Source organism: Heteronotia binoei, chromosome 8 (genome assembly GCF_032191835.1).
Source record: "Heteronotia binoei isolate CCM8104 ecotype False Entrance Well chromosome 8, APGP_CSIRO_Hbin_v1, whole genome shotgun sequence".
In the NCBI taxonomy this organism is placed as follows: domain Eukaryota; kingdom Metazoa; phylum Chordata; class Lepidosauria; order Squamata; family Gekkonidae; genus Heteronotia; species Heteronotia binoei.
This window is the reverse complement of record NC_083230.1, coordinates 67094453-67238631: the sequence shown is the minus strand read 5'-3', so window position 1 is coordinate 67238631 and position 144179 is coordinate 67094453. Positions and strand designations below refer to the sequence as shown.

Below are 144179 nucleotides of genomic sequence, written 5' to 3'. Positions count from 1 at the left end.
CACACACTAAATAATGCACTTTGCAACTGGATTTTTACTGTGTAGGAATAGCAACATCTGCTTGCAAACAGCCACTGTGTGAAAGTACCCACTGAGTCAACATCTTCAGTGAGTTATCTACTATGACTCCAAGATCTCTCTCCTGGTCAGCTACCACCAGTTCAGACACCATTCACATATATTTATATTTAGGATTTTTTGCTCCAATGTGCATTACCTTGCACTTGCAAAGGTTGAACTTCATCGACCACATTGATGCCTAGCCTTGCCTAGCCTTGACAGATCCCACTGGACCTCGTCATTGTTGTCCCTGATTCTCAGTGCCCTTCTGAGGTTTGAAGGCACATGGAAGCTGTTGGGGCGGGGCTTCCCCCTGCCAGCCAGCTGACTGGAGGCAGGAAAGAGCCTGCTAAACCCATTAAAACTCCTCTGGGACCAGGGAATTGGCCAGCCTAGTGCTGTATCTCACCCACTCGATTCAGCCACATAAATTAACATATTTCCTATGACTTACACTTCAGGATCATTGACCATGTGCTGGTGTGTAGAGTAGTTTAGTGTAGTGGCTTCTGAACTAGAACTGTTGTCTGACCACAGTAGCATGGATCCTTCCTCTGGGCACTCAGTGGGATCAGGTTATTCTACAGCCAGCATGAGAACCAACATAGTGTAGTAGTTAAGAGCAGCAGACTCTAATCTAGAGAACCAGGTTTGATTTCCTCCTCCACAACTTGCAGTCAGCTAGGTAATCTTGGGCCAGTTACAGTTCTCTTAGAGCTGTTCTCTCAAGAGCACTTCATTCAGAACTCTCTCAGCCACACCTTCCTCAGAAGGTGCCTGTTGTGATGAGAGGAAGGGAAGGCAATTGTAAGCCACTCTGATACTTCTTTAGGTAGTGAGAAGCAGGGTATAAACCCAACTCCTCATCCTTCTTCAAAATGATATACTCTCCCAGTGGGGAGAAAGGTGGGGTATAAAGGAAGAAGAAAAAGACGACAACATTGGATTTGTATCCCGCCCTCCATTCTGAATCTCAGAGTCTCAGAGTGGCTCACAATCTCCTCTACCTTCCTTCCCTGCAACAGACACCCTGTGAAGTGGGTGGGGCTGAGAGAGCCCTCACAGAAGCTGCCCCTTCAAGGACAACTCTTACAAGAGCTATGGCTGACCCAAGGCCATTCCAGCAGCTGCAAGTGGAGAAGTGGGAAATCAAAATCCAGTTTCCCCAGATAAGAGTCCACACACTTAACCACTATGCCAAACTGGAAAATTAAAGAAAGAATGAATTTGAACTGAGGAAACTGAACAGAGGAAATGCAAATTAATACATATATTTTGTTTATTTTTTTGCATTCTGTTGCGTTTTAAAGCTATACAGAAAACAAAGCGTTGCAGCAAAAGGCACTTTGATATATTTGGTGGTCTTAATTCATGTCAAGGTACTTTCTCAATTGACTGGGACATAAAATATAATGAATAAGACCAAGTGTAATCAACTGGAGAGTTTCCTGTTCTAATACAAAAGCTATGCAATACCTTTTGTTAGGGTCAAAACAACACAATACAAACCATTGTACAAATTTACAAGTCCTCTAAAACTCTTCATCAGACTGAACAAAGTTAGAGTCCAGTGGCTCCTTTAAAACCAACAAAGCTTTATTCAAGGCATAAGTTTTTGTGCTCAAGCACACTTCTTCAGATGCAGTGCTTGCACATGAAAGCTTATGCCTTGAATAAAACTTTGTTGGTCTTAAACATGCCACTGGACTCAAACTTTGTTCTGCTACTTCAGACCATCAGGGTTACCCACCTGAATCTATCTTCACCATACTGTATGTTTTTAAAAGTGGGGAAGGGAGATGCTTCAGGCCTATATAGAACACAAAGCAAATTTGCATAGATAAAATGGTGCCTTGTATAATCTTTGTCTATATTGAAATGCCTATATTTATCTGATAAAGCAAGGGATTGTTCAACTAGACGAAAGGGACCCTGGAAAAGATTTGGAACAATTTCTGATGAAGGCTAAAGCAGAAAAGTGCCAAAACAGGATTACAGCTGAATATCAGGAACCTATGACTACTGAGGAATCACAAAACGTTAAGGTCAAGGGTCACAAAATCGGAATTGTTCAAGATTTTCTATTCTTTGGTTTCATTGTCAACCAAAAGAAAGACTGCAGCCAAGAAATCAGAAGGCAACTGAGACTAGGAAGGGTAGCCATGAAGGAGCAAAATAAATAAATAAATAATCGTCATTGTAAGAATGTGTTGCTGATGACTAAGATCAAGATAATTTATATCACAGTATTTCCCACTGCCCTGACCTGGATAGTTCAGGATAGCTCAATTTTGAAAGATCTCGGAAGCTAAGCAGGGTCAGCCCTGACTAGTATTTGGATGGAAAACCTTGAAGGAATGCTGGGGGCATGATGGAAAGGCAGGCAATGGCAAACCACCTCTGAACTTATCTTTCCTCGAAAACTCCATGGGGTCACCATAAGTCAGCAGTGACTTGATGGCAACATCCCCATTACTATGTCTGGGCATGGAAGTTGGACAATGAAGAAAGCAGACAGGAAGAAAGTTGATTCCTTTGAAATGTGGTGTTGGAGGAGAGTTTTATGGATATTATGTCAAAAAGACAAGTAGGTACTAGATCAAATCAAGCCTGAACTCTCCCTACAAGCTAAAATTACTAAAGTGAGGCTATTGTACTTTGCTTATATTATGAGAAGGTGGGAGTCACTAGCAGAGCTTTTTTGAGCAGGAACACACAGGAATGCAGTCTTGGCTAGCTTGGCTACAGGGGTGTGACCTAATATGCAAATGAGTTCCTGCTGTGCTTTTTCTACCAAAAAAGTCCTGGCCACTAGAAAAGACAATAATGCTAGGAAAAGCTGAAGGCTGCAAGAAAAGAGGAAGAGCCAACATAAGATAGATTGACTTAATAAAGGAAGCCAAGGCTCTCAGTTTGCAAGATTCAGATAATATTACCCAATTTGGCTTCCACTGAACACTCATTTTGTCTATTCTAAATCTCTCCTGAGAAGCAAAGAAACCATTTCTGTGAGCATGCTATGAAGAATATTAATTGTGTAGGTGCTTTATTAGTGAGGTTATTAAGGTCCAATATGTTGATAAAAAATAGCCCTTTCAAGAAATATTACTACGACTACACAACCATAATTGTTTCCTGCATTTTTCCTTTGAGTATGTGTGACTATGATACTGAACATATGGAGATTAATTTGAATGTGGGAGTCAGAGTGTTTATCTCTAACGGATCTATAAAGTTACCAAATGAAATATCTGTCTTAGTCACGGAGACCATTTAGCTCAACAACTTTCTTGTACTGGCCATGCATGAAAGTATTTTGAAGAGGTATAAGGAAAGAATATATCATAAGGAAAGCTAGATTAGATTTAGATGAAGGTGGAGTGAAAATTAGTGGAAGGAACATTAATCATTCTAGATATGCAGAGGGCACCACATTATTGGCAGAAAGCAATGAAGACTGATTAAGTTTAAAGCAGAAAATGTCAAAGCAGGATTACAGCTGAACATCAAGAAGACAAAAGTAATGACTATTGAGGAATTACACAACTTTAAGACCAACAATGACGAAATTCTTCTGAAGAAGTGAGCAGTGGCCCATGAAAGCTCATACCTTGCCACAAATGTTAGTCTTTAAGATGCTACTGGACTCTTGCTCTTTTGTACTGCTACAGACAGACTAACATGGCTACTGATCTTAAACAGCCCTCTCCACTACCCTCAGACATTTCCAGTCCCATCTCCCTAATATCAGTAAAGCCCACCCTATATTGGGTGTGAAAATCATTTCTGGAAATGCTGAAGACATTGCTGTGAGTTGTTCAGACAACCTAGGAAGATGGGATTCTGGCTGAGTTGCCCACTGTGGGTTGGGAAACTCCTGAATATTTGGGGGTGGAGCCAAAGAAGTCAGGGAGATCACTGGGGTATAATCAGTGGAGTCCACCCTCCAGAGCAGCCAATTTAGGGTTGCCAGGTCCAATTCAATATTTTGGGACTTAGTGGTGGAGGCAGAAGACTTTGGGGGTGGAGTCAGGAGCAAGGTTGTGACAAACATAATTGAACTTTAAAGAGAGTTCTGGCCAACACATTTAAAGGGACCGCACACTTTATAAATGCCTTCCCTCCAATGGAAATAATGAAGGATAGGGGCACCTTCTTTTGGGTCTCATAGAATTGGATCCCCTGGTCCAATCTTTTTGAAACTTGGAAAGTCTTTTGGATAGAGGCATCGGATGCTATGCTGCAAATGTGGGGCCTCTACCTCAAAAAACACCCTACCCAGAGTCCCAGATACCCATAGATCAATTCTCCATTATACCCTATGAGAATCAGTCTCCATAGGGAATAATGGAGAGGCCAGCATACATTCCCCCCTCCTGCTTTTTGATTACTCTGAAGCAAAGGGAGGGTCTCCAAACTGGGGGATCCCCTGCCCCCACCTGGGGATTGGCAACCCTAGTAGCCATTATCTCCAGGGGAACCCATCTCTGTAATCTGGAGATGAGCTATAATTCTGGAGGATCCCCACTCAAGTCCCACCTGAAGGCTGGCATCCCTACTTTTATGCAGGCTTACATGAGAACAAAATCTCTTGGAGTGTATGTGCTTCCTACTAAACAAGCATAAGACTGACATGGGAAGTCTAAAAGAATAATGAAATAAATACTTTCTGACAATGCAATGCAATGTAGAATTGACTCAAGTCTAAGCAAATTCACTTCAGTGAAACTATTCAGTACATATCTTACAACTTCTGGGAATGTCTGAACCAAAGAAAGTAGCTTTCTAAACAAACATTGCAGTATACATTCCTTGTCATGATCCTGGGCCTAAGGCTGAATAGCAGGCCTCGAGGAAGCCTCTTTTCCACAAAGGTCTTACAGTAGACCTAGGCACCTTCCAGTTTTTATGATCTTACTGGTGAAAAATGGAGGGAAAACAGACACCTATTGCTGTTAAGGAGGCAGAGCTCTAACAAAGAGATACAAGGCCCTGAACTGAGAGGTAGGTTGTTTTTGCCATGAAAGCTGAGCAGTAGTGAAGCTACTTTTGGAGGAAATTAATCCCTCGCCCCTTGGTGGGGTGAGTCTGGCCTAATTGGATGACGTATTGAAAGAGTAAGAGCTAAGTAAGGTAGTCACATCAGGGCCTTTGTTGATTTCTGGCTGGTGTCTTTCTTTGTAGGGTTCCCAGGTGACTGATGTGGCTCTGACCCCCACTGCTAGGGTTGCCAATCCCCAGGTGGGGGCAGGGGATCCCCCGGTTTGGAGGCCCTCCCCCCGCTTCAGGGTCATCAGAAAGCGGGGGGAGGGGAGGGAAATGTCTGCTGGGAACTAGGGTGGCCAGATCGTCCCGCCCACCCGGGAAAGTCCCGCCCCTGCCCCCAAATGCCCGCCTCACGGGTTGGCTAACCCGGGACCAATCAAATCCCGGGTTCGCCAAAATCCTGAGGAGGAGTTGGAGGAAGATCTGGAGGCGGAGGAGTTGGAGGAGGCAGAAGCCCTGGCGGAGGCGTGGCGAGCTCGCTGGCGGCGCAGAGACGCGCGCTGTGGGAGGAGCAGTGCCGAAGGCTGCGGGCGCTGGGCGGGCGTGTGCCGGAGGCTTGGCCAGGCTGCGGCTCGCCCTCGCTGCGGGAGCTGGCAGCGGGCCTGAAGGAGGGCTACCGGCAGGCGCGGCCGGAGGTGGCGGCGGTGGCGGGGCGTGCGGGGCTCTTCAGCTGCAGCGCGTGCCGGGGCTTCCCGCTGGAGCCGGTGGTGGCGTCGTGCGGCCACGCATTCTGCCGGCGCTGCCTGGTGCGCGGGGGGCACTACTGCAGCATGTGCCGCGCGCAGCTGGTGCGAAGGCCTCCTCCCGCCATGGCCGTGCAGCTGAGCTGCCTGGCCGAGCGCTGCTTCCCGCGCCACTCCCGCAGGGCGCCCAGCTGGCAGCGCCTCCGACACCTCCTCGACCAGCGCCACTTCCCCGAAGCCGCCGAGGCCACCACCCGCACCCTGAGAGACGGTAAGCCCCCCCGAGGCAGGCAGGCAGGCAGGGAGGGAGGGGGCCGAAAGCGGGGGGGGCGGCTGGCAGGAGGGGGCGGCCTTCCTTCCTTCCTTCCCTCCCTCCCTCCTTCCTTCCTTCTTTCCTTCCCTCTCTCCCTTCCTCCCTCCTTCCTTCCCTGATGTCACTTCCTGTTTCCGGCGGTGGCATGACGTCACACTTCCTGCTTCGCGCGCGCGCACACACATTCATTCCCCCCTCAAGGTGTCCCTGGCTGGCCTGCAGATATTATGGCCACCCTACTGGGAACTCTGTTATTCCCTATGGAGATTTATTCCCATAGAAAACCATGGAGAATTGATCCATGGGTATCTGGGGCTCTGGGGGGGCTGTTTTTTTGGGGTAGAGGCACCAAATTTTCAGTATAGCATCTAGTGCCTCTCCCCAAAATACCCCCCAAGTTTCAAAATGATTGGACCAGGAGGTCCAATTCTATGAGCCCCAAAAGAAGGTGCCCCTATCCTTCATTATTTCCTATGGAAGGAAGGCATTGAAAAGGTGTGCCGTCCCTTTAAATGTGATGGCCAGAACTCCCTTTGGAGTTCAATTATGCTTGTCACAGCCTTGATCTTTGCTCCACCCCTAATGTCTCCTGGCTCCACCCCAAAAGTCTCCTGGCTCCACCCCCAAAGTCCCCAGATATTACTTGAATTGGACTTGGCAACCCTACCCACTGCCAATCAGCTGACTGACAGGAGAATTTACTGGCAACATTAGGAGATCAAGGTTGGTGTCATGGGAATGTCATAACCTCACTGGCAACACAGAATGTTCTGATATTTGGGCAAAATCCTATAGCAAAAATGACTTCTACCACAGAGTTTTTGCCCAAATCCCAGTTCCCACAGTGGCATGATATCGATTCTGGTACACATCGGAACTGCCACCTCTAAATGGCCAGCGGCATCAGCCTAGGCATCTCTTTATTGCCAGGAAGTACCCATCACCACCACACACACACACCAGTTGCCTGGGGAAACCTGGCAACCCAGTTTTGTGAGGTTTTGCCTGTATTAATTTTGCCCCATTTTTGTAACTTTTCTCGTGTTCACTTACTTGATATAACATTTGCTTAATAAACAATTTCTTCATTGTAACTGGATTCTTCATGCCTCAGATTCAGCTATACGTCAGAACACTCTGACTAAAGAGTAGGGTTGCCAATCCCCAGGTGGGAGCAGGGGATACCTCGGTTTGGAGGCCCTCCCCCTGCTTCAGGGACAACTGAAAGCGGGGGTGGGAAAAGTCTGCTGGGCACTCATTATTCCCTATGGAGACTGATTCCCATATGGTATAATGGAGAATTGATCCATGGGTATCTGGGACTCTGTGGGGGGGGGGTGCTGTTTTTTTGAGGTAGAGGTTGGGAAAATCCTGGAGATTTGAGGGGTGGAACCTGGAGAGGATGGAGTTTGAGGAGGGGTAGGACCTCAGACTGGTACAATGCCATACACTCCACCCTCCAAACCAGCTACTTCCTTCTGGGGAACCATTTTGCCAATCTCCAGGTGAGATTGGAGATCACTCAGAATTAAAACTGCTTTCCAGGTGGCAGAGATCAGCTCCCCTAGAGAAAATGGCTACTTTGAAGGGTGGACTCTGTGTCATTATATCTTGCTGAGGTTGATTCCCTCCTGCTTTGGTCTACACTGTGATTTTCGACCATTCATAGACTTTCAGCCTAACCTACCTCATAGGGTTGTTGTGCAGATCAAAAGGGAGACAGGAGAATGATGTAAGCTACTTTGGTCCACACTGTGAAGAAAGACTGTATTTTTCCTAGGTAGAGGTTGCAGGGAGTGGGGAGGAGAAGGAAAGCTGAAGTTAGATCAATTCTCCTACAGAAAATAGCCACCTTGGGCGGGTGGGAAGACAGCAAGGGGAGGGGGAACTCACCCAGAGCCTCTTTCTAGAGCCCATTATATTTTTCTCCACAACAGTCCTTATTCTTAGTAAATAAAATAAATGTGTAGCTTGACTCTGGAAATCCAGATACCCCAAAACTCCAATAACATGCTACTTCTTTAAGTGTAACTTCTTCATAAGTAACTTCCATAATCACTTCAGCTTTATCATCTGAGTATATATGTAATACATGTACTTCTTGCTAAACCCACTCAATTCTAAATATCTGTTTTGCCTTGCCAGCCTGCCCTCCTACCTTCATTCTTCATTTACCAACAAGCTGTTTATCTGGCTCTGATTTTCAAATCTGATTACATCACATCTGCTCCACAGCCAAAGACCCCCAGTGATGGCTAACAAAGGCTGAATACACTTGTCCTTTTACCAAGTGGTAACTTGCCACCATGTATACATAATTACTTGGTAAACCAGTTATCTCTATTGTTCTGCCAGGCTGCAAAAAATAAAGAAATAAAAAAACCCCCTCACACTTCAGCATTTGATCAGAAATCCATGGAAACAAGCTAGTAGTAAGATTCTCCTCACTACTTGTCAGGCAATATTTACTAAATGGTTATATGCATACTATATAAAACTACAACTAGCATCATCTGTATTCACAGTTTTCTATCAGTCTTTCTTTCAAGATACTATCTTCACCTTGATTGTTCTTTCTCTACTACCTAATGCGTCCCTGCCCTATCTTCATTATTGATCCTCAAAATCTTCCTCTGATTTCTGCACTGTAAGTACTCTGGATGGGGACTGTGTCCCCTACATGTTATTTACAGCATTTAACAGTGCAATCCTAAGTAAAGTTACACTGTACTATGTCTACTGAAGTCCTTACAACTTAACAAAGCTACCATACTAGTTTCTGAGGGAGAAACTAGTCCTTGTCCATATATACACTAATTTATTTTATCTCATACAAGTTTAAGATTATCAATAGACTATGGGGCAAAGATAATGGCCACCCAGACACTTAAAGGGTATCTATGCACATGTTAAGAAACACACCAATAAGTAAACTGAAATGCCACAAAAATTCAATAGGGCACATTGAAAAGAGTATAGCTAAGGGGTTGCCAAACTTGTTTAACATAAGAGCCACATAGAACAAACATCAGATGTTTGAGAGCTACAAGACAGGAAGGAAGAAAAACATAGATGGGAAGGGAGAGATGGAAAGAAAGAACTTCAAATGTATTCTTCAAGCCGCCGGCTGGCTTGGCTTGGAGAAGTGATTTAAAGAGACAAATGCCTTCTCCAAGCTGGCAGACAAGGCTGTTGGGGCTTCAAGAACCACACAATATGTGTGAAAGAGCCACATGTAGTTCTCAAGCCACAGTATGACCACCCCTGGTATAGCTAAATTAACACTAGATCTGGAAGCAGCCAGTCTCCTATGCATACAAATAGAAAATAAATAAACATTTAAAAAACCTGCCTCTCCCTATATAAGCCCCAGAGAGCTTTATGCTCTGTTGATAATCTCCTGGTGGTCCCTGGCCTGATGGATGTCCACTTAGCCTCAACTAGGGCAAGGGCTTTTTCAGCCCTTGCCCCATCCTGGTGGAAATACTCCCACTTGAGATCAGGGCCCTATGGGACTTACTACAGTCCACAGGGCATGTAAAATGGAGCTGTTCTGCCAGACTTTTAGTTGAGGTGGCAGACATTGAGTTCTTCTGGCCTCGCTTGTTCAAGGCCCCTTCTCCAGTGCCTGGTTGGATATGAACTGGACTCTGGAGCTTTGTGGGGTATCCATCTTTGCTTGAAATGAGGCATAGTTTGTGTGTGTGTGTTTTATTGTGCCATCTATTGTTTTATTGGTTTTACTGCTTTTATTCTTTGTTGGGTTTTTTCCTGAGCACACTTGTGGGATATAGCAGGGTATAAATTGAATCAATCAAACCAAATTTTTGAAAAGTGTATAGAATTTTAACAATTTATCAACACCTTTCCTTGCACTCCTATATTTCCTAATCCCTACTCAACTACACAGAGAAAAATACAAGAAAAAAATATTACTTATCTACTTGAATAAGGGGTGGGTGGGAATGAACTATTACTGGAGTCCAGGAAGTTCTTCAAAGAACTGGAAGAACTCAGGGTTGTTTATATAGTTAACTGATGCATGTTTATTCTTCCCCACCCCCATGGTCAGTGCTGAGGTTTATAACTATAGTCGATGTCCAGATGACCATCGAATTGACAAAAGTCCAGCTCTCAAAACCAGCTGCACTGCCTTGATCTCATTCCTCATAATCTGAGGACATATTCCAATATTACATGTGTGATTTTGAAGTTATGCAGGGTATTCAAAAAGAAAATCATTTTTAGGGTTATTTCCTTCCAAAAGGAAAACATTACTGGGCAGTGTCAATAGGCTTGCCAATCCCCAGGTCCTAGTGAGGTTTCCCCCACTTTGGCAGCTTTTTCCCGCCCCCAGTTTAAGAAGACCCTGGGAACAACTTTTTCCTAGAAAGGTCCTCTGTGCCTTTAAATCTTAGATCAGGCTCCAGGTGGGGCAAGCCTGCAGAACAACGTGCCTGGCGGAAGGGAAGGAGTCCAGAAACTACATTGGTTTTATAATTGTCTCAGAAGCCGTTTGTACAGGAAAGGGTAAACTAGAACTTTTAGTTTCCTTGTGTTATTCTTTAGAACTTGGAACTTCAGCAACTCGTGTGTAAATTGCCCTACTGAGACCACACAAGTGTGGGATTGCAAACTGTTTATTTTGGTTGCTCACTCCGTGTGTGTGCGAGAGAGAGAAAGAGAGAGAGAACAGAGGAGATGCAGCTGGTTGGGTGGGAAAATGAACAATGTATTCAGGGAAACTGTACTGCTGGGTTTTTTTTACTTATTTATTTTAGGGAATGTGAAAGTCTCCTGGCTCCACCACCAAAGTCTCCTGGCTTTACCCCCAAAGTCCCCAGATATTTCTTGAATTGGATTTAGCAATCCTAAGTGTCAAAGAAGGTGAAAAGTCGTATGCTCATATGTAGTTGACTGGCTCTTCAGGAGATACTTTATAAATTTAATTCTGAAAGATAGGGCTTATTATCTCACAAGATAGTTATTTGGGAGAAATATGAACTCTCAGAAGTTTACACTGATACTTAAGGAGAGTTTCTTTTTAATTTTGATTCTTAAAATCCACAGCCACAATCCTCTAGGAAGTTTTTGTGCACATGCCACACTAAAATGAAATCTGAAGAAGTGTGCCTGCACATGAAAACTTATACCATATTAAAATTTTGTTGGTCTTTATTAAATACTGGGTTCAATGCATGAGGAGGCTCTTGTGTAGTGATTAAAGCTCTTTATTAGTGATTCAGCACCCCTACTAAGTGACTACAAAACTACAGCTAAGCACCAGAATATGAGGCAATATATACAGTTGGGGCAGGAGAAACCCAGCCCCCAAGAAGCAGCCCTTTTTGGATCCTTCATTAGAATATGCATCCTCATTGGTAGATCCTAGGATTTTCTCGGTGTATTGTGATGCACCTCAAGCTCAGTCCTATAGCTCTAATAAGCCAGGCAGGAGCTTATACCCAACATGTCCAGGCATGCCTTCACATACACAACAGGCTTAAAGGTGCCACTGGACTCAAACTTTGTTCATGAACAGATCAGTGTAACAGCATAGCTCTCATTCATTTTGTAGGGTTTAAGCTGAAAAACTTCCTGATAGATTGGACCAATGCCATTATACCTTCCCAGAAGACTATGCAAGAAAAAAATTGACTGAGATACTCATTTAACTTAGAAAAGGGAGATAATTACTTAATATAGTAATTAATTATGGCAAACTCTTCACATTGACAAGAAAATAGCATGAAGACAGTAATCTCTACTCCCACTTATTTAAGAGGAAACTATTATGCAATAAATCTTTGTTTCTACCCACCATATGAAGAATAATAAAGGCTGATGCAATCTTTTTAAATTTATATCACTGAATTTCCAGATTTGGTAATATGATTACAAATTCTTCATAAGAAATCCTATATGAAAATCTAGGCTAGGCAAGCACTATCATCATACTAAGTTATGAGAAGGATTTGTACTGATTTACATTGTAATTTGTAATATTTCCCCTGACTTTTTCAAATGGTAAAACATCTACAGTGCTGAAATAACTACTAGTCAAATGTGTTAGAGGAAGGGTCAGTCATTTGGGGCTACTGTGTTTTCGTTATCTGCTATCTCAATATGAATAACAGGCCAATCTGACCATAAAATTTCCCACTACTCTATCATTATCATGTGATACGAGTGTGTACTTTTCCTATTGTGCTCCCCATCCCATCCAGACACACATCCAAAGCAGGGATACTCAATTCCTTGTTAGTTTGGTTTGCAGTGTGCAAACCATGATCAATACAATTGTACATTGAACAGGGTTTTTTTTTTAATTGTAACAGTCTGTATATTTAATTGCACAAGCAAAACTGATTGCACAATGAGCATTCTCATACAGCTTTCCCCATCACCCACCTCCCATCTCCCTGCAACTGCTATTCACCACATTCTTTACATATACATAAACAGTTACTTTTTACAGCTAATGACTTATTGTTTTTTAATGTTAGTGGTAAAAAGTACAAATCTGGACCAACATACACATGCATGTTTTTGTACTGTTTCATGGAAATTGTAGCTGTTTTCACTCCCTACCCTGGTTATTTAAATAATACATTCTGTGACAGCACAAAGAGTGACCAAAAAGTAGGTCATTTAAATAATGTGACATTAATCCTTGGGAATACGTGCTCTCATCAGTGATCAAGCAGGTCCTGTATGCCAACTGCACAGGTGCAAAAGCTATCATAAGCTGTGATGTAAGTTATACGTTTATTTACTAAGGCGTGACTTGCCATGAAGCACACAAAAAGCAATTTATTCAGGAAACGTAAAGCAGCTACTGCACAGGTGTAAAACTCATCAACATAACTCCTAATCTGAACATTCAGTAAAACATAAGAACATAACAAAAGCCCTGCTGAGTCAGTCCAGTGGTCCATCTAGCCCAGCATCCTACTTCACACAGTATCCAACTAGTTATCCTGAAAGGCCCACAAACAAGGCACAGAGGCCAAGCCTCACGTAGTACATCCTATTCTCTGGAATTCAGTGCTTTATTGCCTATGACTATATTTTCACTTTAGTTACCCTAGGTAGTGAGCACTGATATACTTATCCTCCATGAATCTATCTAATCCCCTTTTACAGCCATCTGTGCTTATGGCTGCCACTATGTGCACTATCAGTGAATTTCACAATTATTCAAGAAATAAAAAGTACTTCCTTTTATCCATTATAAACATATCACCCATCAATTTAATTGAATGCTCCTGAGTTTTAGTACCATGAGAGAAAGAGTGAAGGTTTTCTCTATCCACTTTCTCCATTCCATGTATGTTACGATCCCCCCCCCCCTTGGTTGTATTTCCTTCCAAGCTGAAATACATCAGACTCCTCAGCCTTTACTCCAAAGCCTTAATCATCTTGATTGGTTTCTTCCACACTTTTTCCAGCTCTGTAATGTTAATTTTTTTTTTTTAAAAAGTAGCACAATAGGCAATACTCCAAATAAAGCCAAATCATAGGACAGTACAATATTTGCTGTTATATTTTCAACCCCTTTCTTAATAATTCCCAGAATTGTTTGCCTCTTTTGTCATTAAAAAGGCAAAGGTAGTCCCCTGTGCAAGAACCAGTCATTTCCGACTCTGGGGTAACATCACATCACAACGTTTTCACAGCAGATTTTTTATAGGGTGGTTTTGCCACTGCCTTCCCTAGTCATCTACACCTTCCCCCAAGCAGGCTGGGTATTCATTTTACTGACCTCGGAAGGATGGAAGGCTGAGTCAACCTTGAGCTGGATACCTGAACCCAGCTTCTGCCAGGATCAAACTCAGGTCGTGAGCAGAGCTTGGACTGCAGTACTGCAACTTACCACTCTGTCACCGGGCTCCTCTTTTGCCATTACACATGCTTAATCAACATTTTCACTGAGCTGTGCACCGTAATCTGCCCTGATCTAGATAGCCGAGGGCTAGCCTGATCTTATCAGATCTCAGAAGTTAAGCAGGGCTGGCCTGGCTAGTATTTGTATGGGAAACCTCCAAGGGATATCAGGGTCATTATGCAGAGGCTGGCAATCGTAAACCATCTCCTGCCTTGATCAGCTGTGACTTGACAGGAGGCTCAAGATCTCTTTCCACCTCAGTTTCTGTGAGATCAGATATATATAGTGAGGATTTTTTAATTCCACTGTACATCACCTTACACTTAAATTTAACTTCAATTTTCACCAGTCCATTCACTAAATTAAGAGAGAATTTCCTGGAGTTCACCATTGAGCTTAGCTTTCACCATCCTGAACAATTTATTATCATCTGCAAAACTGACTACTACATCATCATCCCCAGTTCCAAATCATTTATGAACAAATTAAATCCCAGTTATTATGTATATTTACTCTTGCTCTCTGCTTCCTGTCTTTAAAACATTGTTAATCCATAAGAGAACCTGTCACTTTATTCAATGACAGCTAAATTGTCTGACATGAGGTACCTTCTTCTCAAAAAACTAACTGAAGTCCAAGTATATTATGTTTACTGGACCACCCTAATCTACTTGGACTGATTTCCCAAGAGGCTTGTTCTGGCATTGGAGCTCTTTCCCCCACAATGCTTCCATCTAGTTTGGCACAAGCTGTCCTGTAGCTGCGACTCACCCTGCCTCTTTGCTGCAGTAAGCAGAAACCAGTTTTCAGAGGATCTTGCTTGCCACGGGAAAGAGGCAAGGCAAGTCACAGCCCCAGGGTACCTTGTGTGAAATCAGACAGAAGTTGTGGGGGGGGGGGGGGAAGAGCTTTGACACCAGAACAAGCCTAGTGGTGAATCGGTCTTGCTTGTTACTCAAAAAGCTCCAAGTCAGGTGACACAGGACTATGCTTTGCAGAAACCATGCTGAAAGTCACTTTTACTTTTCTACCAGACAATGGATTAGATTTGTCCACTGAGATGGTGACAAACAATATGGACTGTCTGCCAAAGTCTCAAGGCAGCAGAAGGAAGTTTGCGGGCCTAACTTGACTGGGAAATTATAGATGTTTGTATACAAATGTTAGAAGTGTCCAAGGTAAAATAGGAGAGTTGGAATACTTAGTGTTGGGGGAAAACATAGACATTGTGGGTATTTCAGAAACTTGGTGGAATGAGGAGAATCAGTGGGACACAGTGATTCCTGGATATAAATTATATCGGAATAGAATCTTCAGTGCATGTCCTGTATGACTGCAAGGTGTACAGCATTCACCGTGAAATCCTTCCTTTTCCTGCAATCTTGCCTACCGCTCTTAATCAAAAAATGCAACAACTGAAGGTTCTTTTGTATGATAGGAACCCTAGGGTTATATTCAAATTAGCTAAATTTGGCTGACTTGCCACTAGAACTAGAAAGTCACTCATAGCTCTGAAGGGAAATAGCTAGGCATTTTCTTTCTCTTTCTCTTAGTTGGTAGTTTTAAAAATGTTTAATCCCATTATTAACTGTATTTATGTATGTATGTTTTATAATTAATTGTAGTAATTTTACCTTTGTTCTCTCAGCACAATTTATATGAGTTACTGTAACTGGCATTAGTTTTATCTGTATTGTTTTTAGGGTTTGTAGAATCTTTCGGGCTTAAGTGCCGTGTTCTACTGGAGAAAGTTTTCCTTCCAGACATTTCGTTCTCAGCTGTGGAGAACATCCTCAGTGGCGTTGCAGCTGGAGCAGGTGCTCTGACCTTCTTGGCTGCTGTGCATTGAGTGTGTTTTGTTTTGAGTGTGTATTGTTTTTGCTGCCTTTTGCTGTGAATAAACTAAAAATTAATTTTAATTAATATCGGAAGGATAGGGAGCGAAGGGTTGGAGGTGGGGTGTCTCTGTATGTCAGAGAGGGTATACAGTCTAGTAAGATTGAGAAGGTCAGATAATTAGATTCCCTTCTAGAAATATTTTGGGTCTAAATAATGGGCCCAAAAGGAAATTTAACTATAGGAGTTTGTTACCGGCCACCGGATCAAAAGATAGAGGATGATTATAATATGATGAAAGAATTAAAGACAGTGGATGATCATAAACACTGTGTCATAATAGATGATTTTAACTACCCGCAGATTGATTGGGTCAATATGTGTTCTGGTTCAGAGAAAGAGATTGAGTTTCTTTCTGTAAAAGAAACAAGTTATGAACAAGTTAAAGAGCATGGGACCCAGTACCGAGCCCTGCGGCACCCCACTGCTTACCGTCCTCCACTCTGAGTCCCCCTGAGCATCTTGGGAGTCTCTCAAGAGGTGTGGACTGCAGGGGCTTTCTACCTTCCTTTACACCCCTTTGCACCCCTATGGGTCATAGGACAGAATAGACTCAATTCTTTCCTATGGACTCATAGGATAGAATGGAGGGGTTGGGCCTCCGCTACTGTGTGACTCTAGAGAAGGGGATTTAAACTTTAAACACCTTCTCTTGTGTGGTGTTGCAGAGGGGCAGGCAAACTTAGTTTTGTCTAGGGTGCAAAATGCTCTAGGGCTGGCCCTGGGTATTACAATATCAGCTGTTCCATTCTCACTCCCTTTTCTAATCATCCCTAACTCAAGAGTTTGCCTTTTTTCACTGCTGCAACACACTGTTTTAGAATATAAGAGAAACTAAGTTGGATCAGGTCAATGGCCCATGCATTCCAACACTCTGTGTCACCAGTGCCAGTGCTAGGGTGCTGGTGCTAAGCTGGTGCCACAGTCAAGGTGCCCCCTGCCCCGACTTCTGGCCCACCATGCACCCTTCCTCCCCGCCCCCATAGTGCAGCAGCGGTGGGTCCCAGTTGCTGCCCTCCAAGCCCCAAAAATAGAGATCATCATTGTTGTCATCATCATCGATAATTATTTATTAAACTTGTTAGTTGCCCAATCCCAGCTCACAATGGGCTCTGGGCAAAGTACAACAAACATCGTAAAACAATATACAGTTAAAACCAACACGTAAATTATATTAAAATTTGTCGAAAATCCAGGTGGCACCCTATGAGGTTTTGTTTACATTCTGGACTACCGGAGCATCATATGGGGTGGGGGGGGGGGGGTGGAGAGAACTTACAAAGCATCTGGGGTGGATGGGAAGGGAGGTACCAGCCAATGACAAAACATTGCTGTCCTCAATCAAAGACCTTGCAGAACATCTCTGCCTTACAGGCCCTGTGGAATTACATAAGATCCTGCAGTGCCCTGATGTCTTTTGGCAGATTTCCACCAGGTTGGGGTCAGGACCAAAAAGGTCCTGCCCCTGGTAAAGGACAGCCAGACTCCCCTAAGGCCAAGGATCACTAAGAATTGTTACCAGTAGAACACAATGCTCTTTCAGGGACATACCAGAGGAGACAGTCCCACAGATACATTGGTTCCAGACTGTTCAAGGCCTTAAGGGTCAGAACCAAAACTTTGAACCTGACTCAGTACTCCACCAGAAGCCAGTGTAGCTGGCACAACACAGGTTGAATATGTGCTGTCCGTAGTGTTTCTGTCAGGACTTGTACCACTGCATTTTGGAGTCTAGACCTACTGGAGTTTCCAGGTCAGTCTCAAGGGTAAGCCAGTGCAGAGCAAATTACAGTAGTCTTGTCTGGAGGTGACTATTGCATGGATTACTGTGGCAAGGTCAGGATGTGACAGGAAGGGAGCCAGTTATCATTAATATCATTAATCATTAATGATTTAGAGTTGGTGTAAGCAGCAAAGTGACTAAGTTTGTGGATGACACTAAATTGCTCAGGGTAGATTGTGAGGCACTCCAAAAGGATCTGTCAAAGCTGGGCGAGTGGGCATCAACATAGCAAATGAGGTTCAGCATGGCCAAGTACAAAGTAATGCACATTGAGGCAAAAAATCCTAACTATAAATACACCTTGATGGGGTGTGAACTGGCAGAGACTGATCAAGAGAGAGATCTTGGAGTCATAGTAGATAACTCACTGAAAATGTGAAGGCAGTGTGCGACTGCAATAAAAAAAGGCCAACGCTATGCTGTGCATAATTAGGAAGGGAACTGAAAACAAATCAGCCAGTATCATAATGCCCCTGTATAAATCGATGGTGCAGCCTCATTTGGAATACTGTGCACAATTCTGGTCACCACACCTCAAAAAAGATTGGAAAAAGGGCAAGTAGAAAAGGGCAACTAGAATGATTAAGGGGTTGGAACACTTTCCCTATGAAGAAAGGTTAAAACACTTGGGGCTCTTTCGCTTGGAGAAATGGCAACTGAGGGGTGACATGATAGATTATGCATGGAATAGAAAAGGTAGAGAAAGAAGTACTTTTCTCCCTTTCTCACAATACAAGACCTTATGGGCATTCAATGAAATTGCTGATCAGTCAGGTTAGAACAGATAAAAGGAAGTACTCCTTCACCCAAAGAGTGATTTATACATGGAATTCACTGCCACAGGAGGTGGTGGCAGTTACATGCATAGACAGCTCCAAGAGGGAATTGGATAAACATATGGTCCATCAGCGGCTACTAGCCACAGGGTATAGATAGAATTCTCTGCAGTGGTGTTTGGGGAAGGGCAACAGTGGGAGGGCTTTTAGTGCCCTGGCCCCACTAGTGGACCTTCTGAAAGCGCCTAGTTTTGGCCACTGTGTGACACAGAGTGTTGGACTGGATGGGGCATTGGCCTGATCTAACATGGCTTCTGTTATGTTCTTTTGGTCAGTTGCCCAGCTTGGTGAAGATGGAAAAATGCCAGTTTGGCAATATGCACAACCATCAAGAGGGAGGTATCCAGCATCATACCCAGGCTCTTGAGAGATAGCACTGATAATAATGGCACTTCAAGAAAGTGCCTGCACTCCAATACTCCACCCCACCACAGCCATAGAACCTCTGTCTTTGACTGATTCAGTTTCAACCTGCTCTTTCTTAGCCATCCCACCACAGCCTCCAATCCCTTGGCCAGATTTTGCAGGACAGTGGCTTACTGGTTGCCCAATAATAGATACAGCTGGTTGTCATCAGCATATTGATGTTGGCTGCATGCTGCAGGGGCCAGACAGGGTCCCTCACAGGCCCAGCAGTACTATGGAGCATAAGGGAAGCAGGCCTGGTAGGCCTGAAGGGCAAGACAGGAGTGGCCGCCAGGTCTGAGAATCCAAGTCCAGGCAGCCAATGTCATCCCACACTCCCAGCTGAAGCAAGTATGAGAGGACTGGCCCCATGCCATGGCAAGGCCTACACAGAGGAAGGGCTTTGCAGCTGATCCTGGGGTAGTCAGTCCAGGATAGGTGGGGCTAGCTTGACAGGGAGGACCAGGAGACTGAGGAGAGACAGAGGAGGTGGGATTTGAGGCAGGAGAGGGAATTAAAAGGAGGCCGGAGAATGGAGGTCAGGGAGAACTGGATACCTGCGCTATTGGGAGAGGTTCACCAGCTGAGAGGGGGTAGGATGGATTAGAGCCCTGGACAGGCTGGATCTGGCTTGTGGACTATATGTTTGACACTTCAGATGCAGTGGTTTGATTTGTAGGCTAAGATCTGGGAGTCCCAAATTTGAATCTCCACTCTGCCATGGAAACTTGGTGGATGATCTTGGACCACTCACACACTTATTAGCCTAACATACCTGTCAAGATTGTGAGAATAAAATGGAGAGGATGTTGTAAACCCCATAAGGGCTCCGTTTAAGACAACATGAAGTATACATGAAGTAATGTATTTTTCAAAAAGCTTTTTGGTGCTCATCTGAGCTCATGTTATCAATGTTATTGCATTCATGCACATTCACAAAGCCTTGAGAGGAGTCATTCCCCCTATGTAATTTAATGAAATATTCCATGACCCTGAGTAGAATCATAACATTTACTGTGCAGATGCAAAAGTCCCCTCAAGGAAAAGGAATAAAACTCCATGTCAGCTATTATGTAACTGCAGAGATGTTCAATGTCCATTCAACACTCATTGGACAAGTGAATAAATCTAAGGTTTAGCTCACAGACAGAGCCAGTGCGTGGAAGTAAGCAGGGTAGGTGGCTGCCTAGAGTGCCACGCCCCCTTTCCCCTGATGAGCCAGGTCTGGGGCTTACGTACCATGTTCTTTGCAGGAGCGCAATATGCCAGCCTCGGCTCTCCCCGCCCCCGATCAGGCTTCCTCCAAGCAAGAAACATGAGCTGGAGAGGGGGGCTTGCAAGGAGCGTGATACGCAAGCCTTGGCTCTCCCAGTCCCTGGCCTGCTTGATTACATAACTTTTGACATCATCGTGCAGTGCCCGCGTGCTTTGTGCATGCACAAATTTTCATTTTCCTGAGGGAGCCGGGGGGGGGGGGAGGGGTGCTGCACAGGAGGCTGCCTTGAGCAGCAGAACCCCTAGTGCTGGCCCTGCTCACAGGTGACCATTGCTGCTAAACAAAGTACAATTATCTATCAAATCCAGAAGGCAGGACCAGAACCAGTGGGTTGAAATTAAATCAAGAGTTTCCGGCTCAACATTAGGAAGAACTTCCTGACCGCTAGAGTGATTCCTCAGTGGAACAGGCTTCCCCGGGAGATGGTGGGCTCTCCTTCCTTGGAGATTTTTAAATGGAGGGTAGATGGCCATCTGACAGCAATGAAGATCCTGTGAATTTAGAGGAAGGTGTTTGTGTTTCCTGCATTGGGCAGGGGGTTGGACTAGATGACCCTGGAGGTCCCAACTCTATGATTCTATGACATTCACAGTGAAGTTCACAGCAACCATAAAAATTTTCAGTCCTGAGATTTTTTTTTTTAAATGGTATTTTCCAAAGAGATCTATATCTCCTGGTTTAGTGCCTGAACTTAAAGAACATAATTCATTAGTGTTTGCATGTTACCATTTCTATGTTTGAGTTAAAGAAACATCTCTGGGCTTGCAGATCCATGGGCATTCATAAGAATATTCTTGGGCTGCATATGTGAGTCCTTTCTAAAAACTTTCAGTTCTGCTAGCTTCTGTTTTATAACCTGATCTTGTCAGATCTCAAAAGCTAAGTATGGTTGGTGCTTGACTAGACCACCAAGTAAGCCTTTGCAGAGGAAGACAATGGCAAACCACCTCAATTTAATTACGTGCCTTGAAAAGCCTATGGGATCACCATAAATCAGCTGTGACTTGATGGCACTTCACATACACAGCCTTGTCTAAAAGTTGTTAACCAATATGTAAGTTTATTGCCACTTCTGCTGTACAATCCCTCTACTATGCAGTCTCATTCAGCCAAGGGATGAAAATGATTTTAACTTGGATTAGGACCTTTTGAGTTGTGGCCCTATTGGACAGGCTATCATCTAACACCTGACTTTGCTGGCCATATATAGATAATAGTTTTTTTTTACTTATTATACTTACTTTTATAAAAAGTGCAGCAGATATGGTTCTCACTGCTCACTTTATTAATTTGAGTACATGAAGGATGGAAACGTTCACAGGACATGTACACCTTGCTATGAACACAATGAAAAGGGGCTGAATAGTGCATGGCAGACACCAGGAAGGAAGTAGGGCTTGGAAGAAGTATGTTTAAAAAACAGAATTAGGGTTCTTAGTTGACTGAAGTTTGAGATCTACTAAGCTATAGCATAGAAAAATTGAGTATAACTTAAATATCGAAAAGCTGTGTTTTGAAATGCAATTTTCAAGTGTCTTGCTGAGATGCAATGATCAGTGGCAGATGAGAACTCTAAGGTGCAGATGGAGGGGGGGCAGAATTTTATGAGTTCTGTGATGCATCTTTATTCTCCTACTGTGAAGACATATATTAGACTGCAACATGTGGCTATTTCATTGTTTTGATTGTTCTGCTACCTAAATGTCCTTAACATAACAGTACTGAGTGTGGTATTTATTTTATTGCATTCTCAGTTACTGAACCTGTTGATTATGAAGTGAGCTCTTTAGCTATGTGTTATTTTTGCTGCAGTCTGTTCAATATATAGGGATTTATATTATGTGTGGATTTAAATTTTCTCAATAACTGTTAATAATAATACGCTATTGAAGAAGTCACTGTTTTTCAGTGTCAAACTTAATTCAGTATCCAAATCTGTTGATAGTTCTGAATATTATGGCTATATGAACTGTATTTTGGGTTTTTTAAACAAAATATAATGGCTTTTATTTTCAGCTTTTATTCTTGCCTGCTTCTCAAATGAGAAACCTAATACATGTACCTAGATAGCACAGGTGCAGCAGTTTCTAGCTCTAGTGTGGGATATATTTGTAATTTGTTTAAGCGAACTAAGGCATGTATATTTTTAAATTACATAAATATGCCATAAAATTCAATTTTATGTGCTAAAGTTATAATTTGTGTTCATAAACAACTGTGAAACTATATTTAATACAACCAGGGCTCATTTTGTAGCATGAGCTCCTTTGCATATTAGGCCATCCCATTCCCCCCCTCCCCCCATGTAGCCAATCCTCCAAGATCTTACAGTAGGCCCTGTAAGTATTTGGAGGATTAGCTACATCAGGGGTGTGTGGGCTAATATGCAAAGGAGCTCCTGCTACAAAATGAGGCCTGAATACAACAATATCCCCCCAGAAAAGCCTTGAGGTATTTTCCCCCTTTCTTTTCCCCAAGTCTTTGTGATTTCTGGAAAATTTACTGCTCTAGGATTACTTAGATGAGCTGTGTCAAGCACAAGTTCCAGCAACTTATCTGCTGTGTCCTCAATGCCATTGGAACTACATATAGAATGATCTGGAGGCCTTTTCCATGGCAGAGAAGCTAAAAATGGAGCAGAATACCAATCAGTAATAATTTTACAGTCTAATACTATGCATGTATACTCAGAGGTAAATCCCACTTTAATCCATCTATAACTATTTATATTTTGGGAGACTATACCAATTTATATTTATGGATAATTATAATTATTTTCATTTGTCATGCAGGGGATCATGGTGATGGGTTACAAGCCTGAATAAGACTTCAGAATGGCATTTCCTCCTCTGCTTGTTCATGTATTTTTCTTCAGTTTCTTGGCATGCTCCATGTTTCTTGGAAGACAATTTTTGGTGCACCAAGCAATAGTATTTGGATCAACCAAAGTAAATGGCAAAATCAAAGGATCCACAAGAATAAACAAATTCTGTGAACAGCAGGGAATGAATAATATAACCAGATATAAGGTAGTCACTATTGTGCCAGTAAAGGACAGGACCATGAGCAAAACACTCAAAAGTATACACTGGACCTCTTAAATTAGGACCCGTGTCTCTTGTCACTGCAAATGCATATTTGATTTATTTCATGCAAGCCAAGGCAGCAGGAAATGCCATGAACTGCACTCTATTATGGCATGAACACTTTAGCTTGGCTATGCATTATTATCTATACCCCATAAGTATTTTCTACAGTTCTGGTTCAGACAATTATGAACTTTCAAACTTGACAGTTTGACCAGCATTTGTATCTTCTCTTTCTTTCCCCAACAGCTTTGACAGCCCTAAAAATTCTAACTTGAATTGTCAAAGGAAACCTGTCTGTGATGTCTATTCTTATTTGTTTCAGTGCAATGGATGTAAGTTGATCATCAAGCAGAGAGTTCCGACCTCAATATATGCATCTATGTGAAGGGTTTGGGAGCAATCCTTGTTTTGGGCACGAGCTCACAGGAGTGGAGCTCCAGAAGCTCTAAATTTTATTGTACTCTTACTTTCCTACCTCCCCTGCCCCCCCCCCCCAAAAAAACTTGCTTCTGGGCTTTATTGTTCAAACCCCGTGAGAATTTTGCTGAACTCTTAAGATTTGACAAACTTTCTAATATTTCCACCCACAAAAGATGGGAAAATAACCAAAACATATAAAGCAGACAGAAATCTTCATCATGCCATAGCGGCCACAAAGGAGAAGGTAATTTAAAAAGTGTGATGGGAGTAAGACTTTATTATGACAATAATAATTCAAGAAGCATTTTAAGGTAGATGCTGAGCTGATATAATTTAGTACTTCTTCTTGTGATGTCAGGGATATATGGCATATGCTAACGAGTTATGCTAATGAGCTCCAGCACCTCTTTTTCTACAAAATGATTCGTTTAGGAGTGTTCTCCCTGGAATTAAACCTGGGTTGTGTGGAAAGAACAGACAAAATTTAAAAGCACGCCAGTTTGTGAAAACATCCACCTTTGGCGGTACTTTTATGTACCTCATTGGCTATGGCAGAGTTACTCGGAAGCCACTGTGTCCATTAAGCTTAGTCTATTTCTCTGGCAAGACAAGAAAGTGAATACATCTAAGAGGAGCAAGTCGTCATCGAGAGCGCATTACAGGCAGTTGAGCAGTCAACCCACTCTCCCTCCTTCCATTATCAAGTAAGTGTCTGTGAGGGAAATTGGCCAACTATCCCTGGATAGGCCAGGCTAACCCCATCTGGTCAGATCTCAGCAGCTCAGCAGGGTCGGCCCTAGCAAGTACTTGGGTGGGAGACCACCAAGGAATACCAGAGCTGGGAGGCAGAGGCAGACAATAAGAAACCACCTCTGAACTTGCCTGGAAAACCCTATAACCGTAAATCAGCTGCGACTTGACGACAAAAGGGGGGGGGGCTCTCTTCCTTTCCCCAGCAAGCAGCTTGTAAACACCCGATTTTCTGGGTGGCCCGAGGAAGCATTTGTGGTGAGTCGGCCTCTGCGCCTCTTTCTCTCTGTCCAGAACGAAACAGACAGAGCACCAATCGTCCAGGCACGCTGCAGTCTCCTACAGCCGGTTGGGGACGTGAATTGCCGCCTCAGCTCGGCTCTCGTATTTCTGGCTGTTGCCAATGTGACGGCAACTGTTTTATACTCTCATACTGACTCACCCCCTACCTCAAACTGCCGACCAGCCGGCCACCCCCGTCGACCCTTTTGTAGGAGGAGGGTCGAGGCACAGGGAAGGCAGGCTGGTCTGAAGTGGGGGAGGGTCAGGGCGCGCTCCCCCACCACCCCCTCTCCCTCCTCAGGGAGCCGCTAGCGGCAAAGTCAACGACCCGCAGCCCGCCGGGCCTCATCAAACCCCTCAGCCCGACCCACATACGTCATGGAAACAAACTACGTCAGGCAGTAACTGCCAATAAGCGGCTAGCGAAGAGGCGGGGAAGCCGAGAGGAACCGCCCCCTCGGGCACTGGTCCCAATAGTAAGCTCCGCCCCATCTCTTCCCTCCAACGCCCCCTCCCACCCATGAAGACGCGGAGCCTTCGGACCCCCTCCTCTTCCTGCAACCCCAGCGAGACCCTATCACGTGACTGGGACAGTGGTGGGTCGGGACGCGGTGGTGGTTGCTGCTGCACCCGTCGTCGCGTTGGGAAGGGCGAGTAAGCAAGCCAGTGAGTGACCCACCGACCCCTGTGGGGGAAGGGGGTGTGCAGCAACCGAGGACGGGTCGTGCTGCTATGCCCTGTGCCTCTCTGGTAGCGAAGGAGCCGGCTCCTTCCAGGGCGCAACGCCCTGGTGAGGGAGCTGAACTTGCCCACACGTCTGCACACTCGCTCGCCCGCCCGCCCGCCGCTGACTAACCAGTGCGAGGTGCTGGCCAGCTACTGCTGAGGGCGGGGCAGGCAGCCCGGCTCCCCCCTCCTTTCCGCCGCTGCCTCCTCCTCTCTCCCCTCCCCGTTCGCAGGCGGGCTTGGCGGCGGCTTGGGCTCGCGCGCCGTGGGGCGGGGTGGGGGGACCCTGTGTGGCGGGCGGGTGCTGGCGGCGGCGGCGGCCGCGTGCGGAGGGGCTTGGCGGCGGCGGTTACGGTAAGAAGCAGCCGGGGCGGGTGAGGGGGTGGAAGGAAGCGTGACGGGGAAGGGAGCGGAGGCGTCGTATGGCACTGGATGCCTCGTTACCGGCGGCGCAGGTGGTGGGACCGAACTGAGCAGCGCAGGCCAGGCGGGCTGGGGATTAGCCAGCCGGAAGGCTCTGGAGGAGGCGGAGGCGGCGGCTGGGGAGGGGGCAGAGAAGAGCTAGCGGCGCTGTGAGGCCGTTGCGCCCTCTCCTTTCTCCCGGGAAGCCCACGCCGCTGCCTTGAAGAGCGGCACAGTGTGACCTTGAGGGCAACCGGAGAGCGACGCTCTCGCCTAAGCTTCGGCCGCCCACCTCGCTCCAGTGTCTCGGCTGGTGGTTCAGGAGCCGTCGCGGTTGAGCGCGGGATACTGCTCGGCTTCCTTATGCCCGTCCGCCTTTCATTTTATCTGTTAGCCGACGCGCGGCTTCCTCCCAGAATGGGCCGCCGAATACCCGTTAGGTTAAGGTGCTTCTCCGTCTCCGGTTCGCGCTGCCGGGTTAAGTAGCCAGGATTAGATTGCCGCAGCTGCACGGCATTATCATTCCCAGCCACCTCGGTCTCTCCCCGCCCGGCAGAGAGCCAGAGAGCGAAAACGCCAGCGGGTCAACTCTTTCTTGCTGTGAGGTGTCTGTGGCGGACGTGGTAGCTCGGAATTTGGAGCTGGCTTCCGAGGAGCTTCTCCTCCCACCTGCACGCCAGTTTTTGCTTCCAGTCGGAGGGTAGCAACCGAGTATAAAACTGATTTGGCTGCATCTTCTTTCTGCTCCCCGGCCTTATCATGGTGTGAACGGAACAAAGCGGGTAGTTAATTTATGAACACGAATTTCAGAAGCCTCTCTGAAATGCAGCATGGCCTGTTAAGGTTATTCAAAGCAGCATGGTTGGTATGGTGTTGGGCTTGTCCCGATTCGTTGCAGGAAGTACTTCCTAAAGTGATTTGCATGACACTCAACTCTGCCAAAGGGGGTATGTATAACTTGGTTATTGTATGCCTTGTGAGTTCATGGAGAACTAGGGGTGGGGGATGGGGTGGGTGACTTCTGCCAGCCCTAGAAAGAGCTGTATATCTGTCCTGTATGAACAGGTGTTTAGAAGACTGGTAACAGGGTATATGGGTGTTCCAGACAGCTTGTACTTTTACTGCATGGATGTAAAGAGCTGGGCATTGCTGGAATTGAAAAGTATATACAACATACTTGGAAATTAAATGGTACTTGATGTTGCTAATCAATATGTCATTGCTCTTAATGTAGAGGACTATTTTGGAAAAGATCCTGTTTCATTTAGACAAGGTAGGAAGTTGAAGTAGTTACTTTTCCTAGGCCTGTTGTAAGAGCATCTGAACTATAGTCATTTCTCCTGTTCTTTCTTCACTCCCATTTCCAGTATGTTAAGGTATTTGACATGATTTTCAAAGCTTTTCTACTGATCCTGGTGAATACTTAACATGTTCAGTGTTGGGTTGCTTGTCATTTTAAAACTGGCATAGTTTAGTGGCTATGAGCTGGGAAGTCCCATGTTGAAATCTCATTTCTGCAGTGAATTAGGTGGCCTTAAGCAAACTCTAATTGTTGTAGCCTCACCACCTTTCCCAGGCCATATGACTTACCGTACATTAAGATATAATTGTTATTACTTTTTTTCCCTTGGAACATGAAGTTTGTTTGGTGAGGTTGTATTCAGTGGTATATGAACACAACTGTAAAGGAAGGTTTTGGCAATGAGATGTAGATCATATGTTGTGAAGCATAAATGATGTAGATGTTTAGCATAGGGATGCACAAACCACTAGAAATACACACCTTGTGCTTAATACTCTTGGCCAGTATTGTAATTTGACCTGTGAAGGCCTTGCTCTATAAAAGCATTGGCAGTTGATCTTAAAATAGTTCGGTAGAAAATTGACTTATGATAGTCACGAAGTATATACTTCTTAGTAACTTGGGGTGTGAAATATGTGGAATAACTGCAGGCATATTGTAGGAATAAACTTATATGACTTTTATTACATTGATAAATTTATTTATACAAACTATTTCTGTTATTCTGAAGGCTCAGTGTATAGTGAGTAGAAACTTTAGTTTGAAGATAAAAAAAGGTTTCAGCAAAAAAATTGTGAAATAGTCTCTTAAGTAAGAATTGATAACATTTGGAATGGATATTGTGGGATCTGATTTGTTACTTGGGTTAATGCAGTGGTTTCAGAAATCTGCTACCCATAGTTCATGTGTATGAAGTAGAAATGATGGAAGATATCTAGTACTGATGGACTGAAGTATGTGCAATGGTTTTTCCCCTTTATGCTATTGATTAGTAATTTCTCAAAAAAAAACCCCACAACAACCACACAGAATTTGCGTTCTAGCTACTCTTTAGAACAGAGTAAAATGAATGTTCTTATGAAGGGGGTGAGTGAATGAATGTAAGACTGGGAAGTTTGCTACATGAAATCTGATGACTGCTAGTTAGCACAGAGCCACTGTCTTCAAACATCAAAGCATAAAACTCAGAACAAGTGGCATGTTTTTGAGTTTCACGGGTAACACAATTCTGACTGTTTTTAGGGCTTGATAATGCTTATTTCTAGGCAAAACTCTCTTCTGGTTTTGAGAATGGATATAAAGATTATGGTAAACTAAACTTTGCAAATTGCATTTGTATTACAGGCATAAGATGGCAGTACTAAAGGAATGTGGAATCATCGCATTTTCGTCGCTACTGTATTCTGCTAGAGGCCACAGTCCACAAACAGCTGTTCCTCAATACATTCAAATTATGTCGAAGTCCCATGTTTGTAGTTTCCAGAGTAGCATTGCTGAATTAAGTAGAACAAATTGGAAGCTGTGCAAAGTAGATGGAGGGTTGGGATTTGCCAATATGACCTCTGAAAATAGTACAAAAAAATGTACGTTGCGATTGAGCTTTCCTGGAAGAAGAAGCACTAATGCCAGTTGAAATGAATGCAGTCTTTAAGAAATTCAAAGAACTTTTACTTACATAGAGATTAAGGATATTAGGTGTGTCTTTCTTCAAGGCTCTGTAGTAGATTCTAGCACAGGACTGTAGTGGAATATAGTCTAGGAGGATATTGGCCAACTTACTAATACCTATTTTTGTTGGAGCCAGGTATTGTTCAGTGATAGAAATTAAAATAGTTGATGTCTAGTTTCAGAAAGCTAGTCTCTGTGATTAGCCCAACCTATATAGACATACTTGGTGAATAGTTCAAGTTATATGTCAAAGTTGCATCTTTCCCTTATTTCCAATTCAGAACATTGACTTCTGATAAGTCAGTTAATCTTTTAATTCGATATAAAACAATGCTGCTCTTTTTAGGTTGTGATGAAGTAGATCTTCTTTTATCATCTTGAAGCCTGTGTCTTACTGTATTTCTAAGCTCACTCAGTTCTGGCAGTTGTTGATCCAGCATTATAGAAACTAGGAGAAAACATGATATAAAACTGATAATTGCCACTGAAAGTCTTGGTATATCTGGAACTGTGTCAGTATCATTTGCAAATATAGCAGTGGGTGAGAGCATAAATTAGTTATTGGGGTAAGTGGCTCACCTAGCACTAAGAATCATAAACTACACCCTATGAGTGGAATAGTTGTGCCTGTTCAGTTTCTCAGAACTGTTGGGTACACTATCATCAGCACTTGAATTGATGCTTCATAAATACCAGTAATCACTTCACAGTGGTTTGTAGTTGGGTGTTGTCCTACTTGAAACTGAATCTAGGCACTACCAAAGTAATAGCATAGACAGGTCCTGTGGATTAGAGAATGATTTCTAAAAAAATGTTTATTTAAACTCTCTTTAAAAATTGTGGTAGTGTTTGTAAAACCTAGCCATCAATGTTTCCTCTAAGCTGCAGAGTTTTGTGAGCAAAAACTACTTTGTGAGCTACAGGCATTAAAGTTGTGAGCTACTGCATAAATTAGTGGGCTCTGGGGTCATCCTGAGCTAAAACAAAAATGTGTGATCTGGAGGCTAAAACTCTGTGAGCTAGCTCACACTCTACTCAGGTTCTTGTCAGAAAACCAAAATTTGTGCCTTTGTAACCTCAAGACTTCATTTCTATTTAACCCTAAACATGGGATTACCAGAACTGCTCAGCAGTTTCTGCTGTTGCAGAATAAAGTATCTTTCGTGCTGCAAGGTGATAAACTGCAGAGATTTTGCACTTCTTTTTTTTTTTTTAGTCATGGCTCATAATTTTAAGGTGTTGGTCATGACCTATAAAGCATTGAAGGTCTTTAGGTCCTGCACAGGTGAGCTAGCTTCTTTCTCCTTATGCTTGCATTGTCCTGAACTGTAACATGTGCTCTCCTGCTGTAGAGAAGATAGTGTAAATGACAGGTACAAAGAGGCTGTCTGGATTGTAATTGCATACTTAGGGATATCTTTTCCTCTGGATGTATTTGGGTAACCCTATCCTGAATTACTCTCTTGAAGTAGTACAGAATTTATTGCATGTATTTGATAGGTGGTTATATTTAATGTACCTGGCCTGATCCTCCAGGATATTATGAAGTATACTTTCAGAAATGACAAGAACTCTAGGTGCAGTTATAAGTTGGCAGCATTTGTGAAAAAAGTGGCAAAAACTTCCAGAGTTGCTAGGTCTGCATTGAATACATTTTGGAAAGGGCGCTTCTTAAGGCTCTTTTTTCCTTCTAATTTTTTATATTGCCCTATGCTGCTTGCCTTTTCTTTCCATCTCTTACTGCTACTGCTGCTGAAAGCTGTATTCTAACTTTCGCTTGTGATACAAACAAATGCAGTTTACCATGTTTGCTTGCTGCCTTCCCTCATCTCCTCATAAATGATTTTAGAAGCCTTGAATCAAACTCCAGGGATGCCCAAATGCAGGGGTACTTGGACACATTGGAGTCCCCCTCCCTTTAACACAAAGTAAATTTCTAAACCAGGATGTTACAGCAGTTGGAAATTGTAAGATTTTCAGGTTTGGGAAGCCTTTTTGTCCCTGAGGTGAGGAGGGAGGGGAGTATGCGAGTATGACACACTGAGTTCATGCTCATCATGAACAGCATCTTGTATGAATACACCTAGAATAGTGTTTGTAGCTAGAGATAACTGATTGTTTTAATGACTGCTCATGTGTTCTCCTTTGCACTTTTGGCCATAAAAAGACCCATAGTTCTTCACAGTGAGATGAATTATGTGCAGCTTGTCATTAACTGTGTGTCCTGTTGCATTTGTCACTTATCAAGTGAGTAAGTGAATGACAAATTCAGCTTTCATCTGATCTCTTGTTAGAGAGAAATGTCTTTTGGATTCTAAGTATGGTCAGATGGTCAGGTAGATGCTCAAATATTAGTTAGATCTTGGTAGTAAAGCAGAATATCAGTTTCTAGAAAACCATTCTCTTACATCAGCCCACCAACATCTATTTGTACTTGTGATAGAAACTGCTGCATGAAACTGGGGGTGTAAAGCTCAAATAAAAAGGCAGGGGTTAGAAATGAAGTAAATAATTTTAGATCTGTATTTGCACAGAAAAGCACTTGGGTCACTTTTTAATCAATTTTGTGCACGCTGTAGCAGTAGTACTTATTCTAAGGCTTTCCGACAGTCACATTTTCAGTTACTATCAACCATTTTTAGTTACTATCAGCCTATGCTTCATGAAGGCTTGCAGCTTAAAGATGAAAACCACCTGCCAACCACAAGCCCCACCAGATATGGGCCTCACCACCAATGACTTATCTGTTTTGAGAGGCTGTCCAAGAAAATTTTAATTATAAATATATCTTCCATTTTTGTCTGTTTTCAGCCAGTTTATAGTGATGGATCCCCATCTCTACAGAAACCTTAACTTGCCCTGTTGTATTGAATTGATGCCTCTTCTCTCCTTCTGCGTTTTCTCTCATCATCATTTGCATATTTGCCCATCTGATGTCCTTTACCTGTTTCTTCATCCATGGATCTTTCTGCAATACTACTTTTCGTTTCCTTTCTCATTACTTGGGAATAGTACGTAATTTCTGTGAGTGTATATGCTGAGGTACATTTCAAGTTGGCTTGTTGCAACATAATGGAAAACACTGGTACCAAGTCTACCCATGAATTGAGAGAAGAGGGAGTGACCTGTAACATAATGTAACCCTGTTATGACACTACATATACTGGAATACAGATAAAGTGATCATTAAGTTTTGGAACTCCCTGAACGGCTGCATTTCATGAAAGTAGTTTGAGTGTGGCTTAATGACTTTTCCTGACACCATAAATCCAAGCGAATATATCTGAGTGGAATATTGACATTGCTTCACTTGTCTAAACCTCTGCACTTTCCTGAAACATGGGGCAGGTGATGCTTTAGAGAACAGTGCTCAAAAGAGCTACAGGTGGCATGTCAAAGAACCACATGTGGCTTCCAAGACACTTGAGTATCATTGCAACACAACATTTGTTTATGAAGAATTTTTCAATTATACAGATATCTTCCATCCTTCATCTATTTCCAGCCGATTTATAGCAATGGATTCTTCTGTTCACACTAACCCTAATTTGTCCTGTTGTGTTGACCTGATGCCTCTTCTCTTCCCCTCCTACATTTGTGTATTGTCTGCTTCTCTCTGAGACTGTTCACACCAATGGACCTGGTACTACAGTTACAGTATAACACAAGGATGGTCAGACTTGGTAAATGTAAGGGCCAGGGCCGGCTCGCCCACTAGGCAAACTAAGCATTTGCCTAGGGCGCCGGCAGGACAGGGGCATGAAAATTGGCTCCCGTCCCCTAGGCAAATTCCTATTTGCTTCTTCCTCCTTTCCTCCCCATTCTAATGCCCGGGTGAGGCGTAGTGAAGTACCGTGCTCCTGGGGCTCTTTCAAGGCTGCCCTCCCACCGATCAGCGGGTAAAGTAGTGTGGATGATGGCAGTTCCTATGCCGGCCTTCCACACGCTTACCAGGATCAGCGCTGGGGTGGTGGCGGGAAGGATGAGCCACTGAAAAAGCTGCTGCTGCCTCCTTCCCACTTCCTTCCTGGATCGCGTGGGAAGGAAGTGGGGGAGGAGGCAGCAGCACCTTTTTCAGTGGCGCCTCGTCCTTCCCACCACCGCTGCCCCAGTGTTGATACTGGTGAGCGCGCGGGAGGCCGGCATAGGAGTTGCCGCTCTCCGTGCTGCTTTACCCACCAATCAGCTGATTGGCGGGGGGGCAGCCTTGAAAAAGCCCCAAGAGTGCAGCACTTCACCGCACTTTCCTTGGGCATTAAAATTGGGAGGGAGGGAAGGTGCCTCAAAGGGAGAGGAGAGGCACAGTAGGGGGACGGCAGGCAGCAAGGCTGCCTGGGCGCCATGTGCCCTAGGGCTGGCCCTGGTAAGGGCAACATAGAATAAACATCAGATGTTTGAGAGTCGCAAGACATGAATGTCAGATGTCTGAGAGCTACAAGGAAGAAAGGAAATATTGAAAAAAAGGTGGGAAGAAAGCAAATGGGGGGTAGGTGGAAAGAAAGTAAATTTAACTTTAAATGTATTCTCCAAGCCAGCTGACAGGTCAGTGAAGGACTTCAGGAGCCACACAATGTGTGTGAAAGAGCCACACTTTGGCCACCCCTGGTATAACAAATAGTACCTGTGGTGATTTTGTGAGTCAGGTTTTGTTCCCCTCTGCCGGTTCCACTGTTGTACAGACAGATGAATGAAGTGGTGCATGTCTTTAGAAGTATTTATAAGCAGTGGATTGTATTAAATGCACACCTGACCTGTCAAGTACATCTGTTGCTTAAGCTGAAGAGGCCATAAACCTTTCTCTTAAGATGGTTGCTTCATTCTTGTGTGTGTTCTAGCTGATGGTGTTTGCATGTATTCTAATATAAATTTAATATTCCTTAAATGTGAATGACCAAGACAATACAGTGAAGCCCTGGCACAGAAACAAATAACTGTCTTGTCTCTTCTGTAAAAGTCCTGTCCAATTACACATTTCAGAATTCTTTATTTGCCCTATTTACCTTCTAAACAGCTACATTTGGGGATTTATACTTTTCATTTATTCTAGCCTTTGAGATTCTTTCAGTTCATTCGGCACATGTTCCTGATTCTTAAGTACATGAACAGTCTAGTGTAGTGGGGAGTAAAGTTTGTGTATAGAATGACCAGGTTCAAATAGCTACTCATTTATTTATTACTTTCAACTTTTATCCCACCCTCTCCACAAGTGGACTCAGGGTGGCCTAACAAGCAAATTCAAACAATACAATTGAAGTTTAAAATACAGTAAAATACAGTTTAAAACATTTGTGGTGCTGTTTACTTAAAAAATAGGCAGGATCTTACTTTTCTCTGACAGTGATCTTATAATGATTGTAGTTCCTCAGCAGTGTAGGATGGCAGTTCTTCCCCAGTTAGGTGTTAAAGATCTGTCGAAATAATTCGGTTTTACAGGCCCTGCGGAATTGAGAAAGGTCCCAGAGGCCATAAGGGCCCTCCACATTTCTGCTGCTGCCGCTGAGAAGGCCCTCACCTGTGTAGAACACAGTCTGGCCTCCCTTGGTCCGGGGATGGACAGTAGATTTTGTGTCCCTGAACGCAGTGCTCTCTGGGGAGCATACGGAGAAAGGCGGTCCCATAAATAAGCAGGCCCCTGACCATATAGGGCTTTAAAGGTCAATACCAACACCTTGAAGCAGACTTGGAACACAATAGGTAACCAGTGCAACTCTTTCAACACTGGCTGAATGTGCTCCCATCAAGGGAGCCCCGTTAACAGCTGTGCTGCAGTGTTCTGCACTAGCTGTAGTTTCTGAGTCGGAGTCAAGGATAGCCCCATGTAGAGGGCATTACAGTGATCTGTTCTCAAGGTGACCGTAGCATGGATCACCATTGCTAAGTTATTGTGCTCCAGAAAAGGGGCCAGCTGCCGAAGGTGAAAAAAGGCAGATTTGGTAGTTGCTACTTGGGCCTCCATTGTCAGAGAAGACTCCAGGAGCACTCCCAAGCTCTTGACCTTAGGGGCTGGTAGCAGTGGCACCCCGTCAAGAGTTATTACTAACAGGTAGCCTTGGGCATGATATAAGAAAGCAAGTGTAGTGGTTACAGTGTTGGAACAGTATCTGGTGCAGGTTTGAATCCTCACTATACCATTAACCTTGTTCGTGACCTGGAGCATGTCGCTCAGCCTCTGTCTACCTCATAGGGTTGTTTGAAGATACATAGAGTAGCACAAGACACTGCCCTGAGCTGCTTTGAGGAAGGTCAGGATAAAATTGCACTAAATAAAATGAGAAATCCTACAGCCTCTTGAGTACTGGAAAACTCTATAGAACGAAATGCACTTCACTAGTGTATTGGTGTCTTCCTTCCAATACTCACTGTTAAATACCTAGATACCAGTTCTTGGATATTTACTAATGGTGAGGGCAGATTGAACAAGCTTCCCTTCTCTTAGTTCTCTGCAGTTCACAAGAGAACTTAAATGGAGGGGTGTTGGACTAGGATCTGAGAGACCCAGATTCAGATACCTATTTTGCCATGGACACAACTTTGTGGGTGACTTTGAGCCAGTGACGCATTCTTGGTATAACTTCATAGTGTTGTTGTGAGTTTACAATGGAAGAGAGAACAGTGTAAGCCACTTTGGGTTCCTCTTGCGGGGACATATAAAATTATTGCTGGAATATAGGATAGGAGGGGGCATTGATCCCCAAGTGAGTGGACCTATAGAACCATTTTATTGTACAGTTTTCATTAACTGGTTCTTCATTAAGATGTCAGTAACTGTCTTTGAACATTTAGGGATTTAAAAATATATATAACCTTTTTTTTTCAAAATTCAAATTAGTTACATCAACAGCAGTTATTAAAAACCTTATAGGGTGTCTCTGGCATAATCATTCTTGTGCTCGTGTGTGATGCTCTTCCATATTTAATTAAGAGGAAAGAGTCAATATGTGTTCCATGTAACTTTCTGGTATAAGGGGCAGTATTAGCAATGTTAACTTAGATTGATTGTGGCCCTGAATAAAAATGTTGATGAGTGAGTTAGAACACTGTAGCAGTGTTTACAATGTTAACAGTTTGGAGACAAAAATTAGCCTTTAATATGTATATCCTTCCAGATTGACACTTGTTTTCTAGGTACTAGATATTTGCAGGCTTCATAGAAAGGTGTTTCAAATGTAAGTTAGGCTATCATCTATTAATCACCTTGTCTGTGGGGTTGGATGTCTGTTCAACCTACCTGTCAGATTTGTCTACTAACATCACTTATGAATTGAGCATATCTGTCCTTATATGTAATCACTGGGATAATGGAATAGAGCAGATGTGTTGAACTCATTTATTAGGAGGGATAAATCTGACACAAACATGATTTCGTTGGGTCAGGCCATGTGTGTCATAAAATATAATGTGAGATAGCAGAGATACACAAAGATACTGTTTTAACTTAAAGTACAAACATGCTTAAAACTCCTGCAATATTTTGTTTAAAATGGAAAGGGGGGCAATAGTAGGATTTGGCAATGCAATTTTTAAAATAAAACATCAAAAAAAAAGCACAAGGATCACAGCAGAAACTGAAAATATAAAATGTTCTGAGCCTGGGAAAACAATGAAATGGAATTGCAAGCTTCTCTCCTCTTCACCAGAGGGGTTTATTCAGATTGGCAGTGGCTCTCGAGTGTAATATCGCCTTTTGGCTGTGAGTTCCCAGGTTAGAGTACTCACTAGGTCAGGTCCATTGAGTAGAGACAAGCTGGTTCAAAGCATCAACCCTTTATTTGCAAGGACACAACTCCAGGGAGCATGAGCTTCATCTGGTTTTAGGAATGCTGAAAAGTGAAACTGATCTCCTCCACTCTATTTAAACACATTGCAGCACAGATAAAGTTGCAAGGAAAACGTGGAATGGATTTTCCATTAAGGTCTCTGGGCCCTAACTGTCCGGGCATTGAGACCTTAATGGAAAATCCATTCCAGTTTTCCTTTGAAACTTTACTTCCTGATGTAGCTGGCAAAGACAAGGCAGAAAGAGCAGGGAATTTTGTCAGCCTTGGAGTTTCAAAGAGTGAGGAAAGGGGAAAGAGCGGAGAGAAAAGAGGCCAGTGGGCCTGATTAAAGTCCTTGGAGGGCCAGTTCTGGCCTATGGGCTGAACTTTTGACACCCCTGGTATAGATCAACCCTTTCTCCAGTCAAAAAAAGCTACCTTCATACTTAATTGGTTCTTCCATTGGAAGAAGTTTCACTGAAGTTGGAAGAAGGCTTCAGCTTTTGCTCAGAGTAGTGTGGTGGACTAGGATTCATCTCAGTGTATGTAATACTCCTAACAAATCCAGAGAATAGCTAACCTGTATAATAATTTAGATATCTTGAGACTGAGTTTGCTGAACACAGGTGCATGGTAGACTCGAACAAAATGTTCTGAAATATGGCATTCCTGTCCCATGGAAACTACTCCCTGTGATACAAAATGTCATCTTTGTCTCTTCCTCCTCCTCCCCTAGTGCTGATATTTCATTGTAGGTGCACGTATAATTATGTGCAATAAACTGGTGAAAAATAGCATCTGAATGGTGTTGGCTTCAAATTGAAGTAAATATGCCAAATGTTTGGATGAAGAGAGATAGCACATAAGAAATAACTGATCACTGCTATTTGCATTTTCAGTTATGTGACATGTAGTAATTATATCCTCGCATATTCTGAAATGCTTAAAGATGGGATATACAAATGCCAGTTTGTAAGCAAAAACTGAGCTGAGAAATTTTTGAACTAATCTGTACGTTTGGCTAAATACATAAATTATCGGTGTTGTAGGATGAGGCTTTATTTTTCTTAACAGACATGTTTTGGGAGACTGCGTTGACTATAGAGCAGAAGTGAAAATAGATGGCAGGCTTCATATGGTCAGTCTATATTTAAATTTTTTGTATTCTTCCAACACATTATTTTGGTGAAATCTCAAAATATGTTGTTAGAATGATAGTGCTTATCCATTTTTACAGGTATAATTGATGTTTTATAGGCTAACTTGTGATATATAACATAAGTACTAAAAGCAGCCGCTGGAGGCCCCTGGACATGGTCATGGGTGTGAAAGGATGTTTGTATGTTGTTTAAGTACACTCTCCTCACAGCTGCTAATTGTTCTCTGCAGGATGCAGAGCAAATGGGTATCAATATATCATGTGTGTTTCTCTCTGTGAGTATGAAGGCATCTTAGCATCTGCTGTGTAGTCAAGAGGCATGACAGCTTCAGAATTCCCGTCTCCATTAGTTGAGCTGATTGAGCGCCTCCTTTCATTTCCTGAATAGAAAAAGTGCACAGAAAGGTTTAACTCCCTCTCCTTCCCTAGACATGCATCTGAACTTTAGTGTCTGCTTTTAGCAAAGGGACATCTTATTGTGTGTACCTCAGTTCCATCTGATTTGATGTTTCATATTTTCACTTTGATAGATGAGCTGTGTTAGATGTTGCATAGTTGACAGTGAATGAGAATATAAGTATCTGCCAAGTCTTTTAAGTTTTGTTAGATTGGAACTGTTTGTTGCAAAAAGTGTTGGTGTTAAAGCTGATGTGCATAATATTGCAGCTACTATGCGAAGGCCATGTAGCGAGCAGAAAGCATTAACCAGTTCTTAAATCAGTAATACGTACATAGCTAGTGTTGTCATTCACTTTTCATATCTGTTTGCTGGCTGAGAGAATGTGTATAGTGTCATCAAGTCACAGCTGATTTATGCAACCCCTTAGAGTTTTCAAGGCAAGAGGCATTCAGAGATCATTTGCCATTGCCTGCTTCTGTGTAGCAATCATAGACTTCCTTAGTGGTCTTTTATTAATCTTTGGGCAAAGTAATGCCCAGAGAAGGGTAATGCCAAGGAATGTTCAAACTGTCGCACCATTGCACTCATTTCACATGCCAGAAAGGTCTTGTTAAAGATCCTACAAGCTAGACTTCAGCAGTATGTAGATCGGGAACTACCAGAAGTTCAGGCTGGGTTTTGGAGAGGTAGAGGAACTAGAGATCAAATTCCCAACGTTCGATGGATTATGGAGAAAGCACGGGAGTATCAGAAAAACGTCTATTTCTGTTTCATTGACTACGCTAAAGCCTTTGATTGTGTGGATCACAACAAACTGTGGCAAGTCCTTAAAGAGATGGGAGTACCAGACCACCTCACATGTCTCCTGAGAAACCTGTATAAGGGTCAAGAAGCAACTGTCAGAATGGGATATGGAACAATTGATTGGTTTAGAATAGGAAAAAGGAGTTCGACAAGGATGTATATTGTCACCCTGCTTATTTCATTTATATGCAGAGTACATCATGTGGAATGCTGGCCTGGATGAAGCACAAGCCGGAATTAAGATTGCCGGGAAAAACATCAACAACCTCAGATATGCAGATGACACTATAATGGCAGAAAGTGAGGAGGACCTAAAGAACCTCTTGTTGAGGGTGAAAGAGGAGAGCACAAAAGTAGGCTTGAAACTCAACATCAAAAAAAACTAAGATCATGGCATCTGCCCCCATCACACCTTGGCATATAGAAAGGGAAGACATGGAAGTAGTGACAGACTTCACATTTCTGGGATCCAAGATCACTGCAGATGGTGACTGTAGCCATGAAATTATGGCGAACCTGGGCAATATAATAAAAGTAGAGACATCACCCTGCCAACAGAAGTCCGTATAGAAAAAGCAATGGTATTCCCAGTAGTAATGTATGGCTGTGAGAGCTGGACCATAAGGAAGACCGAGTGCAGAAGGATAGATGCTTTTGAGATGTGGTGCTGGAGAAGAATCTTGAGAGACCCTTGGACTGCAAGAAGATCAAATCAGTCAGTCCTAAGGGAAATCAACCCAGACTGTTCCCTGAAGCTGAAGCTGAAATACTTTGGCCACCAAATGAGAAGGGAGCACTCCCTGGAGAAGATCCTGATGTTAGGAAAGACAGAAGGCAAAAGAAGAAGGGGATGGCAAAAGATGAGATGGCTGGACAGTGTTACTGTTGTAACAAACACGAATTTGAGCAGACTTTGGAGGATGGTGGAAGACAGGAGGGCCTGGCGTGACTTTGTTCATGGGGTTGCAAAGAGTCGGACTCGACTGTGTGACTGAACAACAACATCCAAATACTAACCAGGGCCTGCCCTGCTTACCTTCCAAGATCTGACAATTTTGGGCTAGCTTGGGCCATCCAGGTTAGGGCAAATATTACTGAAATGTATTTGACTTGAATTCATGTCCTGTTGCCTGTTTGATACTAACAAAAATAATATACCAGACTCGTTTGGCATTATATTGTAGCTAGTTGCTGGCTGGTGGGAAAACACTTAAACTAACCCTAATGAGATTATGATTGGTTGTGAGGGGAAAAATCCAAGGAAATAGGCATTTGCTTCCTCTTCCTGGAATTTATCTGGGTGTCTGTTGGATTAGAGACAATCAAGACATTTGAAAACTTGCAAAGTTGTTCATCATTAATGCCTGGTCTTTTAGATTTGTCCACTTGACTGATGGTGGAGCTTTTCACCAGCAGAAGGTAGTCACTAGTTACAACCCAAAATACTTAGCCATCCTCTGGCCTGATTTGTACCTGCGTGTTCATTCATAGCTATTTGCCATTCAGTGACTTACAGCTGAATATGTGAACTGCTTTCACTAAAAATTGCCTGGAATGTTAATGGACCTCCTTGTAGCACAGTGTCTCAGTATGGCAATCATGGTGAGGCATAGACATGTGTGTACTTAATCTCTGGCAGACTGCTGTTTAAAATCAGAAATGGTACAGACAGTAATGATTCTATAGCTCAGATTAAGGGAAGGCTTTGATATGCCTGGCTTGGGATCTTGCCTAAACAAATACTTCTCTATGAGCAAGAAAAGGGATGGTTTGAGGGGCAGAGAAACACAAGATGAAGCAAGAAATTATTTGTTCCTGCTTCATCTTGTGTTTCTCTGCCCCAAAGGTGTCCCTTCTTTATAAATCGTATGGAAGGCTTCATAGGATAGATCGCTACCTTGTGTGTTAGTCTTTATCTATGGATTCTGACTGTTGAACTGGAGGCAGTATTGCTCGTGTGCGTATTCTGAATTTTCAGTTGGTAACCAGAGCTTAAAGCCCATCACTAGTAATAAATAACTTGAAATGGGTTTCTGCAGTTAGGGGAATCACCTTACTAAATTGAAAAAAAGCCACATGATAATATGGTAAGTGCTTTAGTTTCTCTTCCCCTCCCCATTCATGTAAAAGTGTAATAGTTCTGGCTTTTATAAGCTTGGAAAGCACCATCTAGAGCTGCTTTTGTGACAGCAATGTAAATATGAATTTTCCCTTTTGGAAAGCTGTTATCTTCCACTAGTATATGAAGGCTTTTTGTTTGGTTTAGTGTACCCCCAGTAATTGTTATTGGTCCTTCTCCCCAGTTGTAGCGTTATGTATGCTTGTGTTTATATAGATTCAGGTGGGTAGCCATGTTGGTCTGAAGCAATAGAAAATCTGAGTCCATTGCCACCTTTAAGATCAACAAAGTTTAACACTGGGTGTAAGCTTTCATGTATGGTCTTAAAGATTCCACTGGATTCAAACTTTGTGTGTTGATATGCTTTTATTCTCACTATGAGACTTACTCTGTCTTCCTGTTGGTCAATATTATTTTATTGACAGCTTTCCCTTGAGTTTAAGAACACCCTTGAATGTTTACACAGCATCTAACAGGAATACAGGGGAAATATTCAAGTGCTTGGCTTTTAATACTCAATTTGGCTTTTAAAGCCTGCATCTGCATTATAAATAATACTTTAAATCAGTGCAGAAGTGAAGAAAATGATGTTACTTGGTTTGAGACCTCATGACTTTTATGTGAAAGGCAGTTATTGAATTGTTATCACAATTGTAATTTGTGCAGCATTAACTCATAGCCTCCTTTAAAATTAATTGTCTCTTGAACATAAGTTTGCTGACAAACTGCATATTCTAACATGTCTGTAAAAATTCTAAGGAGTATACTTTTCCTTCGGATTATTTAGTAGATATTTATGCTCTTAAGAAGTTGTTTTTTGCAAGTAGATAAAAGCAGCAATTTTCATAACTTGTGTCTCCCACTGCAGACCACTACTTTACTGCTGTGCTGTTCTGAGGGTCCTTTGTACTTCATGAACGTGATTTCCAAGAATGGGTTTTAAACAAGAGGGGGAGAATCAGTGAAATTGTTTTCCCCTTAGCTGTTGAAAATGACTTAGAAAACCACCTTTAGAGCTATATAGGAGCCCTGAAGGCCATTACGATTGGCCAGCCAACATCTTCTGACCATCCGGCTTGCCTTAACCAGGGCCAGGGCTTTTTTGGCCCTGGCCCCAACCTGGTGGAATCAACTCCCTATAGAGATTCGGGCCCTTCCGGATTTGTTACCATTCCTGGGGGCCTGCAAAACGGAGCTGTTCTCTCAGGTCTATGGTTGAGGCAAGTGGACATCCTCATCCTATTATACCATCTAACTGGCCTCCCAGCAATGACTGACGCTTCAACTGGGGCCAGTACTGTTGACGTCTTAGGGCAACTTAAGGCTGCTCATGATAATTACACCCCATGTGCTCAAACCATCCATGCTGTCTCAAATAATTTTAATTTATTGGCTTAATTGTTTTAACTATTCTGATGTTTTATTGCTGATTTCACTGTTTTAGCTTGTTGGAATCTGCCCTGAGCCCTCATGGGAAAGGGCGGACTATAAATGTACTAAATAAATAAATAGATGTAGCATTTGGAGATGCACTGGCAGCTTTTTACCATCTCCCCCCACTGAAAAAAAAAAAAACCTCCCCTGAATCTTATTTTTCTTCCATTTTGACAAAAGTACTGGGGAATCTGATTTGAACATTGTTAATATTCACAATTGCCACAAGCTTTGCTTGTGTGCTTCCTCTCCTTGTAAGCAGAGCATGGTTGAAGACTTTGAATGCAGAAAACTTTCATTCTAACTCTGTGAATCTGGGTAGCTGGACGAATTAGGGGTTTTTCTTGCTCACGAACTGGGATTCTAAATGAGTATTAATCTGTGGAAACCCTGTATGCATATAGAGCATGCCTGCATATGTCTCCTTTTAAAGAGGAACAGGAAGCTGAATTACTTGCTGGTTTTGGTTTTTACATATAACTGAAGTGTAATTAAAAGTTTTGATGGCACAGCTTTCTAATAAGTCATCTACGCTGGAAAATGAATTCTACTGAAATTACTCCTTTAAGCTTTGCATTTTATGGTAGATTAAGCATGCATACTTGGAAACAGGGTGGATAAAATCAATGTTTTTTTAAAAAAAATGAATTTTTCAAATTTGAATTGGATTTTATTTGATAAAATGCCTTTTGAATAAAATCTAAAGATTGCTTTCTGTTTAAGATACAGGTTTTTCATCATGAAATAAGCATTAGTTTTTAATTATGCAGTATGTGACTGGATATTCATGCAAAGTTAATTTTTTTAAAAAATGAAGTCCATTAATTCATTTATTAGGACCCCCATGTCATACTCTCCCAGAGGACTGTGGGGGATTATTCTGGGTCATTTTTCTGTTAGACACCACAGATGTTTGGTTCTACAGTGCTCAAAACTGTGAATTTGTGTCTGCAGAGATAACATGAATGCAAATCTGTGAACACAGGATCAGCTCCTTACCTCTGAAGTGCTAAGTTTCAAGAAGATAAATGATTAGATTATTTGGTGTGGAATAAAACTGAATAGGAGGAAGAAGAGGCAGGCAGTACAAATGAAAGTGAAACGTTTTGAACAGAATACTCCAGAAGTCTTGAGTATGAGTGGCATGAACCAACTCATCAACCTAAATTCATGACAAACCAGGCCTGGTTTGTGCTTTGAGAACTGACTTTGTGTCATTTTGCTTCCCTGCCAAAAACCCCCATGAACCTAACGGAGGTTTGTATCAAGAGACATGATGCTGGCAGTAGGACTTGGAGAAAGCATTTAAAGAGACCAGTCTTTAGCGGTCCCCAACCTTTTTGGCACCAGGGACCAGTTTTGTGGAAGACCATTTTTCCCCAGACCGGGAGGGTGGTGTGGCGTGATGGTTTTGGAATGATACAGTTGTGCACTTTTTCTATTAGTTTGGTGTAGTGGTTAAGTGTGTGGACTCTTATCTGGGAAAACTGGATTTGATTCCCCACTTCTCCAGTTGCAGGTGCTGGAATGACCTTGGATTAGCCATAGCTCTCACAGAACTGTCTTTGAAAGGGCAGCTTCTGTGAGAGGTCTCTCAGCCTCACCTATCTCACAGGGTGGCTGTTGGGGGGGAGGAAGATAAAGGAGGTTGTGAGCCGCTCTGAGATTCGGCGTGGAGGGCAGGATATAAATCCAATGTTGTTGTCTTCTTACATTGTAATATATAATTAAATAATTATACAACTCACGGCCTGGTTGCTAACAGGCTGCGGACCAGTACTGGTCCATGGACTGGGGGTTGGGGACCCCTGTTCTAAATGCTTCTCTAAATTACACTGCTGTGGCAGTGCAACTCAGCTAGTGAACTCAGATGGCATTTAAATGCCATCTGAGTTCACTTGCAAGTTGCACAGCAGTGGCACATCTTGCAAAAGTCATTTAAAGGGGGTCCTTTTGCACATTGGACCCAGGATCCTCCATTCCCAATCCAATCTGCACACAACTTGTGGAGGTTTGGTACAGGGGCATCCTGGGGAGGTCTGCTGTGAGTTTGGTGTTTCTAGCTTTTAGGGGAGGCATTCTACAAACCTCACAAATCATGAACTGTTTTTTTAAATGGAAAGATTCACAAAGGTTCGTGGTTCATTGTTCATGAGACCTCACAAACCATGAACCTTCACAAACCTCCATTTTCTCATTTCTTGCCCATCCCCACTCGAGATTTTTGTGAGTGTAGTTTCATGGATGTTTAAGCAAATGCAAGAATTCATTTGCTGTACAATGTTGTTACTTTAGTTAAATAAATCAATTTAAATGGTTATTTTTGTTAGTGATTATTTTTTCTCCTTCTAGTACAGTTCAGCAGAAAAGTTCTCCAAACATGAATAATCACCTATTAACTGGAAAGAATATACCTTGTAATTACTTCATAATTATTTGTTTTCCGTGCAAATAACTGTTCATTAATTTTGTGATATAACTGTACAATTAACTTGAAAAATTAAAATGAAACCTTCATCTGGTTTGTAAATATTAAGGCTTTAGCAAGTAGTGAGAACGAACCTTTTTGCAGAAAACTGTGATTTCAATTGAATTGTACTAGTGATTTAAATTGTGATTTAATTTAAATCAAATTCACCCTGGTTGGAAAGCTCTCTTAAAAACTCAATGACATTTCTGCATAGTGACATTTAGGTCTAGGATCCTTAAACAGTACAAAAAGAATCAGGAAGGTTTTTGGGAAGCTCTTCTAACACAGACACTTGTAAATAGGAATTTGGAGTTATCTTGTTGTATAGGTCTGTTTACAGATTGTGTGCATTGCATTTAAAAAAACCCTTCAGTAGGGTGGCTTGCTACACAGCACAATCCCCTGCAGCATTGCTTCTGTTTAAATCTACTGGTCTTAAACCAGGATAACTCTGCATAGCATTGCACTGTTAGACAACAGTCACGTCTTCTTAATTTTATGTGAATAGTGGAATGAAATGAGGATGCAACATGTCTTAAACATTTGTTAGGCTGAACTGGGCTTGAGACTTCTTTGTGGCTGTAGCTCTTTTTATGGTCAGGCTACCTTAGTGTGCATCAACTCCTGTTTGTTGTGATCAAGCACATATTTTACTATATTGTAATAATATGGTGCTAGTGAGGTATAGTGAACCCGGCAGAAGCTGGGTTCAGGTAGCCGGCTCAAGGTTGACTCAGCCTTCCATCCTTCCGAGGTCAGTAAAATGAGTACCCAGCTTACTGGTAGTACAATGTAGATGACTGGGGAAGGCAATGGCAAACCACCTCATAAAAAGTCTGCTGTGAAAACGTTGTGATGCATGTCACCCCAGAGTCGGAAATGACTGGTGCTTGCACAGGGGACCTTTTTTTAAGTGAGGTATTGCAGCACATTTTTGAGAATAAGCTGCTGTTGGGTTGAGTCTAAAGGTATAGCTGAATGAAGAAGATAGGAAGTTGGGTGAAAACCTATATCTTAGAGATATATCTGAGGTCAGATACACAGAGTGCTTCCATGTATTCTGCATGGTAAATTAGCAAGAACATGGAGTAATGTTCTGTAGGAAATGATTTCTGAAACAGATGCACTGAGAGTACTTTGAAAATTTGGAGGTCTAATATTAATATTTAAACAAGAATGAATTAGTTTGCTGGTTCTAACCAAAAGTCTGTCTAGTTTCAGTCTCCCAAGAATAGTTGAATGCTATAGGGCAGGGTCCCCAACCTTTTTGGCACCAGGGATCGGTTTTGTGGAAGACAATTTTTCCAAGGACTGGTGGGGGTTGGGGGGGGAGGTTTTGGGATGATACAATTGTGCACTTTATTTTGGTATGGTGGTTAAGTGTGCAGACTCTTATCTGGGAGAACTGGGTTTGATTCCCCACTCCTCCACTTGCACCTGCTGGAATGGCCATGGTCAGCCATAGCTCTTGCAGAGCTATCCTTGAAAGGGCTGCTTCTGGGAGAGGGAAAGGGCTGCTTCTGAACCCCACCCACCTCAGAGGGTGTCTGTTGTGGAGGAGGAGGATAGAGGAGATTGTGAGTCACTCTGAGATTCAGAGTGGAGGGCAGGATATAAATCCAACATATTATTATTATTATTATTTATTACACTGCAATATATAATGAAATAATTCTACAACACATGGCCCGGTTGCTAACAGACCACGGACCGGTACCGGTCCATGGCCCAGGGGTTGGGAACCCCTGCTATAGGGAGAGCCTCTACAGGCCATGAGAAAGATTAGTGGTTCCATTTGTCCCTGCTACCTTGGTCTGCTTATGAAAAGTTACTGTGGTAGATAGAACTGTGCTCCTGCATTGCCTAAAAATCCTCATTTTTATGGTCCATAGCCTATTATCAGTGAAATTTGTTGTATGACCTTGAGCTCTAGCATGTGGGAAGCAAACATTATTTCTGTGTATATTGGGCATAGCTGTATAAATTGCCTCTGCTTTAACGCTGTTTTAAAACAAATATAAACATAAAGTCTTTCATCAGAGCATCTTCCAGTGTTAGATCCAAGAGGACAGCCATGTTGGTCTGAAGCAGTTGAACAAAGCAGGAGTCAAGTGGCACCTTTAAGACCAACCAAGTTTTATTGAGAATGTAAGCTTTTTTTAGAGAGCACACGAAAGCTTATGTTCTCAATAAAACTTGGTCTTAAAGGTGCACCTTGACTCCTGCTTTGTTCATCCTCCAGTGTTAGTTTGCCTCCCTTTCTCCTATGTCCTATTGAGATAGTAGATAGTAGCTTTTCAAAATGCTACTAAGATTCTAGAATTGTTCAGTAGAATTTCTAAATGTGGCTGTGCCATATACAGTACATACATAAAGGTGTTGCATCTGATTTGTTTCCAGCCACTTTTTCCTAATTCCAAATACCTTTCATAGTTCCTACACACTGAGCTGAAACCTCACATTACTTTTTGCTATCAAGTTTATTTCTCATCACTGTATGTTAGCTTGTAATATTTTGTCCCAATTCACACCGTTTAGGGTATAATTTTGCTACCATACTGTGTTACAGTTGGTCATTTCGGGAGTCTTTCAGTACGTTACAGTCTGATGCTATCTGCAAACTTGACCACTATTTATATCCCTGACAGTCACTTATTCATAATTTGGATATTGCTGGTCCCATTGCAGATCCTTTCGGGACACTGTGTTATTCCATTTATTGAAGAAACTGTTCTTTGCTCCTGCCGTTAAAAAAACAAACTGTTTTTCATCCATGAGAGGGTATTCTGTGGCTGCATATTTTTCCTAAGAAATTCAAATATTCCACACCTCCTGGATATCCTTTTGTAGTTGTTCTGACACCCTCTTGCATTTCTAAAGGCTAGCAAGGCAAGATTTCCCTTTTACAGAAGTGGTGTTGGTAGTTGTGTAATTTATAAGAATATAAGAGGAGCTCTACTAGATCAGACCAAGCCTCTGGTTTCTTTCCTTGGCTTCTTTGAAGGCAAAAAGTAGTACACAAAGGCAATAAACTTCTGTAGTTTGGCCTCCAATAACTGGCATTTGAAATTATACTACCTCTGAGCATGGTGGTTCCATTTAGCAGGTTGATGGAGCTGCCCTCCATGAATCTATCTAATCTCCCTGTAAATTCATCTAAAGTAGTGACCATCCCTGTACTCTGTGACCAAAGTTTTAAAAATCGTTCATTATATGAAATGTTCTTTCATCTTGAATCTACTGCCAGTTAGTGCTTTTGGTACTTTAAAAGGGCAATGCTAGATGGCTTTTTTGCTGTTTCATGTTACTTTTTCCATGATTTTAAAGCCAAAAGCAGTTTTGACAAGTTGCCTAACTGCATTGGGGTGTGTACACAAAGCAACCTTTTTTCACTTTGCCTGTCATCTGCACAGACTGGCAATGGGTCAAAACTGCTTTCAGGTTAAAAACAGACTCCTGTCAATTTTCTGTGCAGGTAACATGGTATAAAGAGCAGTGTAATGTAATAATCATTGTGAACTAGGATTTGGGAGACCTGGGTTTAAGTTTGTACATTCTGCCAAGATCACTGGGTGATCTTGGGTAAGTCATGCTCTCTCTGCCAAACCTACTCTCAAGAGGATAAAATGGAGGTGAGACCCCTGTTGAGGAGAAAGGTAGCATACAAATAATAAAACTCAGTGTAAAATCTAGTTTGATCCTATATCCAGAATTAAAGTGAGTTGCCTTTAAGGAATGTCCATTGCTGGGTAAAATTATAATGTATCTTCTACGTTTTTCAAGAAGCCTTCCTCCCATGGAAGAACCACTAAGTTCCTCCTTAGGTTAGAGGAAAGTTTCAAACTTTGCTCAGTAGAGTTGTAGGATTCACTCCACTACTAACTTGTAAAATATCTTATATTGTGCCCCCCCCTTCAAAGTGCAGTATTGGAGCTTTTAGCCTGTAAATCTGAGCTCCGATATTTTATACATTAAATGGAGCACAAAAATGTCTGGTGTCATATTTTGCCAATAGCTGCACTTAAGGGTAAAATGAACTTGCTGCAGTTCTAGTACAGATATATCCATAGTCTGGAGTGGACCTTAAGTGGGCTCTGCTAATGTTTTTTTTAACCATTTTATTGTATGCTATAGTGTGGTAGTCTCCTTACTCTCTCTTTTTACAAATGAAATTTTTCAGTAACAGAAGTGGCTGCTTCTATGAATCAGTATGACTTTTACCATTTAGCAGCAAACTAGGACACTGAATATGAAGTTGCACAGATTTTAAATGTAAAAGTTCCTATTCTTAGGGTCCAGAGGAGGGTGACGAAGATTGTGAGGGGTCTGAAGACCAAGTCCTATGAGGAAAGGTTGAAGGAGCTGGGGATGTTTAGCCTGGAGAGGAGGTGGCTGAGAGGTGATATGATCACCATCTTCAAGTACTTGAAGGGCTGGCATTATAGAGGATGGTGTGGAATTGTTTTCTGCGGCCCCGGAAAGGACCAGAAGCACTGGGCTGAAATTAAATCAAAAGAGTTTCCTGCTCAACATTAGGAAGAACTTCCTGACTGTTAGAGCAATTCCTCAGTGGAACAGGCTTCCCCGTGAGGTGGTGGGCTCTCCTTCCTTGGAGGTTTTTAAACAGAGGCTAGATGGCCATCTAACAGCAATGAAGATCCTGTGAATTTAGGGGGAAGTGTTTGTGAGTTTCCTGCATTGTGCAGGGGGTTGGACTAGATGACCCTGAGGTCCCTTCCAACTCTATGATTCTGTGATTAAATTAGACCTAATTGGCTATAGGTAAATAATGCATTTGGGAATATAGCATGGAAATAGCTATGGAAAAGATCAGGTAGTCTGATTTGAAATTTACTTCCTTGAAAGTCAAACCATTAATTCTTGTGTAGTATGACCCTTATGAAACTGTCATGAGAAATTGGAAATAAAAGAAGTCTCTTTAGTTACAGCTTTGTTGAGTTGGTCAGTATATTGTCACCATAATTTCAAAGAATATTTATTCCAAATTTCCACAGTTATCTTGGATGTTTAAATGCTGAATTTTCTAAGCATACCCTTTCTATAAATTTGGTATCACTCTCCCAAAATAACTTCTCACTGTTAAAGAAAATGTCTTAGAAAATTAATATACCGTATTTTTCGGTCCATAAGACACTCCGAACCATAGGACGCACCTTCCTCCTGGGGGGCGCTCCCTCCGATCCCGGCGCTTGCTTTAAGCATTAGAGCTGGAGCCAGGCAGACAGGCACGGAGGAAGCACGCCGCCCCCTCCGCAGCCGGCGCTCGCAAAGCGCTGGGTTTGCGGTGGGGGCAGCGTGGAGCAGTCCCAGCGCTTCCTGGAAGCAGAGCTGGAGTCAGGCAGGCAGGCGTGGGGGAAGCGCCGGGATCGGAGGCGGAGGCAGCGGATCGCCCCCTGGAGGAAGGTACGTCCTATCATCCCTTCGCTCCATAAGACGCACACACTTTCCCCCCCCCACTTTTTTTTGGGGGGGGGGAGTGCGTCTTATGGTCCGAAAAATACGTGTGCTCCCTCTACTGGTTTTCAAAAGCTTATAATAAATGATCAGTTCATGGTTTAGAGCATGTTTACCGAGGTCTGTAGTATTGAATTAGTGAGCTTCAATTTTGATTACGTTTCGGAAATAGGGAATGAACAGCCAAAGGCTTCTTAGCTAAGAATATGGGCTAACAATAGCATTTTAGAGGAGCTATTTTTAATAATGAGATGTGGCATGTTGTTCCATTTTCCAATTATAGTATTAGTTTCAACAGAGCTTGAAAACAAATGCTGTACACCAGTGTTTTGTCTGTATTCACGTTCTAAAAGATGCAAATTCCTTAGGAAGCCATCTGCTAAAAGTCTGTTTATCTCTACTTATCAATAAAAATCTAATCATTCAGGGCCAGAGGAACTGGTTGGCTACTGTGTGAGGCAGGATGCTGGACCAGATGGACTACCATCCAATCTAGCAGGGTTCTTTTATGTTCTTAAGATGGATTTGTGAGTTCATTGGGTGGATTTTTAAAATAATTTGCTTCTGCTCCAGGAGGAACCATCTTCTAATACTCTGAGAAATAACATTTTTAGGATTTTTAAGTAGTGATTTTTAGGCATGCTATTGCATGGGTCTTCGGGGATTTTTGATAAATTGTATTCATAAATGATTTGTCATTTGTCCACCTTTTCTTAGTGAATTTTCTCTTCTTCTTCCTCCTAAGCACCTGCGCTTGAAATATAGATGTACACAATAGTTTATGTTCAGAAATGTGTATAAAGGCAATGAGCAAAAAAAAATTAATAATGTATTAAATTGTGCATAGTACTGTTAACTATCAGGTATATTGAAAATGAAACAGTAAGCTTAGTTTGCAGATGATGCTAAATTGTTCAGGGTAGTGAGAACCAGAGAGGATTGTGAGGCACTCCAAAGGGATCTGTAAGGGCTGGGCGAATGGGCGTCAACATGGCAAATGAGGTTCAGTGTGCCAAGTGCAAAGCAATGCACATTGGGGTCAAAAATCCTAACTTTAAATACAAGTTGATAGGGTGTGAACTGGCAGAGACCAACCAAGAGAGAGATCTTGGGGTTGCGGTAGATAACTCACTGAAAATGTTGAGACAGTGTGCAACTTCAATTTAAAAAAGGCCAACACTGTGTTAGGAATTATTAAGAAGGGAATTGAAAACAAATCAACCAGTACCATAATGCCCCTGTATAAATTGATCATGCAGCCTCATTTGGGGTACTGTGTACAATTCTGGTCACCGCACCTCAAAAAAGATACTATAGCACTGGGAAAAGGGCAACTAGAATGATTAAAGGGTTGGAACATTTTCCCTAGCCAGTTTGATGTAGTGGTTAAGTGCGTGGACTCTTATCTGGGAGAACTGGGTTTGATTCCCCACTCCTCCACTTGCACCTGCTGGAATGGCCTTGGGTTAGCCATAGCTCTGGCAGAGGTTGTCCTTGAAAGGGCAGCTGCTGTGAGAGCCCTCTCAGCCCCACCCACCTCACAGGGTGTCTGTTGTGGGGGGGAGAAGATATAGGAGATTGTAAGCTGCTCTTAGTCTCTGATTCAGAGAGAAGGGTGCGGTATAAAACTGCAATTCTTCTTCTATGAAGAAAGGTTAAAACGCTTGGGGCTCTTTAGCTTGGAGAAACATCGACTGAGGGGTGACATGTTAGAGGTTTACAAGATTATGCATGAGATAGAGAAGGTGGAGAAAGAGGTACTTTTCTCCCTTTCTCACATTACAACCTCATGGACACTCAATGAAATTGCTGTGCAGTTGGGTTAGAACGGATAAAAGGAAGTACTTCTTCATCCAAAGGATGATTAACACATGGACTTCACTGCCACAGGAGGTGGCAGCGGCTACAAACATAGACAGCTTCAAGAGGGGATTGGATAAGCATATGGAGCAGAGGTCCATCAATGGCTACTAGCCACAGCGTATTGTTGGAATTCTCTGGGGTGGTGATGCTCTGTATTCTTGGTGCTTGGGGGGGGCAACAGTGGGAGGGCTTCTGGTGTCCTGACCCCACTGATGGACCTCCTAATGGCACCTGGGGTTTTTTTTTGGGGGGGGGGGGTTACCACTGTGTGTCAGATAGTGTTGGACTGGATGGGTCATTGGCCTGCTCCAACATGGCTTCTCTTATGTTCTTATGTTCGTAGTACAAAATAGGAATGTTACATCTATTATAATATTTAAGGGTTTTCAAGGCAAGAGAGTAACACAGATAGTTTGCCATTGCCTTCCTCTGAGAGACGTTGAAATTCCTTGGTGGTCTCCCATCTAAAAACTGGTGCTGACCCTGGTTAGCTTTCAGTAGCCCTTTCTGCATGCATACTTTACTCCTGATTTTCAGTGAAGTTGAGTCGAGTTTGGTGGAGGTGATTCGCAAAGGTTTCGCAGCATGAGGTCCCCCCCCAAGCATTGTTTGGAAATAAGATAACAGGCAAAAGAGGAAAACCAGATGTTGAGATGGGTTAGACTTAAAACAAACAAACAAACACAGGCTGCTGCTGACTCAGAACAGGTTCCACAGCATTATCCTCACATTTGAAATGTTTGTGGTCAGAGTCAATTTAAAAGAAAACCACTTTCCCCCTCCACCCCCCCCCCCAAAAAAAATTGCCCACCTGGAGAACCTTGGAGTTAATGGCACTGCATCTTAACTGAACTAACTGGCCATTCCTGCAAAAAAGTCAGAGAAAGGCAATTGCTTTCCTAATCTTCTGTTTCAGAAGACACACGCAGTGCAAAACTGACCAAAGAGACCTATTGGCCTCTGATTGGACGGAGAAGGAAAAGTCTGTGTATGCTTTTAAATTACCTTTGGCTTGGAAGCAAACTGAGCAGATAAATAGTCACAAAAGGAGTATGAGAAGTTCTGGGGGCAAAGCAGACTGAAAGCGGGCTCAGGGCTGAAGGGGATCAATGCAGAAAGAAAAACAATGTGATTGGAATGTATGGGGAATGCAGAAGGGGACCCCCCCATTATGCTGCACGGTGAAAGCAAGGGAAATGGAGGTGCAGAAAGGTCTGACAAGATTTGGCTAGCCTGGGGCCATCCTGGTTGGGGCATGGGATGGGTCCCTGTGCAAGCATCAGTCATTTCCAACTCTGGGGTGACGTTGCTTTCACAACGTTTTCACAGCAGACTTTTTACGGGGTGGTTTGCCATTGCTTCCCCAGTCATCTACACTTTCCCCCCAGCAAGCTGGGTACTCATTTTACTGACCTCGGAAGGATGGAAGGCTGAGTCAACCTCGAGCTGGCTACCTGAAAACCCAGCTTCCGCCGGGGATCAAACTCAGGTCACGAGCAGAGCTTAGGACTGCAGTACTGCAGCTTTAACACTCTGCGCCATGGGGCTCTTCTGTGCCACGGGGCTTAAGAATGCCCTCTATTGACTAGTACATTTCTTTTGTCATTGTCTCAACCGCTGGGGAAGAAGAACTTCAATTAACACCTTTTTGGTTGCCATTGGCAACAGACAACTTGGTTAACTTATATTTGAGATGTCTACTTGTTTGGCATACCAAGAAATACCTGTGCAACTCCTTTTTGGGTTTTATTTGCATTTTGTTGCAAAGAGCGTGTGTATTAAATTGGATTATTGATGAATGCCTTGAAATGGTATTCACATCTTGATGTAGGAATTAATGGTTCATTATATTTGTGTTTTCATTTTTTGTGACATAGTTTTATAACACTAATAGTTAAATGTCTGGTGCTTCCTTTTTTTTAAAATACCAATGGTTAAATTTGTAGTGCAGGTCAATTGAAGAATATAAAAAAACCCCATAAAACAACCTTATTCTGATTTTTAACATTTTTTTTACATTTTCAATCCAGACTAAATTTACTGTTAACAAAAGGCACTTTCATCAGTAGAACAGAAATTTCCTGCCTCTCCTCCTTACCACTGTAGCCCATTGATCTCCCCAAAATGGTGCTCCTGGAAACCAAGGGACCTTCAGGAATGGCATGAAAGACAAGTTGGGAGTCTGAAGCAGGAAGAGGGAATTGGTAGACATTAAATAACACTTCTCCTTCCTGTGGTGGAAATCTTAATCCAGATTAAATTTATTAATTTTAATCAGGGCTTTTTTTGAGCAGCAATGCAGTTTTGGCTGACTTGGCATTGGGGATGTGGCCTAATATGCAAATGAGTTCCTACTGGGCTTTTTCTACAAAAAAAAGCCCTGGTTGTAATGATAAAAAAAACTGGAACACTTCCGAGTTCTCTCTGATGGTTTAACAAATACCATGTGAGGTCACATAACAGGTCTTTATTTCCATAGCAAATACTTTTTTCATGGGCAACTGTGGCTTTTGCTACAGTGGTTGTTTATGCATGTTTTCTTCCCCGTTTTTTATGAACCACGTTAGAAGCAGAACCTGTTTAGAGATGCCTGCAGTTTGTGGCTAGTAAGTGAAACTAGGCCATGTGGAGCAACTGGGAGTGCAGAGGGCAGAAGCTTTTTAGGGGCAGGGTGTGGTTGGGGAGCACCTTCTAAATAAGAATTATATATTTGACCCTTTTCAAAAGACTTTTCAACATTTGCATTTGCTGTCTGATGATCTTATGTTGCAGTATAAAAGATAGTTACCACTTAAAGGCTTTCTTGGCTTCATAAAAATATGAATACTACTCAGTGTGCTACTTGATAGTATTTGACCTTAGTCAACCCGTATTTCTGTTTGTCAGGAAGAATTTTCTGCTTTAGATGAGCTGTATGACAGGTTTAACTGGAGAAGTCCTGGTTGTGGAGGGATTAAACTGGATATGTTGTAGCTGATAAAAAGTTGCTTGCATCGAGAGGGGTTTCCAGGCTATTAGCTGTCAGGTTGGTTCAAGTGTGATTCCAAACCTTGGCCTGGTCTTCACAAATGAGCTCTAGTTCCCTTCTTTCCCTTATATGTTACAGATCTTTCCCATTCATCCTTCTCCTTGGAAAGTCAGATTGCTACTTATATGCAAACTGGGCAAGATAAAGAAGCAGAAATGTAAAGCTTAATCAAAATGGTTTCTAAGCAAAGAAACTTGCGTAAACTATGGTTTGCTAGGTTATATACAGTGGCTAACATGGTTTGCCAGGAAATGGGAAGGGAATTTTATTATGGCAGGAAAAGGGTGCCAGTCTGCATGCTGCAAACATTGTTAGAATGGTGCCAAACAATGGCAGTATTACATCTGAACTGAGCCATCAGCGTAGGAGATCATAGAATTACAGATTTGGAAGTGACCTCCAGGGTCATCTAGTCCCAACTCCCTGTACAATGCAGGAAACTCACAAATACCTCCCCCTAAATTCACAGAATCTTCATTGCTGTCAAATGGCCATCTAGCCTCTGTTTAAAAACCTCCAAGGAAGGAGAGCCCACCACCTCCCGAGGAAGACCGTTCCACTGAGGAACCGCTCTATCTGTGGCAGTGAGAGTTGGACCATAAGGAAGGCTGAGTGCAGAAGAATAGATGCTTTCGAGCTGTGGTACTGGAGAAGAATCTTGAGAGTCTCTTGGACTGCAAGAAGATCAAATCAGTCACTCCTAAGGGATATCAACCCTGACCCTGGAAGGTCAGATGCTGAAGCTCAAATACTTTGGCCACCAAATGAGAAGGGAGCACTCACTGGAGAAGTTCCTGATGCTGGGAAAGACAAGGCAAAAGAAGGAGGGGACGGCGAAAGATGAGATGGCTGGATAGAGTTACTGATGTAACACGAATTTGAGCAGACTTCGGAGGATGGTAGAAGACAGGAGGGCCTGGCATGACTTCATCCATGGGGTTGCAAAGAGTCGGACTCAACTGTGCGACTCAACAACAACAACAAAATTCACAGGAACTTCATTGCTGTCAGATGGCCATCTAGCCTCTGTTTAAAAACCTCCAAGGAAGGAGAGCCCACCACCTCCCGAGGAAGTCTGTTCCACTGAGGAACCGCTCTAACTTTCAGGAAGTTCTTCCTAATGTTGAGCCGGAAACTCTTGATTTAATTTCAACCCACTGGTTCTTGTCCTACCTTCTGGGGCCACAGAAAACAATTCCACACCGTCCTCTATAGCTGACAGCCCTTCAAATACTTGAAGATGGTGATCATATCACCTCTCAGCTGCCTCCTCTCCAGGCTAAACATGCTCAGCTCCTTCAACCTTTCTTTACAGGACTTGGTCTCCGGACCCCTCACCATCTTTGTCACCCTCCTCTGGACCCGTTCCAGCTTGTCTATATCTTTCTTAAAATGTGGTGCCCAAAACTGAACACAGTACTCCAGGTGAGGTCTTACCAGAGCAAAGTAAAGCGATACCATCACTTCACGTGATCTGGACACTGTACTTCTGTTGATACAGCCCAAAATTACATTTGCCTTTTTAGCCACCGCATCACACTGTTGACTCATGTTCAGCGTATGGTCCACTGAGACCATGAAATCCTTTTCACACATACTACTGCTAAGACAGGTCTCCCATATCCTACAATTATGCATTGGATTTTTCCTACCTAAATGCAGAATTTTACATTTCTCCCTGTTAAAATTCATTTTATTGGTTTTAGCCCAGTTTTCCAGCCTGTCAAGATCATCCTGTATCCTGTTTCCATCTTCTTCTGTATTTGCAACCCCTCCCAATTTAGTATTTAGAAGCATTCCATCTATTCCTTCATCCAAATCATTGATAAAGATGTTGAACAAAACAGGTCCCAGGACAGATCCTTGAGGCACTCCACTTATCACTCCTCTCCAAGAGGATGTGGAACCATTCACAAGCACTCTTTGGGTGCGATCTGTCAACCAGTTACAGATCCATCTAACGGTAACAGGATCCAAACCACATTTTACCAACTTGCCAACAAGGATAGTTTCTGGAATCTTATCAAAAGCCTTACTGAAATCAAGATAAATGATGTCTACAGCATTCTCCCGATCCAGCAAGGTAGTCACTTTCTCAAAAAAAGAGATCAGATTAGTCTGACATGACTTGTTCTTGAGAAACCCATTCTGGCTCTTAGTAATCACAGCCATCCTTTCTAAATGTTCCAGGACTGACTGTTTGATTTGCTCTAAAACTTTTCCAGAGATAGACATCAAGCTGATGGGTTGGTAGTTACCTGGATCCTCCTTTTTCCCCTTCTTGATGATGGGGACAACATTTGCCTGCCTCCAATCTTCCATCACCTTTCTTGTCCTCCAAGAATTCTCAAAAATAATAGCCATAGGCTCAGAAATTACATCCGCAAGCTCTTTTAGAACCCTTGGATGCAGTTCATCTGGCCCCGAGGACTTAGTTTCATTTAAAGAAACTAGGTGTTTATGCACTACCCCTGTGCTGATCCTGGGTTGGAAGTTCATACTCTCATTATATGTTATGTTTTTGCCATGTTGAGCACTGTTTCCCTCAGAAGAGAAGACTGAGGAAAAGTAGGAATTGATCAGTTCCACCCTCTCTTCATTACCTGTTACAATTTCACTTTCCTGCCCTTGCAACGCGCCTACCATGTTGTTGGTCTTTTTCTTACTCTGAACATAAGAAAAGAACCTTTTTTGTTGTTTTTAGCATCTCTGGCCAGCCTAAGCTCATACTGAGCTTTAGCTTCCCTAGCTTTTTCTCTACAAGCACTGGTGGTTTGTTTATATGAAGTGGGGGAGTAGATTCCAGATTCCAGAAACCTTTATTGGCATAACATTTGTTTATATTCATCCTTGGTTATAAGGACCTCCGTCTTTTTTATTTCTCAAGTCTTTAGAGAGCTTTTTGTGGAGCCACCTCGGCTTCTTTAGGCTTTTTCCATTTTTTCTTCTCATAGGAATCGTCTGTGATTGCGCTTTCAGTATTTCACTTTTAAAAAATGCCCACCCTTCTTGAATCCCCTTCCTAAGTATTTCTGACCATGGGATTTTACCCAGATCTTTAATGACTTTATTTCCTGATGTTAACAGAAGTAATGAAGTACCATCAATTCCAGATCTGAGAAATAGGGCCAAGCCTAGAGAACATGGTCACATTTCCCCAACACTGATTCTTATCTTCAGTGCACTTTTTCTCCATTTCCAAAAAGGATCAATGGTTACCTGTTCCAGGCATATTCAACACCATTCTGGATGTTGTATATACCAGTGGACTATAGAAACTCACTTTTGTTCAAGCAGATTTATATAAAATATTTGGTGAATAAAGACTGCATTGAAGAAGTTGGGATGACTGTGTCATAGTATTAAAAGCCAGTGAAGTTCATAGAACTGCAATTGTGGTGACTTAATGCTATTAATTTCTGTTTTGTGCTTTATAATTCACTTCATGAACATATGAACATATGAAGCTGCCTTATACTGAATCAGACCTCTGGTCCATCAAAGTCAGTATTGTCTTCTCAGACTGGCAGCAGCTCATGATATGTTTGTCTATTGGAGGAATAGGAACTGAATAAATAGTTTGATGCTAGCATGTCGTAATCTAAGAAGGTGTATGGAATCATGCTAAAATACGATAGAAGTTTCCTTTAGGCATTCAATTTTTTTAAAAAATATATTTTTATTTATTTATAATTAAAATGTATAACCAGCTTATAAAGTTTTTTTGCCTTCATATTTTTGAACCAGTCTTGGGTGTGAAGTAGGTTTTTCAGTTGTGGTTATGAACATGTATGCTTTTGCAATAAATAAGTTTCTAAATATTTACTGAATTCAGATATTGGGATTTCAGTTGATTTTAATTGGAAAGCTGAAATTTGGTACTCACTGGTGTGGACCCAAACTTCCTCCAAGGATCCTTCCTCCAACTTTTGTGGCTTTTCAGTTGGAAGAAGGCTTCAAACTTTGCTCAGTGGAATGAGTTAAGATACAGCATGTTTAGTTCATAAGTTTTAGGGAAAAAACTAAAAACTGAACTTCTTTCAAACATGGACATGTTATCCCATGGGAGCTGCCAGAACTCCAGCTTATAGGTCATGCCAAGCATGTCATATAATGAACCAAGAGGAAAGGGGGAAGAGAACTGTTCAGATTTCCTCTGATAAGTGGTATTAAATGGGGATGGGCACAAATCTGGAAAATGGAGGTTCATCCCAGTTCATGAAGTTTGGGGCAAAGCCTTCTTTCCTTGGTGGTGGCAGCTCACTGAGGCCAGCACAATTGGTGTGTGTGTGTGGGTGAAAGATCTTGCAAAAGCCATTTAAAGGAAACATTCCCTATAAACAGCTTTTGCAAGCAGTTGCTGTGCACGAGTGTAATCCAAGCGGCAAGTTCTCCACTTCAGTGTGAATTTACTGCTTGGACTTCACTCATGCGTGGCTTGCAAAAGCCATTGAAATGGAGGCTTGGGAGCCATGGAAGGGGGGGGGGAATCACTCAAATGGCTTGCATCTATTTTGGCCTAACAGCTGACAGGCTCACTGTTAGGCTAAAATGGATGCAAACCATTTCAGTGATCCCTCTGGTTTCCTTTCGCTTCCTACCATGAACCTGCAAAACCACATGGGGGTCATGGCTAGTGATGGGCAAGAACCTCTGGTTTGCAAACCATGAACCAACAATGTTCGTCAGGAAATTAGGTTTGTGATGAGCTTTTCGCCCACCCCTATAATTAAATAACCAAAGTTCATGGTACATTGAGATATAATAGAAAGTGTGTAAATTGTATCTCTATGTACACTCCAATAACACTTTTCATTAAAGAAAGTTATTATTATCCCATCCTGGCCAGTGCCAAGCTCTGAGCGATGTATGACATAAAAATAAAATACATATATTAATATCAATAAAATCAGTTACATTAAAAAGAAATTATAAACCCCAATGGTGTCTCATTTAAAGTGCTGTTATTCAATTTCCAGATATTACATCGGAGAGGGGGTGGGGAGAAGGTGCCAGCATGGCATGGCAACCATCGCTGTCCTTATGCAAAGGCTTGGTGGAACATCTCTTCCTTACAGGCCCTGCAAAATTGTAGACAATCCCGCAGGGCCCTGATGTCTTCCACCAAGTCTTTGCTGAGGACAGCCGGACCTCTTTTGGGCCAGGGATCACCAGCAGGTTTCGACTAGTGGAATGTAACGCCCTTCCAGGGACATATTTAACAAAATATGGTTAATCCTGTGGAATTTTGGCCTTTACTTGAGAGCACTATGCTGGTCCCTTGTTGTTTTTAATATCTTTGGCTGTCAAGTCACAGCTGACTTTAACGGCAACCCCTGTAGGCATTTCAAGGCAAGAGATGTTCAGTGGTGGTTTGCCATGCCAGTTTCTGCATAGTGACCCTGGATTTTCTTGGTCGTCTCCCATTTAAATATTAACCAGATCTAACCCATGTTTTAATGTTGACAATGTTGTGCATCTAGTCTAGTGTGAATGCTATATTCGTGTGGGACTCTGCAGAGTGGTGTCTCTTGGTACTATGCCACCACCAATACTTCCCCGATTCTTGTTGAGTGGGGAGGGCATTGTCATTTGCTGACCTTGTTCAAATGAAAGGTATTTCCATGGATGCACTAGAAGCAGCCACTGGAAAGTCGGTAAGCACCCAGTCTTATGGTTCCATTCTCCCTTCAGACTTTCCTTCATTCCTACCTTTATTTTTTTTCTTCTGCCACCAGGCTTTCCTTCATTTCTTTTGTTCATTTCAGTTTTGGCAACAAGGGAAGGTATTGTGTTTGGCAACACCTCCCACAGCAGCCATTTGGAATTAGGCTCTGCCTCCTATGGCAGCTGTTTGGGGTGGCACTCACCACTCCCTTTGAAAATTGCAGTTGTGTCTGTGGGCTCAGAAAGGTTGGAGACCCCTGTGCTAGTGTAAACTTTCCATCCGAGCAAGATGATTTCTCCACTAGAAGTCTGTTCCAATAAATTGTCATAAATGATGGCATGTGTAGAGATTGCATAGTAAATGAACTTTGTCAGCAGACTTCATTAGCAGTGTTTAGAAGACTATTAAATTAACTGACTTTATGCTTGATTTGGCTTTCTCTTTTGGAGAAGAGTGGGGCTGATGGTGCTGAAAATCAGTTGTCATGGAAAAAATCAGTAAACGTATTGTTCAGCTCCTTGGGTTGTGTACCCCCCCCCCCACTCTTGCAGTGGCAGTGAAACAGCAGAGAACAGGTAGAGCAATGTATAAAGGAAAACTCATACTAAAATGAGTTTTATATGTTTAAATACTGTAATTTTGTTGGATCTATCACTGGAAGCCGCCCTGAGCCACTTGTGGGAAGGGCGGGATATAAATCCCAAATAAATAAATAAATAAATAAATTTACATGTGCTCAATCTCATTTTACAGCCTACTCTGTGATACTGATAGCAAAGAACTTTTGTGTTAACATGCCTGCGGAATGCTGTCCAGCACTACTATTCTGACTAGTAAAATGTGCTGTATTCTGATCTCTTGAAAGAACAAATACATTGCTTGTTAAATCACATTAGTGATGGTAGTCCGGCTCTGGGTATTTCCAGATGATACAGACCCTTTTCAATGTGGCTTTTAACCTAGTTTTGGGACAGAATGTTCTAGGTGCTTTTCCAGATAGGAAGTTGATTTATTTCTTTAAATATTTGTGGGCAATGAGCTTTTGATGCTTGGACTGCCTGGCTGGAGTGGGACTAGCAGGGGCACAGTTTTATGATACTCTTGAGTTTCATGATTGAGAGAGGTGATTCTGGAGGACATTGATTTTCCCCCTTGACCTCTAGCTGATGGAGTCTTGTAGGTTTCCATGTTGTTTCCTATGCTGCTTAACACCTAAAGGTGAAATCGTCTGCAGATTTGAAGTCAAGCCAGTGCAATCACTTTCTCCTTTCCATTGGGTTTTGATAAATTATAGGAACCATGAGCTAATTATCTGAGGTTAGTGATGGTTTGCTTATGGGTAAACAAACTGACTTTCAGTCACAAACTGTTCCTGGTGCAAATGAGCTCTGAAATTCTCAGATTCTCCCTAGGAGGCGGAGGACATCTTGGGTGCTTTCCCACCGTCCAATCAGGGAGGCAGGAATCAAAACTTCCTCTTCCTGTGGCTGTGGGGAACCACCCATCTTCAGTTCCTTTCCTGCCTCGACAGGGAGAGCATGTGCCTAGGATAGGTCTATCCCTTTAAGGCTTCTCTTTAAAAAAAAAAAAAAAAAGCTCTCTTCCTCTTCTTCCTCTTGCTTCTTGTTCCCCCTCTAAAAGCCTTCTTTCAGTCCCTTCTACTGCTCAAAGCTCGTTTCCCCGCTCCACGTGGATCCTCGCTTCCTCTTTCCTTCCCCCCCCCCGAAGAGGAGCGGCGCGCCAGTGGCTCGGGCTTCAAACTCAAGCCGCGGCGCGAAGAAGAACGACGAGATGGCGCGCAGGGCGAAGGACGCCTGCCCGAATGAGGACTCGGCTGCCTGCGCATCGCGTGGGGCCGAGAGGCCGCTTCCCGGAGCCGGCATGACCTCGGGGCTTGCCTCGGCTGCCGGCAACGTGCCCTGTAGGGGCAGAACAGCCAGGAGAGTGGAGGAAGGACGCTCCGAACGGAAGCGGCGCTGGTCATCTTCGGCAGCAGAGGAGGCCTCCTCCTCAGAGCGCCGGCCTGACGACGTGGGCCATTTTGATAAGCGCAAACGGGCGCGAAAAGACGGAGACCAGCAGCACGGCAGCCTCCAGGGTCGGGGACCCTCGCATGCCAACCTCCAGGCGGGAGATTTCAACTTCCTCGAGATCCAGCCGCAGCAGGAGGCAGCGCAGACCCTTCAGCCCCAGACGGGCTTGGGTAATGTACCCATGATGGGACCCTCTTTATTTTCTGAATTTTTAGAGTCTATTAGACAGACGGTAGGGGCTGCAGTTGAAGCAGCCTCTCTCAGGAGGCCAAGGCCCTCTAGTCCATCCCTTCACTCCAGATCACCCTCGCCCAAGAGACCTAGGGAACGGGGTCCCCGCTCTAGGACCACCAGAGGCTACCTAGTCAGTGACTCCCTGGAGGGCGAGAGATCCTAGTATGGGGATCAGTCAGAGGAATCAGAAGAGGGAGAAAGGGAGGAGGGCGAATTCCTTTCGGATGAGGAGATAGAGAGTACGTCTGTACCTGAACCCTCCTCACGCTTTTTCAGGGCAGAGGAGTTCCAATCCTTCTTGCCCAAGGTACTGGCTGCACTGGACCTCCAAACATCCCCAGAGGACCAGGAGGATTCCAACCCTCTGACTAGCTCCAAGAGCAAACCCAAGGGGAACTCAGAGTTCTTCCCTAGATACCGGACCTCCGACAAGGCCTTCCCCCTCCCAGAGTTCTTTGAACGCCAGCTAAGAGCTGAATGGGCAAAACCAAGCACCAGCAGACAGGTCCCCAACTCTATTAAAAAGTTATATGAGCTGACTGCACCCGCTAACGACATGCTGCAGGTCCCCCTAGTGGACGCACCGGTGGCAGCCCTACAATCCCATGGTCTGCTAGCAGAAGATGGTCAAGGGTCGATTAGGGACAACTGGGACAGAAAAATTGATCTGGCCCTAAAAAGGAGCCACGAGGCCACGGCCCTAGCCATCAAGGCTGCTACTGCCAACTCTATAGTCTCTAGGGCGGCGATAGTGTGGATCAGACGTCTGTCACAGCTCCTTCCAGATGCGGACAGAAGGACCCTGGAGGGCACCAGCAGACTCATGCGGGCGGTTGAGTTCACAGCGGACTCATCCCTGGATGCCCTTACCTTCTCTGCCAGGGCAATGGCAGCTAACACGGTAGCTAGAAGGGGTCTTTGGCTTAGAGCCTGGCCAGCTGATGCCCACTCCAAGTCGATCGTCTCAGGCTACCCCTTTCAGGGTGAGAAGTTATTCGGCGACACACTGGAGAAGATCCTCGTGGAGACGCGAGATAAGAAGAAGGCCATGCCCAAGTTTCTGAGACGTACCGACAGGCGAGGCTTTAGTTCTAATTCCTTTCGGACCTCCCCCAACTTCTCCAAGCCCAAGCAAGAGTACAAGAAACAGTCCTGGAACCAGGCCAAGCAGAGTTCCCATAAGAACTTCTCCAACTCCCGATTTCAGAGGAACCAGCCCGATAGGCCGGGCAAGTTCCAGAAGGCCCCCAATCCTAACAAGGCATGACTGGGATCACATCCCAGTAGGGGGCCGCCTGCTTCACTTTCATCAAGCTTGGGTCAATTCACAGGCGGACTCCTGGTCTCTAGAGATTGTCTCCCGGGGCTACCCAATAGAGTTCAGGCGTATACCCCCAGATCGCTTCATTATCTCCCCCCTCCGCTCGAGCCCAGAGCGGAGGAACATTACCCTCAAGGCAATACACCACCTGCTGAATATAGCGGCAATAGAACAAGTCCCTCCGAAGCAGAAATATCAAGGTGTCTATTCCATCTTCTTCACAGTTCCCAAGAGGAACGGGGACTGGAGGGCAATTTTGGACCTAAAATTCCTGAACAGGAACATCAAACTACGACACTTCAGAATGGAGTCCATCAAGTCTATAACAGAGGCCCTGAACCACAGGGATTACATATCATCACTGGATCTGACAGAGGCCTACCTGCATATCCCGATTCTACCCTCACACCGCAAGTTCCTGCGTTTCTGCGTAAATGGCTCTCACTACCAGTTCAGAGCTCTACCCTTCGGGCTTGCAACAGCTCCACGGGTGTTCACCAAGGTGCTGGCGAACCTGATTGCACACCTCAGACAGAGGGGCATACACGTGCATCCGTACCTCGACGACCTGTTGCTGAGATCATCGTCAAGGGAGAAAGCAGAACAGGACTTACGGAGCACAGTCAGCTGCCTCCAAAGACACGGCTTCCTGATCAATACAGCCAAGAGTCACCTTCGACCGACTCAGAGACTAGAGCACCTGGGCATGATAGTGGACACAAACCTCAAAGCCATCTTTCTCCCAGAGGACAAGATCTTAAAGACAGTGACGTTGGCACAACAGGTGATCCAGGCGTCATCATCGTCACTGCTGACCCTAGCAAGACTCATGGGCCTCCTCATCTCAAACCTCGAGGCTCTACAGTGGGGTCGGCACCACACCAGACAACTCCAGATGTTCCTTTGCCCCCACCAACTACACATCATGGAGAGACGCTCCATATCCCTTTCACTGCCCCCGGCGGTGAAGGAGAGCCTCAGGTGGTGGACCAAGGCCAGCAACTTACGCCAGGGGAGAGTCTTCCTCATAGAAGGGGAGCTGCAACTGTTCTCGGACGCCAGCCTCTCCGGTTGGGGGGCAACCCTCAACGAGATCCCAACACAGGGCCAGTGGTCGACCAGGGAATCGAACCTCCCAATCAACCTACTAGAGCTTCGGGCAGTTCGCCTAGCCCTCCTACACTTCCAGGACCAAGTCTCAGGCCAACACGTCCTAGTGCGAACGGACAACATAGCAGCAAAGGCCTACTTAAACAATCAAGGGGGGTCCAGGTCCAGCTCCCTCTACAGGGAGGCCGGAAAACTGTTCGGCTGGGCAGAACTTCATCTGAAGTCAATAAGAGCAGAACACATCAAGGGGGCGCACAATGTGCAGGCGGACTGGCTCAGCCGAGAGAGCATCCAGGCAGGGGAGTGGTCCCTCAACAGGAATATATTCCTACAGATAGTGGATCACTTCGGCCCGCCAACCCTGGACCTCTTCGCATCTCCACAGAATCACCAGCTGCCCCGGTTCTTCACAAGGTACTTTCACAGTCAGGCGGAGGCCACAGACGCCCTAACATCCCCGTGGCCTCAAGGTCTCCTGTACGCCTTCCCGCCAATCCCGGTCATCCCAAAAGTTCTCAGAAGGATCAGGTCGCTGGGGGCAGAGGTCATCTTAGTTGCGCCCTGGTGGCCTCGGCGTCCCTGGTTCTCTTCAATCCAGCAGATGTCAGCGGAGAAACCCCTCCACCTTCCAACCGGGCCGGACATGCTGCTGCAGGGACCAGTGTGGCACCCCCGCCCAGAATGGCTGAGATTGACCGCGTGGAGGTTGAGAGGAGATCGCTACTAGACCTAGGGTACACCAGCGAAGTGACGAATACCATCTTAGCATCCAGAAAGGAATCCACGACGCGGATCTACAACATGTCTTGGAAAGCCTTCCACAGGTGGTGCCGGAGAAAGAGTGTGGATCCATTGCACCCTACTGTTCCCAGGGTGCTACAATTCCTTCAGGATGGACTACAGTCCGGCCTGAAACCAGCCACCCTCAAACGCCAGATCGCGGCACTGTCGTCAGTACTTCAGCAGGTGGATGGTGTATCCCTGTCGTCTCACCCTCACATCCGACGGTTCCTTAGAGGGGCTTCCTTAAGCTCCACACCGCAGACCCATCGGTTCCCGACCTGGAGGCTGAACCCAGTGCTGACCGCCCTAACAGGTCCACCCTTCGAACCACTCATGCAAGTGCCCTTAAAGATGCTTCGCATGAAGACGATTTTCCTGGTGGCAATAACATCGGCCAGAAGGGTCTCCGAGTTAGGAGCTCTGTCTGCTAGGAAAGAGCTATGCGTGTTCCACAAGGACAAAGTCGTACTCTACCCGGATCCTACCTTCCAACCAAAGGTGTCATCCAGATTCCACCGAAATCAAGAGATCAACCTACCATCCTTTTGTCCGGATCCCAGACACCCCAAGGAACGAACCTGGCACACCCTGGACGTGCGCAGGGCGATCAAAGTCTACCTGTTTAGAACAGAGTCGCTACGGAAGTCAGACTCTATGTTCATCAACATCTCTGCACCCAGAATGGGGCAGAAGATGTCCAAGTCGGCCATTAGTTATGCCATTAAGCAGTGCATAGCGGAGGCCTACAAGGCCTTGCACCTCGAGGTTCCGCCTGGGATCACAGCACACTCGACCAGAAGCGCAGCCGCTAACGCAGCCTTCAGCAGGAACGCCTCAGTCGAGGAAGTGTGTAAGGCAGCTACGTGGTCGTCAATCTCCACCTTCGTTCGACACTACAAGCTGAACTCTTACGCGTCGGCGGATGCGGCCTTCGGTAGACGAATCTTACAGCATGTACTGCCTGAGTAGGGCGATCCCTCCCTAAGTAACCTACTGCTCTAGGAGCACCCAAGATGTCCTCCGCCTCCTAGGGAGAACGACCCTTGGCACTTACCGTGAGGGGTCCTTCTCCTAGGAGGAAAGGAGGACATCTTGCCCTCCCATCTATCGCCCTACCTTGGGCAGCTGAATTCTCCACTGTGTCTAACTACATCTCTACCAACATTTGATGGCCTTCGGGCCCGTTTCCTACTTTTCCTATCTATAAAGTTTATACTTTCGTCGATCGCCCGTCTCATTTATGGGCACCGACAGACTAATAGTTGTTGTTGTTTCACTTGTTAGAAGTTTTTTATTTTTATAGATACAGTTAACGTTATACTGCTGCTCGGAGTCACCCGAACTGAAGATGGGTGGTTCCCCACAGCCACAGGAAGAGGAAGTTTTGATTCCTGCCTCCCTGATTGGACGGTGGGAAAGCACCCAAGATGTCCTCCTTTCCTCCTAGGAGAAGGACCCCTCACGGTAAGTGCCAAGGGTCGTTCATGTACTGCTTTTTTCCCTTGCATAGGGGGGGTCATAATCATTAAAAAATCTCATTTAGAATCCTGTCTTGCAGCCACAAAACAAAATTACATTTTTGCATAATTTGCCTTTTTCTGGTGGAATATAAGTGTTCTCCCCTAAATAAAATTGGTTGATGCCTAGTATCAGAGCTCTTAATAAAAGAAAAACAATAGTGCTCTTCGTTGAATTTTGCCCCAAACTCTAGCTGTCTTGGCATACTTGAGGTGCACTAAAACATTGATTAAATATTTTCAGTGTATTTAAAGATGGGTATATTGAAGTCTGTTTAAGCAGCAGTTGAGTTTAGGAGATGACAGCGATGTGATGCTTCAGATTTGTGAGGTCTTTTGAGCTAATTAGATTTGGGTAAAGGCTTTCCTGAGATAATCACCCTGGAAGCCTTCTCTGAAGCTGGGCTGCTGATAATGTGTAGCTGAAGGTCATACCTTCAATACAGCATATAGGCTAAAGCTTAAACTGTAAGTTAATGGAGTGAATTATTTGAGTGGCTTCATTTTTAATGACTTCAGAAACATTCAGCTGCAATTTTAAGCACCTGTATAACAAGGCGCATAATCTGGAAGTATCTGACTTGCTGATCTACCTGTGATGGTAATTAAAGTTCAACAGAGTATATATCACCAGTGACACTTCCTGTGCCACAAACTTGTCATGTATTTAATTGCCTGTTCATATACATAGTATTACTTAGTGAATTTTCTAAAACATGAATGATGGAGATAAGAGATTAGTGATTATTAGTGGGCTAGGAAATTGTTGTAGGCTGGAATGTGCCCCTGACACATACTTGCCTGTGCTGTTATTAGCACAGTGTAAGGTGCAACATAATGCTGAGTAAGTCTACTCAGAGTTCAGTATGACTTACTCCCAAGTAATTGTGCTGGATTGCAGCCTTAGTAAGTAAAATGCTGTTGCCATGACCTTCTGTCTGAAGCAAAGTAAATTATGTTTATCATTCACACAACCTAGGTGTATTCCAAGAGGTTACTTTGAGTTGGGTAGTATCTGGGTCAAACTTTCTATGTCAAGATTTGGGCTTGTTAAGAAGTTTTTATAGGGAATTATAATCTAGATAGTTTAGTTGTGGATAGCCATCCCTGATGCCATACTCATTGTGCCACTGGGCTGAAGTGAATAGATTCTGGTGGGAGGGGAAATTTAGTAAAAAAGTCTGTAAGTATTTCTGGTCCCCTGCTTTGTTCTGTGTAGATCATTTGTCATTAATGCATGACAGAAGAGAACTTTGTTTTATTGGGCTGTTAATTCCAGAGGGCTAGCTCAAAATCCAAGTTCAGTGGCACCTTAAAGACCAACATTTATTCCAGCATTAGTTTTGGAGAGTCAGCAATCTTCATAGTTCCTAATGTGTTACTGGATTTCTGTTTCATTGGCTTGCTCACATTTTTATTTTATTTTTTATCAGATTTATATCCCACCCTTCTCCAACAGGCTCAGGGTGGCTAACAACAATTTAAAATATTAGCAATTTACAAACATCATATTAAAATAAAATATATAAAAAACATTTCCATACATATTAAAAATCCAAGATGGCCAGCTTCTGATTTTCATTATGTTAGTTCAGTGAGATTGTTGGTGCTGTAAGGTAATAGCCACTAGCCATTGAAGGCAAGTTTGAGTAATTCGGTCTTACAGGCCCTGCAGAAATCTGGCAGGTCCCTCAAGGCTCTGATGTTTTGGGGGAGGGCATTCCACAAAGTGGGGGCTATTACTGAGAACACTCTGGCTCTAGTGCTGGTCAATTGAGCTTCTTTCAGTCCATGGATCTTGAGGAGATTTTGAGACCCTGAACGTAGTGCTCTCTGGGGTACGTATGGGGAAAGGTGGTCCCGAAGGTAGACAGGTCCCAGGCCATATAGGGCTTTAAAGGTTATAACTAGCACCTTGAAGTGAATCCAGAATGCCACAGGCAACCAGTGTAATACTTTCCTCACAGGTTGAATGTGCTGCCATACAGGTAGCTCCATTAACAACCTGGCTGCTGCGTTTTGTACCAGTTGCAGCCTCCAAAGTTGAGTCAAGGGCAGCCCCATGTAGAGGGCATTACAGTAGTCTGTTCTTGACATGACTGTTGCATGGGTCACTGTTGCCAAGTCGTTGCACTCCAGGTATGAAGCCAGCTGCCTTATCCGCCTAAGATGGTAGAATGTGGATTTGGCAGTGGCTGCTACCTGGGCCTCCATTGTCAGCAAAGGCTCCAGGAGCACCCCCAAGCTCTTGACCCTCGACGCTGGCACTAATAGTGTCACCATAAAAGGCTGGCAAGGGGATTTCCCTACCTAGGTCGCTGCAACTCAGGCACAGGACCACTGGATTCAATTTCAATTGACTCTGCCTAAGCCATTTCACTACGGCTTGCAGTGCCAGGTCCAGATCTCCAGGGCGCAGCTGGACTGGCTGCCCAACAATAGATAGAGCTGGGTGTCATCCGCATACTGGTGACAACCCAGCCCATATCTCCAGACAATCTGGGCAAGGGGGCGCATGTAGATGTTAACATCAAGGAGAGGACCGTCCCCTGAGGGACCCCCACATACAAGAGGATGCCTCTGGGATGACTGCTCCCCTATAGCCACCTTTTGTCCCCGGCCTTGGAGAAAGGAGGTAAGCCATTGAAGGGCAGACCCCTGAATCCCCACGTTGGCAAGGCAGTGGGGCAAAAGCTAGTGGTCAGCTGTGTCAAACGTGGCCGACAAATCTAACAACAGCACTGCCAAGCTGCCCTGATCCAGATGTCTCAAGAGATCATCCATGAGGGTAATCAGTACCGTCTCCGCTCTATGGCCTGGCCGGAAGTTAGACTGAAATGGGTCTAAGGCAGAAGCGTCATCCAAGAATCCCTGTAACTGTACTGCCACTGCCCTCTCAATAACTTTACCCAGAAAGGGCAAGTTCAACACAGACTGGTGGTTTGCCAATACAACTGGATCTGAAGATGGCTTTTTGAGGAGAGGGCATACCACCGCCTCCTTAAGGGGTGTGGGAAAGTTCCTTCAGTCAGGGACCTTTCCAATTGACTCTGCCAATGTAATACTTGCATGCATATTAGTTTGTGTGTGTTTGGGGTTTTTTGGTATGATGTATCAGGGGTGTCAAACTCATTTGTTATGAGGGCCAGATCTGATATAAATGAGACCTTGTTGAGGCAGGCCGGGACATGTGTGTACCTATTTAAGATTAGGTAGCAGGGATATAAACTTTTTAAAGAACACAAACATTACTAAAAATTAAAAAAAAACTTAAAATATGTTTAAAACATTAGCACTTGTTGGTCTTAAAGGTGCTTTCTTTGTATTTCTCCCATGGGATCCAGGGAATTGGGCAAAGGAAACGCTGGCTCTTTTCCTCCCTCCCCAGGTGACCAGGAGAAGGAGGAGCCTAAACCAATGGAGAAAATAGAGGTTTTGCTCTGTAGCTCCTGTGTGATTGAGTAAGCCTGGCAAAGTAAATTGAGATGCAGAAGGAAGCAAGAGAAAGGGAGAAGGAAGCAGATGACATCCAGTTGCTTGGGGGGGCTGATTTGTCCCCCTGGGCCAAATGTTTGACATCCCTGCTGTATATACTTGCAAACATATACTAGGTTCATACTGCTGCAGAAGAGGAACAAAAACATGAAGCAGACAAGAAGATTTGAGAGTTGCATCTGTGGTATATAGGAGAATAACTACCTTATGTTTTAATTGATGCAGAGCTGTCACACTTTCTAGTGAGTTAAGAACAGCTAAAACAGTATTCTAAAATCTCACCTGAAAAAGTGTTTCACTTATAATGAGAGAGCACATTTCATAACATAGCTTATCAATCCTCCTCTAAATTCCTGAAGTCCTGTGCGTGGTGCAGGTAGTAGGGAGTGAAGGGGGGAAAAACGATGTGTGGACATTCCCTATTCTGCCCCCCAGGTTTTCACATCATCTTGTCACAACAAATTTTTAAATTGGTACATATACAAAGCTAAAGCTTTTTTTTTTTTTGTCTCAGTCTGTTACTTAGAATTTATGTTTGCTCGTTCACTTAGTCTAATCTCAAAATTGGTCTACGGACAGGCATGAGCTATCTGAAATTTACAGATGAAAAATCCCCCAAACAGTGAAAATGATCGTCCTTGAAGCATGCATGAGACTAGAACCCTGCAGACTTTAGTCATTGTAGTACATCTCCAAAAATTCTGTTTTGGCTTTTAATTTATACCTGTGTTCCATAGTTGCACGTTTGCTAGTACTTTTAAATTGCTTGTGTTCTTTTGATAGTAGGGCATATCTGCCAAAACTATAACACACTTTGATCTTCCCATAGATTCAATACCTCAAGAACACTGGATCATGTTTCCTGTCACTGTTCTTCTAAGTTATGCATACGAAATCTATTAAATATATTCCCTTATTACTGTATGCCACAATACTTTTCGGCTCCTAGCTTCAGAATAACTCATATTTTGTCCTTCTGTGTTTGTGTGTGTTTGATGCTTCATTGTTTCATTAGTTTCTGAGTTTGAGGGTATGTTGGCACAAACAGGATGCCTCTCAGCATGTGTTGGCTTCTTCCAGAAGCTAATTTCTTCTATAAATGTCTTTATACTTGGTTAGACCATTACCAGGTTTGTTTTTTGATCTTTCTCCTCTTCCCTCTTTCCATCTGAGAGAGAGAGGAGGGGAGAGTGAGGGAGAGTAGGAGTACCAGAAGCAAGTGCTTAGTATGGCATCCTTTTATCTAAAACATGCTTTCATCTTCACAGAGCATCAGTCTCATCAGTGCTAATTTTTTTTGTGGTTGATCCATCCTCAACAGACTATAACAGATTCTTAACATGTAATATATTGTACTGGATCCAGCCCTGGTTTTTCACACAAACTCAGTCCCTCTCCAATGCCCATTGTGTATGCCTTTCTTCCATGCAGCTGCCATGATTCTCAGCTCAGCATTTTTAGTGGTCAAAGGGGACACTCTCCTTTTTTCACCAGCAAAAAATCGGACTGGGATCCAACCCATTGTTCATATTTGAAAATCATATTTGTTTGGTTAGAATTAATGTTTTTTCCAAATATTATCTGTTGTCTGTTAGTAACAGCCATATCTGGTAGAGTAATGTATGGGTCATTCTACTGTAGTTAACAAGCCTTGAGTCAGTTATTCATTTACATGCCATTGGCTTGTGCTAACTAGGGTATTTCTTCATGGAAAATGTTGTGCTTCTGTTCTGTGCTTCCAATCAGAAACTTGTATGCTGAATAAATGTGCTCAGTGTACAAACGTACAAAGACTCACTTACTCATGGTATCCCCACTGATGACGTGAATTTAGACCCTAACTATGTTTTGCAAGAATGGAAGATGTTTCTACCACCTGAAGAGATGGGAAGCTATTTTTGCTGATCCTCCATTCCAACTGTGGAATCCTTCTTTCCTCCATGCAGTTCCCAGATATCCAATCCCTGAGCGCAGGGTATTTGGTGGACTCAGCCGGCTGCAGTGGGAACAGAAAGATCAAAATTTAGAAAGCATGACATCAGTGCTTAGCCTTGAGCAAACATAATGCAGTATCATATGAACATATGAAGCTGCCTTATACTGAATCAGACCCTTGGTCCATCAAAGTCAGTATTGTCTTCTCAGACTGGCAGCGGCTCTCCAGGGTCTCAAGCTGAGGTTTTTCACACCTATTTGCCTGGACCCTTTTTTGGAGATGCCAGGGATTGAACCTGGAATCTTCTGCTTCCCAAGCAGATGCTCTACCACTGAGCCACCGTCCTGTATAAATTGGATGGAATCAAAGTGAAAATATTGTTAAATAATAGGTGTGAGGGGGCTCTCTTAAACTTTAGTATTTTAGTTTACTTCTTTTTGTAATGTTAATTCTAGGAGTTGTGGTATAGAAGTTTTATGCCAAGTATTGAGACTTGTCACTATAAACTTTTTTCTTTTTTGCAGACTGCATTCCCCTTCCATCTGGAATGAAGGAACCAATTATGGGATTGTATTCAAGATAACGTTCCTGGAAAGCGTATCCAATGGATCTCTCTTTTTTTGAGTGATTTATATCTGCACTTTTGATGGTTTTCATATCTAAAGGATTTATTTTCCTTGTGGAAATATTTAAAATAAAAAATTGTTCCTCATTGGAAACTATTTCCTCCTTTTGAACACTGTACATCATGGGAGACATGGCCAACAACTCGGTAGCGTACAGTGGCGTGAAATACTCTGTGAAAGATACTCATCATGGAGACTTTGGGATCACACTTGAAGAGCTTCGTAATCTTATGGAATTGCGTGCTGCAGATGCTTTGCATAAAATACAAGAATGCTATGGGGATGTATATGGAATCTGTGCAAGATTGAAAACTTCTCCAAATGAAGGTAAGGATGAGCTCTGTTGGAGCACATGTTTATTAAGATAGATACTTTAAGCGTCTCAGTTTGTAGACAGAGTGGCTGTTATGACTCTAGGAGTATAATAGAAAGTTGCAAACAATATTTGATCACTATATTGATTAATAATCTAACGCTAAATAAATTCACAAATGATAAAAATGATGCTTGAAACATTGCCATTTTCTCTTGAGGGCTTTTGGTGAGGGTTAGCTCTGGCAAAATAATTGGTCATTGCATTTGAAGCTTAACATTCTCATTTTTTCCTAATTTATTGGTCATAGTAGGATTAAAAGCAAAAGACTTGGTTTAAAGCTTGTGTTCTTTGCTTCTTTACAGAAGGTATGGAGTTACGTGTCTCACAAGTACCAAGCAATTTTAAGGGTGCTGTCCATTAAAGTTACTATAGTAAATATTTTATAAAGTTGTGGCTGTTCAACCTAAAAAAATGTTACATATAATACATTTTTAGAATGAAATCTACAAACTGTTGAATTCCAAATTTTGTTCTGAACCTTTTATGCTAGTTTTTGTGAATTTGCAGAAGTCAATCAAATCCTCCTATAATCTTTGTTCAAGTGTATTCATTAGATATTTCTTTTAGAAAAGAGCAGTGGTGTTTACCTGTGTTCAGTAGAGAGCTCTAATGATACCCAACCAGTTATGTAACACTGGCAATGAACATTGAAATGTCAAGGTGCTTTTCAGCTAAGCTTTTGTTTGAAAATATACTTTTAAAAATTAGACTGCTACCTAACTCTTAAGATTTTCTAAAATTAATTTGCTATTGCTAGACTCCTTTCCATATAATTGGTAGGGATTTGGACAGAACGAGGTCTTCAATGAAGCCCCTCAGAGTTTTTCATTTACTTAGTGAAAAATACAATAAAGATTAGTATGACATCCAATCACATTATTACGTTGAGATGCTTAAGCTTGTATTTTATAAACTACTGGCCAGACACACAATTTATAGCCCAAAGCATCTTATCCAGAAGATGATGCCAAGAACTCTGATAATTGTTTTTATAAATTCTATGTACTTCCTTATGTCAAAGTTGCTAGCACTGATAATATTATGAGAAATAAATTTGATAATATCTGAATTATTTTCCCTGATTTGTGAAATCTGGAATATGTTTGTGAGGTGGAAAGACCATATATAATCCTGAATGTTGAATCTTAATTTGGAAGCTCATGTGGGCAAGTCAAAACATTCTGCATATATATATCAGTCCCAAAAAGCCAGACATATGCAAAATGTTAAATAGTTTGTTCGATATTAGAATTATGTAAGTTAAAGATGTTTCAGATGAGTTTTTTCCTGGACTAGAGTAACTGTCTTCAATGAGATCATCACTGTGATATTTGCCAGGAGAGGGCAAAAAACATTCCTGCCCTGAAAGGTACACCCAGAACTTTGCATGCTGGCATCTGTGAGGAACCACTAGGCTACAATACTTGGGCAACTGCTGAATCTTTCCCTTTGGTAGGTTATAGAATAATTGCCTAATAGCTGTGAAGCATGTATGTACTTTTCATCATGCTTGTAGCAAGAAATGCAAATGTTGGTTATTCTTAAAGGAGGGTTGGTGGGATTTTTTTTTGTGGTGTTAAAAGTTGTTAAGCACTCCTTTGGATAAGCCAGGCATGATGCAGTGTTTGGAATATCAGACTAGGACCTGTGACAACTGGGTTCACATCCCTGCTCTGCCATGGAAGTTTGCTTGGTAACCTTGGGCACATCACAATTTCTCAAACTAACTTGCCTCACAGAGTGGTGATTGTGAAGATAAAGATGGGAGAATGATGTGATAAGCTGAGAAAAATAAGATACAAATAATTAAAAGTATGGTGGCCCTTTTTCCATGCAGTTTGCAAGGTTTTCTTATTAAGACAAGATCTTTCTTGTTAGCTTGGGGGGAGGGGAAAGGGGCCAAAGTTTTGAGGTCTTCCCTTTTCATAAAAGTTCTTTGTCGCACCTGGTCTGAGTTGTCTGGATTTGCATTTGGTAATTATAACAGAGGTCAAGATAAATCTCAAGAACTGCAAAACTTTGGTTGGTCAAGATTTCTTAAAGGGAAGCACCTAACATTCTCATATATATAAATGTAGATGAAATGGTCATCTCATCATAGCGATGTGCCTGGAAGATCAAATGATACCATACTTAAGAATGGGAGGTGATGATATGTGCAAAGGAAGGATCCAGGCTTGTTCCAACTGATACTTGGTAGAAACAAAATCTGACTGGTCTCACATTTAGAAATAATTTTAAGTCACCATTTTACAACAGGCTCCTTAGAGGAATGATTCAGCAGTTGTCCAGGGATTGCTAGATGGTGGTACATGAAAACAGACACCGAGTATGCAGAACTCTTTGACCCATTTCCCACTTACCTTACGCCGCTCTCACGTTCATCTTCTCAGCTGGGCGTCCTTCCAATTTCACACTATCTGCCTCAGGGCTGCAGCAAGCGTTGGCGTTTTCACACAGCAAACAAACCACTAAAAACCAGTTTCTGTTTGCTGCACGAAAATGTTGACGCTTGCTGCAGCCTCAGGACAGAAAGTGTGAAATCGGAAGGAAGCCCTGCTGAGAAGACGAACATGAGAGCAGCGTAAGGAGAGTGGGAAATCAGTCTTTGTCTATCTACTTTCAGTCACCTTGGTTTGAACTTGCACTTCGTGTTTCTGAGTTGACATGATGATACAGTTTTCTTCTTTCCTTATAATAAGAATATGCTCAAAGCTAGTATGTAGGTCTCATGTTCAACTTACTTTTAGTTTTTGTGTTGTGTGTAAAATGAAGACCTCTTAAAATTAGTGAATTTTTTTGTTGCATTTTACTCCAGGATTTGTGTTATCATAAACATGTAAAGGTAAAGGTAGTCCCCTGTGCAAGCACAGAGTCATTACCGACCCATGGGGTGACATCACATGATGTTTTCATAGCTGACTTTTTACAGGGTGCTTTGCCCTTGCCTTCCCCAGTCATCTACACTTTAGCCCCAGCAAGCTGGGTACTTACCAACCTTTGAAGGATGGAAGGCTGAATCAACCTTGAGCCGGCTACCTGAACCCAGCTTCTGCTGGAATCGAACTCAGGTCGTGAGCAGAGCTTGGACTGTAGTACTGCAGGTTACCACTCTGCACCATGGGGCTCTTTATCGTAAGCATGATGACATGCTAAAATTCAGTTGTTTATTGAGGAAACCCAAACTCTCTTGCCAGAATTATACAAACATGCAGACTTTTGTCTAATCTTCATACTTGTGGTTGCAATTTCAGAGTTTTCTAAAGAGCTGGAATGAAAAAGGGATCAGGTAGATGTTTATATAAAAATGCTGACTTTTTTTGGAAGTCATATTCTAGACTTTGATATATTGCTGAGAAATTCAGGAAAACCAGGCACTCAGTATATGAGTAGCACTGTGGTTAACAGAAATCTGCATGTGGTTGGAGCCATCCTCTGGTGTGCTGGAAAACAGTTCCTCCTGATGTTGCATGAGTCCCTAAACGTATGCAGCACAATTAAATATAAGTAGAGAAATTCATGTATCATGCATACATAAGATTTTCCCTAGAACATCATGTGTTTGTGTTTTTATGATGATGTAGACAATCAGCAAACTACTCTAAAATAGATTTCTCTTCCTAATGTTTAGGCTTAAGTGGAAACCCAGCAGATATAGAAAGGAGAGCAGCTGTGTTTGGGAAGAACTTTATACCTCCTAAAAAGCCAAAAACATTTCTTCAGTTAGTATGGGAAGCATTACAAGATGTTACGTTAATTATATTAGAAATTGCAGCCATAATATCATTGGGCCTTTCTTTTTACCAACCTCCTGGAGGAAATGAAGCATGTAAGTAAATCATCAATAAATCATTTTACTTTAATTGTTATGTACGCTGAAACATATTTCAAAATTTTGTGTTGGGTTGTATTAGGAAACCATAATATTGTTTGGGCCTCTAGGACTATTGAGAGAACATGATGCTAGCACAAACCATCAAATGCATTTAAACCTTAATCTGAAGTCCTCAGTTGTTTGAATTTCTTGTAATTGAAGTCTAGAAAGCAAACTAGTCACTTGATCTTTTCTGTTGGGAATGTTTTGTGCAATGCTGATAGAATTATTTTCTGTAACTAAGTTGCTATAATTGCTGGTTCTAAGTATTTTCCACTAGTTTTTTTACAGTTGTATGTAAATCCCATTTCTGTAGAATGTTCTGTTATCTGCATTTATGTTAACTTGTGGGATTCTTTTTTCTAATTTGAGCAACTGCAACAATCTATTGCTGTTTTGTTTCTGCCTTGCCAGAGCATGGGTTACAGAGGTGGGCTTCTTCACACTTTTTGTAGTCATCCTCAGCACTGTTGAGAGCAAGCAGCCTTTCCTGTACTTTCCTCCCCTTGCCTGCTGGAGGTGCCATACAGTGTAGGTCACCTAAACATTGTTTTATTTTTTTGCCAGCAGTGTCTGTGCATATATAGATATCACTTTTCAATAGTTTCTGCAGACCTGGGTTACCATTATATGCATTTCTTATCTGCTTCATGCATGACTATGAGAGTTAGGTACATGGCTCAGCAGTGGTCATTGCTATCATTAGTATGGAGAAAAAAAATGAAAAGAATGATCCCAGAGCTGTATGAATGCAGTATGTCTTAGTTGTGGCATCCATTTCTCCCCTGTGAAATGAGCAGAAGAAGATACAGAGCTGGGGCAAGGCTCACTCACCCCTAATTATATCTGCTTCTGACAGCAGAAAGCAAACACTGGTAAAATAACACTTTGTACATCTTGAGTTGTACCAAGTAGTGTTATAGGACTGAATTTCATGATGCTATATTTTTCCATGAAAAAAATTCCACCCCATATTTGCTTTATCTAAAGTTGTCAGTGCTCTTCTGTTACAGATCCCTCATGTTAGATGGGCTAAATGTGGTGTATGAAGCATAGACAAATCCCAGTCATGGTATATTTGCTACTAGGAAGCAGGGTTCTTCTACCTCCCAGTGACAGAACAAACTAAATTTCCTGCAAAATTTTATTATGTAATGACCATGAATAAGTTATGAATGGCAAATGTCTAGTGTATTTTAGTTTTGAACCCCACCATATTATTTCACATAGTCTTCGGAGCAGCCTAGGATAAAACTGGTGCTCTCCAATCTCTATAAAACTTAAACTATTGGATAATAAAGTTATAATCCCAAAACATTTAAACTGCAAATCATACAGTGGCAGAAGATGATAACCTTGATGGGCAGGGATGCATAACATTTTCCAGCTGTGTTACAAATAAAGGTCTTATCCCTCATTGGAAAAATAGTTTTCTTTTGTTTTCTGAGCAGCAGAACATTAACTTGACAAGCTTCCTTGTTAGACTTCTAAAGTATGGGTTTCAGTGATAGAAATACTTTACCTTTACGTATCAGTCTGATTTCCTAAAATCTGTGCATGTGGTGGAGCTCCTATGAGGGAAGGTCTTGGATTATGGCAGTACTCTAGTGATGATGAAAAACAAAAGACTTTAATTTAAAGATACAGAAGCCTTAAAGAAATTCAGGAGTCATTCCTGCTGATTTCCCTCACAAGGCAACATCTGCAGCTCCATTTCTGCAGATTGCTGCACAAATTGTTCATATCAAACCAAAGTATCAGAAAGATTTAGAAGCAAATCTGGGGTAACATTAACAGTAGGAACATCTTCAGTATCACTTATAGTGATTGTATTAGATCTGGTACCAGCTGCTACTGAAGAGTTAAGTATAGTATTGGTTTGGCAATGAGTTAACATTTGGAAGCATTGATTTTTAGGGTAACATGGCACACTGATAGTACATGTAGATGTTGTTTCCAAAAAAGTAAACTATGATGGAATGCCTTCCTTGCACTTGGAACAACCTTCGTTCTGTAGAGAAAACATGTAAGCAAGCTGCTTGGAAAGGGATTAGAAATACCGGTGTCATTGCTATGTGTATTTATAAGCCTGACACTAAGTCACAATCAGAGTTCTTGGGAACTGTATGCCCTCTTTGGTTCATATTACACATTGATCTGTGTAGACCAATACTGATTCCTGTAACTCATAAGAACATAAGAGAAGTCATGTTGGATCAGGCCAGTGTAGCCCATCCAGTCCAACACTGAGTCATACAGTGGCCAAAAAAACCAAACAAACCAGGCACCATCAATCGCTCCATCAGTGGGGCCAGGACAGACAGGCATAACAGAAAAGAAATACAAGATCCAAAGGAACTTCAAAATAGAACATACAAACCACAGTAATTTGCCAGCACAGGCAGCATGGGGTTACAAGGTTACAAACAAAACTTAACTCAGAAAAGACAGAGTTGCAACAATCTGCTGTGACTAATAGTGACTGATGGACCTCTGCTGCATGTTTATCCAATCCCCTCTTGAAGCTGTCTATGCTTGCAACTGCTGCCTGCCATCTCCTGTGTCAGTGAATTCTATGTGTTAATCACCCTTTAGGTGAAGAAGTACTTCCTTTTATCAGTTCTAACCCAACTACTCAGCAATTTCATTGAATGTCCACGAGTTCTCGTATTGTGAGAAAGGGAGAAAGGTACTCCTTTCTCTACCTTCTCTATCCCATTCATAATCTTGCAAACCTCTATCATTTCACCCCTCAGTCGATGTTTCTCCAAGCTAAAGAGCCCCAAGCATTTTAACCTTTCTTCATAGGGAAAGTGTTCTAACCCTTTAATCATTCTAGTTGTCCTTTTCTGCATTTTTTCCAATGCCATAATATCTTTTTTGAAGTGTGGTGACCAGAATTGTACACAGTATTCCAAATGAGGCCACACCATCAATTTATACAGGAGCATTATTCACAGCACTACAATTCACTTTGTTTTTGTGAACATCATTTTTTTGTTCCTGTTCTACTTTAAAAAATTACTCAAAACCTTGAGCAATTATCCATTTTCTTTCTCTACTTACTGTGCTGTTCTTAAATGAGACTTCATCCAACAGATTCCCCTAAGGAAAGTGTATTACATGAGATATATGGATGTTGGATTTATATATGGATGGTTCAGGATGGTAATGATATACATTGGAGTACTTATATCTCTAATGAAACTCCTCTTAGCCAGTGAAATCTCTCTTAACATGTGGAATTCACTGGCACAGGAGGTGGTGGCGGCTACAAGCATAGCCAGCTTCAAGAGGCGGTTAGATAAAAATATGGAGCAGAGGTCCATCAGTGGCTATTAGCCACTGTGTGTGTGTGTATGTGTGTGTGTGTATATATATATATATATATATATATATATATATATATATATATATATATATATATATATATATATATATATATATATATTGGCCACTGTGTGACACAGGATGTTGGACTGGATGGGCCATTGGCCTGATCCAACATGGCTTCTCTTATGTTCTTCAGTCTTACAAATAATATTTGCCTTTTTGGGGGGCTGGAACCTTTCCTTATGATGCACGCAACTTATTTCTGGAAGAGAATTTAAATAACTATTGTTCTTATTTTATCTTCTCAATCATTGTGAAGTAAAGAGATCGGACATCTCCCCCCCCCCCCCCCAGCCTCTAATCTAAATAGAATTTACTTCACTGTGTAGTTCCTGATGGTTACGGTATTGAACTTCCTCCCCACAACTCTTGTTCACCTGTTGGTGTTCAATACATTGCTTGCCTTAAGACCAGAGTTCTTTTGGATCCTGTCATTGTCCCAAGTTATAAAAGAAGTCAGTGAGGTGCTTCCCATCTGGCTGGAAGGTTTTCTTGGTCAGTGTATGTAGTAGACTTTAAAACAGCTGGGAGTCTTGTTGATAGGATAGAGTTATCTGACCCAAAACAAACACATGAAGGGCGAAGAGCAGCTGCTGGCTCAAAAGAGATTCTGGTCTCATAACATGGGTGAGTCTGGATAGAAAAAATGAAAGTAATGAAGACATCATTTAGCCAGGCATATAATCACATAGAATCAGGCAGGAAAAGTATCTTGAACAGAAAACTGTGCATGTGAATGGGATGGGGGGATCATGAAAGCCAGTTTGGTGAAATGGTTAAGTGCACGGACTCTTATCTGGGAGAACTGGAGTGACCTTGGGTCAGCCATAGCTCTCACAGAGTGGTCCTTGAAAGGGTAGCTTCTGTGAGAGCTCTCTCAGCCTCACCTACCTCACAAGGGTGTTTGTTGTGGGGGAGGAAGGTAAAGGAGATTGTGAGGTGCTCTGAGATTCAGAGTTAAGGGTGGGATATAAATCCAATATCATCATCTTCAATAGTTCTCTTCAGTGCTTTCTTAAAACAGTAGCTAATGGTTCAATTGTAATTTGAGTGCTGCATCGGGTTACAAGAGTTAAAAACAGCACTTTGAATTGTGCTTGGAAACTGATTCAAAGCCAGTGTAGCTCTTCTAGCATGGGCATGATACGCTGCTGTAGTTTTTTCAATTAACATTGATTGCTGCATTTTTAACTTCAAAGGCAGTCTCATATACAATTTACCAAGGCATGCATCATAGTGGTAAGGTCACTGTGGACTAGAAGCAGTGGTAGTTGGCATACTAGCCTAAATTGGTAATGCAGTTCTGGCTATATCATCTTCTATAGATTCCAGGAGCAACACATGGTAATAATCTAGGAGTACTCTGTCTTTCATGCCTCATCCTTCAGGGGAGAATAACCCCACTCATTGTTACTATCATCAGCATGTCTGTATTAGGTTGGGTTGTTTAATCTAATGCAGTCAGTCACTGACCAGACACCAGTTGAATAATTCCATTGCCTCACCTACTGAGCTGGATATTGTTTCATCCCAAATCCTTGGATAACCTCTCCTAGTATCTTCATGTAGCTGTTGACAGTGACAATGAGATGGAACTTTGTGGACCATAGCTGCCTAGTACTACTTTCTCCCTCAGAGGTTGTCGGACATCTCTGTGGGTTATTCCTACTGTTCCTTCAGGGAGGCAGGTGGTAGTAGAACCACTGCATCATAGTGTCTTTAAATCAGCTTGGTATTCCTTAAGGATGCTGTGGTTAAAAAAAAAAAAGCTGATGGCAAGCACAGAATAAAAACATAAGAGGCATATTCTTCCTGTCGTCTGGTGTAAGTGATCCTTCAGGGTGGCAGTGGAGTTTTCAGTTCAAAATTGAGTTACAAATCAGATTACTGGGAAGCTTTTCTGTACATCTGTTCTCACCACCTCCCTATTTTTTAGAATTTATTCATAAATTTCATGTGTCTGGGATGCTCAGAATCTAATCTGAATCTACTAGAAAATGGATTTGGGCCCTGTTAGAATGGATGGAAGACAGGTCTAGATGGAGACTTTCTGTCCAGAATGAATTATGTGTTCATTGCCTCCCCACTCACAGTACTGATCCATCTTTACATTATTTAGGGTGTACCCAGGGCCAGCTCACCCACTAGGCAAACTAGGTGGTTGCCCTAGGGAGCTGAGAGGAAGGGGTTCCAAACTGGGCTCCCCCTCTCCGGTGCCCACAACAACCGCCTAGTTTGCCTGCCTGCCTCCTTGTTGCTGCCTACCCCCTCCCTTCCCTTGCTCTTTGCCCCCCCCCCCAGCACGATCAGAGGAGGGCACCAAGGCTGGGTCCTACTGGCTTCAATGCAACCGGCGTGGCACCTAATCCTTTGAAGTGTGCACAGGAGAAGGCTTCGCTCCTCTTCACTTCCAGTTCCAGGAAGGAGGGGGGGAGAAACCTTCTCCCCCACGCGCTTCAAAGGATTAGATGGCGCACTGCCTGCATCGAAGCCGGTAGAGCCCAGCCATGGCGCAGAGCGTTCTGATGGTGGGGAAATGGAGCGCGGTCCTTCATTGCAGCACTGCAGAAGGAGGGGCGGCGGTGGGCAGGGAGCCTGCTTGGGGCACCATGCGCCCTAGAGCCAGTGCTGGGTGTACCACCATAACTAATGCTGTGATGACTTACTTATATCTCTTCAGTGGATACATTGCTTAATATCATTTTGAATTTGCTGGCATACCAAGAATCTACTAATAACAAAAAGACACAAATTAAATCATTCTTTTACACTCAGAATTTTGGAAAACAAATCACTGGACAGAACTTTCTCAGACGTGGTCTCACACACAAAACTTCATTACACAGAATCACACAACTGGTCCAGAATCACACAACGGGTCAGTATTATCTGCTCAGACTGGTAGTGGTTCTCCAGGGTCTCGGGCAGAGATATTCCACATTGCCTGCTGCCACATTCTTTTAGTGAGATATGCCAGGGATTGAACCTGGGACCCAGAATGCAAAGCAGATGTTCTGCCACTGAATAGCATAATGAAAGTATCAAGATTTTTTTAAATGTTATTTAATTCAATACTTAATATAATAAAAGTATAAAATTTGTGAGCAGTGCATGAGATTAAGGTTCCTACCATTTGTAACTACTAAACACATGTAGTTACTGCAGCATTCTGCCAAGGTAGCATTATTGGGTCCCATTGTACGTTATCTTTTGGTGTCTAACTTGCTAAAATTGGATACAAAATCAGTTTTGTGCTGTTGGTGTCCCATGATAACAATGATGTGAAGTAGTTGTTGATCTAAGCCACCCCCCCTTTACTGTCAGTGTTTTTGGTTTTTTTCTAACAGTGAGAATACTTTAGAGGAATAAATAATCTCATCTTTCTGATCCAGTTTTGTATGCAAAACCGAACAGTTATTCAAATCCAACAAATGTTCCCTCTACTTCTGTTTACCTGTATAATTCTCTACCTGTATAATTAAAATATATTCTGTTGCTCATGGTATTGTTTCCTGTTGCTTTTGTTGGGCTGGGGGAACAAAGGAGAGGACTGCTACCACATCTGAAAACTAATGTTATTCTTGGAAAAAATTTTCTTCCTCATGCAGTATAGGGGTAGAGTAACACTTATTTCAGCATTAGAAATGTCAGTTTGCAGATGGAAAGAAATTTGCAGGAATGAGTTTTATATAAATGTGTACTGTACTGAAAATGAAGTGGTACAATGACCCTCTAGCTCGATTTTTCTACTATGGGGAATGTCCGATAGCACAGAGTAGCACAGTAGTGATGATGAAGTAGTTTCTAGTAGTTCAGACAGAGCCACCTGACTTTCTATTTGCCCTATCTGTAGAGTATGCCCAGAGACAAATTATAAGATTTCTGTACAGTATAATGCAAGCCACTTAGTATTCTATACCTGCTTCCCTCCCCTCAGCTCTGAGCTCTAAATCTAGTGCAGTATGAGACAAATTGAAAAGGAACCTTATTTCAAGTCCTACTGTTCTTCCCTGCACTCTCATTGTGTGCATTTGATCTGAATAATATTCCAGTAGTTTAATTCAGTGGAAGCTTTACTTCTTTGGACTCCTCCATGATATGAAAGCTAGTTGGAAAGTATCTTAAGCTGGGCAATTTGGAGAAGCATCAAAATAGCTGAATAAGCAAGTTGGCACATATAATGAAGTAACTTGTAAAAATCAAGGTTTGGTTCTTTCTGTTATATTCTCAGATTTAAAATAGAGTTAACATTTGAACATGAAGAGGTGACTATTTGCTTGCTTTTTCTAGTATGTGGAGCAGTGTCAGTTGGTGAAGAAGAAGAAGAAGGTGAAACAGGATGGATTGAAGGAGCTGCAATTCTCCTGTCTGTTGTTTGTGTGGTATTAGTCACAGCTTTCAATGACTGGAGTAAAGAGAAACAATTCAGGGGGTTACAGAGCCGCATTGAACAAGAGCAGAAGTTTACCGTCATCAGGGGTGGCCAAGTCATCCAGATACCTATAGCGGACATAGTTGTTGGTGATATTGCACAAATAAAATATGGTAAATATATTCATTTATTCTTCTGACATCTCTGCTAATATATTGAGGAGATGTTAAATACAGCTGTTGGCTTCTTTTTTTAGGTGACCTTTTACCAGCAGATGGTGTACTTATACAGGGAAATGACCTCAAAATTGATGAAAGCTCACTGACTGGAGAATCTGATCATGTTAAGAAAACGTTGGATCGAGATCCTATGTTGCTCTCAGGTGTGTGATCAAATGATAGCTAAGATCTCAGTATGAGGTATTTGGAAACTGGACAGAGTTTCCTACATTTAAAACTAGGTTATGTGAAACACAGTCTTCCTGGGTGACAGTATGCTAAGGTCTAGTGAGCTAATGTATTATGCATAATGCCTTTAACCTCCTTGGAACCACAAAGATAGGTCTTGACAACAGGTAGGATTTCAGGCATACAAGCATTCTTAATGTAATTAGTGAAAGTGTGTATAGTTGCAATTTCTTTTTCTGTGAGTGCATTTAATCATTATGAGAACAATTTTATAGTTGCAACTGATGATACTGTTAACAGTGACCCTTTTTAAGTTTTGCCCTCCTGGGCAATACTTATTTAACCATATTGCTGTTAAAACAGTTTAGCAGTGAAGTTGTTTTTAATGTGAAAATTATATCTCTGAAGACTTTGTTGCATTTTACCCAGTCTCGTGGGACTTTTCTTTACAAGCCCTATGAAGGTGGACAGATGATATGAGAATACCAACTGTACTAATCAAATTTTGTTTGGAGCTTGTCTGAACTGCATGAAAGTTGACCATGTAGGAAGTTCTTGTGGCCTGTCATTTTTAAGGATGCACACGAACCTATGTTTGAGGAAGGTGCCTTCCCCAAACATTTACTGGACTTTTGTCCAGTTTGGCTGTTTGGGCCATTTAAACCTAACAGTTGAGCAATGTGGGTCTGCCTGTCAGCTATTAGGTTTAAATGGCTGCTAGCTATTTAAACCTAATGGCAGGGTGGGTCTGTCCATCATCTGTTAGGTTTAAATGGCTGCTAGCCATTAAATGCATCAGTTTAGCTCTCCAACCCCCCCCCCCCCCGCATAAATTAGTTTGCTCTGGGGCCATTTTTCCTGAGCGAAAACAAAAAATTGTGTGAGCTGGAGGCTAAAAAATGTTAGCTAGCTTACACTAAGCTTAGAGGGAGCACTGGTCATCAGTAAACTATGAGAGAAAACAAAAATAAAAGGAAGAAAAATAATTCAAAAGCAACAACCTGAAGAATATTCATACTCTGTTATAATACTGTATAACTTTAATAGCACTGTGAGAGCTGCTCTAAGACTCAGCATGATCACAGCGCTATATTAATCACAGAAAAATGTTAATATCTTTAACTGTATTACAATCATTGTATTAAAATTACTTTTTTCCCTTCTGCCCTAGTCTTTGGCAGTTTCTGCTATCTCTGCATGCCTCTTTTTTAACCTTCATGGTATGTTTGAGCTCTGGGACTGCACCCCTATCTGTTTTTCACACCCCCATCTGTAGACCATTTGCAGTCCTGCATTTTGAGCTGCACCACTAGTCTTCTGAATCCCTTTTTCTATCTCCTCCATTTCCCTGCACCCCATTTTCCAGCTTTTTTATTACTTTTTTTCTTTTGTTCCATGGCCTCCATTTTATGCCCCTTCTGTTTTGTGCTGAATTTGATACTCACTTTCAGTAATACTTACATTAACTGATGGAATCTCATATAAGGATAGCTCATGAAACATGATTAGCTGGCTGTAATAAAATAATTAAAATAAGTCATTAAACTGTCTTCCTCTTAATCTTGGAAGAGTAAGGAAACACAGCAGTGCAGGCATCCCTGCTTCTAATAGGTTTGGACAGATAGCTGTCCCCACAAATACATAGGAAAGGGCCACAAACAGTGTTTATCTAGAAATTCCACAAGGGGCTCCAATCAGGCTGTGACTCTTGTGCAAGCCTTTTTTTGTATGTTGAAACTTCATAATGTTTAAATACATGCTCTGTATGTTCAAAAGCTTGGTGTGATTATTAGCCTAGTACAGAAGTACTCAGGTTGGTTGTGGAGCCTATACAGATTTGTTTTGCTTCTAAAATGCATGAATTGGGAACAGGGTCACTATCATCCTGTTGCTTTGAACATATACACACACTCTGCGAAGAGCAAGAGATTGAGGTCCGTTAACATTGGAGAAGATTCTTTTGCCTTGTTCACATCCATGACATAACTTCTGGTGTTCAGTTTGTGTTTCTTGTCCCTAGCTATTATGGTCTGCAGTCCACTGTCCTGACCGTTAACACAACTGAGGTTATAACTTTACATTCTCCTCCTTCCTGTCATGTATCTCTGTCACTTGCATGCTTTCAGCTTTTTGTGGCTGGAAAGTCTGGAAAGGTTGAACATAATTGATTGATCAACATAACACTGGAAACATAGCCTTTTGATACTGTTAATTTGGAGGATGTGGAACTTGCACTGGTACCTTGAATTTTGGCCATAAAGCTGCAAGAAACCACTGTAAATCTTCTAATACCATATTTAACATGAGAATTATGTAAACTGACAGCTGATACGTAGAAGCTGGTATCTTAACCTTTTAAAGAGATTTCCTTTTGGAAGGAAACTAACTATAACCTCTGACATTTCTTTAACCCTTACTTATCCCCCCCCCCAAAAAAACTTCTTGTTTGTATGAAAAGTGATTAAAGAGAAACCAAATCCATCCAAACAGCAGCAGTTTCGTGATTATCTGTTTTCCACATATGCCCCTTAAATTGATTTTTGAATTGTCAGTTTAGAGCACTGAGGCTCCTTTTGGGAAGCACTATTGAAAGGTAAAAGTATTGAGTATATATACAGTAGTCAAACCCAGTTGCCAAGGCTTTCACATATACAAGTGGTATTAATAGCCATCTTGATGAGAAGCTCACATGGGTCCAGTTCATGTGGTCATCCAATTCAGAAATAATATATAGAAGAATTGGAAGGATTTTACCAAGAGATGTTTGGAAGGACTGTACATACAGATGTGTGCACCCAAGTCACATTGACTGCATTGGGCATGCATTCAAGCTGGAATTCAGCACTAAACAAGCTTTCGAAACTACCTCTAAAATCTGAATTTAGGCATAACTGCTATTTCTGCAATGACTCAATACTGAGAACTTGATTGACCACAGAACTCTGAATGCCATTAATGGTAGACAGCTTTGACTCAGCTGAACAGCATGTAGCTCAGTCTGTTTTCTCATTAAACATTGTATTGTTTTCTGTTTGCAGGTATGAACTGTAGCTAGACAAGGTATAACTCTGAAAACTTATCGAGTACTAAAGCTGAGAAATTAGTAATCGGTAGTATATCAACCGATATACAGAGAATAGGACTAGCTACCAAATAAACTGGCAGATTGTGTTCCCTCTACCAGGAACACATGAAAGCTGAAAACGCTAAGAATTCCCAACTGCCTGTCAAATCTTGTAACTCTTGTCAGTCCCTTGTTATGAAAATTGCTAAGAGATAGTTAGGCATAGCATATTCATGTCAATACAAAAATCATTGTACAATATCTGAAGATATGATACTCATATTAGAAAGTATACCAAGTCCTGAATCCAGTGTACAGAGCAGGGCCCACAGTGCCACAGCCTTTTTCTCTGGTAGAAATGCGATGACTAGAGGCTGAGTGGGTTTCACACAATGCCAGAAATACAGGGTATCTAGCATTGTCTTATATTGAATCAAAGCAAGATGCCTTTCTAGGAGTGTTAAATCTCATCTCCTTAGGGCATGTAAGCTGTGAGTTAGCACTGGGGGTTCATCTACTTTTATTAGTTGTCTGTGTAATAGATGGACCTGGCCTGCCACAGCTATGGAAAATATCATTTCAAAACCCAAATCAACTGATATTTCTGTCATTTAGGTGATAAATATTATTAGACTGCCATATACGTGCGATTATCATAATACTTAGCTCTGTGTGTCTGCAGCTTAAACTCTAGTTTTGATACAGGTTAAGATCTTGTTTAAAATGTATATGGAACTTCCTTACTTCTGCCCTCCTGCTAAAATGGGGGATGGGGACCCCTGCAAATAGTTTGGAGTGGGAATTTAGTGAAAATCACATCCCTTCTATGCTTCTAGGTGGGATCCAAGTCAAGGTGCTATTAGGCCTGTGTCCCATGATGACTGGAATTATTTGAGAAAGCAAGTTCTTGTACATTAGGATTCCCAATTTATGCATTCACTAGGAATATTCAGGGTAGCAGTTTCACTTTCCCTTTTGCCATGAAGCTGTCATAGATGTCAGGTTGGCATGTCCAGGCATCTATCTCTGGAGTCAGGAAAGCAGTAACATAAAAACAAGTGGGACAGCAGGGCCCTGATTTGAAGAAAAGACAGGACATGCTGATGAGTGCAGAACCCCCTTTTCCGTCTCCCCTACCCCACATACATTTTAGACTTCCTCTTTCAGGAAACCTCTGTCAGTTGGGGTTGTTAGGTAAGGCATTGTCAGATTGAAAACCCTTTCACCTTTCCTCTCCACAACCTGTTACCATTGTGACTTTCAGCTGCATTTGGATTCTAGAAATGAGCTTAGAATAACATGCTTGGGTAGACAGTACTAGGGGTGTGCAAAAAAATACATTTTTTTTACCAACTTGGGTCCGTTGGACTTGAAAAATAATGATATTCCTGAACACCAGTATCAGTTTTGTATTGGTATTTAGGTAAATATTCAGGAAACCTGAATTTATTTGGCTCCATTATACACTATGGGGGCTGTCCCTATAGAGTATAATGGAGGAGGGCTTTGAATTGCACAACTCTGTGATTCAACTCAGCAAGCATTTAAAATTTCAATCCCTGCTGAGTGGGCACAACTCTGACTCAACTCAGCAAGCATTTAAAATTTCAATCCTCATTCAGTTGAATTGCAGAGTGGTATGAATCAACTCAGCAGGAATTTAAAGTCTAAATGCTTGTAGAGTTCACCTGCCAGCATGACTGAGCAAGTGAATCTGCGCTCAAATAAAAGTTGAATTTTTAACAGTTTTTATTTGGGTCAGGCTATTTTGGTAGCTGAATTCAGATTTCTAATCTGCATTGGGCTGAATAAATACCCCCAAAATAATGATAAGATATTTTGGGGGTATTTGTTTGACTTGGTATATACCAAACACACCCTCCTAGAGGGTACAGAGAAGTAAGGGGAAGCTAGGGGCAGGGGATGTCTCTATATCCTTATGCATCCGTCATGTCCTCAAATTAGATTCCCTTTTTCCTAGTCGTAGTCACACTGGTTTTTAGATACACTGTTTGCCGCTTTTTTATAATTTGGCTTTTCTCACAAGGCTATTACTTTCATATGGATTATTTGCTTGTATACTGTTCTGAAGAAGTGAAGAGGGGCAAAGAAAAAAACCCCCTGCATTTGCTAATACATTCTGGAAGCGGACACTGCATACCATCCAAATAATTGATGGATAGGAACTGAAAGTTGGAAAGCGCAGGATTTTCAAGTAGCTACTACCTTTAATAGTTGAGCAAATTAGATATTCTAAAATTCTTGTGTTTATTCTCTGACTTCTACTGATAATGCCAGTATATGTTCTTTAAAAATTGCCACCTTTAATCAGAACTTCCTCATGCAGTGAGAGTAAGTTTGCTCAGAACCACTATTTAAAAAAATGCAGTAAGTTTGCTCAGAACCACCATTTAAAAAAAATACATTTACATTTCAGGTACTCATGTAATGGAAGGTTCTGGAAGAATGGTGGTTACTGCTGTGGGTATAAACTCACAAACTGGAATTATTTTTACCTTGCTTGGTGTGGGAGGTGACGATGAGGAAGAAAAGAAAGAAAAAGAGAAAAAGGAAAAGAAAAGTAAGTCTGATTTTAACTCTTGAAAACCTCTGAATTGTTCTCATATAGTCATAATGAAGCTAGATTATCTTTTTTATGGGATATGTTAATCATTCATGTAAAAGACATGTTTAGGCAGCTTTCTTAGCTAATGGAATTCATGCGATTTCCTTGATGCAAGATGAGATTAAAAATTCCTCTGAATGCTCTGAACCAGAGGAGCTGGCAGTTTTCTATCCACTTTTGATGTAATCAGTTTTCAATCAAGAGCTCTTAATAAATCCTGCCCTTGTGATGTCGTTGAGGACTGACATGCTGTGAAGAACACTGCATAAGAAAGTGTGAGGTAAATGACAGATCCTGACTAGAAAAATTAATCCTTCAGATACAAGCCTTAAGATAAAGCTATACTATTCTTTGTTTATTCTTTATGCAATTCCCTTGTGCATGATGTGTCTGCCTGCCATTGGAATTCCACCACTGTTTTTTCCTGTTAGAACTTGACAGGATACACCAAGTGACATCTGAGAACCCTGAGTGACATGTGTCCTGTCTGATCTATTAAAGTTTCACAGGGCATGTAAAACAGAGATGTTCCATCAAGCCTTTGGTTGAGGGCAGAGATAGTTCTTTACATCTGCCTTGCGCCCTCCCGTCGCTTTCATGACTGAATGCTAACACTGCCATCTTGTTTTAAAATATTTGTTCTGAAAGTTTTAAATATTGTGTTTTTATGGGTTTAACTTCTTTTACATTGAGCCTGGCACAAATGGGGAAGGGCAATCAAAAAATTCTAATTTAATAACAAATAAATAAAATTATTAAGCATGTAGAAGAAAATTTGCTAAAGGAAAATCAGCACAACTACAATAGGAACTTCTGCCTCACCAACCTTTTGGAGTTCTTTGATAAATTAATAAATGTGGATTAATACTTGGGTTTATAAAAGTTTGGTTCTTGGACAATGTGCCTCACTAAAACTCTAGAGTAAATTTTAACAGAATCCATGCAGGTATCCATTACTGTTTTAGGTTTAAAATTGGTTAGACAATAGGAAGCAGAATAGAAATAAATAGATAGGTCTCACAGTGAAGTTCCAACAAGGTTAAACATTGGAGCCAGTGCTCATTGAATTAGTTCACAAGTGATTTGAGATGAGTAGTGTAGTGTTCGGATTTAGATACCAAATATTCAGGAAGGTGAATGCCAACATGGATTGTGAGGAGCTCAGGGAAGGGGCATTAAAATTGGATAAGTAGGCAAAAATGTAGTAAATAAAGTTTAGGGTAGATAACTGTCAAATGAAGCACACAGGAACAAAACATTCTTATTTAAATAAATATTATTGGCGCCTGAATTGGTTGACACTTAGAAGGAAAGCAGTCGTGGCACTTTAACTTATAGCTTAATGAAAATGTCAGGGTGCATCAGCAATGCAAAAAGGCAAACTCCGTGATTATTTGGGAAGGGTTTAAAAATGATATTGATATTGTAAATATCTCTGTAAAGATCTGTGATGCAGCCTCCTATTGAAATACTCTACAGTATTAAAAAAGGAGCTGCAGAAATGTGGGAAGGTGGCAACTAAGATCATGAAGACATGTAACACCTTTCCTGTTAGGGGAAGCTAAACTGCCTGGAGCTTTTTGGTTTTGAAAGATTACTAAGGCAGTGGGCATAATAGGGGTTTATAAAATTACAAGTGGTGGACATGCTGATGAGTGCAGAACCCTCTTTTCCCTCTCCCCCACCCCACGTACATTTTAGACCTCCCCCACTATTTCTTCTTTTCCTTCTATGAAAGCCCCCATATCTTCTCCTCTTTTCTTGTTTCCTTCTCTCCTTCCCACCCACCTGCAAAACTACCTTTATCTGTCCCTCTGTCTTCAGCTTTCTTTTATCTCCTTCTATTCCCCGGCTGCCTGTCTCTGGGAGAACTCTGACCAAGTTGCATACTACCAGCTGATCCAGGGCAGGTCCAGTTGTACAGTGAAGAAGCTGCAAGGACTTGTTGGAGTACCTCACTGTTTTGCCACACTATTTCCTTTTCTCTCTGGCAGCTCCCGTATCCTCACCTTTACCTGCTTCTTTTTTACCTTCCCAACCACCACAACCTACCTTTTATCAGCACCTTCAGCTATATTTATTTATTCACTTTATATATGCCCTGCCTTTCTCCACAGTGGTGACCTAAAGCAGCTCATATCATTGTCCTGTCCTCCATTTGATCCTCATAACAGCCCTGTGAGGTAAATTAGGCTAAACATGTATACATGGCACATGGTCAGCAGTGAGCACCATTGCAAGTATCTGTGGCTCGTGATGAGTGGCACAGTTATCCGCATTGAGTAAAGACTATCCCCTTCTTGTCATCTGTTTTATATCCTGTTCCTGCATTGACAACTGAAAATGCTTTCTAGACTATATCTTTCTATTGGATGCTGCTTTAACTGGAAGGTAGCCACTACTAAGATTAATGAAAAGACACATAAACAATATATACTTGCTACAGAGAATCTACAGCTGTAGGATTAGAGAAAAAGAGCATTTCTCTAAAGGAGATATTTTGTTTGGCCATTTTGTATGCCATTTTCGAAAGAACCAGATGCACATGATTTGTTGTGCTGATTGAGAATTTACAGGGCAGACTTGTGCTTCTACAGTGTTCAAAGTAGTTATGCCAGAGCCAATTAAATAATATAGTCAGTTTTGTATTCAACCAGAAGTGGTCTGAAGCACTGAAACACTGGAAAGGAAAGGAAAGGTCCCCTGTGCAAGCACCAGTCGTTTTCGACTCTGGGGTGACATCGCATCACGATGTTTTCACGGCAGGCTATTTTACACGGTGGTTTGCCATTGCCTTCCCCAGTCACCTACACTTCCCCCCCCCCCCAGCAAGCTGGGTACTCATTTTACCGACCTCAGAAGGATGGAAGGCTGAGTCAACCTTGAGCCGGCTACCTGAATCCAGCTTTCACCGGAATCGAACTCAAGTCGTGAGCAGAGAGTTCAGACCGCAGTACTGCACCTTTATTACTCTGTGCTATGGGGCTCAGTACTGAAACACTGACACTTGACCGTATTCTTGATGATTCTGCTACCCACCGATAACATTGCAATTGTAATGAAATTAGGGATGCCCATCAAATCCCCTGCAAAAACACAGACAACATATAAACATTGATTTTATTTGCCTCGGCAGGCTGTTCTCCTTTGAGTATTCCAAGAAAGGTGGGGTATCAAATAATTTATATTTGACTCTGTCTTGGCTTTGATACTGTGAGGAAGAATAAGTTGTTAATACATCAGTTAAGCGGAGAACCAGTAACAATATTGCCTGTAGTTGCTGTTGCTTTCAGCAATGCCTGCATTTAAGAATTGTGACCAAAAGAGCCTTCTCTACCCCCTTTCCACCTACCATTTATAAGAAGAAGACAGCTATAATCTGCAGAGGAAAAGAGTATTTTAAATATAGTACATAGTTTCCCACGTTACATGGTGTGTTGTGATCTGAGATACTATTTTTCTTGGCTATTTGAACTCCTAAATTAGATTCACCATTATCCATCAGATGAAGAAAGGTATAGAAACTCCCATTTTTCAGTTCACCTGCTATTATTAAGCTAAAGCCCAATAGATTTTTTTTTGAAATATTAATATAACCAGGGGCTTTTTGAGGGGGGCAGTGGATTTTATACCTATATTTTGCCTAAATTAACTATCCCTGCCCCTCCCTCCAAAAAAAAAACTTGTCTAAATTGATCTTGGTTTGTTAGAACTCAAAAACTTAGCACCTCCTGAATTACAGGCTTGGAGTGAGAAGGATTTAAATCTACAACTGTACTTAGTTTGTCTTGGTAAATCATTTCAAGGATTGTCAAAAGCATGATATTTGAGGAACTGCATTAGCAAGAGCCATTTTCTGTGTATGTTCCTTTGTCATGAGTAGTGTGCACAGAATTAGGGATTAACTAATTTGGACTATGTACCAATGTTACATTTCATTGTAATCTAAAATGTGAAACAGCTAACTTCTCCCTCAACTCCCACCCCCCAACTCTCAAGGCTTTTAAACTTTTGGAAACCTTTTAGAGTTTAGTTTAATTTCAGTTTGCTTAAACCAGGATTGAAAACTATTTAAGTTAACTGTCTTCTAAAGCACACCATATCTTTGATCTAATTTATTGTTACTTAGGTGGCTTCGGTCATTTTCTGGATTTCAGCACTGGGTGATTAACCTCACCATGAGCCAGCTTGGTCTAGCTACTTCCAAGCAGAATTTAATAAAGGTATCATCAGTGTGTCATGAATAGTCCAACAGTGCCCTTGAGGCTATACAAAAGATAACAGTCTAGTAATTAATGAGAACCAAATAAACTCAAGACTTTCTTAAAGCTGTAACTGGTGTTTTTGTATGTATGTTGCAGGTAAAAAGCAAGATGGCACTATTGAAAATCGTAACAAAGGTAATGTGAGAATGTTAATCTCTATTACTTAAACAAATTCAAATATACAAGGCTTGCCAAACATATAGGTAAAACATAGTTCCAAATTCAAAGCACTTTTTGTATAATCTTTAACCTGTCCCATTTTAAAAGATGAGATTCTAGCCAACTTAATGCTAGGATGCTACTACTGAATTTCTTCATTGCTGATGTCAATGTTTAGTGTTAGTGTAGGCATACTTCTAACCACAGTTATAGGATTGGATATGAATAACAGGATGAGATATTCTCAGTTCCTTTTTGTCCAACCATATCTCCTCTCCTTCAAAGATCAAACTCTACCCTTCCCCTACAAAATACGCACAGATGCCTTCTAGTTAGCATTTTGTCTGCAGGATTCCAAACTATGGGAGAAAAGACCATGTGGTCTTTCATCCCACTCCTAATTTCTTAACTGTGACATAGAATGCCAAAAATGATATAACCACATCTACCTCTGTAATATCTTAACATAATGATACTGAGGGACAGAATGCACATTGGCTTCAGAATGTGTGAGTACGCCTGGGCAGTGATATCATGATAGGAGTGTTATATTTTAATAAATATGTGATTACTTTAGAACCAGGGTTTTTTTAATGTCATTTAAGATCTGGATCACAATTAATATCTGTTGTGCAGGGATCCACAAATTTTGATTGTTTTATTCACTAGATATGCAAGCTGTTGTTAAGTTGACATGAGATGTACTATTCAGTTTCTGGAAATATTGCCAGTTAATTTTAATTTGATTTGGGTATCAAGAATAAGAAATTTGGTTTCTCAGACTGAGTACTGAAGTAGCTTTATTCTTGTAGAATAAATCTCCATGCAGTGGGTCTAGTCTCAAAGCTTATTCTGGAATTTTGAGGGGATTGTTTATAGATTTACTTCTGCCTAATTTAGCAAAAGCTCAGGATGGTGCAGCCATGGAAATGCAGCCTCTGAAGAGTGAAGATGGTGGTGATGGTGATGAGAAGAAAAGAAACAGTATGCCCAAGAAAGAGAAATCAGTCCTACAAGGAAAACTAACAAAACTAGCAGTTCAGATTGGCAAAGCAGGTACAGCTCTTTCAGTTTTATAATCTTGCTTGAAACAAAATGTTTTCTAAATTTTGAAACTCTGTTGTTAACTGTCACTGTCATCCTAGGAAAAATAAATTGCAGACTAAAGTAAATTCATTAATCAATTTGTTTGAGCTACCTAACATGGTTTTGTTGAATGAATGATTATTTTTCAGTGATTCACTGTATATAATGGTGCGAGTTAGGCATTCCAGTAATGGAATGTCTTGCTTTCAAATTTAGTTGGTTACTTTGGGGAGTATCTTTCTGGACCTCTACTTGTTTCCGTTGCTTCCCTTTTTCTGCTTTGGCAATTGATTATTGTCTCATCTCTTGTTTTTTTATTCTGTTTCAACTACCTATTCTTCCAGCTGCTGCTCTGTATCTTTTTTTCCAAAACTTATTTAAATATTTATATATGTGCATGTATACACACACACTTGGAAATGCCCTGACTGTTCTGCTGGATTTCTTTGCTTCTATGATGTTTTGACTCTTAACAGTTCTTCAGTTGAATGCTGTAGTTTATCTCCTAGAATATGTCATAGTAAAAAAATTCTGCAGTGCTTTTCACTGATGTGTTCATAGCAGTTTTGTTCTTCACGTTCTTAGTATTTGAGATTTAAGTAAAACACTTGAATATTGTAACATGTAGATATCTAATACAGAATTTACTTTTTTATTTTCTCTTATCAAAAGGATTGCTAATGTCTGCAGTCACGGTCATCATTCTTGTATTATATTTTGTAATTGATACCTTCTGGGTTCAGAAACGACCTTGGCTTGCTGAATGTACCCCAATATACATTCAGTATTTTGTGAAGTTCTTCATCATTGGTGTTACTGTCCTGGTTGTGGCAGTTCCGGAGGGTCTTCCACTTGCAGTTACTATTTCTCTGGCTTACTCTGTGAAGGTATGTCTGAAAAATAAATAGGCCTGCACATTAATGTATAATATGTAGTTTTCTTAAGCAGAATGTACCAGTTCAGATAAATATCTGAAGAGTTCAATGCTTTCTCTGTATATCTGGCCGAATGTACATTCATAAATGCTTGAAAGTATTTAGTAAGCAAGTTACACTATGTAACTTTTACAAAAGATGTATTCTGCTGCTTGATCCTTAGCCTTGGCCAGGATCCAGCAAGGCAGCTTAGCTGTGAGACTTCTAGTGTGTAGTTTACTGAGGAATGTCAACTTGAGCAAGCACAATAGCAGGTACATTCTACAAACAAGTTCTAAAAACTGATCAGATTGACTTGATTTTATGTTTTATAGAAAATGATGAAAGACAATAACTTGGTCAGACATCTGGATGCTTGTGAAACAATGGGTAATGCAACAGCCATTTGCTCAGATAAAACAGGAACACTGACAATGAACAGAATGACAGTGGTCCAGGCTTACATCAATGAAAAACATTATAAAAAAATTCCAGAACCAGAAGCTCTCCCTGAAAGAACTTTGTCATACCTTGTAACGGGAATCTCAGTTAACTCTGCATATACTACCAAAATTCTGGTGAGTAAGGAGAGTTCTTCCGCTTAAATCCATCCAACCGTATTGGGTATGATCCAGCCAAATTTAAGCAGTTTTGTTGAAATCCTTCAGAGCAGGCCTTCAGAGTGGTTTCAGTTTAGGGTGAATTGTGCTCATAGCCTTAGATCAGAGTTCCCTACTCTTTTTGAGCCAGTGGACACATTTAGAAGTTGGACAGTGTGGTGGGTGCGTTCACCAAATGTCTCCCACAAAATGCTTTCTGCAGGAGGCATAGCCTGTCACAAAATGTCTCCCACATCTTCCCTTCAGTCACACAGTGAAGATCCTTGTGCTGTGGTGGTAGCTGCTGCCAAAACAATATTTAAAAAAATCTGCCCAATCAAAGGCTCTGCATGACCCCACCCATTTTCTAAAAAACCTTTGACAAGCACCAGGAAAGGTTTGGTGGACACTATGACATTGGAGACCTCTGCCTTAAATTATTGATTCTCAGTGGCTCAGGAACCATGGCTGACATGCCACTTGCTGCTCTTCTGAGCACTGCTGCTCATTGTGGCACCTGCCCATCTTTCTGAAAAGTGACCAAGGCCTTTTCTCAGTGGGGCTTGCGGCTGGCCGCCTTGAAACAGCTACCAGCAGAGAAAATGAGTAAGTTGCAAATCTCCCTAAGGTGCAGGCCTCATGTCAGTGATGGAGAGCCAGTTTGGTGTAGTGGTTAAGTGTGCGGACTCTTATCTGGGAGAACCGGGTTTGATTCCCCACTCCTCCACTTGCACCTGCTAGCATGGCCTTGGGTCCGCCATCGCTCTGGCAGAGGTTGTCCTTGAAAGGGCAGCTGCTGTGAGAGCCCTCTCCAGCCCCACCCACCTCACAGGGTGTCTGTTGTGGGGGAGGAAGGTAAAGGAGATTGTGAGCCACTCTGTGACTCTTCGGAGTGGAGGGCGGGATATAAATCCAATATCTTCTCAGTGGGGCTTGTGGCTGGCCGCCTTGAAACAGCTACCAGCAGAGAAAATGAGTAAGTTGCAAATCTCCCTAAGGTGCAGGCCTCATGTCAGTGATGGAGAGCCAGTTTGGTGTAGTGGTTAAGTGTGCGGACTCTTATCTGGGAGAAACGGGTTTGATTCCCCACTCCTCCACTTGCACCTGCTAGCATGGCCTTGGGTCCGCCATCGCTCTGGCAGAGGTTGTCCTTGAAAGGGCAGCTGCTGTCAGAGCCCTCTCCAGCCCCACCCACCTCACAGGGTGTCTGTTGTGGGGGAGGAAGGTAAAGGAGATTGTGAGCCGCTCTGTGACTCTTCGGAGTGGAGGGCGGGATATAAATCCAATATCTTCTCAGTGGGGCTTGTGGCTGGCCGCCTTGAAACAGCTACCAGCAGAGAAAATGAGTAAGTTGCAAATCTCCCTAAGGTGCAGGCCTCATGTCAGTGATGGAGAGCCAGTTTGGTGTAGTGGTTAAGTGTGCGGACTCTTATCTGGGAGAACCGGGTTTGATTCCCCACTCCTCCACTTGCACCTGCTAGCATGGCCTTGGGTCCGCCATCGCTCTGGCAGAGGTTGTCCTTGAAAGGGCAGCTGCTGTGAGAGCCCTCTCCAGCCCCACCCACCTCACAGGGTGTCTGTTGTGGGGGAGGAAGGTAAAGGAGATTGTGAGCCGCTCTGAGACTCTTCGGAGTGGAGGGCGGGATATAAATCCAATATCTTCTCAGTGGGGCTTGTGGCTGGCCGCCTTGAAACAGCTACCAGCAGAGAAAATGAGTAAGTTGCAAATCTCCCTAAGGTGCAGGCCTCATGTCAGTGATGGAGAGCCAGTTTGGTGTAGTGGTTAAGTGTGCGGACTCTTATCTGGGAGAACTGGGTTTGATTCCCCACTCCTCCACTTGCACCTGCTAGCATGGCCTTGGGTCCGCCATCGCTCTGGCAGAGGTTGTCCTTGAAAGGGCAGCTGCTGTGAGAGCCCTCTCCAGCCCCACCCACCTCACAGGGTGTCTGTTGTGGGGGAGGAAGGTAAAGGAGATTGTGAGCCGCTCTGTGACTCTTCGGAGTGGAGGGCGGGATATAAATCCAATATCTTCTATCTTCTTCTTCTTCCACCTGTACTCCGCCCCAGATCAATTGGATGAGTTGTTGCAAGCCTTGGCTGGTTGGTAGCATCAAAGCCGGCGGAAGTTAAATTAATCTAAGATGGAAATCCTGTGTCTGGATCGGGGGGGGGGGCAGGGAGTGGGATCAGGCTCCCATGCTTCAATGGTACTCCATTAGTGCCATCAACAGAGGTGAAGAGCTTGGAGGTAGTCCTGGATGCCGCCTTATTAATGGAGGCCCAAGTTGCCGCCACTGCAAGGACCACCTTTTTCCATCTGAGGCGGGCCTGGCAGCTGGCCCCCTATCTGACACCTCATGATTTAGCCACAGTGATTCATGCAATTGTCACCTCCAGATTAGACTATTGTAACTCTCTCTACGTGGGGCTGCCCTTGACTCTGCTCCGGAAACTCCAGCAGTTGCAGAACGCAACAGCCCAGGCGAGCTGAGCTGCTATCCTTAACGGGGGCAGGCTGGCACTTCTGTTCGGGTAGTAAAAGGCAAATTAATGCCTTCTGCCTACTTTTCTCAGCTAGAGAATCGTCCAAGATATGCACAGATACTTTGAGGAGACTTACCTTGGCTGAAAGGGAGTCCCGGAGGGGGCTCCTTTGAGGCTTTGAGGGATATCTGGAGAGAAGTTGCATATTCATCATCTGCAGAAGTTTCCAGAGTCATTTATTTGATATAAGCTCGACAGGATCCGAATCTTCTTTTACAACTTTAAACATCTAATCTACAAAAGACTGGTGTTGAGCTGGATAAACTACAAAGAAAAGGTATTGATTGCTATCTTTTCACTCCGGGCCTAATTAAAGCTAAACAATGTTAAAAGGTGGGAGTTGGATATTATGGAAACCTGAAAGGAGGAGAAGAAGAAAAGGGGCTAAATTTGAACTTTGTAAATCTAAAAGACAGTGCTAAAAGGAGAAAGGAATTTATTATTTAGTCTATCTGCTGTTGAGGAGGCACTCCCATCGTCACAGATCTGCAGCACTCATAGTCAACACAGGAAGGAAGTACGTCAGACATCGTGAGATTTCTCTACCAATGAAACGAGACTTGGTGGCAGGAAAAGCAGGAAGTACCAGAGGAAGAAGGAAGTTAGAGAAGTGAACAGCCTACTCTAGGATTACAATATCACAGAGAAACATCGGCGGCCATTGCTGGGAGGACAAAGTTTTAACGTTTTTAAAGTGACTGGGACAATAAAAATTGGTGGAGTTAATTGAGTTGGCAATTATAAAATAAAGATTATTGGATAGTGGTGAAGAAGATTGAATTGGTTAAAGGGAAAAGAAGAAATTTTTTTAAAGTGAAGCAAAAGTTGCAACCGCCATTTTGGGGAAAATAAAAACTTTAAACATTAATATCTGAGCCTGGGAGGCTCAGAGGACTGCGAAATTGGGTGTATTGGAAAGGGCAAGCTTCACTCTATTAAACCTGATGGTCCAAATTTAATTTGGGGAGATAAAAATTTTTGATCCTTTTTATATGTCAGATCCGAAGCTAACTCGTGCTAGGTCTGCTTCAATGGAGAAAATACAAGCCCAATTAAATGCAGTGGAAATCAGGATAATGAAGGGGGTGAAAGAAATGATAACTGCCCCCAAAAAAGAAATAAGAAAGGATATTGAAGACTAAAAAAAAAAATTAAAAAAAGAAATAGAGAATCTCAGAAATCAGACTGTAGTAATAAACAAAAAAGTACAAAAGGTGGAAGAGAAAGTGAAAACACATGATTCCACCTTGTTAAAATTACAAGAAAAGGTGATAATACATGACTGCAAGCTGATGGAGACACAGATCCGTCTGTGTACCAGAAGATGAAGAATCTGATTTGAAAGAATATATAATAAAAATAATTGCAGAATTTTTGGAGGCAGATCCCGAAGGGAATAGAAATATGTATGACTATATGTACAGAGTGAACTCACTCTATGCAAAAAAGAATAATTTGCCAAGAGATGTGGTTATAAGATTTATGACAAAGGAAATGGTGGGGAAAATCATGAATAAAAATTTTGAAAAGACATTGATAGTGGGAGGTAGTAAAATAAGAATTATGAAAGAGTTGCCAAGACAAGTGTTAACTGACAGGAATGTCTATAAAAAACTAACAGAAAAAATAAGTGACAATGGAATGAGATACAGATGGATAATACCTGAAGGTTTGAGCTTTGAACTTCAAGGGAAGAGAATTACAATTACAAACACACAGGAACTGCGTAGATTCTATGGAGAAAATAAAGAATTTGCACCATGATGGATTATAAATTGATATCTTAGAATGTAAATGGACTAAAAAAAGGGCAACATTTCATTTGATAAAAAAACAAAATTGTAACTGTTTACAAGAGGTGCACATTTGACAAGGATTATAAATTTTTATGGAATAAGCAATTGGGACTAAAATTTTATACATTGGCTGAACAGAAGAAGAGAGGAGTAATTTTTTATATTAAAGAATTAGACCCGAAATTGGTTTTTAAAGATAAAGATGGAAGATATATAACGGTGGAAATTATATTGAATGAAAAAAAATCCTTTATTGTTGGGACTTTATGCTCCAAAGGGTGCAAAGAACATTTTCTTTAAAAATATTACACAACACCTTGATGAAGTGACTTTTGAGCAAATTTTGTTAATGGGGGATTTTAATGGAACAATTCAGAACACGATAGATCTGGGAAGAAAAAAATTGATAAAGGGAAATTGCCAAAATCCTTTTTTGAGCTGGTTAAACAAGAGAATTTGGAGGATATATGGAGGAAGTTCAATCCTGAAGTATGGGACTATACTTTTTTTTCAGCCAGACATAATTCTTTTTCTAGACTTGACATGTTGTGGGGTACCAAAGATTTGGGACATAACAAAGACATTTTACCCAAAATAGGAGCTGACCATAACCCAATAATGTGGATCACAAAATTGTCTAAGAAGTCAAAGATGGAGATTAAATGAAGATTTACTACAAAATAAAGAAATTGTGACATCTTTAGAATGAGAAGAATATTAATAACATTGAATAATAAAGATAAGAGATCAAAAGATAAACAGATTTTGGACATTCAAAATGAGATTAAGAAAAAAGGTGAATTAAGGAAAAGTCCAGGGAAAAAGAAAATTATAAGGGAGATTACAATACTACAAAAATAAATGAGACATTTGTTAAATAAGGAAATGGAATAGAATTTGAAAAAACTACAACAAATCTTTTGAGGGAGCAAAGAAACCTGGATAGTACTTGGCCTGGCAATTGAAGAAAAAGAGAAAAAGTAAAAGTATTAATAAAATTGTGGCTGATGGAAAAGAGATAGTAGATCAAGATGGAATAAAGAGAATTTTTTAAATATGCTAAATTATTTAAGGGTGTTAAAGTAAAGAAAGAAAGGATGGAAACGTATTTGCAAAAGATCAAAATAGCACCCTTAGCTGAATATATGGAAAATTTTTTGAATGATCCAATTGAAAAAGTAGAAAAGTATGGGGAAGGCATTAAGTGATTATTAATATTTTATTAGTATTAGATATAACTGCCATATGTTACCAATAAAAATTGTTTTAACATAAAAAAGTAGAAATTGAAACAGCGATTAATGTAATGAAAATTGGAAAGGCACCTGGACCAGATGGGTATATGGCAAAAGTCTTTTAAAAGCTTAAAGAAGAATTAGTTCCGAAACTTCAAAAATTGTTGAATGCGATAAGATTAAATGGGAAAATACCAAATACATGGAAAGAAGCTGTAATTTCGTTGATTCCAAAGGAAGAAAGAGATGTCACGAATGTAAAAAACTATAGACCTATTTCATTATTAAATAATGATTATAAGATATACACAAGAATCCTGGCAGAATGGCTTAAACAATATTTAATAAATTTTATAAAGGAAGATCAAGCGGGTATGCTCCCTAAAAGGCAAATAAGAGACAATATTAGAACTGTTGTAAATATTGTAGAATATTATGAAAGACATCCAGAGAAGGAAGTTGCATTTTTTTTTGCGGATGCAGAGAAGGCTTTTGATAATTTGAACTGGGACTTTATGTTTGCAGTAATGGAAAAAATAAAGTTGGGGGAATATTATATAAGAATGATAAAGACAATATATACTGAACAACATGCAAGGCTATGTATAAATTCAGATCTTACAGATGAAATGATAATCAGCAAAGATACAAAACAAGGTTGTCCGCTTTCACCATTGTTGTTTACAATGACTCTTGAAATCTTATTGATGCAAATACAAGACAATGAAGAAATAGAAGGAATGAGAATTAAAGGATTTACGTATAAATATAGAGCATTTGCAGATGATATAATGTTTATAAATGAAAATCCTACACAAGTAACACCTTTGTTGTTGGCTAAAATACAAGATTTTGGAGAATTGGCGGGACTTTATGTTAATAAAGAAAAATCTAAACTTTTATGCAAGAACAGGCAGGTAAATAAAAGGAGTTGCAGAGGCTAACGGGATGTGAAGTTACTTCTAAAGTAAAATATTTTGGTATGGAAATAACAATGAAGAACATTGATTTGTTTAAAAACAATTCTGAAAAGTTATGGCGTAAAATGGATGAAGATATGATAAAGTGGAACAAGCTTAATTTGTCATTGCTTGGGAGAATAGTTGCAATTAAGATGAACATTTTGCCAAGAATGATGTATTTATTCCAAACTATTCCGATTGTGAAAGACAGTAAACAATTTAATAAATGGAAAGGAAAGATTTCAGAATTTATATGGGCTGGAAAGAAGCCAAGGATTAAAATGAAAGTTTTAATAGATGCTAAAGAAAGAGGAGGATTCCAATTACCAGATTTAAGACTATATCATGAAGCAGTTTGTCTAGTGTGGATAAAAGATTGGGTGATGCTATTGAATAAAAAACTTTTAACGTTGGAAGGTCATGAAAATAAATTCGGCTGGCACGCTTACATGTACTATGGGAAGAAAAAGGTGGATGGTTTTTTCTCTCACCATTATATAAGAAATAATTTGTTAAATATCTGGATGGTATAAGAAATATGGCAATGAGAGAAAACCACTATGGATAGTGCCAGCAGAAGTAATAAAAATAACAGCTGAGTTAGGAGAGGGAAAATGGATGTCATACAATCAGCTATTACAAATACAAAGCTGTAAAATAGAGTTGAAAACTGCTGAGGAGCTGAATTATAAGTATGATTGGTTTCAAATGCAACAAATAAAGAGTTTGGTGGAGAGTGATCTTAAAACTGAAGGAATAAGACGAGAACAAACAGAAATGGAAAAATACCAGAGAAATGGGATTGGATTGTAAAAGTTATGACATGGAGTGAAATGGACAAGTTAACAAGAACCTTAAGAGACTATGATTTAGAAGTATTTAAGATGGAGTGGAAAAAGTTTAGAAGATACGTAGAAAAAGAGTGGAAAATAAAAGGACATTGGACAATTTTTGATAATGATTAAGTATAAGAGGGAGGAGGATATTAATTTTGGTTCTTATTAATTAAGGGTACCTTTAATATTAATATTTCAAGTATAGAACACCAGCGGGGCTCAAGTAACGGGGGGAGAAGGGTTAGGTAGAAAGTAATATGTGGGATAAAAGAAAAAAAGTAGTTATTGAAATTGATATTAATTACCATATGTTACTAATAAAATTGTTTAAAACCAGAACGCAGCAGCCCAGTTATTAGCATTGAGGCCTATAGGGGTGTGAATGCAGCCATGCTGTGTGAACTGCATTGGCTCCCCATTGAGTACTGGATCTGTTTTAAGGTGCTGGTCCTTACCTTTAAGGCCATATACGGCCTGGGGCCTGCATATCTTCGGGAGCGCCTCTCCCCATACGAGCCCCCCCTGGACTTTATCATCTACACAACATCTTCTTGTGATCTCTGGTCCTAAGGATGCCCAGTTGGCCTCAACAAGGGCCAGGGTCTTTTCAGTCCGGTCCCCTACCTGGTGGAAATAGCTCCCATTGGAGATCCAGGCCCTGTGGTGCTTACCTAAGTTTTGCAGGGCCTATAAGACGGAGCTCTTCCACCAAGCTTTTAATCTACTGGGCACCTTCTGAAACCTTCCCCCAGCACTTTACTATCCATGTGTTTGAGCTGGGTCAAGGGTCTGAGTCACAATCTTAAGTGGTGTCAATGACCTGAAACTGTGCTAAGTGGTATTAATTAGCTGAAGTTGTACAAACTACTGAACTATGGCCTCAGGCTGTACCATTGTTGGAGTTATGGTTCTTATTTTAATCTGTATGTATTATATTTATGAGATATCTTAAGTTTGTTGTGTTTAATTTGATATGTTTTATTTATTGTTATTGTAATGTTTTAATGTTGTAAGCCACCCTGAGCCCGCTTGCGGGATAGGGCGGGGTATAAATCGCATTTAAATTAAATTTAAAAATTAAAATTCTGGTTGGTTTTAATTGGGAGCTTGGCTTGTTGCGAATGCCAGAGTGAATCCCACTAACTTAGCTCAAAACTATTATGATTTCTAAAGGTTATACTTCCCATGGAAGAAGGGTTGGGTATTTTCAGCAGTTCTTCCTCTCCCACTACAAGCTCCCCCCCCCCTTGCTATTACTAGTCACCCCCTCCCGAGGGCAAGATTCTCTAGGGTGTGCCAGTTTACAGTAGGGGAGATTGGAAAGTCTCCTTCCATGAGTATCATTATTCCTGTGTGGTATTGCATCCCTCCTATTTAACCAATCGGAGTGCTTTTACTATATTTAATTGTGAACTGGCTGACCTGCGTGTCGATATTACAAGCTACACAACATGGTCATCACTGGGCACAGGAGCCTCTACTCAAGGTGACACCCCATATAAACAGTCAGGGGACTTTATGAATAACCAAAAGAAACTGCCCAATGAGGACTGAAAATGCTGAAGGATGGAATGCTGAGTTTACCTGATGTCAAAAGATAGACGGGAGGAAGCTTACTGTCTTGAGCTCCTAAAAGCTCATAGAATCGGGGGGGGGGGGGGAAGGGGGCTGTTATTTTCAGTCTACATATTCTACAGATTTTAAAAAACACTGTTGCTGAGCTAATTATAAACTTTTTGGCAACTGTGTACCTTCTAAATCTAGTAATTAGGAATATAATGGAAATTAATTCTAACAGAATTTGAGCATGAGCATTTTTGGCTGGATAAGTGAAAATTGGCTTTTAAAAGTTCCGTACTTGCTCTTCATAAATGTAATGACCTTACGGTGCATGCATTAGTAGTGTGGTTCTGTGAAACTCATTATTTTTATTGATCATGGAAGAAATGGAAACAGATGACTTTGTGTCTTGATGGTAGGATGCGGCTTCATACATTTGCATCTCCCAGAAGACAGTTCTTACTCTCTTTCCAAGGGCCAGAGCGCTCAAATGGTGTGCCCAAAATGACAACAAATCTGTCAATCTGACTGGAGCAGTAAAGACCTGCCTAAGTTGTAACTCACCAAGTAGGACATTAGAAATGCACTGTAGCCCACCAGTTGCTCAACACCTTCTCTGTTTGCAGTCCCAGGCAAGAAGCAAAAATGCTGAGTCATTGGAAGATCTGTGTTTGTTTGGGTCACACATAGGGGTGGGCATGAGTCAAAGTATGAATCGTGATTCATGCCTAAAATACCTGATTTGTGGTTCGTTCCTGATCAGTTTGGGTACTCTCGCACTATGCATGACTTGTAAAATGAAGTGGCTTGTTTTGGGGCAGTTTTTGTAGTTATCGGCAGGGGATCCTCCTCATGCACCATGACATGCCCAATGTGATGATGTCACCGAGAAGTGACTATAGCATCAGGCACAGTGATGGCATCCCTGGAAACTGGGGCTTTCCAGCCCTCCTTGAACCAACAAACCACAATTTGTTCAGAATTTTTTTAAAAAAACCTGAAACAAACCAAACTCCTGAATCGGGCAAACCAATGAACCACCATTTTCATATTCCATGCCCATCCCTAGTTAAGCAAACTCATACCTTGCTACTGACCCAGACCTGTATGCTTACAAATGGAAATATAGTATGATATAGTCATTACCTGGTCTTTGTAAAGACATCAGAATTTGTTTGGTTTTTTTTGCAGTGCTAAATACTAATGAGCAAATTTCCATATATGGTTTTAGTTAACTTAAAGGAAAATGCTTTTTTTCTGTACACTTGCCAAATGTTGAAATAGGCTATGCATTTACTGTTATATGACACTGAAAGGAATATAAGCATTGGCTCTCAGAGTTGCTTTTAAAGTGAGCTAATAAACTGCTCCTGAAATGGTGTCACGTGTAATCTTACAGGCTGCAGTATAAGAATCTTGTAGTATATGTAATGGCTTATTGAGTGTACTTCATAAAAATCAGCGCTCCCTGAGGAATCACTTCATTTTTTTTACTCTGGAGACTGTTAATGCAATTTTATGTAGCAACTAAACCCACTGATTTAAATAGATTTTGACTGGAATAACTGAGTAGGGTTATGCTCTAGGCTACTTATCTAATTTCCATAGATAACTTGAGTCCACTTCAGGTTCTGAGGTTTTAAATTTTTAATTATTACCAATTCTTCATTCAGACCGTAGCTTTTTTTTAGTATAGTTCCCTCTCAAAAATGCTTGTTCTGTGTTCCAGCCTCCTGAAAAAGAAGGTGGTTTACCCCGCCATGTTGGTAACAAAACTGAATGTGCCTTGCTGGGACTGATTCTGGATCTGAAACGAGACTATCAGGATATTAGAAATGAAATACCAGAAGAGACACTTTACAAAGTCTACACCTTCAACTCTGTTAGAAAATCCATGAGTACTGTGTTGAAGAATGCTGATGGCAGCTTCCGGATATTCAGCAAGGGTGCCTCAGAAATAGTACTTAAAAAGTAAGTTCCCTTTTAAAACTCATGATCTCTCACATCTTGTTCTTGCATTTCTAAATTGTGTCCTGGCATTCAAATTGCATTTTTTTATTTCACTAGTTTTTTAGAATTAGCTATTTAGAAATCATTCCCATAAGACAGGCATTATAACATATCTGAGCAACTGTCTAATCAGTCTTCTGGGTTTCAGCTGCTTCCCTGCTTTTAGGCTGAGCTACCTTTGTAATTCTTCATGAAATACAAGACTATTAAAACTTGCTCTAGTCATTGTGGAGGCTCTGACAAAAATATGGTCCAGTAGCTGCTTCAAATCTAAAGATTAACTACACAAAGTATAATCTTCCATTTAATTTAGCTATTTCCATTATTAAGTAGCCAAAACATCACTATTCATTTTCCTTTATGTTTTTTATTATTCTCCTATTGGACAAATAGAATTAGTCTGCATATCCTCTAGTTCTTTCCTTTACGCTTTTAATCTGGGGTGGTGGCATGCACAGCTGAATCTGCATTGACTGAATTAAAAGGTAGTTGAAGGTATTCTTTTGTACCAGCAGTCTGGTTTATGGTTTATTGGATTTATATCCCGCCCTCCCCGCCGAAGCAGGCTCAGGGCGGCTTTTTACAGTCTGAATTTTACAGCTCAGGTTATTGTAGTATGCGCTATAAATAAAGAGAATGTTATCATTCTTCCTAAGAGGTGGAGGACATCTTGGGTGTTTCCCACCATCCAATCAGAGAGGCAGGAATCTTCCTCTTCCTGTGGCTGTGGGAACCACCCCTCTCTCAGTTTCTTTCCTGCCTCGACAGGGAGAGCAAGCATTCAGGATAGGTTCCTGTCCCTCTATCCTTAACTGTTATCTGTTGTCTTAAAAAAAAAATTCTTCCTTACCTTTATTATTATTTTCTTCACCCATCTTCTAGCTACTAACTCCTCCAGTCTTTCCGTCTTCCATTCTGTCCCATTCAGCCTTCCCTGCATTCCTTTCCTCTGCTCCTTCCGCTTCCCCCACAACTCTCTCGAGGGGTAGCGCAGCGGCGGCAGCCCCAAAACTCAAGCCGCGACAAGAAGAGGAGAAATGACGCGTCGGACAAGAGACGCGTTCATGGAAGACGACCCGGCTCCTGAAGCTTGGCGCGGAGCCAAGAGACCACTTTCCGGAGCCAGCATGACCGCTGGGCTTGCCTCGGCTACCGGCAACGTGCCCTGTAGGGGCAATTCCGGGAAGAGCAGACGCAAGCGGCGCTGGTCTTCTCCAGCTACGGAGGAGGCTTCCTCGTCAGGGCTCTTCCCCAGCACCAGCGGCCATGTTAGGGAGCGCAAAAAGGCGCGAAACGGGAGCGACCACAGCCTTGCAGCTTCCCAGCACAGGGGCTCCCCGGTGACAACCTCCAGGTGGGAGACTTCGACCTGGATGACACCCAGCCTACTCTGGAAGCCGCACAGACCTATCAGCCCCAGAGGGGCTTGGGTAACGTACCCTTAATGGGATCTTCCTTTCTTTCTGAATTTTTAGAGTCTATAAGACAGGCTGTGGGTGCGGCAGTCAGAGCAACTGCCCATAAGAGAACGGGTCCCTCCAGGTCAAGTTCCTCCTCCAGGTCACCATCTCCCAAGAGATAGAGCCTGCCACTCTAGGGCTCAAAAGAAGTCCTTAGCCAGTGATCAGCTGGAGAGCGAAAGATCCCTTTATGGGGGTCAGTCTGAGGATTCTTATGGGGGAGATCGGGAGGAGGGCGAATTCTTATCTGATGAGGAGATAGAGAACATTACCGTTCCAGAACCCTCCTCACGTTTCTTCAAGGCAGAAGAGTTCCAACCCCTCTTGGCCAAAGTTCTGTCTGCCCTAAACCTCCTGGTGTCCCCTGAGGAGCAGGAGTCTTCCAGCCCACTGACTAACCCCAAAAATAAACCCAAGGGAAACACGGAGTTTTTTCCTAGATACCGATCTTCTGACAAGGTTTTTCCCTTCCCGGAGTTCTTTGAACGCCAGTTAAAGTCTGAGTGGGCCAAGCCAAGTGCTAACAGACAAGTGCCCAATTTTGTTAAGAAGCTGTATGAGTTACCTTCCTTTGCTAATGATATGCTACAGGTTCCTTTGGAGGATGCTCCAATTGCAGCTTTACAGTCCCATGGCCTGTTAGTTGAGGATGGCCATGGCTCGGTTCGAGACAACTGGGACAGAAAGATAGACCTGGCCTTGAAGAGGAACCACGAAGCTACGGCCCTGGCCATCAAGGCGGCTGCCACCAATTCCATAGTTTCTAGAGCAGCAATCGTCTGGATAAGACGTCTAACTCAGCTGTTGCCAGACGCAGACAAAAGGATCCTGGAGGGCACCAACAGACTTCTGAGGGCGGTCGAATTCTCAGCGGATGCTTCTCTGGATTCACTCTCTTTCTCTGCTAGAGCGATGGCGTCTAACACCGTAGCGAGAAGGGGCCTTTGGCTTCAGGCCTGGCCGGCAGAAATTCATTCAAAGTCGATCGTTTCAGCCTACCCTTTTCAAGGAGAAAAGCTGTTTGGAGACGCCCTGGACAAGATCCTGGTGGAGACACGGGACAAGAAGAAGGCCACGCCCAAGTATCTGAGACGCTCCGACAGAAGAGGGTTCGGGTCTAATTCCTTTCGTGCCTCCTCCAGCTTCTCCAAGCCAAAACAGGAAAATAGGGGATCATCCTGGGGTCAGCCCAAACAGAATTTCCGTAAGAACTTTTCCAATCCTCGATTCCAGAGGAATCAGTCCAATAGGTCAGACAAGTTCGAGAAGGGCTCCAAGCCCAATAAAGCATGACTGGGACTCCATACCAGTAGGGGGCCGTCTGTTACATTTCCACCAAGCATGGGCAGCTTCGAAAGTCGATTCTTGGACTCTGGAAATTGTGTCGTGGGGCTACCCGATAGAATTCAAAAGGACACCTCAGGATCGTTTTATCGTATCTCCTCTTCGTTCAAACCCAAGGCGAAGGGACATCACTTTCAAAGCGATACACCATCTGCTAGAAATCGCGGCAATAGAACAAGTTCCTCCGTGGCAGAGATGTCAAGGTGTTTATTCTATCTTTTTCACAGTGTCCAAGAAAAACGGGGACTGGAGGGCAATTCTAGATTTGAAATTCCTGAACAGGCATATCAAGCTCCATCATTTCAGAATGAAGTCCATCAAGTCTATAACAGAAGCCCTGCATCATCAAGATTATCTGGCATCACTGGACCTAACAGAGGCCTATCTCCATATTCCAATCCTTCCTGCACACCGCAGATTCCTTCGCTTCTGTGTGGACGGGTCCCACTACGAATTCAGAGCCCTGCCATTTGGGCTCACAACGGCACCGCGGGTGTTCACCAAGGTATTGGTGAACCTGTTAGCACTCCTCAGGCAGAGGGGGAAACACGTGCACCCTTACCTCAACGACCTGCTGATAAGATCCTCGTCGAGGAAGAATACAGAGCAGGATGTTCAGCGCACTATCAGTTGTCTACAGCAACACGGGTTCATAATCAACCTATCCAAGAGTCACCTATGCCCATCCCAGAGACTGCAATACCTGGGCATGGTCATCGACACAAATCTGAACTCTATTTTTCTCCCAGAGGAAAAGATTCTAAAGACCAGGACATTAATACATCAGGTGGTACAGGAGTCATCGTCGTCTCTCCAGACATTGGCAAGACTCATGGGCCTTTTGATCTCAAATCTAGAGGCGCTTCAGTGGGGCCGTTTTCACACCAGACAGTTACAGATGTTCCTACGCCCATATCAAATCCAGATCATGGAGAGGCATCCCATGTCACTGACGGTACCCAAGTTAGTCAAGGAAAGCCTCCTGTGGTGGACCAAGGACTCCAACCTACGTCAGGGGAGGACATAGCTCACGGAAAGAGAGATTCAGCTGTTCTCAGACGCCAACCTCTCAGGATGGGGGGCGACCCTCAACGAGGTTCCCACACAGGGTCAGTGGACGACCAAGGAATCAAGTCTCCTGATCAACCTCCTGGAACTACGGGCCATCCGTCAGGCTCTACTGCATTTTCAGGACCAGGTGGCCGGAAAGCATTGGCCTAGTTCGGACGGCCAATATAGCAGCCAAGGCCTACTTAAACAATCAAGGGGGGTCCAGGTCCAGTTCCCTCCGCAAGGAGGCCGGGAAGCTGTTCGAATGGGCAGAGACTCATTTGAAGTCACTAAGACCAGAACATATCAAGGGGATTTGCAATGTCAAAGCGGACTGGCTCAGTCGAGAGAGCATTCAGTCGGGGGAGTGGTCTCTCAACAGGACTCTTTTCCTAAGGATAGTGGAGCACTTTGGTCCACCGGTGTTGGATCTATTTGCGTCCTATCAGAACCACCAACTTCCTCGATTTTACACGAGATACTACCACAGTCAAGCGGAGTCCACAGACGCTCTAACTTCTCTCTGGCCACAAGGCCTTCTATATGCATTCCTACCAATCCCGGTCATCCCAAAGTTACTCAGAAGGATCAGGCTACTGGGGGCCGAGGTCATCCTGGTTGCTCCCTGGTGGCCTTGGCGTCACTGGTTCTCTTCAATCCAACGGATGTCAATAGCGGAGCCATTTCATCTGCCAACTTGGCTGGACATGCTGTTGCAGGGACCGGTGTGGCATCCTCATCCAGACTGGCTGAGACTGACCGTTTGGAGGTTGAGCGGAGATCACTGTTAGGTCTGGGTTATACATGCGACGTGATGAATACCATCCTGGCTTCCAGAAAGGAGTCCACGACACAGATCTACGATATGTCATGGAAAGCCTTTCACAGGTGGTGTCGGAGAAAGAATGTGGACCCATTGCATCCTTCTATCCCTAAGATTCTTCAGTTTCTTCAGGACGGTCTCCACTCTGGCGTGAAGCCAGCTACCCTCAAGCGTCAGGTTGCGGCCTTGTCGTCGGTACTCCAGCAGGTGGGCAACGTAAATCTGACATCACACCCTCATATTCGTCGTTTTCTTAGAGGGGCCTCTATGAGTTCTCCACCACAAGTGCATCGTTTTCCTACCTGGCGATTGAATCTAGTGCTTTCTGCCTTGACAGGTCCACCATTTGAGCCTTTAATGTCTGTGCCTTTGAAGATGATGCGCATGAAAACTATCTTCCTGGTGGCAATAATGTTGGCCAGAAGGGTATCAGAGATCGGAGCCTTGTCGGTTAAGTGAGAGTTATGTGTGTTCCACAAGGACAAAGTGGTTCTCTGTCCAGACCCTACTTTTCAACCGAAGATCTCGTCTAGGTTCCACCAAAGCCAAGAAATCAATTTACCATCCTTTTGTCCGGATCCAAAGCATCCCAAAGAGCACACATGGCATACCCTAGACGTGCGTAGGGCTATCAAAGTTTACCTTATTAGAACTGAATCTATTCGCACGTCAGACTCTATGTTCATTAACATAGCAGCGCCCAGATTGGGTCAAAAAATGTCCAAGTCGGCCATTAGTTATGCCATCAAACAGTGTATAGCGGAAGCGTACAAGGCACTACATCTTCAGATACCCTCAGGCATCACTGCGTACTCAACCAGAAGTGCGGCCACCAATGCAGCCTTTAATAAGAATGCCTCCGTCGAGGAGGTGTGTAAAGCAGCTACGTGGTCGTCTATTTTCACCTTTGTCCGCCAATATAAATTGAATGCATACGCATCGGCGGATGCAGCCTTTGGTAGACGAATCCTGCAACATGTACTGCCTGAGTAGGGCGATCCCACCCTGACTAACATACTGCTATGGGAGCGCCCAAGATGTCCTCCGCCTCTTAGGGAGAACGACCCTTGGCACTTACCGTGAGGGGTCCTTCTCCTAAGAGGACAGGAGGACATCTTGCCCTCCCTTTCTCTCGCCCTACCTTGGGCAGCATCTGTCTGTATATGATGTTGTATCCTTCGTCCAAGTTTTTTCTCTGTTAACGTCTGTTACCTGTTTTTACCTATTTCTTCTATATAAGGATTTGTTCTGGTCGGCCTGGTAGTCTAATGACATGTTTTTTCCGACCGACTGTTAATTTCTTTGTTACATTAGAAGGTTTAGATATGATATTTTTTCTTACTGCTTCTCGGAGTCACCTGAACTGAGACAGGGGTGGTTCCCACAGTCACAGGAAGAGGAAGATCTTTTAAGATTCCTGTCTCCCTGATTGGACGGTGGGAAACACCCAAGATGTCCTCCTGTCTTCTTAGGAGAAGGACCCCTCACGGTAAGTGCCAAGGGTCGTTCATTGGGTGGATCAGACATGATACAGTTAACTTGTCTGTTGGAAAAATGCCAATTAAAGCAAACATCATGTTTGAGCAGGCAGTTCAGTTGATTACAGGCATGACATTCTTAAACAGACTTGAAAAATGTCTTTTAAAATTTGAATAATCTGATTTGACAGATCTCCTGATTCTTTTCCTAAAGTGTTATAAAACACTTCCAGGACAGGTGCACCTCTTGTTGGAATGGATTTTGCTACTCTGTAGCCTGGTTCGACTAGTTTTTATATGTGGATGGATATGTAAAGCATTTCCCATTTAGGGGTTTCGAATTAACTTCGTTTCTCTCAAGTCACATGATGTAGGAAAAGGAGTTGGGATTCCCAGGAAGTGCTTATAGAACAGCGGTGACATTCAAGCCATGTGCCACAAATCCCACATAATGAATTTTTTGTGTATTCTGTCACAAACATCTCACTATCCAGTATAAGAACATGTTGTGTTAAATGTATTGGGAGATGTATAATGACCAGTACAAATATTAGTCAAGATAATTGACTATTAATACTGGAATCTTCTTTTCTACTGATACCGCAATCTTAGCATTTTAATTTTTTTAACTTTAGTGTGTTTTCCTTAGGTAAGCTGCCCTGAGCCCCTGCTTGCAGGGAAGGGTGGCCAACAAATTGAATTAATTAAATAAATGGTTCTCTTTTAAGACTTCATAACAACAGGGAAAGGAGAATTAGCCCCTTTCCCTGTGCTATTTCCAGTATTCTATCTGTCTCTTCCCCACAGCTTCAAGAACAATTCAGTCAGAAATTGTGCATGTATGTACCTATTGTCCTTCAGTACTGTGATCCTAAATTCAGTTTGGGCTCTTTTCTGCATCCTTTGAAATCTCTCTTTCAAAATCTGATTTACTATTCTCTCATGTAATGTTCAGTTAGGTTTTAAGTGTTTCTTATATTTGGGGGAAAATACGATACCATCCTAGAGATCTTAATTTTCAGGATTGTCATTGGACATCTGTGAATTCTGAAGTTCTTTGTTTTTGTTTTCAGATGCTTTAAGATACTGAGTGCTAATGGTGAACCAAAAGTATTTAGACCAAGGGACCGTGATGATATAGTAAAAACTGTGATTGAGCCAATGGCCTCAGAGGGACTGAGAACTATATGTCTGGCATTCAGAGACTTCCCAGCAGGAGAACCTGAGCCAGAATGGGACAATGAAAATGATGTTGTCACAGGTCTTACGTGCATTGCTGTTGTAGGCATTGAAGATCCTGTGAGGCCTGAGGTAAGGAAAACTCTCATTTTTATAGTGTGCCCTTAGGAATTCATTACAAAGCTGTTCAGCTGTCTTCTCTAGGGTCTTTACCAAGATAAAAAAAACAAATAAAGGAGTACCCAGACACTCTGTTTAGTTGCTTCTCATTTTGATGAAATAATGTCTGAGATTTAGTTTAACCTAACTAAAGATCAGTTTGTATGTTTATGTTAACTGATAAGACCTCATTCTTCTAATCCCTTCAGTGAGGGAATTGTGTCATTTCTAGGAAAATCCCCTACTGTTGTGCATGAGGGGGGTGAATGCATATATCCCCTTTGCTATGTAACAGAATCAATATTGATCTTATAAGTGAATTTCAAAAAACAAATTTTGGTGTACAAGAAGCCTTTATAAAGAGTTACATGCATTTAACCTAAGAAATTAAGAAAAGCTTATTGCTGTCTTGTTAAATCTGAGCTCTTGTGACCAGTGTTCCCTCTAAACTGAGTTCATGTAAGCTGGCTCACAGATTTTTAGCCTCCAGCTCACACCTTTTGTCTTAGCTCAGGTAAAATGGCCCCAGAGCAAACTAAATTATGCAGTAGCTCACAACTTTAATGCCAGTAGCTCACGAAGTAGAATTTGTGCTCACAAGATCCCATAGCTTAGAGGAAACACTGCTTGTGACTGTACCACTTTAGTCTGAAGGTTGGGGGACATGTATGATTTGAATGCTTCCTCTTTACAAAACACCTAGTTATCTGTGTATGAGGAGTTTTCTTTAAATGGAACAGTTGATACAAGTATACCACTGAATCTACTGTATCATTAGAACTAGGCCTGTGCGTAAGTATTTCAAGAAGCTTTGTGTGTCAGCTGTGCAGTAAATTGCAGTAGCAACCCCATTTGGGACTAATTGATCTTCTTCGTGGTCTCTGTGCATTCACACATATGGGTAATCCGCAGGATTGGCCCCGACCTCGGAGAGTTCAAAGCAATCTTGATCGTAGATCTGGCGCGCCTCCCACTTGTCCTGGGAGGAGACAGCTACTGCGCATGCCTGGACAAGGGGGAGGTGCTTAGCCACTCAGTTTCTTCCTTACCGCCGACCGGATCGCACCTTCCTCGTTGATCTCCAACTTCTTCATTGCAATCTCCAACAACTACCTTCTCTTCGCTTCAATTCTTCATCTTCTACTTCTCCTGGTATCGTATAAAAAAAAAAAAAAAAAAAAAAAAAAGCCTCCTCTTACTATCTTTCTGGACTTTCCCCCTCCCTCCCCCCCCCCCTCCCGGGCGGATGGAAGGAAGGGACAAGATAATCTTTAAACGCTGTACCAGCTGCTCATCCAAAATCCCCTCGTCCGACGGCCACTCTCTTTGCCTGTTCTGCCTTGGAGAGGCACACCGTCCAGACTCCTGCGTGCACTGCAGCCAATTTGGTAAACAGGCCCGCAAGAACCGCGCCGCGAGACTCAAGAGCCACCTCATGGAAACCTCACTCCGACCGGCCATGCCGCGTGGCGGACAACAACAACCCGCGCCATCTTCCCCACACCTCGTGGGAGAGGCGCAGTCGGCAGCTTCCGTGGCACAGACTCCCTGTAAGCCTAAGACCGGCAAGCACTCTAAGAAGTCGGACGACCCCAAAAAGCGCCGCCGCTCCGATTCCGCCCACTCGGACCCGACGGGTAGCACTAGCTCAAAGAAGCATAAGACCCGCCCTCTCGACTCGGCCTCGAACCCGACCACCAAACCGAAGGCCCCGAACCCGACCGCCACTGCCTCCGGATCGATGCCGAAGACTCCGACGTCGAAGTCGACGGCAACACCGTCAATCACTCCGTTGGAAATCATCCGCATCTCATCAAAGTCGCCGTCCATTCCGAATTCCCCACCAGACCAGCTGCTGGATACGCACTCTACCGCATCCGTTAGGACCCACACTCTCGACCCCACTAAATTCATAGATCTCTCACAGCCGATAGACGCCCACGCGCTCACCAGAGAACCCTCGACCCCGAGAGATCCCCTGACTAGACCTCGATCTCACAGTCGCAGACGCACCAGGTCCCGCAGTCGCCGACACACCAGGTCCCGCAGTCGCCGCCGTACCAGGTCCCGCAGTCGCCGCCGCACCAGGTCCCGCAGTCGCCGCCGCACCAGGTCCCGCAGCCGCCGACGCTCTCGCAGCCACCGCAGGGGGAGACACTACTATTACTCTCCATCGAGATCTAGGTCTCCATCCCCACGGCACCGAAGACGGCACCGACGATCACCATCCCACGATCGCCATTACCACAGCTACCAAGAGTCTCCGCGCTACCGAGATCGCACACACAGACTCCAAACTGCATCGATCGAATCGCTTCACCACCATGACGACCCTACGGACCTCGGCGCCGAACCGAAGCTCCCGTCACCACTAGAATCCCTACACACGGCTCCCAAGACAACACCTCAGCCCGACCTACCTCAAGGAACCGACGACGGATCCGAGGAGGAACTCTCCGACTCCGACCACTCTTCGGGTTCGGACCTACAATCCCCAGACTCCGACATAGCCAAGCCAGCAGACTTATCACCGTCTGAAGGCCCAAGATCCTACCTCGACCTTGTAGCAAACATGGCAAGCTCGCTAAATCTAAAGCTCAATACAGACGCTCCCAGAGTCTCGGACGTCGTTTTTGATCTAGTCCACGCGGATCTTCCATCCAGCTCTTCTCTCCCAATGCTCCCCGTTCTACTAGAAACACTCAAAGAAGCATGGGACAAACCGGCATCGGTACCGCCAACATCCAAGAGGGTTGAAGCGCTGTACAAGATACACGCACCTGATTCCAAGTTCCTGTTCACCCACCCGGCTCCGAACTCGATCATTGTACATTCGTCCTCGAAGTCGAAGCAGACTAGACACCCGGTACCACCAGAACGGGAGGGCAAAAAACTCGACACGATCGGAAGAAAGATTTACGCCCTCACTACAGCCACAACCAAAATCCTCAACTACATGGCATGCTTCTCCGCATACACCCACAACCTGACCACCTCCCTCGCCGCATTGGTACCATCCCTGCCCGAGGCATCCCAAAAGTCAGCCACCACCACCCTGCAGGAGATGGCCAGAGTAACCAAACAGCAAATCAACACTGCCCGTCACGCTGCACAGTGTTCCTCCAGAACCTTGGCCTCAGCCATAGCACTCCGCAGACACGCGTGGCTCAGGTCCTCCTCCCTCCAACCAGACATCAAATACAAAGTTGAAGATTTGCCCTTTGATGGCCTTGGCCTGTTTAGCTCCTCTACAGATGACATCCTCACATCTGTAGACGATGGCAGGAAGAGGGCAAGACGACTGGGAGTCTCCCAACCTCTGACCCAAACCAATCGACAAAGGAACTGGAGGTCCAACCAATACAAAGGGAACAGATCCCCACGGCAACAGGAACCATGGAAGCGCAAACCACCGCAGTCCAAACCTTCCTTTCAACACAGACGCCAAACAACCAAGAAACCTTCAACCACACCCAAACCGTCTCTCTGACCTCCCTGCCCCGAGCCGTCCAGTCTCCCTCCATCAGCCAAACCCATCAACACGACTACAACCATTCTACACTGCCTGGAGGACCATAACATCGGACGCCTGGGTCCTCGCCATCATTCAAAGAGGCTACCTAATAGAGTTTACGTCCACTCCAAAGCACCACCGGTTCCTCACCACACCCCCGTCCGCACCCCTGCAGACGGAAATCGCGTCTCTGCTGGACAAAGGCGCGATAGAACCAGTCCCACCCCAATACCATCGCACCGGCTTCTACTCCCGGTACTTCCTGGTGCCAAAAAAGGACGGAGGACTCCGACCCATTCTCGACCTCCGCAAACTCAACCTACACATAACCTACAAGAAATTCCGTATGGTCACGCTTCAGGCAATCCTCCCGCTCATCCCAGAACGAGCATGGATGGCGTCCATAGACCTCCAGGACGCCTACTTCCACATTACAATCAACCATCATCACAGAAGATTCCTCAGGTTCGCCATAGGGAAGCAGCACTTCCAGTTCTGCTCCCTTCCCTTCGGTCTCTCCACAGCACCAAGGGTCTTCACCAAGTGCATGGCAGTAGTAGCAGCCACATTACGCCAGCAGCAGATATCAATCTTCCCGTACATAGACGACTGGCTGATCGTCGCCCATTCCAGGGAGCAACTACAACTGGACGTCTCGACCACCCTCTCCACCCTGGCCACCTTAGGCCTCCTAGTCAACCTCTCAAAATCCAAACTAGTCCCTACCCAGAGGATCCAATTCATAGGAGCAGACATCTCCACGCTCTCGCAAACGGCTTTCCTACCTCAGGACAGGGCACTCGCCATAATGTCAATGGCCAACACTATCATCGCCCAGCGCTCCCAAACAGCGCTCACCTTCCAGAGAATGCTAGGCCTCATGGCAGCAACCACAGCAGTTCTGCGGTTTGCGAAGCTGCACATGCGTCCCCTCCAAATGTGGTTCGTAAGAACTTTCCGCCCTCACACACAACATCAATCCACACTGCTCACCCTTCCACTACACATTGTACCATCCCTCAAATGGTGGACCAAGGAACGTCACCTCTACAAGGGCATGCCATTCAAGCAGACACCGCCCTCGGTGATTGTAACCACAGATGCCTCCAACTGGGGATGGGGAGCCCACTTGGAAGACCTCACGGTGCAGGGCCAGTGGACAGACTACGAACGCTCTCTCCACATAAACTGCCTGGAGCTCATCGCAGTGCACAAGGCTTTGCAGTCCTTCCTCCCATCGCTAAGGAACCAGCACGTCCAGATCACCTCCGACAACATCGCCACAGTCTTTTACATCAACAGGCAGGGCGGCACCGCCTCCGTCAGACTCTGCAAGAGAGCCCTAGCCCTGTGGCATTGGAGCATAAGCCAGGGCATCTTCCTCACGGCCGTACACCTACCAGGGGCCGAGAACACCCAGGCAGACGCCCTGAGCCGCCACTCCACCAACAACCACGAGTGGTCTATCAACAGCCGATACATCAGACAGATATTCAGCATCTTCGGACAACCGAAGATAGATGTATTTGCTTCACCGTCAAATGCCCAATGCACCCGCTTCTACATGAGAGGTCCTCCATCCCACCTCTCCAGGGGGGATGCCTTCATACAAACTTGGAAAGGAACACTCCACTACCTCTTTCCGCCCATTCCACTTATCACCAGAGTTCTACAGAAGATTCAGGTAGACCACACAAACTGCATCCTCATAACTCCATGGTGGCCGCGCCAACCCTGGTTTACGACCTTGCTGCTCCTGTCCAACAATACCTTCATCCAGCTCCCTCAAACACGGGATCTCCTCTCTCAACAGGGCGGCAGGGTCCTTCACCACAACCCGGCATCGCTCAAATTAACAGCCTGGAGAATCAGTTTCTAGACTTCCCTCCGGAGGTCCGTCAGGTCCTAGTGAACTCCAGAAAACCATCTACTAGGAAATCCTATCTATTTAAGTGGAAACGCTTCTCACACTATGCCTCACAGCACAACTTCGACCCCAACCTCGCCACTATACCTCAGGTACTAACTTACACCCTAACGCTCTCCAGAGCGGGTCTGTCGTATTCTTCCCTGAAGGTACACCTGGCAGCCATCTCTGCCTTCCACCCCCGCATCGATGGCACAACGGTATTCTCTCACCACGCGACCAGAGCTTTCCTCAAGGGCATCATTCGCCTACACCCACCAATCAAACAAGTTCTACCCACCTGGAGCCTGTCCCTAGTCCTGAGCCAACTCATGAAACCACCCTTCGAGCCCATGGCCTCCATCCCACTACACCTGCTGTCATGGAAGACGGCACTACTTACGGCCCTCACCACAGGCAAGAGGGCCAGTGACATCTGCGCATTCAGAGCAGACCCACCGTATACGATATTTCATAACAGTACGGTGGTCCTCCGACCTGACCCGACCTTCCTACCCAAGGTCGTCTCTACCTTTCACCTAGGAAGACAGTCCACTATACCAGCCTTCTTCCAGCACCCCGCGGACGCGGGACAAAGGGCACTCCACAACCTGGATGCACGGAGAGCCCTAGCCTTCTACATAGACAGAACCCGCCAAATCCGTAAAGACCCTAGACTCTTTGTCACCTACGCTACCCATAATAAGGGCAGCAGAATATCTACTCAGAGACTCTCCAAATGGATTGTTGCTGCCATCGAACTCTGCTACCAGCTGGCAAAACAACCAATCCCTCAACATATACGAGCCCACTCAACCAGAGCCGTGGCTACCTCGTCTGCCTTCATGAAAGGCATCCCTATAGAGGACATATGCGCTGCAGCCGTCTGGTCCTCCACATCTACCTTCGCCTCGCACTACGCTCTCGACGTCCGTGCCCGGCGAGATGCCTCCTTCGGACAAGCAGTGCTACGATCGATCTTCGACTAACCACTGTGAGTACCACTATCATTACGTTACGCTCTAACCCTTCATGTTCTTACAGGTCCAGCACCCACCTCCGAAGAAATGGCTCGCTAATCACCCATATGTGTGAATGCACAGAGACCACGAAGAAGATGGACAGGTTTCTTACCTGTAACTGGTGATCTTCGAGTGGTCATCTGTGCAATCACACAGACCCACCCAGCCTTCCCCGCTGCTGGAAGCTAGTAAGCACAGTTATTTCCACCTATCCGGCGGCGGGAAGAAACTGAGTGGCTAAGCACCTCCCCCTTGTCCAGGCATGCGCAGTAGCTGTCTCCTCCCAGGACAAGTGGGAGGCGCGCCAGATCTACGATCAAGATTGCTTTGAACTCTCCGAGGTCGGGGCCAATCCTGCGGATTACCCATATGTGTGATTGCACAGATGACCACTCGAAGATCACCAGTTACAGGTAAGAAACCTGTCCTTTTCCAAATGTGAGGCAAATAAGCTTGTGGTAATGGGCTTATTTAAGAAAATGGCCAGAATAAGTCACAGGAATGCTACTTCCTTAACAAAACAATCCAAGGGGTCACCTGAAAGAGAATCATGATTTTTAAGACAAAAATACGTGTTTACACACACCAATATATATGTATAATCATAACAACATGAAGACACACACTACCCCCTAGAAATGTATAGAGCCCTAGTACAATTGAAGCTCAGTTTCAGGAGGACATAGTTATACACTTCAATAGTTTGTGTGCTGGGGAGGGGGGCCAAGTATTGTCAACAGAGTATTTGAATATTTTCCTGTTGAGAATTACAATAGCAAACAGTGTTTTTGTTCCTTTTCTTAATTAGGTACCAGATGCAATAAGAAAATGCCAGCGTGCTGGTATAACTGTACGTATGGTTACTGGTGACAATATTAACACTGCCCGTGCTATTTCTTTAAAATGTGGCATTTTGCATCCTGGTGAAGATTTCCTATGCCTAGAAGGCAAAGAATTCAATAGACGAATACGTAATGAAAAAGGAGAGGTGAGTCTGGCTAATAGATGTTCTATCTTCAGTTGAAATCTTAGTTATGAGACTAATCTAAATTATCTTTACAGATAGAACAGGAGCGAATAGACAAAATTTGGCCAAAGCTTCGTGTGCTTGCAAGGTCTTCCCCTACTGACAAACACACCCTAGTAAAAGGTAAATAAATATCTTTGTATTAATATGAGTCAGTATAGTGTAGAGGTCAGTATATTAAATAGGACCTGGGAGGGTCAGATTTGAATCGCCACTCTGCCACTGAAACTTGCTGGATTAAGTTGGGCCAGTCATACACTCTCAGCCTAACCTGTCTCACTGTGTAGTTGTGAGGATAAAGGGGAGAACACTGTAAATTGCTTTGGGTGTGCACAGGGGAGAAAGGTTGGGCATAAATAGCTAAACAAAAATTTAAAAATAAAATACCAATTCTTGCATTAACTTTGGCTCTAAAGAAAAAAAAATTAGAAAAAGAGTGATGTCTATAAAAAGACTCATCAAAATGGAATATAGGCGTTCAAGAGAGCTGGAATATGGCTTTAGATAGAGGCTGTTTGAGTGTCCCCACCACCCACCCAAGTGAAGGCATTCATCCCCCCCCCATGCCTCAAGGGGAGCTGATCTCTGCCACCTGGAGAGTAGTTATAATTCTGAGTGATCTCCAGCCTTCACCTGGAGATTGGAAACAGTGGTTTTCCCAGGAGGAAATGGCATTGTACCTGTTTGAGGTCCCACCCCTCCTCAAACCACCCTCTCCAGGCTCCACCCCTTAAATCTCCAGGAATTTCCTTAACTGGAGTTGGCAAACCTGTCTCCTTTTCTTTATCTGCCCTTCTGACTTCAGTTTTCTATAGTCTCCCCCTCCCTGCAGCCTCTACATAGGAAAAGGGCAGTCTTTCTCCGCGGGGGGGGGGGGACAAAGAAGCTTGCATCAATTTCCTCTTTCCCTTTGATCTTCACCACTACCTTAATGAGGTAGGTGAGGCTGGAAATTTATGACCGGTCTGAAATTACCCTGTCAGCTTCACTGCAAGAACCTGAGTCTAGCAGACCCTGCTGTGAAGCCCTAACTCCTATGCCCTACTCAAACTCCAACACAGAATCTCCAGGATTTCCCACCAACCTGGAACTGGCAGCTGTAGTCAGGACTGGCCCCAATGAGTTCTCCCTCAGAGGGCTTTAGTGGTACCCGTGGCGCAGAGTAGTAAAGCTTCAATACTGCAGTCGGAGCCTTCTGCTCATGGCCTGAGTTTGATCCCAGCGAAAGCTGGTTCAGGTAGCCAGCTCCAGGTTGACTCAGCCTTCCATCCTTCTGAGATCGGTAAAATGAGTACCCAGCTTGCTGCGGGGAAAGTATAGATGACTGGGGAAGGCAATGGCAAACCACCCCATAAAAAGTGCTGTGAAAATGTCGTGAAAGTAACGTCACCCCAGAGTCGAAAACGACTGGTGCTTGCACAGGGGACTACCTTTGCCTTTATCTTAAGACCAACACTCTCTCTTTGATAACACTGACTTTAATCTCTCTCACTTGCTCGCTTTCTCTGTCTCTCTGGCCTACTGCGACAGGACACCATTTTTACCCATCACTGGGTATTTCCTTCCCAGAGGAAGATAGGGAGGAGTCTTCAGCCAATTGAAAGAAAGGCTTGCCTCCTCCCTCCCTCTTTCCCTCAACCAATCATGGGAAGGCTTTCTTTTTGTCTTATTCAAAGCAGTGTGGCAAGCAGCTTAGCCAATGGGGGAGTAGGGAGAGACAGCAACTGCCAGAGCCAAGGTTGGTTGTCTTTTACTGGCAGAATCAGCTTAACTAGCTAGCATCAGCCACTCAGGTAGGAGAGAGGAGCAGAGTCAACCAATGAGTTCTCCCTCAAAGACCAAAATAGGACTTGAAAGGGCCTCCTCCACTGGCTTCTACTGAGAGAACCAAGCTTGGTTGCTTTTTTAATGAGAGAAGCAAGATTACTTGCATAGCAGCAGCCACTGCCTAGCAGTTTCTCCAGAGGGCCAATCCTTGTCTATCTTCAGGCCAGCAGTAGTGGTGGAGAGCAGAGTCAACCAATGTGATGAAAGAGTAGTTGATTGATGGTTTGACAGCCCAAAGATTGATGCTCCACAGTCCCACCCAGTTCCAGCCAGTGAGGGAGCTTGGATTTGCCAAGACAAGTTAAATATCTTTTATATATAAATAAAAGAAAGCATGTTTATACTACATTAGCACATAATTGAGTTCATTAAAAACTTCATGTTTGAATTAAGTACCAATTTTTTTTTTATTTTAGGTATAATAGACAGTACAGTTTCAGAACAGAGGCAAGTTGTAGCTGTGACTGGTGATGGAACCAATGATGGCCCGGCACTGAAAAAAGCAGATGTTGGCTTTGCTATGGTAAGTTTGACTGCTGCCATTAGTGTCTCTAGTAAAAATATAGCAGCTTAAGCAGACTTAAGTTTGGTTGTAGTGGAAGCATTTATACCATGCTGATGACTGAATAAAAGAGTGTTGCCAAGATCAGAATTGAATGCACCTTGCTCTACCTGCCTAGCTTTTAGTTGACTCTGTTCCCAGAGGGTCGTGGTGCCTGGACTGTGCAGCTGAAGACAAGTCAAATGCCCATGGGTTGAATTAAGACTACAATTCCCATCAGTGGAATGGCACTTTCCTGTTTTCCCCTTCCCACTGCAACCCAGTGATTACCACTAAAATGCTGCTTTTCAAGGGTGGAGGACTGCTTGGAGTGACATGCAGAGAACTGTGTTGCTGTTTCTTGTGGCAGAGAAGATTGTGCAAAGCTTACCCCTAATTATTTAACTAAGAAGTGTGGTGGGTTGTGAGATGTTAATGCGGTTTCTGCTAAACTGATACAACTACTGAGCATCTAATTTTGAGATCGGTTTTCATTTGTTGTTCCTGTTCCTTGTTGCAATGGAATTGTGACACCATAACTAAGATCAGTGTAGACTACTTTATCTTTGTAGAACTTGGTGTCAGGTAGATAGCTTACATTAATAACACTGAACCTTGCACACTTTATGTATTTTTTTTCTTTTTGATGCTGACTAGGTAAAAATGTTTTTTCCAAAAGCAGAACCAACCAGTCTAGTTATGTTTGTGGGAAGCCAAACTGTAGATACCTCCCATACTGTTCTCATGTAACATTTGAAGTCATAGTCCAATGCTTAGTTGATGCTAACTTGTATAGAATTAACCATTTGGTACCAGTAGCTAACTGTTACTCTTATGAGAAAATATATTGCCTTTGTGTGCTAAAATTAAATTGAGTTGCTTTAATGGCATGAAAAACTCAAGTACTATTCTGCCATCTAGTGGTTTTGTAGGTTAACTTTTTAAAACATGCTAGCAAGAGCAAAGATGTTTAGAAAATCCCACCTAAGCATAAAATGTGTGAGATGCTGAAGGCAAATGCATATTTAAATCTCCAGTTTCCACTACTGCTGTTACACAGCATTCTTCATTAAGTTTGCTGCTGTTCATTTCAACAAATCAAGTAGCTGGTTTGGATGAAAGCAGTACAACAAAATTAATTGCTGTGATCAACCTGTGCTTTAAACTGTTGACATTACCAGTTACTTTTAAGCTGAAGGAATGACAGATGTTATCATTTTGAGGTTGCATAAATTTGATGCTGTTTTGATAGTTTTTTCACTACCCAGTCTTTAAAGTATATTAAAGCACAGTGTTATAGAACCACCTGGTGGTAAGCGCTTAAATACTGTGTATCTGCTTAAAATATGATAACACCCACTGCTGCTTATGTTTTGTTTTTTGGTCATTCCTTTCAGGGTATTGCTGGAACAGATGTTGCTAAAGAAGCTTCTGATATCATTCTTACAGATGACAACTTCTCAAGCATTGTTAAAGCAGTTATGTGGGGACGAAATGTATATGATAGTATTTCCAAGTTCCTTCAGTTCCAGCTTACTGTCAATGTAGTAGCCGTAATTGTTGCTTTCACAGGAGCATGTATTACACAAGTAGGTATTTATGTGCTAATTTTCAGCTGTAAATTCTGTTACATATAGAATCGTTCTTAGAGCCTCTTATCTCTTTGCAGGAACATTGCTATATTTCAGTAGAGTATTTCTAGTTCAAAAAATTGTTGACTTCTAGAATATTTGTGATATGTTAGGAAACATTGTTTTTATAGGATTCTCCCTTAAAAGCTGTTCAGATGTTATGGGTAAACCTTATCATGGACACCCTGGCCTCTCTTGCTTTGGCAACGGAACCACCCACAGAATCTCTCTTGCTTCGAAAACCATATGGTAGAAATAAACCTCTCATTTCACGCACAATGATGAAGAATATTCTGGGCCATGCTTTCTACCAGCTTGTGGTTGTTTTCACACTTCTGTTTGCAGGTAAGAATTCTAAAAAAATGGTTGTATGTTTGAGTAATAAGCTCTTGTGCCTAGCCCTTGAAAACTGCTATTGCAGGTCTCTAGTATCCCATTTTTTATGGGAATGTTTTATCTCTGAATTAGCCCTGGATATTTAGAATATATCACTCTCTCCACAGGCGAAAAAATCTTTGACATTGACAGTGGAAGAAATGCACCACTGCATGCTCCTCCTTCAGAGCACTATACTCTTGTATTTAATACATTTGTGATGATGCAACTCTTTAATGAAATAAATGCCCGAAAAATTCATGGTGAAAGAAATGTATTTGAAGGAATTTTCAATAATGCTATCTTCTGTACTATAGTTCTTGGCACATTCATTGTACAGGTGGGTAGACAATTACTGATGACAAATATATTGAGTAATTGGTACTTTCTGTGTGTCAGAATAGGTATCACTGGGCAGGACATAATACGTAGTATATAATTTTATGTCATTCTTAGAAATCCAACTAACTGAAACATAAGGTTGTTACTAGTGTATACTGCCTTTCTGCCAATCAGGACTGCCATTATTCTAATGCATTTACAAGTCCAACATTAGCTCCTTTCTTTCTTTTTTTCTTTTTTTTTGTGCGAAGCAAATTTTATTACATACAAAACAATTTACATATTGGGACAACATACACAATAAAATATACACACTTTACACATCAATATCACTAACTAACATAAAACATTTAATGAAGCGATTGAGCTAAGAAAAAGAAAACTATAGCTATCATTTTTTCATATCATTTCATACCCTAATTGTTTAGCCCATAAATACATCGGATTCCAGGTCTCTTTACATTCTTCCACATTTCCTCCTTTCAGTCTACACGTTAACATACCCATTTCTGCTGCTTCCATTAATTTAGACAAAAATTCGTTTTTGCTTGCCGTTTGTGGCTTTTTCCAGTATTTAGCATACAATATCCTCGCTATAGTAATAATATGCAGTAACAGCCTTTTCATTTTTTTTGGTAATGTGATTTGACAAATATTTAGTAAATATAGTTCTGGTACATGAGGAATTCTCGTTTTTAACATCTTTTGGCACCAGAGAGATATCTGTACCCAATATTTTTTCGCAAAGTCACATTTCCACCACAAGTGATATAACGAACCCTTTACTTTCGTGCACTTCCAACATTTGTCCTAACTATTTGGAAAAGCTTTAGAGAGCCTTTTGGGGGTATAGTACCAGCGGTAAACCATTTTATACAAATTTTCTTTTAGTAAAGAGGATTTAGACAATTTAAGATTTTCTTTCCAAATTTTTCCCCAATTATCTAAGTCAATAGTATAGCCAAATTCTTGTAACCATTTAATCCTACTTTCCTTTACATTTTCCTCTTCCATCTTCATTTCCAATAACCAAGTATAGCATCTAGAAATCATTTTTTTATCAGATTCCAATATAATACAATCGAATTCATTCAATTTTTTTGGAAAACCTAACCCCTTATCTAACATGTACCTAGACTTAACTTGTGTTCTCAGCCACCAATCCATTTTAGAAATTGCCTCGATATTCAATTCCTGTTTGGCATCAAGTAGGCTTTCGTAAGTGTAATCTTCTTCCCAGTTAAAAAGATTTGGTTGAACCGATGCTTCGACCGGGGAAAGCCATTTGGGAGTATATTTATATATCTGATTTTTAACCTCAAACCAACTTTTATATAAGGACTTTCTTATTTCGTGTCTAAAAAAAATACTTCCTTTTATTGGCCGGTCGTACCAAATAAGTGCTCCTTTCTTAATTACACTTTGCCCTCTGTGGATTTTAAGGTACAAGACTGGACTTCAGAACCTCCAAGTAATTAATTACTACAATGCTTGTTGAAATTAGTGTACATTAGTTTCACTTCAAATTACACAATTTGAGTAGAAATTATATTTGAATGCCAGATTAAATGTGTTTTGACCTGATACTGATAACTTTTGGAAGGGGGATATTGACTAATACTTTTAGCTTTAACTGATAGTTAAGCAAAATTGAAGTAGGCATGTCATGTGATTAATTAGGAAGTACTCTTTCAGATGCTTATTTTTGCAACACACTAGCAATACTTCTAGAGTAAACAAACTTTGATTCTGTAAACAGCTTCATACAATGGCAACTTGAAATTTAAAAATAGGGAGCAATTGCATTCGTAGTTATTGCAGGTCTGAATAAATGTAAGCAGCTGCATTTGCTAATCTGGAAGTGAGCTCCTAAACTGTGTAATGTTTGGTAGCCAACAAACCTGTTTTCATTTCTTTTAACAGATAGTTATAGTGCAGTTTGGTGGAAAGCCTTTCAGTTGCTCAGAACTTACAGTAGAACAATGGCTATGGTCAATTTTTCTAGGAATGGGAACACTACTTTGGGGCCAGGTAAGCAGCAATATCTGCATTTTCAGCAAGTGAATTGCACAATGCAAGTGTTCTGTACAAGTATTTTGTTATAAACTGTAAATTTTCTATTGTAAGCAAATTATTCCATGCTTCATTACTTCCATTTAGAATTTTCAAACAACTCTGGGAAAGGCAGCCTTTATTGGCAGTCTTCCCTACTGTTGCCAAATACTAGTAGTATGCATTTATTGCATCTACTAATGTTTTTTGCAATGCAGGCTGGTTTCCTATGGCCTTACAATTTCCTAGTAAAGTTTTGGGGATAAATCTATAGTCATTTTTTGGGAATTGTATTTGACAGAATACCTAAATCCAAATTGTGTGAAGTTTCAGCTTTTAAATAAAACTGCCTTCCCCCCCCCCCCCATTTGCCCATAGTTGATATCAACAATTCCAACCAGCCATTTAAAATTTCTAAAAGAAGCTGGCCATGGAACACAGAAGGAGGAGATTCCAGAAGAAGAACTAGCTGAAGATGTCGAGGAGATTGATCATGCTGAAAGAGAACTCCGACGTGGTCAAATTTTGTGGTTTAGGGGCCTAAACAGGATACAAACTCAGGTATGGTCTTGGAAAAGGTAGGAGACAGTGAGGGTTGAGGGGGTTATGAATCTTCCCATTGCTCTCAGTTCCAGTATGGGGTGAGGGGTGGGGAAGTAGTTGTAAAACTGTATGAATGTTCCCTACATGGGGAAATGGATTATTCTTATGCCTCAAGCGCCTTCTTCACTTCATCGCTGAATGCCTCTTTTGCTTCTTTATCTGCTCTATAAAAGTGCCTTTTTTCTTTACTTTTTATGTGTTATAGATGGGATGGTCCTTTCTCTTGTTCTCTCTCTCTCTTGCTGAGCAAGCTGTCACAATCTCTGATTCCTTGCAGATGGATGTAGTGAATGCTTTCCAGAGTGGAACTTCCATTCAGGGGGCTCTAAGGCGGCAACCTTCCATCGCCAGCCAGCATCATGATGTAACAAATATTTCTACCCCTACACATGTAGTGTTTTCCTCTACTACTACTGCTTCTACTACTGTGGGGTGTGAGTGTGTGTTCCTAAGTGCATGAATTTAACATTTCCTGATCCGCACACCTAACGTTTCTCATTTTCTCCTCTAGTCTTTAAATTCATCGTTAAAGCTTCTCATTATTTCTCACAAAATGGAAGTCCTCAAACCCATTCCTTTTTTTTCTTTGAGGGCTACAACACAGGTGGAACAGTTGCAGCAAAGATTTACAATGAATGCTGTGAGCCTGCGTATATTGTGCCTTTGTTCTTGCGCAGAGGAAATGTTAAGAAAAAGAGAAAAAACAAGTGGAATTAGAAATAACTGTGATAAATATTTGAGTATATGCCTTCAACTGTAACTGTTTGCAAGAAGCTATACAATATAATTTGAGAAATTACAAATTGCCCCAACATAAGGAGGTGACTTTAAGATGCTTACTGATTGGGAATAGAACTTAAAATATAACTTATGCAATATTTGCAACTTACAAAATAGGCATTTGGCTTGAAATCTTGACTCTGCATTCTTTTGTTGCAGAGATAAGTTTGCTTTTGTTTCAGGCTTGATGCAAGCTTGTAGAACTCTGTTAACTTTCTAAAACTCTATGGTGCTTTTAACTCCAAAGTTTGTTAGTTGGACATTTCTTAAGTCCTTTTGCCAATAGTACTTGAACTTCTCTTGGTTAATTTAAGTAACTTTTCTTCTAGTTTATTTTTCCACAAGAGATCTTTCTGTGTTAATCCCCTGTAGTGATTGGAATCAGAATGCTTAATTGAAAATGCATAAATTAAGATTACAAATATTTGTGGAGAAAGGGCACAATTACTTTAGAATCCTTTAAATTAACCTTAAACCCTAAAACTTTTAAGTTTTTTTCCTGAATGGGGAAGGCACATTATTTCTAAATATAAATTTTCAGGTTTAATTTTATTCCAGTAGAAAATAAATGGCTGCCAGTTCTTAATAAATAGACTTTGAGAATCTGTTCTCTCTTCACACTCCTCTTTATATGCCCTTACAGAGCCAGTATAGGATTACATGGAACTGTATTTCAGTCTTTTGCTTAACATTTTAAAAATAGCCTGCCAATATTTGCTTGCCACTTGGCACTATCATAGGATTTGGGGGGACAATACCTGTTAATTCTGGTATGTTTGAAATTTTTATATGCTGAGATTTCTGTTGACTAAGTTAGGACACAAGGTGGTCAACAGCAAAAGTATCTAGATTATCTAAAACAAGTACAGTATTTAATCTAAGCACGGTACAATACTAAGTATACACATAAGCTTCAAAAATACCACTTGACAAGTCACCTATAAACCAGTCTTGTTTCCCTAGATCACGTAAGATTTATGTATTATAGGCATTGTAGGCAGCAATCTTAAGCAAGTCTACTTCGACATGTCCTTATTCAAGAGGACTTACTCTCAGGAAAGTGTTCTTAGGATTTCAGCCATAGTCTCTTACAATAGAGAAGTGTAAGCAGATGTTTTTCTGTTGCTTACTATGGGATAATATTGTTGCAAGGCACCTCTTTGATACATCAGGTTGGGCTCAAAGATGCCTTTCTGTAAGCAGAAGGCTGTCATTCTTAGAGGAGTAATCTGTAGTTTTTTCCCCAGATCTTGCACTTGAACAGAGGTCATCTATGCTGTAGCAAATGTTTTGTGTTTCCAGTAGAATCAGTGTGTTCAGAACTCTATATGTCTTTTTGTCTTGAACATTTTTCTTATATGTTACCATGGTCAATTAATAATTAAAGGCTGTTTCATTGTCAAATTTACGTGTAACAGACATGCAAGTACAAATATTAATACTGTTTCTATACCATGAATTGTCAGTTTAGCAAAGCTCTTCCAAGAAATATTGCAGTTAAACTGCATTTGGTGGTGATCAGGCTGCAATATTGAGAGTTGGGTGAGGGGAGAGAACAGAATTTTAAAAGCCTCAACATTGCCAAATCTGTGGGTATTTAAATCTGGAGATTGGAGCCATGAACAGACAAGAGAGATCTTTTCACAAACCTGAAAAACGCTCAAGGTTTGCATAAAAATCTAAATCTATCCAGGTAATCACCCACAAAATAATTGCAGACCATGTAGCTTTAAGAAATGAATGCCCTCAGTGGCCATCACTAGGCCAATTTCAAACATACCAGAAACATACCACAGTGCTGCCAGCCTTCAAGACTTGGTATCTGTCAGTAAAAGGCAAAGGGGAATGGGCAGGTCTCCTTTTAGGCCTGTTCTGGCCTTTAAGGGAAGACTCATCAAGACCAGGCCTGGCTCCAACCACTGGGTGAATTGATACCATGCAACCTGCATGACTCATTCAGGCCTAGCTGGTTGCTACTGTTCAACAGCAGCTACCTCATGAAAGCCAGTATAGCATAATGGTTAAGAATTTCAGATTAGGATCTGAGACACCAAGGTTCTAATCACCACTGCATGCTGTAAATCCACTGAGCGACCTTGGCCCAGTGACACATTCTCAGCTTAACCTACTTCACAGTATTGTTGTGAGGATAAAATGAAGGACATGAGAATGATTAAGCAACTTTGAGTCCCCATTGTGTAGAAAGGCAGAGTATAAATGAAGTAAAATAAATATAGGGGGCAGGTAGAAGGTAGGTTGGTTAGTGGGTGAAAATGAAGCAGGGAAAAGAGGAGGACATGAGAACTGCCAGCAGAAAAGAGAGAGTAAATAGCATAGGGAAGGAGTATTTAGGAGAAAGTGAAGTGCCCCCTGCAAGTCTTTGTGGGTTCCCCATCACACAGCTGGGTCTAGCAACCAACATCACACAACTTAGTCAGTTTTCCCCAGGGCTTTTTTTCATTTGCATATTAGGCCACACTCCCTGACATCACCATTGTTTCATGCAGAGCTTTTTTGCAGAAAAAGCCCAGAAGGGACTCATTTGCGTATTAGTCCACGCCCTCTGACACCAAGCCAGCTGGAACTGCATTCCTGTGCGTTCCTGCTAAAAAAAAAGCCCTGGTTTTCCTACCAGAGGAAGGGAGGGGAGAGGAAGCCGAATAGGGGGAAGATAAATGTAGGTTGGTTTGGTGGATGGGAAGGAAAGAAGGAAACAGAAATAGGAGGTAGGCTATGGGGACTTCCAGAGAAAAAGGAAATCCTGGGGAAGGGGGAAATGAGATCCCCTGCGGGTTCCTCATCACACAACTAGACTGATGGCCAGCATCACACACGCAAGACCAGCCTAGCAGCTGGCTCCACATAAATGAGCCATGGTTTTCCTGGATAGAGGCTACCAGGGGGAAGGAAACCTGAATACAGGGAGGCAGCAGTAAGGGTAGGTTGACTGGTAGATGTGAAGGAAGAGGAAAATGAGGGAAGGCTGTGTGGACTTTCAGAGAAGACAAAGAGGAAATAGTTGGAGAGGGGAAAATGAGATTCCACCCCCCCCCCACAAAAAAATGCAGGCCCCCTGCTTTCCTCTGATACTATAGAACTGAAACTGCACATCAGATTCCACTAGTGGAAGTGGGTTTTTTTCCATAGAAAGAAACCATCCTCTGAAACAAGAGCCTTGTGCTAAGGGAAGGCTCTTTTCTGAGGAGTAAAGCGGAACATTAATGAAATAATTTTGTGGGAACCCACCCTCCCATGAAATTGTGCTTCTGGATGAGAAAAGTGAGACAACTGCTTTGAATAAAACCTCCTAATCCTGATGAAATTTCCAGAAGCAAATTACAATATACAATATTGCTATTATTTATACGTACTGATTTTCAAGCTGCGTCTGCAAAGAAGTTCTCAACCTTCATTAAATGCTGCAAGTCCATATTAAAAGCACCTCAAATTTCAGCCATCAAATTTCAACCGTCAAACCATCAAATTTCAGCCATCAAATGAACTGATGAAATGAGAGTTGAGTGAGGAGAAAGAATAGAATTTTAAAACAATGAACTCGGATACTACAGAACATAGTGTGTTTTTAGTTCCTCTGACCATGTAGTGGGAAAGAAGAATTAGGTGGGAGTAACTGAATCAATCCTGGAATAGCTTTACAATGATGTGATCACTCCACCTTCCCTGTCTGTCACCGGACGATTGGTCTTACATGGCATCTGTGGTAAAGGAGGGGTTGGGCTAGATGTACTGTATTAACATTGGTGGCAGTTTCATTCAACATAGTGAAATATACAGATTTTCAACTCTTTAGATAAACTGGGTTGGTTCTCTTGGCCCAAGAAAACAAATGATTGACTGCTGTGTAACAAGTATACAGAATCTCAATACTTGCTATGTTGTGTTCTTTCGATTCTGTGGAAATTAATTTCACCATTGTTTGAGCTTATAAAGGTTTCCATCAGTATGAGAATCTGCTGTTTCCATAACTCTTTCATATATGTTTCTATTTTGTTTCATTTTAGTACATGTGCATGTGACTGAAATGTTTCACCTCACAATGTGCAAGTAGAGGACAGCAAACATCTGTATCTTACAGATAAAATATTTTGTATTTCTTCTTGATGCCACACATCCTTGGTGGAACTTGTGACATACCTTACTATGAAATTATTTTCTCTGTGGTGTATACTCAAATATTTATAGCTATAGAGTTGTTTTGCATGGTAATGGAGAAAAATGAAACCTTTTGATACTGTTTGCTTTGCTTTTTATAGTTGGAAGCATCTTAATTCACAGCATTAGGGAAAAATAAACAATCTACTCAAGAATTATAAAATTATAAACACACAGGGCTTTTTTTCAGCAGGAACTCCTTTGCATATTAGGCCACATATTCCTGATGTAGCCAATCCTCTAATAGCGTACAGGGCTGTTATTACAGGGCCTACTGTAAGCTCCAGAAGAATTGGCTACATCAGTGGTGTGTGGTCTAAAATGCTAAGGAGTTCCTGCTACAAAGGGGGAAAAAAGCCCTGTAAACACACCTCTTTGCAAAACTAACATTTTTTTTCAAGTTCATTAAATCAAGCAATGCTTTTTCAGATTGGCTTTTTAAATAGAAAACGATGTGTTAATTTAAGTGTAATATTAAATTTGTAGAACTCTCAATTTTTTCAGTGCATGTCATTTTTATTCCTACTGTAGCATGATAGGGCTGTACTGAAATGCTCTTCATTTTATTTACAGTTTATTTCAAGTTCCACTGCATTACATACAAATTCAAGTTCACTCATGTCTAGCTGTTTGTGGATTCAAACTCATAAAACCATGTTCCACCGATTGTAAGCCTGCTGTATACTAACCTTGGTGTATTTTCATATTTACAGATCCGAGTGGTGAACGCGTTTCGTAGTTCTTTATATGAAGGTTTAGAAAAGCCGGAGTCAAGAAGTTCAATCCACAACTTTATGACGCATCCAGAGTTTAGAATAGAAGATTCTGAGACTCATATTCCCCTTATTGATGATACTGATGCTGAAGATGATGCACCAACAAAACGCAACTCAACTCCTCTTCCACCCTCTCCCAACAAAAATAACAATGCAGTTGACAGTGGAATTCATCTTACAACAGACTTGAACAAGTCTGCTACCTCTTCATCCCCAGGGAGCCCATTACATAGTTTGGAAACATCACTCTGATTGTAAGCTGAATGTTTAACACATTCGCTGCATTGTAAAGAAACAAATTGAAACTTGGGTCTTCTACTCATTTTGATGGGCAAGAAGGTATTCTTGTCTTGGACTTCAACAAGAAGATACACACTTGTATGAATGTAGATTTATTTTTTTAAAAAAGAGCTTTCTGCCAGACTTGAGGGTGCTTTGGGGAGGGGGGGAGTAATAATGAACTCTGACAGATAAACAGTAACTTGGCATAAGTGACCTGTGGATCATCAGCTGTACTTAAGAATGGCCCTTGTGAGTGGATTAAGCAGAGCTTTAGTTTCTCCTTCCTTTTTGAAGGGAGGGCTGGGAAGGGCGAGGGAGCCCTGGATCACTGAATTGATAACTTTAATTTCTGTTGTTGGCTGTTAATAATTTGGATTATTTATGTTTATAAATGATACAGATCTGTTTACAAGGTTTGTAGATACTTTTTGTTCCTGTTCATAGATGGGAAGCTTCCTTATAAATGATGCAGAAGAAAAAAATTAGTCCATCAAATACTGCTGTATTTTCAGGAAAAGGGTGTTTCTATTGAAACTGTACTAAATTTTTGCCTGCAATTTACCCTGTTAAATATTGTAGATAAAATTGCTACTACTAATAGCCAAATAGGTGACACTAATGCTTTGTAAAAACCATGAGCAGTGGTGTTCTAATGAAGTTATGGCCTCTGCCCTAATTAGTTTCTTAAACATTTACTACTTAATGGTTTTGAAACAACTGTTAAATTTTTAAAAATTGAGAAACTTGATGAATAACTTCTGTTCAAAATTTAATAGAGGATTGTTTAATGCAGGACAATGTGATGGAACTTGCTTGAAATACTTTTGTTATCTCAGGCAAAATGGATTAAATCAAAATACATCAGAACCTTAGTCCTTTTGGTTTTTGTCTAAACACAGTAGCTTAGTGCTGTCTTGGTGAACTGTGAGTGGAGCTGTTTATTTTTCTGATCTAGTATCCTTACAGCATGAAGGCTGTTGGCATTTGGAACAATATGAATAGGTAGCATACAAGTTTTCTTTTGTTTTGAAATTCATTTGTAAAAATAAATCGGCCCTTTTTATTAAAATAAATATGCACCAATGGTTTTTACAGGACTCGGTCCCTTTACAATATGAAGAACTTACAAATATTGCTTTAATTTTGGTGGGTTCATTTGGGTGGAGATTTAGTAAATATCTTGCAATTTTCCATTTTCTCATTGATACAATGGAAGGTTTGCAGTAGGTCAGACTAGGAGACCTTATCTAGGGCTAAAGGACTTAGTAGCAAAATTTGTCCTATATTTTTACTTGCTTATTTAATTTTTAAAAAATCACTAATTGGACTTGTATTCAAACCACTGATGATCCTTGTAAACAACTTTCTGGGGGCCAAAAAAGCAAGAAAATAATGTTCACACGTGAAGATCTACAAACTGACTTCTTAAAAGCCGCTGTCTTTACAGTTCATTCCTCCTTTTTTCTGTCTTTTTAACCTTTTCTCTTCCTAAAGTTACTAGATACTTTTCTTTTTGCCAAGGGAGTGAAACGATGAATAAGAATGCTAAAGAAACTTAGTTCAAATAAATAGTTTGAAAGTACTGCCAAGTGGAAAAGTGAAAGACCATCCTTAACAGTAGCTCCTTTGTGTACTGAGCCATGGCTGAAGACACCCAGGGAATGATCTTTGTTTATTTTAAAGTCCTTTTGTAAGAGCTGTGCCTTTCTCACAAGGGAAACTAGAATGTATTTTAGCTGCTAAGTTAGGCCTTGACTTGCCCCAGTTGGAGGAGAAAAGTTCTGGGGAAACTAGGTTAACAAAGGAGATGGGGATAATGCACCATTAAAATATTGTTATGTCCTCTGACACAACATATAATGGTGGATGCAGCATGTTCCCACTCCTTACTGCACTTCTGTGACCTCCAGTATTAACTTTTCAGAGGTCAAAAGGAACTGCTTAGGAAAGGGCAGCACTGGAAAGATTGCATCCATAGAGTGTAGAATTTAACTCAAGTACCAGACTCTATTCCATAGAGGTAACACATGATTCAGACACATAAAAGCCAGTTGTCAAAAGTTTCTACTTAAGATTGTAGTGATTGAGCCACACTTCAGTGGGCAATAAACAAGCCATCCTTAAGGTTTTTATGCACTGCGTCTCACTGTCAGCTACTTGCTCTAATTGGAAAGAAATGTATTTTGAGAAACTTAAGCAGATTTATAGGTAGGCAAAGAATGCCTGCAACATGCTGAAATTAGTGGATCTTAAATGTTGAAACTATCCAGCTTTGAGAATCAGTGTGCTAATACTTTTGTTAAATTTGAACACAAACTTTCAGGTTTTTTCCTTCTGTCTTAATGGTAGTCATGACTGCATTTGAATGTCAAAATCTACTGTGAATTCTACATTTCAGACCTTTGGAGGAAACTTAAATGTAGACTTTTGTGTACAAAATATTCTTTTTTAAAAAATTCTGTTGACCAGCAGTACATTGAGTCTTAATAACAAGTGTAAGAGAAACCCAAAATCAGGAATACTTGTTCTAACACTTTACTAATGTGAAAGCAACAGAACATGGCATCATGAAAAAAATATCAAAACAATAACTACTGCTTTTCAATTGCTGAGCACCCCATATTGCTTTTTCTGGTTGTAAGGTGTACTTACCTTGCTCATTGTAACTTAAATAAATAAATGTGCTGTTTATCTGTCTTTGAATGGGGATTGAAATTTTTGGAAGAGTATTTTATGTGAAATACATAACTTTGTTTTACATAAGCAGCCTGCTCTGCATTTTTTTTTTAGAATTACGTATGTATATGTACTTTATTGGTTGGCTAATATTTACTTGCTTATACTGAATTAGCACTTCTAGGCATTTACTGAATGTAAACCTTAAAGGCATGCGTTGAGTGAAAGGGCTCAAACAAGGTGATAAAACACCACCAACTCTGTGTTCCCAGAGCAGTTAATCCCACAGGGCTTGTGAATTTTTACCCACAGGGTATTGTGAATTTATTACCAAATACCTTCTTGGTTCTGTTTGATATCTGGTTTCTTCAAAATAGGATTGTAATCAGGTTCTTGTTCATTTGCCCTTATTAATGTTCTTTATGTGTTTCCCTGTTTCCCTTTAACCTTATAGTTTTGAAACAGATCTCTATATTAATATACATAGCTCTTTTCTGTATTTCTTCTAATTGAGGTATATAGACACAGAAACAGAACTTAACATAGAACCAGATGTGGGTGACTTGCTTTTTACAAGTCTTCTGATCAATTCCCATTGTTGTTGTGATGTTATAGCAGGTCTATCAATTTCCTATAACGGTGCAAGTGCAGAATTTGGAATAATCTCCCTATGATTATACAGAGCAGCAAGATATTCAGGATGAAGCTGCTCCTTGCTGCAGTTGTGAGCATGTATAGAATCTAAGGTGTGGCACTGTGCTTACACTATAGCCTGTCTTCAGCACATTGAATATTGTGTACATCTTTTTCCAAACTCATTAGCTTTATCTGGCTGCCCACCAATGTATATAAACAGTTTGTACAAGTAGTGTTCAGGTTTATGCCTGGAAGAAGCAGACTGTCAATGACTGAATGTATAGTCACTGAAGTACCAGTTTTGAGATGCTGGGTCTGACACACTGTTGAAGATATTAGCATGGTTTCATCAGGTTAATAACAGCAAATGATCACAGTATTTCTAATTCTTAATCATACCATCCCTAAAGAGTCTAGAAAAGAGATGTCACTAAGATCCTCTATTAAGCAGATTTTAGTTCAATACAAGTTAGTGGTTTATTCATGCAGAAAGTTTCCCCTTCCTGTAACAGCAGTCAGGTTTTTATTCCAGTCAGCTGAGTGCACACTCACTGAAAATGAAAATCAAGTGTTCTTTTCACTTGAAAAGAGCAAGTTCACATCTTAGAGTATAAGACCTTTCCAGATATTGCATCCTGCAAGAATCCTCTTTCCCATTAAGTATTGTCCTTCTTAAGTATTTGTGCCATCACTGGAATTAAAAACAGAAGACACCTGTAAAAATAAATAAGCATATCTATCACAGACTAGCCTTTGGGATAGAAGTAGCAAATTGCTCTGAAGGGAAATGCTCAAGAAAGAAACAGCACCAGCTGAGTATTGTGTAATTAAGAACATAAGAGAAGCCATGTTGGATCAGGCCAACGGCCCATCAAGTCCAACACTCTGTGTCACACAGTGGCAAAAAAAATTTTATATACACACATACACTGTGGCTAATAGCCACTGATGGACCTGTGCTCCATATTTTTATCTAAACCCCTCTTGAAGGTGGCTATACTTGTGGCCGTCACCACCTCCTGTGGCAGTGAATTCCACATGTTAATCACCCTTTGGGTGAAGAAGTACTTCCTTTAATTGCATCCCATGACCTCCATTCACACTAGTAAGATTATGAAAATGTAAACCCTGGAATTGTATGGTGCTCCCCTACAGTATGCTATATTGATCTGACTCAGCTCTGCTATGACTGCTGAGCAAAGTTTTGTTTCTCTTTATGAAAAAGAGATGTGACCTGAATGGTCAAGAATATAAATGGTTCTAAGGATGTGCAGATTGAATGCAGAAAAATAGTATTACATCGATAGAAAATAATGCAGTGGCAGCAAGATAACACAGCAAACAGAGATAGTATATATCTGTGTCCTATATATAGTATAATCTATAGTCCCTTTTCCTTTGAAAGAGGCTTTTACAAACCATTCTGTGACACTATAGCCCTATTACCTTTTGCTCTCCTGAACCAATCCTGTTTTACATAATTTGTGGAATGACAGAAGCCTTCCTGTGAAATTTGTGGAATGACAGAAGCCAGTTTGGTGTAGTGGTTAAGTGTGTGGACTCTTATCTGGGAGAACCGGGTTTGATTCTCCACTCCTCCACTTGCAGCTGCTGGAATGGCTTTGGGTCAGCCATAGCTATCACAGGAGTTGTTCTTGAAAGGGCAGCTGTTGTGAGAGCCCTCTCAGCCCCACCCACTTCACAGGGTGTCTGTTGCGGGGAGAGAAGATATAGGAGATTGTAAGCTGCTCTGAGTCTCTGATTCAGAGAGAAGGGCAGGGTATAAATCTGCAGTCGTCTTCCTGAGAATGGGTTATTTTTGATCTTGCCCATTTGCAGGCCCTGTTGTTGCAGAACATAGAGGCAGCCTTGCACATAAGAAGGCCAAGGCCAAGGTCTCGGATTTTTGTATGTGGTAAGTAGTACGTTGAATTGAACCCAGTAATTGATAGGTAGCCAATGCAGGAACTGCAGAAAAGGTGCTATATGCACATTCCACCTAGCTCCTGATACTGAGCTGTGGCATTTTTTACCAACAGGAATCTGAGTTGACTTCAAGGGCACACCCATGTAGAGTGTATTACAGTAGTCTAGTCTTGATGTTATTGTGACATGGATCCAGGTAGCTAGATTTGCCAAGTCAAGATAGGGAGAACATCTTCCAGACCAAATGAAGTTGGAACAAAATATTTTAACAGCTATATTAACTTGTTACTCCAATAGTAATGCTGGGTCTTGTATAACAAAGTAAGCAAGGGTCCACTGAACCCCAGTGACAGTGGGAAATAGTGTCTTTCAACACATCAGCTTTCCCAACCAGTATTGCCTATATCTTATCAGGATTTGGTTTCAATTCATTCTTTTAAAATAGTTTAATCAAAACAGC

At 42.3% G+C, this 144179-nt stretch overlaps 1 protein-coding gene across 6 annotated transcripts; it reads left to right on the top strand.

The window, feature by feature from the left end:
* Nucleotides 1-25207: 25207 nt before the first annotated feature.
* On the top strand, nucleotides 25208-141178 carry ATP2B1 (ATPase plasma membrane Ca2+ transporting 1). Of its 6 annotated transcripts, none has more exons than XM_060245164.1 (22): nucleotides 25208-25393; nucleotides 73957-74385; nucleotides 78066-78263; nucleotides 85992-86246; nucleotides 86330-86455; nucleotides 91982-92125; nucleotides 96532-96570; nucleotides 97495-97650; nucleotides 98353-98567; nucleotides 98930-99172; nucleotides 109857-110098; nucleotides 117366-117603; nucleotides 124881-125060; nucleotides 125135-125222; nucleotides 127343-127449; nucleotides 128865-129056; nucleotides 129230-129443; nucleotides 129602-129813; nucleotides 131739-131846; nucleotides 132246-132428; nucleotides 132748-132834; nucleotides 138137-141178. In XM_060245164.1, the coding sequence occupies exons 2-22, from the start codon at nucleotides 74181-74183 to the stop codon at nucleotides 138449-138451; spliced, it is 3747 nt and encodes a 1248-aa protein (XP_060101147.1). In that variant the 5' UTR covers nucleotides 25208-25393; nucleotides 73957-74180; the 3' UTR covers nucleotides 138452-141178. The 6 variants fall into 6 exon arrangements, with proteins under 6 accessions (XP_060101147.1, XP_060101152.1, XP_060101151.1 ...); XM_060245169.1 differs by having other exon boundaries at nucleotides 132748-132902; nucleotides 138137-138468; XM_060245167.1 differs by having other exon boundaries at nucleotides 25229-25517.
* Nucleotides 141179-144179: the final 3001 nt, after the last annotated feature.

Bases quoted from the DNA above. Each gene is read 5' to 3' on its own strand.
- ATP2B1 (XM_060245164.1), top strand. From the start codon at position 74,181: ATGGGAGACATGGCCAACAACTCGGTAGCGTACAGTGGCGTGAAATAC. The intron at 125,061-125,134 runs GTGAGTCTGGCT...TTATCTTTACAG, and splicing joins TACGTAATGAAAAAGGAGAG to ATAGAACAGGAGCGAATAGA. The intron at 131,847-132,245 runs GTAAGCAGCAAT...ATTTGCCCATAG, and splicing joins GAACACTACTTTGGGGCCAG to TTGATATCAACAATTCCAAC.